At 44.3% G+C, this 144179-nt stretch overlaps 1 protein-coding gene across 1 annotated transcript; it reads right to left on the bottom strand.

Annotated features, from left to right (window-relative positions):
• Positions 1–22945: 22945 nt before the first annotated feature.
• Positions 22946–87410, bottom strand: LOC149366338 (phosphatidylinositol phosphatase PTPRQ-like). Its single transcript, XM_089570343.1, has 31 exons — positions 87212–87410; positions 85178–85474; positions 79073–79173; positions 78308–78413; positions 76370–76696; positions 73571–73867; positions 71418–71668; positions 69375–69447; positions 68925–69025; positions 68055–68259; positions 65876–66202; positions 65105–65401; positions 63908–64158; positions 61699–61771; positions 57621–57947; positions 56019–56315; positions 53123–53373; positions 48392–48596; positions 47223–47549; positions 43287–43583; positions 42344–42594; positions 39886–39958; positions 36954–37054; positions 35574–35778; positions 34813–34909; positions 34485–34734; positions 32757–32796; positions 29853–30000; positions 29164–29240; positions 27529–27713; positions 22946–23083 (listed from the first exon to the last, which is right to left on the bottom strand). Exons 1-31 carry the CDS (start codon positions 87408–87410, stop codon positions 23021–23023), a joined length of 6099 nt encoding a protein of 2032 aa, XP_089426469.1. The 3' UTR covers positions 22946–23020.
• Positions 87411–144179: the final 56769 nt, after the last annotated feature.

Raw genomic sequence — 144179 nt, 5'->3', positions numbered from 1 at the left:
AATAATATTGGCCCGTCGTTAGAATTCGTGAGATGTAGTTGTCTAGTATGGCTCGTTGGTCCGTTGCAGTCCCGATTAAAAAAACGGGAATAGGCTACCTGTATTCATGATAATGCTTTTGTCAACATCACAGATCTCAGTATCTCAGTCACAAGAAAAGTTTGTCGCTGGAACGGTGTACTTGTAATGCAACTCCGGTCCAGTTTGAATCATTGTGTAGATTCGAAATATTTGTGTGGGCAGAGCTATTATCCTGTAATGCATAACTTTCATAGTATTAAATTATGTTTTGGTCATGCTATGCCGAATACGCAGCATTGCTTGCTGATATCGGAAGTTACAGAAAATGTAGTGTGGGTAGTTACGTTAACTTACGCGGGGAGGTTTAAAAAAATGTATAAATATATTTAGTGCTACGAAGAAAGTAAACGAGATAATCTTATTTCTTTTGCGTTAGTTCTCTCAAGATAGGAGGGGAAAGGGATTAGGTCACCTAAATAGCAGTTGACATGAGCCTCGGGGTTTGTTGCGTATTTTCGCGGTAGCAAAGGACCGGAATTAGAGATTACGACGACACGTTAACAGTGCCGCTGTACTCGCGCTGTACTCCGTACTTTGTGTAGTTCGTCACCAATTCGAACGCGTGGAGTGCTTTTCATGGGATAGATGTAGAAGATAAAAGTAGTTAGCTGATATAAAGAACGAGGGCCAGGAGCAGAGTGGGCCCAAATAGCGCTTTTCATGGGATAGAAGTAGGAGATAAAAGTAGATAGCTGATATAAAGGACAAGGGCCAGGAGCAGAGTGGGCCCAAATAGCGCTTTTCATGGGATAGAAGTAGGATATAAAAGTAGATAGCTGATATAAAGGACTAGGGCCAGGGGCAGAGTGGGCCCAAATAGCGCTTTTCACGGGATAGAAGCAGGAGATAAAAGTAGATAGCTGATATAAAGGACGAAGGCCAGGAGCAGAGGGGGCCCAATACACAAAGTGGCTATTGGCGGCACTATTCACTGCAAGAAGTGGTTGCGTCCGCGACAACTTATTTTCAGGCATGCGCAACATAACACGAAACCTGCTAGCTCTTGCCAGCTTGTGGATTTGGTGGCCCGGTTTGCGTCGAGTAGAGCAGTGAAAATGAAGGGTGACATTGAACAAAGAGACCATTTATTTCCAGTCCCGACCATCATATCCGAACAGGTGTTGTGGCATGAAATCCTCGCTGCGGCGGATTCGTCGGGTGCTGTGCGGTATCAGCGCAAAGCTAAAGGAACCCCACTGGCAATAGTTAGCCCGGAGCCACCCACTGCAGCGTTTCCCCGTTTCTTTCGCTGTCTTCAACTCCACACAGCACAGCTGAGGTGTCCATCAAGAAAGAATTATTGCGCTTATTATTTCCTGGCAAATTAATATTATTATTTGTATGAGCGCAGTTCATTAAGTCACCTCTGTAGAGGCACGTTAGTAAAAATGCAAGTAGTTTGCCAAAATCGGGCACAGGGATCGTAAGCTGTCACTGAAGAAAATGGGGACAGAGTCAGCCTATCGGTATCAAAACGTCGAGTTGGTCCACTAGACGTTTTGCTACCCATGGGATGCTTCTCTAAGACAGCCTGCGATCTCTGTGCGAGCTTTCGACTAACTACTTGGAATAATCTCAGAGAGCAGCGCCAATGAATTACAAGTGTGTGTTTGAAAAAAAAAAAATTGCAGCCTCTTTGCAGCAGTGTTCTCCAGCTGTCGTTCTCTTTTTGCTTCAGTTGGACATCGAAAAGGTCAAGACGCTGCGCTATATGTGCCTCCTGTCCGACGCAGTAATGATCGATATGGCCGAGCCCATGGTCAGGTGGTTGGCGTGTAACATGCCGCGAGTCGAAGCCATTCACGCTCACTACCGGGACGGCGCAAATGCGGAGAGCCAAGTGACATGGCTATGCCCGATTGAGGATCCCGAGGAGCTACAGGGACACGTCGCCGCTCCCGCTGAAGAACCGCTATTTTATCCGGTTGACCGCGGGTATACCAAAACAGGGAGGCCCTGCGTCTTCTGTTCGACGCAGACGTTCATCGGACTCGCCAAGCCGCACAACCGCGGTAGGAAGACAAACCTGTAGATTCTGTGCTTCCCTCCCTCCCTTTGTAGGTGGTGGCCCCACGACTTAAACGACGAATAGTCCCTGCTGTTCACGTGGCGCTCTTAGTGTTTTCGTGAGCCACGAAGGGGGAGCTACAGAAACATGCGGCTTCCAGTGCGCTAACTAGGCGCTGGTACGTAAGGCCACCCTTGTAACTAATTTCTTGCGCTTTGTGGAAAACTTTTATTTCTCTTCCCATGCTACCTTCTTTACCCCATCGCACTGACAACTCTCGTGCACCTTGATCTGAGTCTCAATTTTATCATGCATACCTTTGACGAATATTCACACCGTGAATGAAGTTGCACTATTGCAGTCGAGTTTCTTTGTCTTACTGAGCTGTTGCGTCCTGCTATAAAAAAATTACCGACGATTACGTTACTTCCTAATGCGAAATTTGAGCGCAGCAAATAAGCTGTTTCACCTTTTCGATAGTGAGTCAACCCCAGCTGCGGAGTTGGTTTCAGGGACAACGCCGCCGATGCCGACACAAACAATATGATACCCTCGCTTCCGCAGCGCTAAGAACCAGGTCTAGCCGTGGGAAGGTTGTCACGTATTCGTCGACGTGCCGGGGCCTACGTGAAATAACCGGCGCGTCGGCAACTGAAGAGCACCCTATCCGCCACACAAGAACAGGGGGGGGGGGACCCTTTCCTCCTCTTTCTGCATGGCGGCGACGGTGTTCTATGCAGTCACGTTATCTTGACTCTCTAGCGGCGTCAGCGGCATCCAGCGGTATCAGTCGGTCGTTATCAGTCGGTGGCTGCTAGCGCTGGGGGGATGAAAGGGGGGGCGGAGCTGGTTACGAGGCCGACGCCGACGACGACGCGAAACCCAGGAACGGACGCCAAAGAGCTGCGCTCTAAAATTAGGAGTCACTTTGGCGACTAAAGTGGTGCAAGGCGAAAGCCTTAGTACAGCATTCTGTCACGAATGTGGTTGTGAATGATGAATCAAGTGCTGCCAGCGAATGACGCGTCCATTGGCTGTCTGCGTGTGTTACTGATGTGTGGTTAACATGTTAAGCTTCGCCTTTAAGAGTGGAACGCGACAGCGTCTTGCAACGCTGCCAGGGAGTCCACAGAACGCCATCGCCAATTCGGCTGTACGCCTTGCTGGACGGTAAATTTATTTTTTGAGGAAAGGAAATGTATCTCTCTCTCGCATATCTGGGTGGACATCTGCACCTCGCCGTAAGGGAAAGGGGGAAGATGGGAGTGAACGAAGACGCCGTATTAGCTAGACGCGCCTTTGTTCATTCCAAACCATTCAGCTGGCATTACGGAGTGGCTAGCGTGCTCGTATCGCACTCCGGAGACCCTGGTTCGATTCCCCAACTCGACCAATTTCGTTCTCGGTTTTATTGATTTATGCGGTCTAACTAGAAAGGTTAATTAGGCTATTTCATATTTATATTATTGAATTTCTATCTGAGAAACACCCAGAGAGTGTTGTACAGCCGCTTCCATTGTTGCTAGTCTGGGAAGGTAACCGGAACGATGTTCCGATCCTTCAGCTTGATAAGCGAAGCAACGCTCCGGCAAACAGCAGCCGCGAGCAGCTATAGTGAAATGCAAAAAAAAAAATGCGTCGTGCGACACGCCTTGTGAGAGTGACGACGTAGGCCGGGAAGAGCGCCAGTTTGCCGCACTAAACCCAAGAGAGACAGAGCAGAGCCGACGTTTCCATACGAGCACCCCTCGGATAGCGAAATAGACGCGCCAATCTCCGGCCGCAATGTGATGACGATGAATTTGAGCCATGGGCGGCGCGTCCTGAACGCTCTGTCCCCGACAGTACCATTTCTCTATGACTGTACGGCCAACCTATCGGTGCTGTGGGAGCTTTGGATACGCGATGGTGCGATGCTGTCAGTGCTGATCAGGAGGTCCGGTCAGCCTATGTTACATTTTAACATCTTTGGACGCAGCAGTCCCATCGGCGTAACCGACAAGAAGACGCAATCCAAGCCAAAAAGTGAGGATCCTAGACTATAGATAGGCAAGCAACGCAAGTGGCAAGTCGGTGCACCGAACGTGGTTGCCTAGCTCAGTGTTGGACATTCGACCCGTTCGACCCCTGGTCACCGGTAGTGCAGAATGTCCTTTTTTTTTTCATTATTGTTCTCAGTGCTCTTGCTGCAGTGTAGTGCAGTTACTCCTATGGTTTCAGTTATTGGTTGTACTACTGGCACTGTTCTGTTATACTGTCATTTTTTTGTATTTTATCTCTAATTTCTTATTAGAAAGCAGGCGGCATTTTTATGTGTTATAACTTTTTATTACCAAACAGGTAAAAATTGTTCTTAACTCACTTTAGGTGCTCTCTTAAAATTTTGAAGCATGGTTTTAAATAAAGCTTCAGTGCAGTATGTAATGGCATCGTGTGTTAGGAAAATAAATGGTTTTGGAAATGCCTACTGTCATTCAGCCTTTTTCTAGAGCCAGAAGTACTATTCGAACTATCCGCTTCGAAATTATTCGAAGAAAATTGTTATTCGCTTCAAATTCGTTTCGAATCAAAAAACCACTATTCGCACACCCCTAGTATTTACAAGAAATAAATGCCTTTCCTCCTGCCGCCGCGGTGGCTCAGTGGCTATGGTGCTCGGCTGCTGTCCCGAAAGACGCGGGTTCGATCCCGGCCGTGGCGGTTGAATTTCTTTGGAGGAGAAATTCGAGGCGCGTGTACTGTGCGATGTCAGTGCACGTTAAAGAACCCCAGGTGGTCGAAATTTCCGGAGCCCTCCACTACGGCGTCTCTCATAGCCTTAGTCACTTTGGGAGGTTAAACCCCATAAACTAAACTAAACTAAGCCTTTCCTCCAGGTGGGTCTTGAAGGTGTCTATATATTTAAAGCGACGAATGGACTAAAAACGACCGTCCCTCATTCGGCAGTGACTGTTTCATTCTCCTGTGCCGCATTTTACGGGAACAGTATTTTCCCTGATAAGCGAATTCGGCAAAGCCGATCTAAGCAAGATTCCGAAGCTCTTTTCAGTCTACAGTTAAAGAAATATGGGTATCTGCGACTTCAATATTTTTTGTAGCGAACTATGACGCGTAAGATGCAGAAGGCAGGCAGCATAACGAGATAAGAGTTATACTTGTGGGAAATAGCGGTACGGGTAAGTTGCTGTTATACGTTTTCATCAAAACAGAACTGCGCGAAGACGACGGGACAAAAGAAGGTACGAATACACACAAACACAAAGCGCAGACCTTTAGCCAGTTCGTGTAATGCCTGACTCTCCTCCAGGCTTCCGATTTCATAATATTGCAAACACGGCGAACATGTCCCCTGGAAGGGCCCGGGGCGCCGAAGAGCCTCTGGATTTCGGGCGGCACAATCTTACACTTCAGGCAGTAGCCCAAGACTCTTGACTGACACGTTGACAGTGCGATCAGGTTAACATAGGTGGTTGCCGCTTGTCCCTTGCTCACAGGAAGAGGGATAGAGCCCAGAGTAGAAGAAATGCATTGAAGTAAAACATGATGTTCGGCTAGTCGGTTCATGGTTAGAGCAAAACAGAACTGCGCAGTTCTGTTTTGCTCTAACCATGAACCGACTAGCTCAACATCATATATTACGTTTTCATCGGTAGCGTCATTTTCTTGAATGACGTAATCCATTTGTGCCGTTCTATTTTACCCAGGAGAGACGAATCCTAGCACTTCCTACGCTACTTCAAAGTTCTGTTTATTCATTTTTTTTTTTCAGTGACGGTTGCAAAGAGACCGGGTTGTTCTGTGTTCTGGCCTCCGTCTGCGACCAGCTGAAGAACGAGCATGAGCTCGACGTCTTCCGATGCGTGCAAAGAGTTCGCGCCAGCCGACCGGAATTCATCACCGATGCGGTGAGAAGGCTCTTATGCACATAATTCCTCTGTTTAATAAGAGAGTAATTACTCATTGACATCCACCCGAGCGCAGCCATACGGCTACAAAGGAAAGCTAAACAGCTTTCTTAGAAACATCGTAGTTAAAGAAAAATTCGTCCTGGGCCGTGGTTCGAACCCGGGACCACCGCTTCACCGGAGCAGTCGCTCTACCAATTGAGCTAACCGGGACGGCAAGCTTATGGCAGGGCGAGAGCGAATTGATCAATAACTAGTAGTGGGAACAGTGTTGGTCAACCTGGTGGTCCCGGATTCGAACCCCGGACCAGGACGAATTTTTCTTTAACTACGATGTTTCTGAGAAAGCCGTACAGCTTTCCTTTGTAGCCTTAAGGCCGCTCTCGGGTGGATGTCAATGAGTAAATACTCTCTTATTACAAATATACTCCACCTTGGGGGATTCCCCTAAACTTTTGACCAATTCCTCTTTTTGAAAATAGACTATTCAACTACTCTGACCATCCCGGCTACAACCTGCGTGCATGCGAAGCGGCAATGCTAAGAGGGGTTGCCGGTATATTTTAGGAAGGAAGTATTAAAAGAAAGGCTGAAACACAACCGTAATAAGAGAACAGCTCACTTCATTCAGGCTGAGAGGAGCCTTATTTCTCTTTGCATGGTCTTAAACATATTGTGTGTTGTGTACTTCATGCGCCCCAAATTTATTTATTGGAATAATTTAGGCGGCTGTACACACACTGACTTCCCGCCATTCCATCATTGTTTTAGGCGCAAGGACATGTCCATTGATGAAACAATATTCCGCTATTGTTTAAAGAGAACCGTCATGTTGTTCCTAAAATTTCCGCTACAACATTCACAGTTGATTTTGTGTGTAGACGCCTGTTGACATTTTTCAAGGCACACCTGAAAGTAACGCGTGTGTTGAATAAAGCCCCCCCCCCCCCCCCCCCCCCCCATGCACAGATCAGGGTAGTGCCAAGAAATCGGTTGAAAAGTTTAGATTGTACTGTATTGCTCAGCCTGCTTTCAATAAGAGCCAATTGGTTTTAACAAGTTATTTTGCCGATACTCTGAAAGACCACGTACAAAGGCACAATTTTTAAACAATGTTCACTAAAAAACGGTATGACTGATTTTCCGTCTGTCCACCGCGGTGGCTCAGTGGTTATGGCGCTCGGCTGCTGACCCGAAGACGCGGGTTCGATCCCGGCCGGGCGGTTGAATTTCGATGGGGGCGTAATTCTAGAGGCCCGCGTACTGTGCGGTGTCAGTGCGCGTTAAAGAACCTCAACTGGTAGATATTTTTGGAGCCCTTCACTTCGGCGTCTCTCATAGCCTAAGTGGCTTTGGGACGTTAAACCCCCATAAACCAAACAAATTTAATTGATTTTCTGCCTGTCTTCTATTCCAGGAACAGTACGCCTTTTGCTACGAAGTTGCGCATGCGTTTGTGGAATCTTTCGGCACCTACTCAAACTTCACCAGACCTGCTTTCCTCAGATAGAGGTTATATAATCTGCATGTCTTTACCGTCTGAAGGGCACGTTCTGCGGCGCCATTAGACGCTGGAGGGTACGGCGGTACCAGCCTCTGTCTCACCCCATTCTTCTTGAAGGATGTTGCATGTATGTTACTAATGAACGCTGGCCCATTGTCGGAAACCACAATGTCGGGTTAGCCGTAACTTGAGCTCTTTTACACGGAAAAAATATTTCTGCATATTTAGCATTGTCCCGAATGTTGCGGTGGTGCTTAGTGCAAAGCGAATATAATATGTTTTACATGAACGTGACAATAAAGTGCACTTTTTCTACCGCCTATTTTGTTTTTATTTTGCCGCCTTAAGGTTGTTTTTTTTGTACCGTAACGGAGAATGAAGTTATTGCTCAAGCGTTGTCACTGAGCATTGCCGTGCAAAACGCATGCAGTAATTTCATTACAAGGACACGATTTCAACTAAACACGGGTGTCCACTAATCCCTGATGACTAACGCATTATTCAGGGACATTCACTAAACAACGAAACAAGAGCTTGCATGTGCCTCCACGAGAAGGACAGCAGTGTGGGAGGGGGTATATATAAAAAACGCTGTCTTTGTCAAATACAGCCGAGTCCGCGTAAAAGAACACAAGTTTTAAAGAACTTCCGCTTATTACGTACAACACTGGCGCTTCCATCGATATATATATATATATATATATATGCAAAATGGCATCGCGTCCAACATGAAAAATAACCATGCACGTATCAGTCGGCTACAGCGAGCGAGGCACCGCTGTGTGCTTGCCCCAGTAGTCGAAAGTGCCATTTCGTGGACACCGAAAAGGGTCCCCGAACTTCCGTGACCGCGCCCCTCCCTCTCCCTCGAAAGAACATGGCGGGCACCAAAAAGCACTGAAAAGGCTGCACTGAAACTAAAGCTCTATGTCTGCCCGTCATGTGCCGATGACAGACATGGACGAATCCATACGTGCGCAACGAAGGGGAGACGGGATGCAGCTCGTGGGTTCTTCGCGGTGTTTGAGCACACCGGCCACTCGCGCCGGCAACGAATTTTATTCACCCATCACACTGTAAGCATTCTTCCAGCGCCGCTTGACTACAACTTTGAAAAACGTCTCGCGCCCCAATCTATAGCGTTACAAGAAACCTTTGCTGAAACATCGGCGTCCACGACGCGCACCGAGCGAGCGTCCACACGTAGCAAGCAATGCAGACCTCAAAAAGAACAGCACTCCACGGTCCAGACAGGTGATAACACAAAGATTAGAAAATAAATGTAATCCACCATAGAACGAGAGTGTATGTAAGTACGTTTTCGGAGGTGCAAAGTAAATTGAGCTCACACGGCGGTAACTAACGCACAGTTTCATTTCGGCCGTCATTCACACGCTAAACGATATTTCTGGCCGCGCATCTACCTTGAAACACAAAAAATCTAGTAGACAGCTCGCGTGGAGCGCCTTATCATCAAGGGTATCTCACAGACTGCCTTTCCGCGCGTTATTAAAGACAGCGGCACAGAGATAAGCGGCATTAGTCGAGAACCCGATGGCTTCCACCTTAGAAACGAAGATAGGACGTTTGTCGCTGCGCACGTAATCTGTTCTGCACGCACAGCTCTGCTTAGAATGGTTTAGGAGATCAAATGAATAAAATATAAACGTGTAGACTTACCGTAAGCTTACGATGAAGTTGGATTTTGAGGAAAACGTAATCCGCGAGAAAACACGCCAGCGCCAGCGATACATCTAGGCACAGGGTTGTTTGCAGCCCGAATGATTTTCCGCCGTCTCGCGGTAAAACGGGTCAAACAGAACATTTCACGATCGTATCTTTATCGCTCGCACTCTTTCCGTGTGCAGCTTGATCTGATATCTAAGGCCACAGAAGGCAATTGGTTTATAAGCTTAAATTCTTTGCTTACCCTCTAAAAACCTTATTGTTTTCGTGAAAACAGAACCGAAATCAAACTGCTTGTCCGCACACGCGCCGCATCTCCCACCGAATAGTATGTGGTGCAATTCTCAAATGATAATTATAATGCTGCATAGCATAACGTCTTTTTTTGCGTGTGTTCGTGTTTAGAAAACTGATATGCGCGACATCAGCGTGTCATCGGCATCGAAGCAACAGGTGCAAGGGTAGGAACGAAAAATTACTGGCTTTGTGATTGTTGCGTCGCAGCACTTATTCCCGTGGATACAAACTGCAAAGCTATAAATGGCAGATGTTAATCGCACAGAGGACCAGGCTCTTTGAGACTATTCTAAGCTGTTTGTAAGGGTGGGCGCTTCCTTGAATTCTCACATCCGTCTTTTCCCCTTTATCTTCAGGACGTTTAAAAGAGAAATGTAGAACCGTTGCTGAAATGTTTCTGATTTAAGCGCGTTGGACAGTAACGATCGAAAGATCGCATGGAATTGTGTTCAGCGATTCCTTTAAGGGACAGGGTATTCGTTCGATGTAGTACAGTTTGCGGGCGCCGTTACTTCAAGAACGGCTGCCTTTCCTCGGCTTACTTGTTAGCATTAAATATCTAATTGTATTGACAATATACGTCACGGTATAACGAAAACGAGCTTATCAAGGCTCCTGAAAACAATATACAGGAGGGTGCTGTAATGTCCTCACACAATACTTTTTTAATTTCTGTAATAGCGAAGGAAGTGGAGGACTCCCGACATAGTTGCGGTCACCAGATGCAGGTCCCCTCAGCATGCAGTGCAAAAAGAAATTGATATTGTTCTGGACTTAGTCGAACGTCAGTGTATAGAACATTGTTAGAAAAAATTAGGGTTGTTATAGACTGGTCTCTAGACAGTAGACTATCTATAGTGTACAGTCTATAGACGAAAGGAAATTGAGGTAGTTGTAGACTGTAGTCTATAGAGAGTCTATAGACCGTCTATAGACGAAAGGAAACTAAAGCAGTTATAGACTTTAGTCTATAGAGTCTATAGACAAAAAGAAATTGAGGCAGCTTTAGACCTTAGTCTATAGCGAGTCTATAGGACGTCTATAGACGAAAGGAAATTGAGTCAGCTATAGAATTTAGTCTATAGGTTTTCTATAGATTGTCTATAGACAAAAAGAAAAGTCTAAAAGTTGACTAGAGTCTATAAAAAGTCTATAGAAAGTCTATAGACCATTTTATAAGGGTATAAAAAGTGCACCCTAGTCCGCTCAAGGGCCTCATTAACGCTATCACCTCATGCTCTTTATAAGGAGCTTCAGTGTCCCCCTGATAGTAGTTCACAAAATATGCTAAATAGAAACGATAATTTAGCTATTCTATTTTTAGCTTTAGAGCTGCGGTCTCTCAACTATTGCTTTGCGCGACCCACCGGCCACAATGGCATCCGGAGCCCAGACCGCTGTGATTACTATGGCTGGTCTTGCAGGCACATAGCATCGGGACACTTATGAATAGTTCTTTTCAAATCGAACGTTGACATGCAAGACATGCTATTTGCTCATACGTAAGTATCACGTCGTTAATCATAACCCGAGCGCCATGAGTTGCCAGCTGTAGGTCCATGGTAAAGGTAGCGTGAAAGACGAGGATGAAAGGCAGAAGCTAGACTGGACACAAGCGCTTTTTCACCACTAAATCTTTATTGGAAAAACAGGAAATATAAACCCACCTCCTGAAAAATTTGCAGAAAGAAAAAGAGGAAAATGCGAGGAGGAAAAAGATCACATGGATAGCGCTGGGCGATATATTCAACACAGGAAAAAGCTGAGTAACAAGACACATATTATGCTATCAAAAAAAAAAAACATTGTTGCCACAAGCAACGAACAGTAAAAGTAAACTTGCTGCACGTGTTGTCGAAGCGTGTTAGATCTTCCGCAGTCACAGCAGTTGATGGTGCGCAAAGGTTTAGTTGCGAAATGGGTCTCGTGTCGTATCTTGCTTCTTTCTTTCGTCCTTTTTTTGGGCACTACCTTCACTATAGCAGCCTTGATTAAGACTTTGCGCAATTTTTTTGGATGGAAACCTCTTGCTCTGTTTCATTGGGCGTCTGCATGAGTGTTTACTTCGTATTTTTTAACCTTGCTAACCAGCAGAATGCAAACCACTTACAACCCAGGTAGATCAAAAAGGGCACTCAAACGCGACTGTGGTTCCTGCTGCTCATTATTACGTGCCTTCTGCGTCATAGCACAAGCACACGCAAATAATGTAGGCAAGAAGACCACCAAGCACACAAAATCATTTGCTCTGTAATCCGTGCTAGTACCGATGTGAACAAAAGGAACAACGCAAGGTATGTCACTGAAGCAATTTTGATGCATTTTTTTCGTCATTTGTAAGCACAAACAAGTCAGCAGTGATGATGTGTGCACAAATCGTCTACTTATAATTCACCCCTGTTATTGACGCCTCGACGCAAGAATTTCGTTGTAATTTAATTTATTCGTCCTAGTTTCACGAGCTTCAGGCGAGGTCGGTCTGGAGGAAGGAATTTTCTTTCAAATTTGTGTTTGAAAAAATGAAAGCCTCAGTAACTGTCTAACTCCTGGATGGATACCTCTACCACGTCGCGAGGAAAGCGATGAAGGTGAGAGTGAAAAAAAAGAGAGAAAGAAGTGCCGTTGTGAAATTCTCCAGAATAGTATTGGCCACCTGGGGGTCTTTGACGTGCACAACCATCGCACAGCACACGGGCGTTTTTTGGACTTCGTCTCCACCGAACGAAGCGCGGCCGTCGCTACAGGGTTTGAACCCGGGTACACCGGCACAAGCGCAGAAAGTACTGAGGACGCTCGCGTTGAAACGAGCTTAGTTAGAGACCCTCTATGCATGCGACGGGCGAACCAGGTAAACAGAAACCATAAGACACCGCGACAACGAACGTGTGTGTGTTATGGTTTTGTTTATGGACATACTCTTCTTTTTGTGGTATCTCTGTACACTAACACACACCCCCTGGTTTTCTCGTAATGTGGCTAGTGAGGCTTTCGCCCTAAAGCGGCCATGTTGCCGTGCGCCACGCCTCGCGTGATAGCGCTTTCAAACACGCTATGATTGAGGGAACTCGGTCTTGTGAAACCTCAACGTCTAAACAGGCGAAAAGACACTTCTATTGTTCCGGGATACGCATGAGGAGTTCATTTATTAGGCAAGTGAGGCTGCAACGGCTGCGCAACGATGCTGTAGAAGTCTTACGGCGTAGGATACATAAATTGTTGGAATCGAACGTGGTCGTACATAAGTTGAAGCATCATAAATGCTCTGAAGATGATAATTCCCGTGACCGTGAATGTATTCAAGATGGCGTTCCACGTCGCTATTCAACTCGTTTTTCTGTGCGGGAATCCGGAGAACAAGTGGCCGCCGCCGCTCCTGCCATCCTATCCGACAGTAGATACATGACACCAACGTCCCTGACTAGATAGTTAGACAGTAATAGCCTTGTCGCGAAGAACACGTTGCAGCACCGTCAAGGAATCATCGTCATATGCAGCAAAGTGATATAACTACTTCCCTGAAAGCTCTGGTAATGTTGTGTTTTAATCTTCTGGAGTTTTTTCACGTTTAGTGATGCGTTTGATTATCTTCTGAAGATTGGCTATCAATAGTACTCAGAAGTCGGTATCTCTAGCTGCTCTGCATACCACCTCACTGCCGGCGTGTAATCGTTGCTGCATTTTTGCCTGCAACAACAGCAGAAAGAGCTGTCGAGGCTCCAGCGCCACCTGTTGGATTTGCCGAGGTCCATATCAAGAACAGATACTCGTTGACAGATACAAAGTTGACAACGCTGCGAATTTGCTTCAACATATCAGAGCTATTTCATCGTCTGGCCAGAACCACACGAAGCTCGTCCCAAACAAAATTCTCGGATCTAGAACTTCAGCGCTGCTTGTACGAAGTTGTCAACTGTTTGAGCATGGGCTCTAATCATGCCTTCTGGCTTCAAGCAAACACACCAGCGTCGGTGCTTGAGAGGTACCTGGACACCGAGGGCACGGCTCTCACGGCGCTGTACTTCACGAACTGCCTCATCGAGGACCCGGTGAAACTGGCCCGCCTGGCAGCCCGCTGCGAGAAGCTGCGTATCCTGAAGTGCGTCGCCTCCCGTATGCAGGCCGCTGACCTCCTGAGCCTCATGCTGGGGCCGGCCCAGCATCTGACGCACCTGGAGTTCTCGATGGTGGATGAAAGCAAGGAATCGCACGTGCAGCTAGTGGAAGTAATAAGGTTGAGCGGGGGTGCCTTAACCGAAGCCGTGGCAAGGAACCTTCGTCTCTTGTACGTAGAGGTTGTCGGAGACGCCAATTTTGACCTTCTCGAAATGTTCCTTGAGCGCTGCCCGTGCGTGGCAAACTTGCACGTGCACTTGATGGGAGGTTGCTTTGTCAATGCCATCTTGCGGTGCTCTAAAATCTTGACCATTCGGCCCTTCATGGAGACATTTACGTTCACTTCCGAGGTGCCGCCACCAGACCTTCCAGACCCGCCCGAGGAGCTCCAGTTCAGACACTACGCTGCCGTGTGCGGGAATGTTCTCTACCGACGCCAGGAGCGACCCTGGAATATCGCCTTGCTCGGCGACCTGGCGACGTCCACCGAACCAGTGCATCTGTCCGAACCCCTGACTGTGGTTGCCGTCAACCAGCTCAATCTCGACGAACAGATCCGCCAGGCTTGCTCACTTAACAACTGGAGCGATGTGCGCACCTTCTGCCTGGTAATGCGGGGAGCGATGGACGTTGGAGAGATTCCACGTGCAGGCGTTACTTGCCGCACTGCCCTGTTGGAGCTGTTACAGGGATTCAGGAACCTCACCGAGCTGAACGTGAACTCATTCCACTTCGACCTAGGTCTCGATCTAACGCAACTGCTGGACCCACTTCGAGGTATCCAGGCGCTTTCCCTCCCTCCCTGCGGTCTCTGCCACAACGGGGCGCTGCAAAGGCTTGCCCAGAAGTGTCCCAGAATCGAGGACCTGGACATTCGCTCTGGGTGCGACGGGTGGGGCAGGGCTTGCGACTTTTGCCTGCTGAGGCTCGACTTAGACGCCGCTGGTATGGCCGCGTTGAGCGTCAGCACATCGGACGGCCGCCTAACGCTCAACATTCCAACGGTGAGCTCTCTTATGTTCTGCGCAACCTGTCAGCTGGCCGAGCTGCGGATCTTCGACCACAGCGAGCATCCTCTGCAAGACTACAAGCGAATTGGGAATTTCCTATCTCACAACAAGAGACTGCGCGTCCTTGTTCTCATGTACAAGGGGCTCAACTTCGGCACCCCCGACTTCAAGGTATTCACTATGCTGTACTAACTTGGAACGTCAATGTAAGGAAAAAGGCTAAATTAGGAGGGCTCTTAAGCTCCCCCTTAAGTGTCGCACACGGGGGCGCAAATGGGTACGTGCAACTTATTTTTTAATGTGTACTTCTTTTAATTTCACTTACATTAGCATGCATCAGTAGGCATATTAGACCACGTGATGCACCGCAAGAGAAGCAAGGTGTTCCTTTAACAAATCCACAAAAACGGTTCTCAACGGCATAGTGGTAGCGTGTCTGACTGAGAACCTAAAGGCCGTTGGTGCGATTCTAAACGAATTACCTCAACTTCCTTTGTCAGCGTCAGAGGTTGACTCGACATTCTTACGTGTCATTAAATGAATTTGATTCATGCTACAATTATGGCCGCAATTTAACTGGAGTTTTAATCATTTTCTTTCCGAAGTTGAACATGTGACGTCAGAACCTTCTCGACCAATCGTGAATTGGTGTGACCTCCGCTCTAGCGCTGTCTCGTTATTAACGGCCTGAGTGCTCGGCCTCTTCATTTCATGCCTTGCATATAGCGTGACAGGCTTCATATGGGGGACCACCTATAGCTTCCACAGCGCAAATTGGAGACCTGGGGGACAAGGGAGCCTTTAAGCGTGGTCATGGTGGACAAATATTGGAACCGCTATGATGTTACCGCCACCCGTTGATATGAGGAGAGCACCAGCGATTGTTGTCTTAATGCCATGCATGGTATGAACATGTGTAGCGGCCGATATTTTGGGCTTTTTCATTATTTCGGTCCACGTGAGCCAGCCAGCTGTAGTTAAAAAAACAATTATAAGATAAATACCTCGAAGGAAAGGTAAGTTACGAAATTTGTTCACCGACGGTGACGTTAAGGCCCTGGACTGTTCTGGTTGAGGAGACCCCTTTGACGCCCATTTACTCTTACACGTTAATCACAGGCATTTTGAGCCAGTTCGAGTTTAAAACGAATAATATTGGCCCGTCGTTAGAATTCGTGAGATGTAGTTGTCTAGTATGGCTCATTGGTCCGTTGCAGTCCCGATTAAAAAAACGGGAATATGCTACCGGTATTCATGATAACGCTTTTCTGAACATCAGAGATCTCAGTATCTTAGTCACAAGAGAAGTTGGTCGCTGGAACGGTGTACTTGTAATGAAACTCCGGTACAGTTTGAATCATTGTGTAGATTGGAAAGGGTTGTGTGAGCAGGGCTATTATCCTGTAATGGATAACTTTCACAGTATTAAATTATGTTTTGGTCATGCTATTCCCAATACGCAGCATTGCTTGCTGATATCGGAAGTTACAGAAAATGTAGTGTGGGTAGTTACGTTAACTTACGCGGGGAGGTTTAAAAAAATCTATAAATATATTTAGTGCTACGAAGAAAGTAAACGAAATAATTTTAGTTCTCTTGTGTTAGTCCTCTCAAGATAGGAGGGGAAAAGGTCCCCTAAATATCAGGTGATACGAGCCTCGGGGTTTGTTGCATATTTTCGCGGTAGCAAAGGACCGGAATTAGAGATTACGACGACACGTTAACAGTGCCGCTGTACTCGCGCTGTACTCCGTACTTTCTGTGTAGTTCGTCATCCATTCGAACGCGTGGAGTGCTTTTCATGGGATAGAAGTAGGAGATAAAAGTAGATAGCTGATATAAAGGACGGGGGCCAGGATCAGAGTGGACCCTAATACACAAAGTGGCTATTGGCGGCACTATTCATTGCAAGAAGTGGTTGCGTCCGCGACCACTTATTTTCAGGCATGCGCAACATAATACGAAACCTGCTGGCTCTTGCCAGCTTGTGGATTTGGTGGCCCGGTTTGCGTCGAGTAGAGCAGTGAAATGGGAGAGTGAGAATAAACAAAGAGACCATTGTTTTCCAGTCCCGACCATCATATCCGAACAGGTGTTGTGGCATGAAATCCTCGCTGCGGCGGATTCGTCGGGTTCTCTGCGGTATCAGCGCGAAGCTAAAGAAACCTTAATGGCAATAGTTAACCCGGAGCAATCCGCTGCAGCGCTTCCCGGTTTCTTTCGCTGCTTTCTTCATCTCCACACAGCACAGCTGAGGTGTCCATCAAGAAAGAATTATTGCGCTTATTATTTCTTGGCAAATGAATATTATTATTTTTATGAGCGCAGATCATTGAGTCGTCTCTGTAGAGACACGCTAGTAAAAATGCAAGTAGTTTGCCAAAATCTGGCACAGAGATCGTGGGCTGTCATTGGAGAAAATGGGGACAGAGGCAGCCTATCGGTATCAAAACGTCGAGTTGGTCCACTAGGCGTTTCGCTACCCAAGGGATGCCTAAGACAGCCCACGATCGCTGTGCAAGCTTTCGACTAACTACTTGGAATAGTCTCGGAGAGTAGCGCCAATAAATTACAAGTGAGTGTTCGAAAAAAAAATTTGCAGCCTCTTTGCAGCAGTGTTCTCCAGCTGTCGTTCTGTTTTTGCTTCAGTTGGACATCGAAAAGGTCAAGACGCTGCGCTACATGTGCCTCCTGTCCGACGCAGTAATGACCAATATCGCCGAGCCCTTGGTCAGGTGGTTGGCGAGTAGCATGCCGCGAGTCGAAGCCATTCACGCGCACTACCGGGACGGCGCAAATGCGGAGGGCCAAGTGACATGGCTATGCCCGATTGAGAATCCCGAGGAGCTACAGGGACACGTCGCCGCTCCCGCTGAAGAACCGCTATATTATCCGGTTGAGCGCGGGTATACCAAAACAGGGAGGCCCTGCGTCTTCTGTTCGACGCAGACGTTCATCGGACTTGCCAAGCCGCACAACCGCGGTAGGAAGACAAACCTGTAGATGCTGTGCTTCCCTCCATCCCTTTCTAGGTGGTGGCCCCACGACTTAAACGACGAATAGTTCCTGCTGCTCACGTGGCGCTCTTAGTATTTGCGCGAGCCACGAAGGGGGAGCTGCAGAAACATGCGGCTTCCAGTGCGCTAACTAGGCGCTGGTACCTAAGGCCACCCTTGTAACTAATCTCTTGCGCTTTGTGGCAAAGTTTTATTTCTCTTCCCATGCTACCTTCTTTATCCCATCGCATCGACAACTCTCGTGTATCCTTATCCGAGTCGCGATTTTATGATGCATACCTTTGACGACTATCCACAATGTGAATAAAGTTGCACTATTGCAGTCGAGTTTCTATGTCTTACTGAGTTGTTGCATCCTGCCAAAAAAGGGGGCTCAGGCAACGATTACTGCTTCACCCATGCAGTGGAGTGCAATGTTCAGAGTTGTACCCTCTTCTCAATTGCTTTGCTGTTGTCCACGGTTCGACAACAGCTACTCCTCTGTTCTCGAAGAATCCAGTGCTCTGAAAGGCGCTAGCCATTGTTATAGTTCGTGCATTTATAAATAGGGCTGTATCACAATGACTCACAGTGCGAAACACACAAGTCTGAGACAAAAAAACTACAGGAGCAGGTCTATCGTCCTTATGTGTGAAGGTATATCGCCTTTGCGTGTTTCGCATTATAATTCATTATAAACGGTCACCAACTTGCGCAAACGAGGATCCAGATATTGCATCATAAAGCAGCCAATGGGAGACCTCAATACACACTGCAATTACTGTAAGCAGAACTTGAGTTATGATACCGAAATATTTCGAACACGACGTGGCTGCTGTCGTTTCTAGTGGGGTAACATTTCTTATGGCCACAAGACGCACGTGGCGTGCTTGGGAAATGCAGTCCAAGCAAGTTAAAAAGAAATGCTCCTTTACGGCGACCGGCCACTAGCACACTTTATCGACAGGAATGCGGTGTGAGCATGTCGGCCAGACTACCAGGAGGCCAAGGTCTCACTGCAATGATTCGTAGTGCACGAGTTGATGCAGCGCTCTAGAAGGGAGCAAAAAAAAAAAAGCATAGCAGAACGCCCGATACTTGCGCGTTAGATTGCTGCTTCCCCAACGTTTGTTTGCTCATTCGAACACTCACCCGCTTTTTCAGGGACCCTTGGCAGTTGCGCTAGGATATTTCGTATACTGCTCAAAATGCGGTGGCGCAAATCGCAGCTAGAGTTATACGGCTCAAAATGCAATTGATCTTCCGTGGTAAGTAGGATAATTAGTGCTAATTAAATAGTAAGAAAGTAGTGGTAATTAGTTGGTGTACGAGATGTACCTGTCGAATATTTCTGTTAAAAATTTTCTTCGGGCGGAATTGAAGGGTCCGACTGTATTCAATACAATATTCATTACCAATTAAGTGCATCTTCAGGTCTCTAGGCTGGTGTGAACTGTCGCAGTTGCCCTGTTAATAATACCGGGTCGATGACATCATGATCGACAAAACTGCGCGAATGAACTGGGCCTTCAAGGGAAGATTGAGACCAGAGAAGCGCTGACCTAAATTCAACTTATTACAGCCAGGACGTCTCATATATGATGATGCAGCGCTAAAACAAGCGAAAATACAAGAACCTAAAAAGAAATAAAGGCGGACAGCAAAAGCACCCAGCCATAATGCCCTACACACATGCCCAAAGAGAAAAAAAAAAGGACGATAAGAACGGTACCAGCAACAAACACGAGCCCGAGAAAGCATGCACCCTAATCTCTCCCTAATCACTGCGAGCTGTGATAGGCAGTTGCTAAGAATTCTAGCTCATTTTGCGGTATTACAGTTTAAGGGCGATTTTAACAAACATCCCTCTTGCTGGGACTGTGAAATGCTTCTATTATTTTACGGGCCAGCACGACTTCATGCCAGAGAAGAATGATCATGTTTCACAATTAAGAGCCCAGCGACACGAAAGATTTTGGCAAGGTAAGTTCTTGAGTTGAATTTTACACCGTTAGTCTTTTGGGGATGAATTCATGTCAAGATATTTGGCGGTTGTCCTCGATCGGACGACATTCATTCGCGCCGCCTATAGGATTTCGGGTAATTCCTATGCTTAGCAATATTTTTGAGCTTCGTTGACATATGAATAAGAGTTCCCATTGCTTGTTCCTCAAGATATGCTGCTATATTGTCTATTGCTTGGCATTTCTTCAGCAGAATGATGTCGCCCGCCGCCTGAAAGACGCCCTGAAGTTGTTCATAGACTGTTGTCGGGAATGAAGGTTCATAATGGAAGCTTTAAAAGACGAGAAAGTGGTTTCTAGGCCGAACTATAGACCACGTCTCGATCACTTGTGTTTTGTGTACCGTGCAAGAGTATTTTAAAAGCTTGCTAGTTTATATCCTACGCTGCTTCAATGTTGTGAAGCATGGTATCGTGGTGGGATGTTTCACGGTGGCCATCTACAAGTGATGCGTTCACCTAATTATGGACATCATGCCGGATTAAGTAGTACAGTTAACAAAAAGAAAAGTGCCGAGGACGCCTTCAAATTAGGGCATAGGACATGACTACGAATTAGATGAAAGCTGGTGAGAGGTAAGAGCGCTTTTGCGGGCAGCTTAAGACGCTCGCTGTTGTGCTGCACGAACGGCCATGGACGAAGGTTTTCGGGAAGCAAATTTGTGTTAAAAAAATCACTGCGGGGTGGTCAGGCACAGAAAGTGAATGAAATGCATAGAAGCATGAAGAGATATGCGTGCTCCAGCTGGAAGAATGCCTAATCGGACTGGCTAGCGAGGAAACTCGGCAATAAAACTTTTTAACGATTTCTCATCGCGCAAATTTTTGTCCATGGCTGCACATGAGATATTCCACTCCCTCAAGAATCTAGAAGGAAAATACGCCATTACAGATAAGGTTTACTGCTCTAATAAGTTACGCATACTTAGTTCCCAAGCACTGAACACATCTGTCACTTGATCAGATGGCATGCATGGCGGTTGTCTGATGAAGCTCGAATCATGGTTAATTGAGTGCGTTCTGTGTGGGTGCGGTGTGTAGGCTGTCGCTTTCCTGAGGCCTCTGTATATGGGACAAACTGAACGCTACGTGAAGATAAGGCTAAAAAACGATTCATTTTCTGCAACAGCGGCCCTTCGAATTCATCTCATAACCTTGCTTCGTCCTTTTACTGCAATCCTGCGTTTTCAAACACGGCCTTTCTTATCGGACGTAAAATCTAATCTGGTTGGAGAAGTCGCGAACGCATTTCAGCTTAACATCAACAGGGATGCTTGCATAAGTCTTCCTTCACCTGCATTATCCAAAAATGAGCTAAAATACTTTGCCGGTGCCTATTACACATCTCAGCTCGAGAGCAGATATTAGGGATATGTTCCTCCTAAGTCTTGGCTTGTAGCTCGTATTTACTTGTACCTTACTCTCTTTCTTTTTGAACATATGCAAGGATTTCATTGTTGGCCTTTGCGAATGGCAGCTGTTAGTTCCTATGTTCTTGTATTTTCGGTTTTAGCGTAGCATCTCATGTATAAATTCTGCTTGTCATGATGATGAAAACGTCTATTAAAGCCACAATGCCTTAGTTGAAGGGAAGGCTGATCGGGTCCCTAGTCCGGGACGCCGTTGGTGAGAGCCGCTGCCCGTGCTCTGGCGACCAGGCCTCGTTGTTCCTCGAGGTTCGAGCTGGACAGGGCCGCCTCCCAGCCCTCCCGCGTTGGCTGATTTATGATTCAATGCTGTCATATTTCTGACAAGCCCATACCTTGTGGTACAAGTTTGTCTTCTGGCCCCAAAATTTGCACTGTGCCGAAAAGGACTCGGGCTCAATGGCGTGAAGCGTAGCTGGGTTATTGAAAGACATAGTTTGTAGCCTGCGAAGGTGACATTCCTCTGATTTACTGAGACCCTTAGCGGGCCTCTGGAGTGTCTGCCTTTCAAGGCGCAAATGTTGCAATGTTTCTGAACATGTCGTTGAAAAAAAGTTGAGGTGAAATCAGCGGTTCTGCATTCTTCTTACTCCTTCCAACTCTTCCTTTGTCCACCTAGTTATCGTCCATCACAAATCTGTATCAAATTTTCCGCTTTCTTCACTAATCAGATGGTGTCACACTGGTCATTGCAGAAATACGCCGACGCTGACAGTTATCTACCAAAATCCTGATCATGCTGCTGTACACTTGCATAAAAGACACTTATGTGGTCGCTTCTTCAGAGAAGGGCTGCAATTTTCTGGGTTGTCTAAACGTAAGAGCATTGCAAAATAATGAAAATGCCGCGTCGCTGAGGTCACAGACACCCACCATGGTAGCGTTAATTTCTGGGCGTTTGCCGACTGCCGCCGAATGAAAGACTATGACGAAGCACAGAAGAAGACGAATAGAAAAAAGAAATTGGAAAATAGTGTCGTGTAGTTGGTTGTCGGTTTGCTACCTTACTAGCTGTTGCTGCCTTCAGGACGGCTTTCAAAGTGATTGTTTTGTTTGTTTGTTGCGGTTTAACGTCCCAAAGCAACTCAGGCTATGAGGGACGCCGTAGTGAAGGGCTGCGGAAATTTCGGCCACCTGGGGTTCTTTAACGTGCACTGACATCGCACAGCACACGGGCCTCTAGAATTTCGCCTTCATCGAAATTCAGCCGCCGCGTCCGGGATCGAACTCGCGTCTTTCGGGTCAGCAGCCGAGCGCCGTAACCACTGAGCCACCGCGGCGGGGCTTTCAAAGAAAATAAAATTGTCTTGGTATGGTACGCGGTATTTAATCTCCCGAGCTGCACATATTCATTGATATAAACCATTGCGTAGTGTTTGCCCGGAGTTTCACATCAACCGCAGTAGAGGTCTGCGGATTTATTTTCTTCCGCAGAACTCTTGAATGCGTTTCATAATATATTCATGTATTGGTCTAGTCCAGCGGGCTGTTTTTCAGGCTTTAGGCGTGAATAGAGTATGAGAAAACTAGGCAGCAGAACAGGATATCATCTAAACCATACAAACCAGTTTAGAGGTTGCCTAATATGCACTGCTGATCATTTTCAAGATCTCACTAGCAAACTGCCACCAGTTCAAATTTCCTTTTAACGCACTAACACTTTTTTCTTTGTACCATGCAGTAGAAAGGGCTCGGAATTGGTTTTCAACCGCAACCGCATGGAATTTGTTAACTTCTAAACGGAACCTCAGTATAAGGACTTTATTGCAATCCGTTGCAATCTAAATGCGACGCTGAAGTCGGGATGAAACCGAAGTACTCTTCCTCAGCAGAAGAACGCCGCACCGTCCTACCAGGACGCCGTAAGATGACGGGTCGATGCTTGCATAGCAGTGGAAACTTTTCGCGAGGGCAGTTCAGATGTAACCGCTGTTAGGTGCAGCATGTGTGAAATGCTACTCCCCGCACATCTAACATTCGCTCTCGTCCTCGTTACCGACGGAATTGGCCGGATCCCTCCCATCGTCGAATTCCTGCGTGGAGGAAGGTGAACCAAGGAGGTAATTATCGGTGCAGCGCATACGACGAGGACGACAAGAGACACAGACACAACAAGGTAAGTTTTCTCAGCATACAAGGACCAGCCCTTTTAAAAATGGTCTATAGACAGTCTATAGACTTCTTATTGACTCTGTTGACTTCCTATAAATATTGCTTTTTGTCTATTCATAGTCTATAGGCTGTCTATAGACAAGTCTACTAAAGGTGAATGGCCATAAATCTATAGATTATCCATAGACTGTCATTGACATCTTTATTGCCTATAGACTTTTGTCTATAGACAGTCTATAGACTTTGTAGACAGAAGTCTATAGACACTCTGTAGACTGTCTAAAACTTTTTTTGTAAGAGAGCATTTTCAACATTTTTGTTGAGCTGCTTAAGGACGCGTTTGAAAAACGTATTTCAAAGTGCATGTGGTTTGTTCCACCTTAGGAGTTGTAAAGAGGAAGCCGAGAGAAAAGTACAGAAGTCAACCCAACACGTTCTGTTTACCGCTCTCCCATAGTTAGTGCAAAATTTGCGTCAACTTTTTTAAAACTGCTGCTGAGCTCATTAATAGAGATAATTTATTCCTTTGCACTGTGAACAATCCTCAAAAATCAATGCAGTACTTTCCCGGTATGAATCTTAATTACCCCATAGCATCTGTTTTGGTCATGATTGCGGGCAGCGTAGCGAGCGCCTTCCCGCTTGTTTAGGACAACTCCATTAAAAAACGTCACATTGCTGCAGAAGCGCTGTAGGCAAAGTCTGTAGATTAGATAAAAATAGCAGACGTTTTAGCATGACTGAGCGTGCAATACTATGCGACAGCACTAATTACAGTGGCCACTAAAGATACTTACGTGCTAAAGGCATTCGACTTACATTCTTTTACAATATAGGCCTTTGGTGTAAAAGCCTTTACTGTGAAGTTATTTGCCATGAAGGCGTACTACTTAAAGGCGTTTATCCGGAACCATGTTTGAAACAGAAAGGCGAAAATGGGACGAGGACAATAAAGAAACGTGAAGCAACAGGACAAGCGTCAACTATCAAATGAGGTTTATTGCACTGAGCTGATGCAACTGAGGTGGTGCAATAAACCTCAGTTGATAGTTCATATTTCTGCAGAAGGAATCGAGAAACTTATTGACAGCCTTAAGTTCTCTACCAGCCCCGGCCCTGACAACCTCCTCGCGAAGATTCTGAAGTCCACTAAAATAATTTCTAGCCTGATCTTGCAAATCATATTCACCCAGTCATTAACCGACAGCTCGCTTCCGGAAGACTGGAAACTAAGCAAGGTAGTGCCAGTATTCAAATCAGGAAACCGCTCAAATCCGTCCAACTATCGCCCAATTTCATTAACGTGCATTGCATGTAAGCTCATGGAACACATTATATACTCTCAAGTCACCAGCCACCTTCACAATAACTCATTTTTCTTTTCTAAGCAGCATGGCTTCCGCCCCGGTCTTTCATGCGAGACACAACTTTTTAAATTCACTACTGACCTTCATTTGCATTTGGAATCATTATTTCAAACCGATGTCATATTTCTAGACTTTTCAAAAGCGTTCGATCGCGTCCCGCACCGACGTCTTATGTCAAAACTTTCTTGCCTCAATATTGATCCCCTCACACTATCATGGATTAACTGTTTCCTCACTAACCGGTTTCAATATACCGTCATCGGCGGTTATCATTCAGCAACTCATGAAGTGATTTCAGGCGTGCCGCAGGGTTCTGTGCTTGGGCCCCTGCTCTTTCTCATATTTATCAATGATCTCCCATCCGGCATATCTTCGTCCATTCGTCTTTTCGCTGACGACTGTGTGTTATATCGTCGCATTTCCTCTCACGGCGACCAGCTTATCCTACAAAATGACCTACAAAAAATAGATAATTGGTGTTCCGAATGGTTGATGGAGCTGAACATCACTAAATGCAAATTTATGCAAGTTTCACGCAAGCATTCCAATATTACGTATCCTTATTCTCTTCAATCAACTATCCTTTCGCAGGTTGAATCATATAAGTACTTGGGTGTCACAATCAGCAGCAAACTGACGTGGGAAAAACACATCACTCAACTCGTTGCTGATACATCAAAAACACTGGGTTTTTTTAGAAGGTCACTTTCACTGCCTCCTCAATCAATCCGTAAACTAGCATACGAGACTTTCATTCGCACTAAACTTGAGTACGCATCAGCAATTTGGTCTCCTCACCAGGCTTACTTAATTAACACCATTGAATCCATTCAGAATCGTGCGGCACGCTTCATTACTTCAGATTACGATTTTCACCACAGCATTACCGCTATCAAGTCATCCATCGCTATCAGCCCACTAGCCCTTAGACGCAAAGTTTCTCGCTTATGTTTATTGCACAAATTATATCACAATTCTCCTAACCTACGCGAGTCCCTTCTAGTCCCTCCTGTGCGCACGTCATCCCGTTTATTCAACTCCATGAGCATCCAACGTTTACACGGATCAACTAATGCCTTTAACAAATCTTTTTTGCCAGCCGCTATTCAAGACTGGAATCGGCTTCCAGAATCGGTTGTCATTGAAAGCGCTCCAGAAAGGTTTAAAGAACGTCTGATGTGTTATCTTGCTGTATAAATGGTTTCATTTCCCTTTCGTGACTTTATTTCTCTTTATGCTTTTGTTGTGTGTGTGTTTTCTTGTTTGTTCTTCTTTTTTTTTAATTCTTTTTTTCCCCACCAATGTGAGTCATGATGAATGGACTACTCCCCCCCCCCTTATGTAATACCCCCTCCCAGGGGCCTTTAAGGGTCTAATAAATAAATGATGATGATAGTTGACGCTTGTCCTGTTGCTTCACGTTCCTTTTTGTCGTCGTCCCATTTGTGCCTTTCGGTTTCAAACATGGCTTAGAACCAGGTAGCCCAAACCAAAGTAGTTATTTATCGGGAAGGCATTTACCGCGAAGGACTTCAATGAGGCATTTATCCTAAACACATCTGACCTGTCTTTACCACAAAGGCGCTCGACCTAAACCCTTTGCCCTGGAGGCGTTCACTTGAAAGCCTTCCCCCAGGTTTGCCCTTCTCCCAGGTGAAAGTCTGCCAGCTGTGAACACACGTGGCAGGTTATCGACAGACCATTGGGCATGTGGGCTGCTTACCACGAAGCAGGCTTCACGGCAATACAGGGGCGATAGAAGAATCGCGAACCTAGCGGAGCCTAGGCGCTCTGCTGTTCGCTAGAGTCGTCGCTAGCTAGAGTCGTGGCTGATGCATTCTAGGGCGACTGCAACGTCTTTTTTTTTTACCTCCCAGGCAAAAGCGCGGTCAACACAAATTCGAACAGCGGAGCGCGTAGGCTGCACGTTGTTCGCGTTCCTTTCCGTCGCCATAGTAAGTGCGTACATGTCACGCATGAGCCCCCTTTGCCAAGAGTAACCGAGCAGCAGGTTTTTGCTTCTCAACCGTATAACGGAGACTTTACGGCACCTTTAAAGACTGAAAGGTGTCAGAACGTGAGGACAAGGGCTCACTTTACTTTACACAGAATCGGAGCTTAATAAGGCGGAAACTTGGGCTAGTTGGAAAGCGTTTGGAATCATGTTTGCAAGCGCCTAGTGAACACACGAGAGAACACAAATACACAGGACAGACGCTAGTCTTTAACTGCCATGTATTCGAAAAACGATCAATATAAAACATCTAAAAAATGCTGATACTCATACACGTGCAGTAGCAATACCACGCTTCAGGAACAAACATTCTTTTTTTTTCCTGATAGATTGACCGACGGGGTGCTGTCGCATTTCGAACCTTCATTATCAATGTACATAGCTTCGAAAATTTCAAGTTCCCGTTGCGTTTTCATTGTACCTAGAAGGACTGTTTCTTGAAAGATTGGTGTGCAAGCTACAGGGTCAGGGTCAACAGGGTGCCGTTCGATAAAACAGTGTTTGCAGTTCGCAGAGCGACCCCCCCCCCCCCCCCCCCCCCCCTCCGGTATGGATTCCGTTGCCAAGTGGCGCTGTCAGTCGTTCATTTATGCATCGTCCGAAATGCGCCAGGTTAGGTTCGAAATGCGTCAGCACCCCGTCTGTCAGTCTATCAAAAAAAAAAAAAAAAAGAAAGTTTGTTCCAGAAGCGTGGCGTTGCTACTGTGCATGTGTGCGTATCAGCATTTTTTAGATGTCTTATATTGATTGTTTTTTGAATAAAGGGCAGTTGAAGACTAGCGTCTGTCCTGTGTATTTGTGTTCTTGTCTCGTGTGTTCGCTAAGCGCTAGAAAATATGACTCATAGCTTAAGGGCTGCCATAAGTGCTTCGCTACGCGTCTAAGAAAAAAACCACCTGATCCCGGTTACTTTTGACAGAGACTGTACGTATTCCCGAAAAGGCAACTGCATCTAGTAGTACTATCACATTAAAAACAAGCCTACCGTGCACTCCTCTTGCAGAGAAACTTCCTCTTGGGTTTCTGCCGTGTGTTGAGGCAAGTGGCTGTCAGGAAAAATTTCTGTAATGGGAGTAAAGCCCACAAAAGACGTGGTTGCCGCTGAAATCCCCTTGTTATCCTCTTCACTGCTCTGTTTCCCAGGCTGGTGGGCCTCCGAAAGCTCGGCCACTGCAGTGGAAAAATGGGCTGTGGGTGTCAAAATTGTAAGAAAGATGTCAGAATTGCAAGGAAGAGAGTTGTGGGTATGCGCCATTATTTAGAGGACAACAACAACAACAACAGAACGCTATCGAGCAGCTGCGCTCAAAGGAAGATTGTGGCCGTCCACATTAATTGTGCGATTCGCTTCATTACAGAATGTTTATTATTTAAAATGCTCTTTTAGAGCCGCGATAAACTTGAAAGCCTGAAAGCGCAAAACTGACACAAGCGCACAAGAAGTGACTGCTATTCAATATAAAGGCGTGAGCATTGCCTATATAAGTTAGAAATTATTTAGGACCCCAAAAGACTGACAATAATTTCTACTATTAAGGCGGAAGCCTTTAATGCCTCATCGTTGTAAGCAGGAGTTGTCGACAGAAATGTCACGCTTTTCAATTGGTCGAAATGGTCGTGACGTCACAGTGCGCGAATTTCAAAAGGGGCCAATTGTACTTTGGCTAGTAACCATGGGACCAATTAAATGGATCGTATAGTGCTCCAAGTAAGTGGGACTGAGTTTAGTTAACTGCTTAATTGCCCAATTTTCCTAATTAACCCTTCTAGTCAGACCAGATAAATGAATAAAACCGAATAGGAAATTGGTGGAGTTTGGGAATTGAACCCCGGTCTCCGGAGTGCGAGACGAGCATGCTAACCACTCCGCTATGCCAGATCGATGGTTTGGAATGAACAAAAGCGCGTCTAGTGAATACGGTGTCTTCGTTCACTCCCATCTTCCTCCCTTCCTGTTATGGAGAGGTTTAGGTGTCCACGCAAATATGTGAGACAGGTACATTTCCTTTCATCAAAAACCAATTTACCAACGAGCAAGGCGTACAACCGAACGGGCGATGGCGTTCTATGGACTCCCTGGCAGCGTTGCAAGACGCTGTCGCGTTGCACTCTTGAGGCGAAGTTTAACATCTTCACAACGCATCAGTGACACAAGCAGCAACACCGCGCTTAAGGCTTTCGCCTCACAGCACTTTAGGTCAACAAAGTGCCCCCCTGAATTTTTTTGGGGAATCTTCAGCCTGTTTCAGAAGGGCGAAGTACAGCATATTCCCAGCACTGAGTACCCCGGGACGAAGAGTTGTTTGAATGTTTTTTTCGCGGAATGCCGAAACCTGAACGCAGCTGGTGCTCGAATCATAGGCGGTTTCATTTGCCCCCGTAGGGGTTTTCTTTTATGCCCCGGTACTGCAGTGAATGAATGGAATGATAATTATTTGCAGGATACAGTGCACATGGAGGACGTTAGATAAAGAAAAATTCAAAATTTACTACTCAACTTTCTCGAACAGGAAAAAGAAAAATTTCTGTTGGAAGTACACCCGGGTTAAGATGTACAATACTGAAGTTTGCACCAAAAGCTGACTGCTGCTCTGGCGGAAGTATCTGGTAATCAACGTACATTCTAGAAGTGTAGTGGAGTGTTCTTTGTTCATTCCTGCAGAAGGCAATTCTGTCCTCTCGCATCCTCTTTTCCTCCTAAAATATCAAGAGAAAAAGGAAAAAAGCAATCATTTTAGCATGTCCTTACAGCACTTAAGGAAAACTGAAGGTTTTGTTAGAAATCAATGCTAATGTTCCAAAGAATAAACATTCAACTTTATTATTGAGCAACCATTTACTTTGCGTACAGTGATTGTGTTCCTTAAAAATGGAACTGCTTTAGTAACATGAGCGTCTTTATTTGCTCGTTTGTTCGGTTAGATAGTAGTTTGAATAATGGTTTCAGGACTGCCTCTATCGCGCTGTTACCACTGGGCGCGGGAAGAACTAGGTAACGAATCGGCAGGGCTTGTAATTAAATGTTTTCTATTCAAAAAGAGCCGCAAAAAAAAAAACTTTCTTAACACAAGAACACATGTGTGTCTTATTGTTTGTGATAAGGCTGCCAAAGTGCGATGGCTCAGGAAATATGGATTTACTGAGGTATTGAGGAGCCTACACGCAGATTTCCTTTGATGTGTGGGTCGTCTTTGCAGTGCTCGAGCAATATAAATGACAACCATCTCGACGAGATTTCTGCCCTCCCATAAATGAAGCTCTCTTTTGTGCCAGTTAAGTAGAGCGAAATTTTAGATGCGCAGAACTTACCTTCGACAGTAGCACGCTAAGGGAATGGCGAACAGGGCTAGAAAGACGATTGCAAATGAGCTCGCGCCAATGAAGAACCAGTCGCTTGTGCCGGCTCCCATGAAGAACTCGCCGGTAACACCTCCTCTTTTGAGGATACTTTCACCAACTGAAAAGTTCGGAATAGGAAGAATAGTAAGATTGATCATTATTTCTGGCCGACCTCTTTGCCTTCGTTTCATTAAATATATCTATGGATCTATCTATTGAGCGCTTTCAAGCTTTATCAGCTATACAGACTGTTGCTTTGCCGCCTTGAAACATCCGTTAGATGTTAGGTAGGTTGCTCTTTGCTATCAATGATTTCTTTTTTTCCACAAAAGGCGAACGAGAGGAAGTGGAACAGTGAATGGTAACTGACCAGAACTGTTCCCGGGTATCGCAGAAGATGCATCTAACGAACGAGATTACACGCTTTTATGTTCCCGAATTATTAGTGGTTCTTTAATTATCAGCGTTAAGAAAACCAGACTGTGTTCCAAGCGTTAGGTTACTTCTATGTTAAATCAGCAGAAGCTCTACTTAATTTCACGCACATCAACAGCAAAATCCAGTATACCTTTTGGGTTTTGCGTGGGCCAATCAGGTTGATTGGTTTGGTTTTGATTTCATGGAGTTTCCTGTCTCAAAGCGAATCAGGCTATGAGGGTCGCTGAGGTGGAAGGCTCGGGATATTTTTGGCCACCTGTGGTTCTTTAACATGCACTGACATTGCACTGAACAGGGTGCTCTATCATTTGGGTTCGATGTAAATGTGATCGCCGCGACCGGCATCAAACCTGCCTCTTTTGGGCCACCAGCAGATCACTATAACCACTGAGCCACCACGGCGGCACCAATCAATTTGAATTACAATCTGGTACTTATAGAATGCTTGCGACGAAGAGTAGGTAGAGATTATTTTGAAACGAGGTAATAATTGATAAAAATTTATCAGGTTTATACAATGATCACCAGGTTCGTCCTAAAGGCTTGAGTAAATTTAATTCAGTTTAGCTTGCTTCAACATCAGTAGCATAGAAGACAGCCGACAAAAAGCCTCAAGATAGGCTTGAAAAAGTCCGGAGACCCGTGCACACGACAACAAAGAGCTAGCATACATAATTAGGATACATGATCACAATGATTCATATGAAAAATGCTACAGCATATAAAGCATTCAGTTCATGAAAAAAATTGGATAATGTACATGAGCACTTATATCCCATAGTTTGTTCGCAAGCGCGGGATCACCCTTTGTTCAAATTGGCGAATGTTATATGTGTGTAATTTTGGAGATAAATGAGGGATATTGGAAACACCACTGTTTCTTTAATTAACTCCTTATACCAGCTGTTGAGCATGTTTTTAACTGTCGAAATGCATTGTGTCTAACGTGACTAACAATTAAAAATTCTTGGGTTTATCATCCTTCTATTAATTTCGTGCAATTTCGGTCTGAGCAAATTTATTTAAAACGATCAATTGTGTTTAAAAGCAAACTCCAAGAGTTGATGTCTTCAAACTTCTTCAAAACCGGAAATACTAAAAGAACCACGCTAATGCTCGAACATTTTAAAGCCTTTTATGTTGAATCTGTAACTTATCCTAAGTTGGCATTGCAAAAACACATTGCCAATTTCGCAGAGCTTTCAAGCTATTTCAGTGCGTAGTTGCTTTTTTACGTACAGCATGTATTTAATTTGAAAGCCTCTGTAATATAGCCCATTAAATTACTATATCAAATGGCAGCGTGAAGCCTTGAACTCTTCTTTTCTGTTTTTAGCGTGCGCGTGTACAAGCACCTAATGAGTTTTACATGCACTATTTCCGGCCAATGCTGTCACAGTCACAATCACTTAATTGCGTGCTCTTCAGCGCAGAAAAATGAAATGATTTCCAAACCTCACGGACATTCTATGAAGAATTGGAGGTTTTTTAGAATGGTGAAACATTCCACCAAAACTACGAAAATGCTGCCAGTACGTTTCTAAAGCAGCAAGCAATGCGAACTGATACATGAAATTTTTTTGCAGTGCTATACATATAATTTAATTATGTTGCATGACATCCTTTCGCAAGGACTGCCATTTTGTACGGTGGATTCGCTAACAGTATGTCATCAAGCTACTCCGCTTATTCGGTCGACTTAAATTTTTATCCATAGCGTCTGCAGGTCGTTTAAGAGTTGCTCTTGATGGCATTGTCAGCAAGGATGTACACTTCTGCGCAAAAGTGGAGAGGTCGCGCCTCTTCACTTTTCAAGATATGTTTAGGGTGCCCGCCCCAATGTGTTATCCTGTCTGCCCACACACTTCTGCCAGACACATCCTTACACGCAGAAAAATCTCAATCAGTGCCACTGACATAGTCTCTCTACGTTTTCTCACGACTGTACATTGCCTTATTAAAATACAGAACGAACAACCACTAATCGCGGCATCAAATTTGTTTACTTCGAACCTCATACGACTTATGCGCTAAGCTTTGCGCATAGCAGCGAGTTTAAAAAAAATATTTGCAGAAAATATCTTTAAATTTTAGTGCTGCCTTTTGTTTTGTCATATTCCGCACGCAGGACAAGTTATTTTTTGTTACTGCACTTCTCTGCTATGATACGAAAGATATGACTGACGGTGATTCATAGTTGCACAACTAAGATACAGAGAAAAATTTTGTCAAAGTGTAAATACTTAATATTTTTGGCTGCAGTTAGCAAACTGATGCCGCGAAAAATTTACTTTGTGCACCCAAACAAAAACAGCGTTACTTGGTGACGCTAATGAAACAAATTAGTTTGGAGGTCTCATCATTCATGGTAACTTAAGACATCCCGGTGACTTCGAAAAAATATTTTGCTTAACACAATTCTTTCTGTGAACCTACCTATTATAGTCGAGGTCAATCCATAGCCATACCAGGTTTCCTGCAAGAAAAAGGTACATGCGCCTTGGTTGCACGGACAAAAATTTTTGTCACCGCAAGGACCTTTGATCATGTGACTCCCGGCTGTGTGAGCAAGCGCATGTATTAGGCGGAGCTACAAACACTTCCTTTCAGATAGCCGATTTATCCTAACGTCATGAATGAAGTCCCGCTTTAGCTGTGTGTTCCAGAGGTGAAATTATTGCGTAAGTGTGTAGTTCTGCAAAATTAGTCTCGCTTTCTTTTTGGAAAAAGGTAATTAAATATCTTAACGAAGTGGGAAGGCACAACCGTGGACATTTTTCATTTGTTATTTGAATATCGTGAAAATATTCTTGTTCGATTAGAATGGAAAGCAGGAGAGACAAGTTTGCCGACCGGCGCCTTGCAAAGTGCGATTTCTGAAGAAAAGAAAAAGTAAAACTACAGTCACATATTTTGTCCTATAGTACAGGCGCCGTCAGAAGTAACGAAAAATTAACGAAGTAACGAAATATTAACGAAAAATTTTAATCATTGCCCTCTTCCCGCAGATCAGACATCCTTGAATACATATGTGCAGACTAATTGTGATGGTGCGCGTTGCAGTGTGCACCAACAAACATGGACCACTATGCTTTAGATTTAAAGAAATTAAATTTTCTCGACAAAGTCGCCTTCAATTTACTTTTGACGGCGAGTATACATCAGCCAAATTGTACTTGTGTTAATTAGGCGTGCTATACGCGAGATTTTCTGGATGTAAAAAACTGAGCTGCTAATTGCTGATTCGCAGAAACAGCATTCACACACTTTCGCTTGCAAACACGCTCGGTGAGGAAACAGCAAGGATCGTGACTATTTGCGGCCCTACCAGAGCGCAGACTGCAGCTGAATGCATACAATACTCCTATCCTTCAAGTGCGCATCGTACATCAATTTTGAACAAAAAATTTCAATCAGTTCCAAGTATTTCAAGAAAGTAACACGTGGCAATATTGAGAGACGGAGGTTAATGTGAGATCCTTTTTATTTTTCCTAGAATGCACGCACAGTGTCCGCCGTTGTGGTGTGATACGTGCGTGATACGTGTGATACCGGCGTGGTAAGTGACGCACCAAGTGACGTCAGCTGGAGGCTTACATAGAGTGTCGGCACCAACGGAACCAGAAAGCTACCTAGCTTCCATCCCATAAAGTCTTAAGGAGCTTTTTTATCGCATCTTGCTTTATGCGTCCTGCGAACACAGCAAGGTGATGTCGATAAATATATTTTGTTAGAAAATGTCTGGTAGTCTCCATGTGGCACATCCCAAGTGTCATGTCTCCAGGAGTTCACTTCATTCTTGATGAAGGCGGCAGAACGAACCCTGACATTTTCGTCAAAATACGAGGAGGCATTTCAGCCATGGATTCTTTGACTTCAGAAATGTGGACGCGCAAGAAAGAATACTGAGGTTGAGGTGGCTGGGCTACAAGTATTTTTGGTAGGAACCCTTTTGGGGTATTCCAGTTCACAGTTAGCAGTGACATGCTAGGGAACAGAGGGCGCTGAAGCAATGTTGTGATTTCTTGTTCTCCATCGTTGCTAAAAGGGGCGGCGCTGGCAAGATCCTAAACCGCGGAAAAGTCCCACTCATGCAGGAAAAGCAAAAACAACAAAAAATAGCACGAATACAGAGAATAAAAAGGAAACCTCGCCACTACTTACGTCAGTGAAGTTTGACACTGCGACCAAGGCGAATTTATAGTGTTCGTTCCTTTCTAGCGGTTGGTTCTCAAAGCCCCCCACAATGTCTCCAGTGCCGATGACATACTGCAGCTGCTCATTCATTTCACTGGGAGCAAATGTCGCTGCGACGTAGTATCCCAGTCCAGCATGTTCTGCGGCGCTGTAGTTGAGGAGCCTTACGGGCAGCTCAAACTTGCGTTCTCCACGCACTACAACCATATAGTAAGCCCTTGAGAAAAAGAGAAATGTTGCAGTTTTTCATTAGCATTGAAATAACCGTCCACGGTAAAGTTTTCAAAATGCTTACGTCAGGGGAATCTTCCCTGTGTCGACTGGGCTTAGGGTAACACTAACTGTGCTACCGTAAACGCCGTTCACGATTGGTGCCTGATCCAGCAGAAGAACTGCAAAAGAGAAAGAATATAAAGCAAAGGCTTTGGTGGCGATCGAAATACTTGGCGATTTTATACAGTTTGAGAGAGACGGGATGTTTCTATATATAACTGGGATAAGAAATCAGCCTATAAGAGAGTTATGTTCCTTCATCGGTGGCTTTAAGAAAAAATTACCTGCCCGTTAATTTTTCGTGTTGTATAACTGAACACCCCTTGCATTTTACAGAGGGCTTGATCATGGTGGAGAGGCACAGCGGCAGAGGTATTTGGACAACCAGGGCTACATCTGCATTAGTATATCTCAATGGTATTATATCTCTTCGTTTCAAGATCTCTACCTTATAGATTTAAATCAAGTTTAGTTTATTTTGATGAAATCTTTTAGAGAATCCCTTAAGGTTGAGTTTAGGTGCTTTAAATATATTGCGACTGATGTTACAACAACTTTGCGGGGCCGCTACACGCGACATACAATAGAAGAAATAATGGCAACAGCAAACAGAATTCTAAGATAATTTTAAGATAATATCTCTTAAATGGTACGCTGCATTCGGAAACCACTTTCATTAACGCGTTACATGCACCTTGTCTTAAGGTTTTGGAGATTTTCTTATTTAAAAAGAGAGATAACCAAAATGCATATGGGACATCTAAACCAATTCTCGGTGCTCACCTGATAATTTCGTGCTGAAGTTAGCGCAACGCGGCTTGCTATAGCTATGTGCAACGCTGATTTGAACGCAAACCATGTAGGCACAACCAGGTGATAGTCCTGTTAGTTGAGCTTCTTTGACGCTGCTATCTTCTATCACGATAGAAGCTTCTGACCCGATTTTTGTGTGACTGTGGTCGGAGCAGTTGATCTCGGTGTACTTCACCTGGATGGAAACGGCAGGAGGCAGAGGTAGTGAGATAAATAGAAACCGACCAAGACCTTGAAGGTAATCGCTGCTTTAAGGATGGAGATTAGGGAACATTGCTCTCAGCGAAAGCGTGAAAGCGGCTATAGCCAACTAATACTACCTTCTGCGGTAACCTCGAAGCGAACGAACCTCCTATCAGATGCAGTTAGGTTTTTTTTTTCATAATGTTACTTATATGACAAACTTTCTGTTCTCATGTCTAAATATAGAACTACAGCGTTCACGTGCTGCCGCTCTGAAAGCGGCCCATGCGAATTCGTGCTGTAACAAACATTTAAGTCGCGAGTAGATGAAGATAAGAAGTAGGAGATGAGTAGATGAAGATGAGTAGATGAGTAGGCGCCACCCCTATACTGCTAGTCAACCTTCTGTGATACTGCAGCAGAGGCTAGGCAGGAAAGAGAGGGAGACGGGCATTTGTCCCCGTGCCGCGGGGCATGAACACCTGAGCTTCATTTGCCCCTGAGTCTCTTCATTTGCCCCTCTACATCCCTCAGCACCTTTAGCCCGAACAACGAACCCATTACCCAAGGAATGGGGACAAAGCCCGTGTTTTCCGCTCTTCTTCCTCTGATACGATGCCACATGAAATCACCGGGTTAAAAGGGACCTTAGAGAGATAGGCCGGTGTGCTAATGTATTCAAAGTGTAAACGGGGCCCGCTGTAGTGCGACAGTCAGTATCACTTTCACACAATTCGGCAAAAGGCGTAGATGTGTATATGAGATCAGTGATGAACTAACAACCATTTACTATAGAGTCCGCAGCTCTCTTCACTTATACTGAATACGATGGAACAGCCAGTCCACATATTTGCAATTTTTCCGCGCCTGAGCAGAACTAATTCCCAAGCTTTATGTTACGAAGCCGCGAGCAAAAGATTTGATCTACAGCGCCAAATTTAACTCATTTCTATTCTCAAAGCGTGGCTACTGTACTTCGAAACCGAATGGCCGTAAAACCACCGTCTGTTACATCAAGATTTCTCTTAAAGTACCGATCTTATGAAAGGTCCATGTTTCAGAGATTATCCTTTTACGACAAAGGCAATCCCAACGAGCGGAAGAGTTTCGTCAAGAAGCACTTCTCTGATGAAAGAAATAATCTGGAAATGACAGAGATCAACTGACCGCGTAGAGCACAGGTTTCCCGTCCGCCATGTTAGGCAACCTCCAGTCGATGGTCAAGCCATGTTCAGTGCGCTTTGTGCAGCGAATTTCTTGAGGTGGCTCTGCAAGAAAACGCAACCAATGCGGAGGCAGATGCGTGTAGTTGTTAAACCATGTTGTCAGGGCAGATAAAGTCGAAGACAGCAGTTGTCTGATGCAATTCAGAACTCAATATTTCGAATTCGGAAAGGACTCCAATTTTATTCGAAATAAGCGCGATTATAAATAAAGGAGAGGCACACTGGAGGATGGGGTTGATGAATTCGATTTCTCGGGAAAAAGCGCTTGGAGCACACTGTCACGCTGAGCACTTTCGCAGGTTTGCAACTGGCAAGCGAGGATGTGAAATTGGTTATGCGCAGTTGGTTCCGCTTCGCAGTAACGCAACGGCTGCAAGGCTCCGGTGGCATTCCAGCTATCTTTCCCTTGCCACGCCAGGTGCGCAGAAGAAAAGGAGGGGGAGACTGGAGTGCCATTGAAGAGGCCCCAGTTCATCGAAAATATCAGAAACAGAAACATGGCAGGGCAATGACTGTATCCGCCGCAGTGTTCCAGGGCTTAAGGCGCTCGTCTACCAATTCGGAGTACCCGGGTTCGAACCCGACCGCGGCGTCCGCGTTTCGATGGAGGCGGAACTCAAAAGGCCTCCATGTGCTGTGCGATGTCAGTGCACATTAAAGATCCCCGGTATTCCGGAGGCCTCCACTGCGGCACCTTTTTCTCTCTTTCTTCTTTCACTCCACCTTACTCCCTTCCCTTACGGCGTGGTTCAGGTGCCCGCCGAGATTTGTGAGACAGATACTGTGCCATTTCCTTTCTTCAAAAGCCAATTTTCAGTGATTGTAACAATGAAAATGAAAATTGGTTTTCAGAAAAGGAAATGACGCAGTAACTGTCTCACATATCTCGGTGGACACCCGAACCACTCCGTAAGGGAAGGGATAGAGGAAGGAGTCAAACATGGACGGGAAAACGAGGTGCATTAGTGGAATTCTCCGGAATAACTTCGACCACTTGATGATCTTTAACGTGCACTGACATCGCACAGCACACGGGCGCATTCAGCGTTTCGCCTCCATCGAAACGCAGCCGCCGCGGTCGGGTTCGAACCCGGGTACTCCGGTTCAGTAGACGAGTGCCTTAACCACTGAGCCACGGCGGCGGGTCAATGAATGTAGCGCACATTAAGAATTTAGAACATGGGACGGGAAGTTGTGACGAGCAATAATGGCAAATTGTGCGTGGCCATGGCGACGGCAGCAATGTGATGCCTGTGAACAAGAGGCAGCGGTAACTGATGCGTATTCATAACCGCTGATCCGATGGCGAGGTGCTTTGCTGTCGTGATTCGTAGCCTATAGGTTAGCTCGTTTGGGCCACTTATTTTAAAAATATACCGCATGCACTGAGCCTTGGATTTAGCCGTAGTTTTGTTGAATTAAAATACACCTGATTTTAATAGAACCGCAACGTCATTTTTAATAAACAGTGTGTTCGAATTAGAAAGGTTCCAGGATATGAATGACCATGACATGCAACCGGCGTAAAAGACTGGGCTGGTTGTTTAACACGCAGAGGGGGCATTGCGCCACAAAAAATACGGACGAAGATTAGACAAAACAGCCTCATTGTGTCTTGTCTTAGTCTTTGTTCATGTGCGTTGAGCTGTAGATAAATGCCTCACAGGGCAAAGAAAATCACACACATTTCACTTGTTCGTCTACGGCGACTGGTGTACAGTGGGCTCTCTGTGCGATACATGGCAAACGAGATCTTCAGCCTGATTGTGCATTCCAGGCAGGCCGGGAAGATTATGCTCTTGAGAATCAATGTCGTTTTTTGGATGTTGTTTGGTGTCGCTACGGTGGAGCAATTGCCGGCAGAAACCGCAGGACTAGCCCCACCTGTAGCTTACAGTATCTCAATTCTCAACTCTCTCTATCACGCACATAAATCTGAGCTATTTTTAATGGTTCACAAACGAGGAGGGGGGAGGGGGGCTACTGACAACGTTATCCCTGTGTCTACGGGTCCTAGAAAACGTAAAAAATTCGGTCTGTTTTATTTTTTCTGGCTAGTATTTGCATAAAAAAATTTTACAATGACAGGAAATGGAGTATTGGATAACCCTGATGTTTCAAGTGCCATGTTCGGCAATTAGAAAATAAAACGTTCTGAGTTAGAAGAGTGCTCTTTTGGGCATTGCCAACTGTGTATCGGATCAGAATACAACTAAGGAGTGAAATTAGTTCGATGTTTAAATAATATTTCGCAGTTATCATCTCAGATATTACTGTTAGTTTCCTTATTTATTCAGTGGCGTGTACCCCTCCGTAAGTACTATCTACATCAGGCATACAATTTCTAAAAAGCAACTGCCCTCGGCGCTGTGGCCCAACAAATTTTCGTTATGTGGCGCCAAAATGCGTGCTCTTCTGAGGAGCTTGCAGGCAAGGCAACCCTTCCAGGCCATGTGACTAGTAAAATATCAAAAATTTGTTGGGCCACAGCACAAAGGGTAAAAGCGTTTTCGAAATTATAAAATGTGGTGTGGATTTCTGAATTCTAAATTTAATTCTAAGTTTTAAAATTCTAGGAAAAAGCAACATTACTTACGGTGGGCTAGACGGCTCAGTAAACAAGTTGATTAACAGTAATAATTGAAAGTGATTTAGTTCATTACAGTTAACCAACCGACAAGTTACCGTGTCTTAGCTGCATTCCGATGGCGTAGACTACAGACAATGCTATTGCGAAAAAAGCGCTCCTCTAACTAAAGAAAAAAACCTTTTTTTAATGGAGAATATCTTGGCTGGCACATCTGGTTTATTGATTCAATGACAGGAAATGAGTAGGTTTATTACCCACAAAATTGTGCCATATTCAAACTTACCCAGCTCTTTCGTTGCAATTTCAATTTCTGCGGAGTAGCCCGAGTATGGTGTTCCTCTATTTTTTGCTTTTACCTGGAAGTGATGTCAATATTAGCACCATCCTAATTAGCGAGGCTAAAGGCGTAACATGAATAATGGCAGCTTAAAGCCTAACTCATCTTCGAGTCATGGATTTCAGGCGTAATGTTTTGTTTCAGAGTCAGGCGACTGAGAATTGCATAGTAAATAAAAGTAACTTTAGCGTTCGTGAAAACGATCTACGATTTACTAAAGAGAAATTCAAACAAAACTAAAGAAAGTGAGGTTTAGAACAGGCCCATAACCATTATAAAATCTAAGATATAGGGTAAAGGAGACGCTTGGGCTGGCTGATATTGATTCATCGGAACAAAAAACAGCACACTTTGACCATAGTAAATAAATGTAACTTTAGCGTTCGTGAAAACGATCTACGATTTACTAAAGAGAAATTCAAACAAAACTAAAGAAAGTGAGGTTTAGAACAGGCCCATAACCATTATAAAATCTAAGATATAGGGTAAAGGAGACGCTTGGGCTGGCTGATATTGATTCATCGGAACAAAAAACAGCACACTTTGACCATAGTAAATAAATGTAACTTTAGCGTTCGTGAAAACGATCTACGATTTACTAAAGAGAAATTCAAACAAAACTAAAGAAAGTGAGGTTTAGAACAGGCCCATAACCATTATAAAATCTAAGATATAGGGTAAAGGAGACGCTTGGGCTGGCTGATATTGATTCATCGGAACAAAAAACAGCACACTTTGACCATAGTAAATAAATGTAACTTTAGCGTTCGTGAAAACGATCTACGATTTACTAAAGAGAAATTCAAACAAAACTAAAGAAAGTGAGGTTTAGAACAGGCCCATAACAATTATAAAATCTAAGATATAGGGTAAAGGAGACGTTTGGGCTGGCTGATATTGATTCATCGGAACAAAAAACAGCACACTTTGACCAAACACAGAGAGGAAGAAGGAAGACATCACCAGCGCTGACTCAAAACTGAAGTTTAGTAAATAGAAAACAAACATGTATATAAACAAAAACAGATGGAACTGCGTGCGTCATAACCACATGGGAAGAAGTTAACGCATGTGGCAAGAAAAATTAATTAAGCACGAGCAAAGCGCAGCCGTTTGTCGAAAAGAATTCTCTATCTGAAAGGGCCACGGAAAGTTCAGCTGCGCAGGATGGCAACCATGTTCCAACAATTTCGGGCAAAAATTCAGGAAATGGGAAAATTGTTAGATACTTTCATGGATATATTGAAGTTAAAGGTCTATACTTCTGATACGCAGCAAAATCTTTCTTTTAAAGTGCTTCCATCGATGGCATCGAATAGTTACGACTTCCACGGAAAACCAATGAAGAACGCTTTTCACGATAGCAAAGTCGTTAAAAGAAAAAAAATTCAATACTGCCTTTGGGTGATGTAAAATCTTACATTATATGAAAAATTTGAGTTCATATAAGGTTTCCTAGCCAAAAGTACTTTTGACCTGAATTGTTGGGTATGGTACAAGGCATCGTTAGGTTTCATGAAAGGCTCTTTAGAAAAAAAATAGACTCTCTGCGTTGTTGGTGGAGAAAGGCTGGCATCTCACACAAAGTAGTTAAAGGGATAACAAAATCAAGAAGTGCCATATTTATTCCCGCAGCCAAAAAAAAGTCTTGATTTATTTCTACTTGTAGGCTTAGCACCGCAGTGCAGACGAGTTATACAAAGCTCACTTGCGTCACTAAGACGTCGCTGTTACTTCTGTGGCGGCAGGAGAACGTTTATTGAGAGTACCTAGCAGAAAATAAAAAAAGAAATCTAATAGAGCGGTTAGCCCTCTGATTCAGTGATAGATATCGAGGTATCTTTATTTCACGATATATTTATGTAAAGAATCTGAGAGTGACATGCCTGTAGGTATACACAATATTAGGCGCTACAGGCTAACTTTTTTTTTATCAGCGTCCCCAGTAATACACTGTAGTAAACTATGGCACGTACCTTGCTAAGACCAATTCGTAGCAATACTTGCTAATAAGTTTTCATGTGCGGAAAAATGCGGCCACTTTCGCTAGAGTTCTGTGGACGGTTATGTGGAGTGTTACGCAAACCGCGTAAACTATACCTGTCCCTGTCGCCTTGAACAAAAGAGTTGTGTAACGGCGGCAAAAAAACTTTTGCGGCCTATCTTAGTGTCGTGTCGCGACAGAAACCTCAGCATTCTCTGAGCGCAGGGAGGTCTAAGCTGAGTGAACTAAGAGAGTAATTCACAACCCTTTTTCACAGGACTTTGCGGGCCATGTACCAACTTATGGCTTGCAAACACCCTATGAGTATGAACTGGGTCTACAGAACTATTTTTGTTGTCAAACAAGGTTTAACTGAAGGCTGTTAGAACGAACGAGTCTGAACTGAAAGGGGTATCTCACCGCGAAGTGGTATGTTGTAGCAGGTCGTAGATTCCCAATAGTGTAACAAGGATTTGCAAGACTGCAGTTTGAGCGCTGGCAATCCTCTTCACTTATGTCCATCTCAGTGTGCCTATCAAGGTTCCTTTCACTCGAAAACTTGATGCGGTAGGCTTCGACGATGCCATTTGGCGGGTGAGGGGCTTTCCAAGAGAAAGTGATGCTACTTTCCGTTGCATTGAACCCATGGAATTCCGTTGGTTTCGGTGGAGCTGTAAAAGAAACAGACTACACATCACCTATTGTCGTTAACGTGAGATGAATATGATAAAAAGTGTTTCTTAGAGACTCCTAACAAGCCGCTGTCTCGACCTAGAAAAAATGACTGAAACTTCTGTGCACATAAAAAGGGGATTTCTCACTGGAAGAGAAAGCTTTATGCTTTCCGTGGTGTTTAAAGTTATTTTGTTTCGTTAGTTCTTAGGCGATTTTTTACATCCTTTCTCAAACTTGCGGAACTATTGCCTGTTCTAAATGCTCAGCTTAAATCGCTGCTACTTAAATAACTAAGGTCACTTGAAGTTTAACCTGCACTATTAGAACAAGCGTGTCTCAAATGTAAGGAGCACAGTGGAGACGGGACACTTAAAAGAGCAGACAACCGCTGACTCGCAATGCAAGTTCATTCTGTAACAGCACACGCGGTATATTGACGTTCGATAACATATAATGCTGAATCAGCGTCAGTCGCAGTCTTGAAGACCGATTAAAGCGATCAAATTCAGGCCAGTTCCGAGGGCCTAGAAGCTACAAGATTTGTAAAGGGTGAAAAAAATATCAGTGCACAAGGGAAAGAATACTCTGTAAAAACTTAAGTGTTCGGTTAACAATGAAATTCGAAGTTTGAAGTTCATATACCTTCTTTACAAGGAAGAAGTTAACAAGTAACTGAAGTGGGACTCACCAGAGGCCGACGTGGTGAAGTCGATAGACGCAAACCCCAGCGAGCGACCTCGAAGATTCTGAGTGAACAGCCTGGCCCGATACGTTGTGAAATGCCCCAGGTCGACGCACATGTGGAATTCGTATGTTGTGTTCCACTCCCTCCGCTCGATATTCGAGGCGTCGATGCTGTCGAGCTCGAGGTAGTAGCTGACGGCACCGGCGTTGACGTCATCGCAAGGAATCCCCGACCATGACAGCCCATCGACCCCAGGCACGGATAGCGAGTGTCTAAGGTTTGTTGGCCAGCTGCTGGGTGCTGCGCAATTTAAAAGGCAAGTAGAAAAAAATTATGACAATTTAGGGTTGCTTTTCGGTCGTTTTCTTAGTGAACTCAATACATTTCATAGTGAAATCAATACATTCATTCTTTTTCTCGCAAATGTAATTTTTTCTGGTTTCCTGCAGTGTGTTCCTCCTATGTATTTTTGTAGGTTTGTTGCTATGCACAATTGCTGTTATTTCGCTTATCATGTTTATCATTCACATTGCGCCTTTACCCCTAACACAGACACAAAAAAAGTGAAGTGAACAAAGTGTAGTAAGAGCTACAATGTGTGGCAAATGTACTGGTATAACTGTTATTACCGACACCTCGCTGTTTTGCCATGTAATGTGGCCCGAGCGCCGTCAATTGAATTGGCGTTCACTTTTTGTCTCGGGTCCGTCATTTCTTACTGAAATGGAAATAAACTTCAACTTCAACATATTAGGTTATAAGTACTTGCGGTACGCTCCTGGACGCCTCAGTTATTGTTTTTGTGAAAAAATATCAAAATGCTTTCTTTTGACTGATTTTTTATATTTCTCCTGGCGACGCAAGATGGGCGACAGTATGACGACTACTCTCTAAAATACGAGCGTTTATTTAAGAAAGCGTGGCTATATGTTTAGCACAGGAGGTCGCGGTTCATCGCAGTGAAAGGTTTCGTGCGGCACTAACCAATTCGCTCGGCGTTCGTTATGAATAGTGGAGTCCTGCACTGTGGTTCATCATGCTACAGAGAGCCACGCAGCGTGTCGACATGGGTAAAGCACAAAGTAGCTTGCTGCCCATACACTACAGCTAAACGTCTACTTGAAATGCACCTATCGCTGATTTAGAGTAGAATGATGGCGTTGGTAAGATTGAAACGATGTACCGAGAAAAGAATATTCTTCGTGATCGCTTGACATGTAAAGCTCCAGCCATTTCAGAGGCTGCAGGCAAGGACAACACCATGTAGAAGAGATTTTACGTTTTTCAACACGGCTTGTTACCCGCGCTGGTATGACTTTGTTCGGAGTTAACATGAAGAATGGCGATTACATAATGTTTTTCTAGTAATTGGTAGTTAAGTGGCAGTGAGATAGACATCTGGTATAAAAAAATTTTAATCCTAACTAAGCTTTGCGCCTTAAACCAAAGATGCAAGACAAAAGATAGTTTCTTCCATTGCTATTAATACATATAGGTAGTGCCAGCAGCCTTGGTAACAAAAATAAATAATGCTTTTCTTGAGTACAATATAGACTGATTTGATCCGATTATGCTTCATTGTATATTTTTTCTAACCACCGCAATCTTTGTCGCGGTTTTATAAACGCATTACGCGAAATCTTCTAGAAAGTTCTTTAGTTTTTGAGCTCATTTATTAGCTCTCTGCTGTATCCTTTCGAGGTCATTCCTGAACTTTTGCATCGATATACCAACAAATACACATATACATATATATATTCATATACACTTATATACCACCATATTTGGGCAGTAAATAGGTCAAAGGTACGAAGCATATGCTTACGTTCTCCATTTGCCGATGTAATAATTGAGGTATAAGTAGAATGAACTGCAATTTCCTATGAAATATGAATTAAGGCCGAGCTCCATGCAATCTAAATTTTGCACGAAGGCACAAGCGACGGCGGCAGGAGCCGACCGGTCCTCTAGCGGGAACTGCTTTGCGCTTGTCGCTTGCCTCGTCGCTTGAATCTGCCTTCCCACAAAATTTTAATTGACCCCCTGAAACTCTTCCGTGATTAGCCGCTCACAACCCTGCTGGCCGTCTCCGAGTAGTATCATTGTTCTTCCTCCGTGACCTGTACTCTTATAGTAAGCTCGCCGGCATTGCCATAGCAGCTGCTGCTGTAGCACTATAATGGAGAAAATATTGCTTTTCTAGAGGCTTTGACGCACACCCACCAAATTCAACGGAAGAGAACAGCTTGCTTGTCGGAAACGCAGGGCTATGAACATTTGGAACGGCCTACGCCCAGGCGCATGTCAAGAAGAGGTGCGTGCCGAGTCGGATACGGACGCTGGATTTCCAGTGCCCCGTGGCCTTCAGAGGTGAATGCAGAGTCACTCGCTTCGAATATGCACGCTTGCATATACCCAAGTTAGCTCATAATGTGCTCCCTTACAAGGAGATCGAGGGGATAGATTACGACAGTGTTTTTTAAGCCGGTGTCCACAGGCATCGCACAAGAGTACCTTGGATTGCCCATATCACGTTCGCTTCGAAGAGGTTTTTCTACTAAGCGACAGAGAAAACGACAGCGGTCCTCTCCGCACCCGCTCGTCGCATCGTTCTCTTGCACGCGCGCATGGAGCACGCTCTTAAATAGGGCCACTTTCCATAGTTATTCTAAAGTCTGTCCTCTGCCACCAGCATACCTTACTAATGAATTTATATGGTCGCACCCGGCCTATCTTTATTCGTTGAAGATAGTAGGCTTTCGCCCTTACAGTCCACCATTATTCTACAGCTAGGCGGTAGGAAAGCATAACCAGTGATAGATGTTCATTGGTGACTCTTGTTTACACTATGCCATTTGAAAGCTCTGGATCAACACTCCATAGCAGATGATCAGCTCATTGCGGCTTGTTGTTTCATACTTTTTTAAGCTCTAACTTTCTAGCACAACCAAGCCAGAATGCGGGCAGAGTGGAAGCTTGGGCCGATTGGTTCTACATTATCGCAACAGCGCCGATTTGGACGTGAAAAAGACACAAAGGCTGCTGTGTTTTCCACGCCGATATCATTGTTCGGTTGCGATAAAAGCCACAATGCTTGACCAACATGCTTAAAACCTCTATATCAACTGTCACATAGCATTCTGGGGGAATTCCAAAGCGTTCAACAGGGATCTACGACAACGCGTCCAAAGGGATCACAATAAGTGTTGCGAGGACCACCAAATCTAGCCGCTTTTTGTGTTCTGAAAAAGTACGAGGTCAACGCCAAGACAATACTCCTGCATAAATACTAAAACTTGGCCCCAAAATGAACGCGCTGAGATGCATTGCTTGCTAAAAACATATAGACCGCCTGTCGGAACAGTCTGTTAAGTCTGTAACCAGCCGTTGCCAGTGCTAACGGAAAAATAAAAATTGCAAATTGGAGCAAGAGTGTGTGTCTCTGCGACACTAATATGAACGTGAACTATTAGAATTTATTTGCATGTGTTTCGAAGTTGTTTGTTTACTGCTTAACTGAAAAAAATGTACACCCGCGCACTTGTTATAGCGTATATTTCAAGAACGAACAATTTAGTATTGATAATGTTCTTAGTCTCACCTCTGATAGTGAATGTGAAGGTAACGCGCAACTTAAGGGGTTAAGCAACACCCTAATGCGGGGCATTCCAAAATTTGAAAGATTGTACAACGCTTCAAAAGGCCCCTGAATATCCGTCTTGAAAGATCGTTAATAGGCGCCGCGTAAAATTATATTAAATTTATATCTCATAGGTACTTGAAGCAGAGCATTATTACGTAGAAAAAAAAACACTTGCAAATAAGAAAGTGATTTTTCATGCCTCCATTCAGATGTTATAACAATGTCTGTCGCAAAAAAATCCCTGTAAATTTAACAGTCCCGTTGCTTCGTTGCCTAATATCTTTCAAAACACTTACCTGCTGCTTTTGTTGAGAAAGAGGCGTTTAGATGAAGACGAGCTGGATCTAAAAGCCCACTTTCATTCCTAGGGATGGCGCTGATAGTGACGGCGTACAAGGTGTAAGGGTGCAGTGCCCCCAGTGTTGCGTTGACCAACTGCGACGGCACAGTGAATTCTTTTTGAGCGCCATCCACAAGACGACAATTAGAGCGCATATGCGCCACCGGCCAGTAAGTGACGACGTAGTGCCGTATCCATTGGTCCGCTCCTTCTGGTTGGGTCCAGCTGATGAAAGCTTGATAGGCTCTTGAATCGATTACAGGGTCTGTCAGTGCCGGCACCACTGCAAAAGGTGTGATTCAGAGGAATCATAGCTTTTTGATAAATTGCACAGGACGACAAAGTTGTGAATGCGAAATTGAAATCCCTTTCATAATGACGCCAATGTGAGATCTTCGTTGACTGCTCCTATTAAGCCAACGATTACTGAAACAACTTAAAATTTTAGGTCCTGTGGCTGTCATCTGCTCATGTGAGAAATTTTTCAGCACCTGCTGTAACAGAACTATTTAGAGTTAGGAAAATTTCGTGCTCTGTTAAGGCATTATATCGAAACCTTGTGCTCGAAGAAAAACAAAGGATTGGAATTTATTTAAACAGTGTTTGATGTCTGAAAGTACTTGTTTTTCTAAAAAGGGGAAAGTGCTACTGGTTTTTTTCATGCCTCTCGTTTGCCAACGTGCCGCATCGGTGAGCAGAAACTTTGCATGCTGAGGCCATTGCGGATGTTTGGAGAGAGCTCTAAGTACATGATCAACAACTTTAAAGACAGATAGACTACGGATGTAAAAGCTAAGGATCCCATGTAGTGTTCATAAGTGAGAAGGAGAAGAGAGGTTTTACCACGTGGATGTAATAAAAGAGCTCTCAGAACACGATCCTGTCAGAGTGTAAGTAAATAAATACGTATTCGTTTTTTCTAAGCAGTGTTTTGTCTGGTTGTTTTGAGCACAACTTCAAGGTGTATAAAGTTGAATACAGTGTTCTCCCAGTGGCCTATGAAAGAAATGTACGCATAATATGCAATTAAATATTATTACACCAGAAATTCGCCGGATTCAGAATATTTGCCGCTTTAGAAACAACGATACCACCAGCTGTTCGGGACGAGCCTTTGATGCTTACCTGTAAACTTTGTGGTGAAGATCTCACAGTTGGCTCCACTCAAACTCGTGCCTTTCTTTGCCTGAACGCAGACCGAATATGTCGTTCCCGGGAAAAGGTCAGTTATCGTGTGCTCCCGGATCGTGGTGCCGCTAGCTAGATATGATTTCTGCGGTGACATTGCCGCCAGACTCTGGTTGGTAGCATTAGCTGCGGACCACTTGACCTGGGTTCCCAAATAATCATCGTCAAGTGAAAAGAACTTAGTTCATCAATGAACAATAGAAGATAATAGACTATGCATGTTTGATTAGAAGCACAAAAGCAAGCTTCGTGAACACGTGTATTGAAATTGGTAAAAAAGCGACTTGAAGTCATTCTAACAACTCACAGGCCTGTTTGCATGCAGAAATCGTACAGTGCACCGTACTTTAAATAACTACAAAAGTTCGGTCGAACGTGTTCTCGACGTTGGTTTAGCATTAACCAATATCGCGGTTACTTTTCATTGTGCAACACGCCTATGATAAATCAAGAAAATGCACCGAAGCAGCTATGCGAAACTTTGACATCCAGTCATTCTGTCATGCTGTTCGTTCGATTTAGTTTATGGGGTTCAACGTTGCAAAGCGACTCAGGTTATGAGCGACGCCGTATTGAAGGGCACCGAAAAAGTTTGACCACCTGGGGTTCTTTAACGTGCACTGACACCGCACAGTACGCGGGCCTCTAGAATTGCGCCTCCATCGAAATTCGACCGCCACGGCCGGAATCGAACTCATTCTGCACAGCCTCGCTCCATTCCCTGGAACTTATCGCGTAAAAATTCCTTATCTCAACGTCCCTGACCGCGTTTTTCTTCTGGAATCAAAGACTACATGCTATGGTTCTTTCACTTAAGTGAACAGTTATCTTGCTTCGATTCAGGTAGTTCAAAGTAAAGGATAGTATTCATATTCTGCATTCATTCCCATACGCCAATGGCTGATAAAACATCATACATAAAAAGCGTTACACCGGATTGAGTTTAGTGCCGATAATTACCCATGTTCATCCTGCAATTACGCAGATTGTATTCGAATTACGGATTGGGTCTGCTCTGAACACGGATGTATAAGGTGAATTGTATAAAATAGAAGAGGCTGCGTTGACTGCCTAGGATTCTATTCGAAACGTGGTCCCTTGCATGCATTACGAAGTACAGTAGTTCATTTTTGCTAATATGGAGATTGACGACCAAAATTATCCGCCTGCCCCATGTTGAACTGGTTGAAAAACATAGAAAAAAAAGCAGGTAAGCCTAATTCTTAGCCCTTTAGATTGCAACTACACAATGTCGATACCTTCGCATGACGAGTGCTGTACGATATAAAATTTTGTCACGCAAATATGCTTTCGGAAGAGTGGCCCAAAAATACCAGATACGCAAGGTGCAGTGAATGCAGCTTGGCCTAGGACTGAACCAAGAAAGTGCGCCCTCTGACACCTGCCTTGGAAAATCAACAATAAGCTTTCGCTATTTGCAGTAGCTTTTCTCGCACATGCTGAGTTACCGTTTGCACGAAATGAAGACGGGTTCTGTGGTTAGGCCAAAAGTTTTCTGATTGCCCCAAAGGCACTTACCCAAAATTCCGTGGGTATGCCATTCCTCGCTGCGTGCAGTCGCCAGTGGACCGTAAGGCTGCTCTGGGTGCGCTCAGAACAATATACGCTTTCTACAGGCTCTGAAATATCAAAGTTTTAAAATATCACGTTTTTCTGGCAGTGACTATGAATGGATCAACGCGTTCATGCGAAGTATGCACCACATCAAAATTCCGATGACGTGGTGCCCAGCGAATACTCAGCTTGCTTATTCATGGCATGATCTTTCACTACTAGAGCACCACTTGCTATTATGCATTGAAAAATTTAATCGCGTTCACAAAAAAAAAAACTCGATATTTTTCCGTGCCTAAAGAAACAGCGATTCGTAAGGATCTTCGGCAGGAACATATTGTTTGGAGCGTTCCGCGCTTACCGATGTCAGAGTTCAGAGAATGTGTGGAGCCATGAACACTTCTTTCATTCTGAGGAGCTTGGGGAGGTTTACATCGAGCATTGAAAAGCTCTGCTGTGGACGAAGTTTATCTGATTGTGATCTAGTTTGTAGTATGTGTGAGCAATAACATGCAATACTGTTATTGTATGCTAATTGTAATCAGCGTTAAAAAGAATAAGTAATAAATGCAATGTGGTTAGCAACACAGCGACTCTATTCAACTCCTGGAGTTGCATTCAGCTTTGGTTCCTTTTCCTCGTTACCTCAACATAGTGAAAACAGCAGAAGCCAGTTACGTAAGTGATCAGTCACAAGCACAACTGGTCAGATGCGGCGCAACTCCTATCATCCTGCTGATGCTGCACAGAGCCTGGCTGTCTCCCAAAACCGTGCATCGACAATTCGGCCCATAACAACACAGTTTTTCCCCAGCTATTCACACATGCCAAGTGTGGCATCGTGTTCCGTCATTGCTTGCGTCGGAGTCGGTCTAGTAGTGTGGCGTGAACATGTGACGTGCTTACGCGGGTGTCATTATAAACGTATTCCCGCTACTTGCAGCTTGTACTTTTTCCAGAGAGCTCATGTCACCGGGAGAACGCGGTCAGTAGCAGAAGACCAAATGAAACAAAACCGAAAATAAATATTACGACACACGACTTCGCCTAGCTTCCAGAAATCTAGCTTCAACTCGATTAGATTGTAACATTTTTCGGCTAAAAACGCTAGGCCACCTCTTTTGCTGTACTCTATGTGCAGAATACGCACTTTCGAACTTACGCAGTTAGACCAAAACTCCATAAAATGCATAATAAATCACCGGTAAATAACACTGTGTACATCTCATACAATACATGATTACTGAGCACAGACACAGCATAACACAAGCAAATCGCGAAAAACACGAGCACTGGAGTTGTTCAGGTTTCGCTTTACTTATCCCATGTTTGCGCAGTACCGTTGCGGGTATGAATAAAATAGCCCAGTCACAACCACATCTGTGATTTCATAAGAGCTTTACGTTCCAATTCAGCGAAAACCATAGGTCGATATGTACAGGCGCCTTTACAGCTTTTGCAATCCTAGCAAAGTTCTGGCACAGTTCGAGGATGCATGATATGTGAAAGCTAGATTCTACAGGTTAGACTGCTTTGTATTTTGATTTTAACATTATAGTATAAAACTTCTGACGAAGTTTTGCAGCTTGTTTAGGGAAATGTTTAGTTTAATGGATGACATCGCTTCTCTGCAATAATGTGTATACGGCAGGAGTCTATACTGCCATCAGCTTGACATTGGCGTTCAATACGTACCTAAATCTCCCGTCCTTACTTCGAGTACAGAAGAGTACGGCGAGTACGACGTTCCACGGTTCATCGCCCTCACCTGAATAATAAAGCAGGGAATGAGGCAGTGTTTACCAATGGTAAGATCATATCAGTATTTTATCTTATCAGCTTTGTTAGCTCTATAGCAGCGCTCTATAAGCCTGGCGAGTAAAATGTGGCTTGTAGTACGACCATTGTAGGCTAATTAATCCAAACTTCTTTGTTTAGGGTGTATATACTTGAAGTAATAAAATAAATAATGTTATCATTGCAGGCTCTCGTTAAATTGTTTCTTGCCGCGCCTCAGTAGTTCAGAGCTTGTGGGGGCACGGCAGAAGTAGTGCAGAGCTCACATCAGATAATAACACTACGTTTACAATTAATTAATGCTCACACGGAGAACAACAGGGAGTAATGAAAATGAAAGACAAGATTGCAAGCATCATCAAAGCGACAGCAATGTTCATAGAGACAATTCCGCAAAGTAAATTAAAAAATAATAATGCAATTAAGTATTTTCTGACAGCCTTTCTTCTTTCTTTTAATGCCACTAGCAATATGTGATTCTTCATTTAAGTTGTTACAGACTACACAGATTTTGTAAACTAGCTTAATCAGAAGATTTTTTTTTCCATTTTAATGTTCTTTAGCTTGCCTGTAGCCGGGCCCTGTATCATTAGTAATAATCATGGCAATTTTGCAGCGAAGTTAATGCATCTTTTTTGCCGAATAATAGGGCAGCTGCCTTTGACTGTTGTCGCGTATCGTAGAAAGTTTGGAACTGAGGATAGGGAAGATTGTAAAGCTTTTTATATTTACCCTTGTGGTACTATGTATATTCATGCTGTAATTTGCCGCTTTCTCTCATAAACATATATCGCGTGTTGGTCTCACGCGCACAATCAACCTCTACTGACACCGAAATATTAAACGGTGGTATTACTAGGAAGTGCTACTCGATAGCAAACATCACTACAGAATCCTTAGAGTCTCATTACATCGTAGCTTTCAATGCGCTTGTGAGGGCTCCTGATTTCTGTTAGCATTTTACCTGATGACCTACAGCTGTAGCTTCTATATTTAAAGTATTCCGAATAATGCTATCGAAAGCTCAGTCATGTTCAAAGCAGCGCTAAAATTATTTATTAATATCTAGGGCTTCGGAAACTATATAATTCAATGCAATGAAGGCAGTTTGCGCAATTGATAATTCCCTAGTGGAAACCAGATACAGCACAATGGCCTTTGACTGAGCTGGTCGCCACATGCTTCCCATTATCGACCAGAGATATACTTCGAATCATTTAAAAGCGTGTTTTGCATCTTTTTCCACAATTGTAACTTGTGTGTATCCTGCACGCGCAGTTTACCAGTGCCGCTCACCTGAATATTGTAGGCGGTGCTGGGATCGAGATCCGTGACAGTGTAGCAGTGCCGATCGGTGGCGTTTCCAGAGCTGTCACAGGCTTCATACGCAATGACCTTCTCAGTAGATTGGGACAGATGGTCATCAGAAGATATCTTTAGCTGGTAGTGGTCAAGCACGCCGCTAGGAGGATACGGTGCATTCCATGAAAGGTGAACTGTTGTCTCGGTAACCTCTGACGCGTTAAGGTCTCTTGGCGCCGGCGGAGCTAGAAACGAAAGGAACATTTTCTTAGGAGGCAAGAGCGACGCCTAAGTATTTGCACAGCGCATTTGGAAGGAGCGGTTCAATTCGCATGCTTTGGCGAAAAACGTAAGTGCTAAACTCCTTTCGGAATATTTCCCCAAAAAGAACTTGAAGCCATTGCTTTGTTCTGAAGGCGTCGCACTCCCGAAAGAATTTTCTTTGGAAGTTTAAGAGCTTTCCTACCTTGCTATGAAGCTTTCGTTCTCTTTTGCATTACGAGAGTACACTCGTACTCGTTTTGGTACCAGCGTACCATCACTATAGCAAAACACTTTCCTCGCTTCGCGCTCAGCATTACTGAAGGCTTACAGCTATCTATAGGGCATGGTGTGTGGGGTTTAAGGTCCAAAGCTACCCATCGGCATATATTGATGCCGCAGTGAAGGGCACCAGATTAGTTTCGGTCATGTTAGAGTCTTCTATGTGCACGTAAATTGCACAGCATTTGAATTATTTTGTGTTGCTCATCCAGCAGAATGCTCCTTCCCTCGCCTTAACTCAATCCTGCGTCCTTGAGCTTGGTAAGCAAACCCCATAGGAATTCAGCGGGCACGGCGTGTGGTTCAAGCAAGTAACACCACAAGAAAACATGTTTACGAGTCTACGCTTGCTTTAGTTGGCCAATGCGGATGTGTAGTACGGAAAGAGTGCACAATATTTATTCTAATTTTTACGCTACTTGTTCTCTAAAACTATCAAATGCACCTGTTCGCGAAACCGGCCCACCCACTCATGAGCACTGTTTGCTTAGGTGTGGTAGAAAATGTGTAGATGGAAATACAAAGAGTGAAAGAGATTATGATTATTATTATTACTATCAACATTCTGAACAGGGAGCTTAAGCGAGTGCATTCGGTGAGTCGGTAGCGTATAAAAGCGCATGCATCTCCGTAGCCACCTATCAAGGTGGCTGCGGAGGAACCATCAAGGCATAGTGAGTTTTACGATGGTTAACGGGTATCAGCCTTGGTAAAAATAGATTATCAGGTGCTGGCATCGCGCGCGCACTGCCCGAGGTGAGCCACTGTGCTTTCGCAGCCGGCGGCCAGTAATCTTGCATGCGCTAGTACGTCTTCGCTGTGTTCAAACTCTACGTTAACTCTGGTAGCAGCCAAAGCGGCAAAACTAAAGCTCGCTGTGCCATTGGGCCCCCGCTTCCCTAAACGAGTCGCATGTCGTTTATGGTCTCCTGGTTGCGCAGGCAGCTTGATGTCGTCTGAGAACTATTGGTTGCGTGGGAGAACATGTCTGTCGTTCAGAATCTTTTGCAGATGAGATTTTGTCGCCAATGGGAAGCCGCAACCGTTTTCACACCCAAGTGTGACCACACATTTATATGTTACGCTTACCGCGAGAAACGCTAAAAGACTGGAGATACGATAAGGTAGGTTGAATTCCTTTGCGTGGTCTGCAAGTCGCTATCTCTCCCGAAAGGCTGGAATGTACTTACCATAAACGTGCATCATTGCGTGGTGCTGGTCTAGCACTGCGAAAAATATTGGTTTAAAAATTCTCTACTCTACTCCCTCCCTCAACAACGCCCCCCCCCCCCCCCCCCCCCCCTAATCGACAGCAGTGGAGAATTTCACTCATTCATTTGAAAAGATATGGGCCTGGCATCCCGTCAAGAAACCTTAAAGATATGTTTATCTCAATTATTCTGCTGCAAAGTTATTACGGTATGAGGCACTGGGAATAAAAGAAATACGGTGAGTACAGATGCATGGTTTCTGAGGTTGTTCGGCGCTAGCTAGGTTTCTTTTTGACTAAGGATTTGAGAGGGAGAGAGAAAAAAGTTTTATTTGGAAGATGAGAGAAATTTCATCCTCCTGGCACTTTTCAGAAGCGGCTTCTACTTGGCGAGGCCCTTCTCGAGGATCATGCCGTTTTTAACGAGTGTCGTAAAGCTCTTGCGCCAGCACCTCGGTGTTCGCACACATTGTTTCTTCCGCGAACGCTTAGTGGATGTGAGGGCCCTTACTCAGTTTGAGAAAGTACCCGCTTGCGGGCTCTGGACACCAGTTCACGCACCACGTTTCTTGCCCGAGATTCTACACGACGTTGTCTCTGCTTGCGACGAATGAGTTGAACGCTGACATGACATATCGGCACTGGATAAATACGTAAGCGCTGCCCGCTTGGAACCCTATCTGCAGCGGCTGACTTGTTGCTCCTCGGCGCTTGCGGGCACCTCATTTTCCACCGCATACGTGGCACACACTCCCCTCTGCTTTTCTCAGTTTTTCCCTCTCGCTGCCCTGTGGATGTAGATAGCACCGACTACTATGCAAAGGCCGGGAACCTTCGCTTCACAGCTAACAATCTAAGAGCCTTTTGTTTATGATCGCTTGCCATATGAAGCCGGCACAGCCGGTAGTGACAGCGCTACCCAGTGGCATCGGCGCATCGGAGCGGTAGAGCGGCGGATTAGCGTTTGTTAGATGACACATGCGGAAGACATGCTCGCGCTATTTGTGTAAATGTAATTTCATTTGAGGCTTCTCATATATAAGGAGATTTTTCATATTTCTGGCCACTATTGCGCGTTGTGCTCTGCTAAAGCGCCCTTCTTGTGATAATAAAAATCAAAATGCACAGACAACTTACCTGAAGGGGCCGTCGTGAACTTCATGGTTGCGAACTGCCGCGAGCGTCCTGCGTCATTTTGAGCGTACACTTTAACCTCGTACGTTGTGAAAGGTGCGAGGTTTTCGTACAGGTAGAACGGCTGTGACGTGTCTCGCTCGGCTCTGCTACTCTCCCATGGGTCTCTGCTCTCAAGCAGCAGATGATAAGAGAGCGTAGCGGCGTTGACCTGGCTACACGGAAACTCCGACCACGTGACTACGTCCATGCCGGACAGGGATGCCGCGTGGGTCAGGTTTGTGGGTCGGCCTTCAGGAGCTGGATAGGAAGAAATACAAAGGCAGACATGTAGCCCCAATAATGAAAAGCTCTGTGCTAACAAGTCTTCCGCTAGCAATGAACAGCTTCTAAGCTTCTAACAAGTGTTCGTCATTTCGAATAGACAAGCGCAGTGCGAAGATGGTTTGTTGTGTGGCGATATTTAGGTACACGTTAATTGCAATTGTTTACTTTTGTAAGATAACCTGATTGTTATTTTTCCCTCGTGAACTGGTAGAACGCATTGGGCTGGTTGGAGAAAAGTAGGCAGGAAGCAGAACCCACGGAAAAGTCACACGCGATACGGTTGCCTATGCGCTTTGCCTATTTCTGTGCAACCAAAACCTGCTTTAATTTCTATTACTAGCAAACTCCACTTTGGACGTTGAGGAGACACCTAAGTCGATTTTCTTCCAGTGTTACAAGAAAGCCGATCACTGTTATCTACACTTTGGGAACTACCATTTGATGCATGACGGTGTTTCTTCGAGTGCGCATGCATTGAAACAACAGCTTTTCAATTGTGTGACGAAAATCTGATGCAGGGTTCTATTGTTAAATATATCTTGCAAAGAGTAACAGTTGTAATTACATAGGTTCTTTATTAACACTAAGCAAAATTGGCGTTTTTTGTCAAGCTTTATTGTTCAAACATTTTCTTTAGCAATTAGAACAGGCCAAATATAACAGGATTGAGAACCTTCAACTCACGGCTGGAGAATAATTAATCGGTCTGAGATCATTGCCTCATTTCTGGTCACCATGTAAAGTGTGTCATTTGAAAAGAGCGAAAAAATTTCATTGAACAAAAGCCGTTATCTGATCTCGTATCCTTTGGCACCTGACAAGAAACTTGACGACACGAGAGCTTAGCTTTTGTCTGGTTTACAGGGTTTAACGTCTCAAAGCGACTGAGGCTATGAGGGATGCCGCAGTGGAGGGCTCCGGGAAATTTCGATCGCCTGGGGTTCTGACATGCACTGAAATCCCACAGTACTCAGGCCTCTCCCATTTCGCCTCCGTTGAAATGCGAGCTCCGAAGCCGGTATCGAACCCGCGTCTTTCGGGTAAGCAGCCGTAACAACTTGGCTTTCGCGGCGGCTAATACGTGCACTTAGGTGGCTATTGTGCAGCAGTTTCATGTTCTTTAAGTGTGCAGTTTAAAAGTACCTGAAGATGACCCTTGCAAAAACAGCCCCCCAGCACGAGACACTCCTGTTGGAGGCGAGGCAGTGGTTGACAATACGTATTTTGAGCACGTACGGCCTTTATCACGTTTTCGCACAGGCTTTAGTCACTACTTACGTGCAGTCGTTGTTGCGAAAGATGCGTTTATCTGTAGACGCTCTGGATCTAGAAATCCTATGTCTGGACTGGGGATGGCAGTTATAGTGAGAGCGTAAAGGGTGTAAGGACGCAGTTCTTGGAGCGTTGCTTTGCCAGAATTGGGCGGCAAATTGAGTTCTCGCTGGTAGGTCTCTGTGACACGGCAGCGAGGGCGCATATGCACCACCGGCCGGTAGACGAGGCGATACTGGCGTATCCACTGGTCGGCTTCTGTTGGCTGGCTCCAGGAAATGTCGGCCGCATTAGGTCTTGTATCTATCACGACGTCGCTCAACGCTGGAACCACTGAATGTAAGGAAAAAAAAAATGTGCATAGTGTGGAGAAACAGAGCAAGTACTACAGGAGGCTGTACGTAATAGTGCAAGTTAATTCCCGTATATACTTGTATTGCGGCATCATATGCATCGCAACCATCGCGAAATTGGACGCGGGCATAACTTTTTGCTTCAAAGTTAAGAATCGCAGCTTCTGAAAAAAAAAGATCACCTATGTGTCCTTCGCCTTTAGTGGGGCTGCAATTATTAGCCATATACTTGCATAAGCTACCATTTTTATGAACAGTACTTTGATGAAAGTGGCAAAACTCATATCGAGCGTACGCTTGAACACGACACGAAAGGCGAAAACAGCACGGAGGATGAGAACGACCAGCAACAAATTTATACTCGGACAGGCAGCACATTCAGCGGCGAGTGAAGTAAGCAATACACGATAAGATTGGGTTGTTGCTGCGTGGATGCTCAGCGCATGGAATACTTTGTCAGTCGAAGCATTCGAACGAAAAAGGCCTATCCGTGAAGCCCGACTGCCATTGCTTCAAACATCTCGAGCAGGGTTTCGTACTTCTTTTATGCGTAGCATATTGCAATCACTCAGTTCAGTCCTTGGGCGCGGCCGGGCAGCCACCAAACCACGTGACGTGACGTCACGTGGTTTGATGACGTCACCAAACCACTTAAAAATAAAAAAAAGAAAAAAAAGAAAAAAAAGAACGGCTGAGCATGGTGACGGTTGCCACTGCCCCGTTTCAAAGGGGGCGCTCCTATCCATCCATCCATACGTCACGGAGGAAAAGCTGCTGAGAAAATCGAGTGCCGCCAAGCAATACCTCGCGCATGAAGACCGCGCAATATGCAACGCATTCTTGGCTTAACGAAGCTAAGCCTGGGCATCTTTTTTTTTTATCGTTGCTTCAAACCTTTTAATTTCTTCTTCACATTATTAGTGCAAAATTATTAGTGCAAAAATATCTGAACAATGGAGAACTCAATGCCCAAGTCTTAGCGCAAGTCAGACCGCGCTCGTTTTTAAGGCCTTGTTCTTGTGTGTTAGTAACTATGCCGGGCATCGAAGTTTGCTTCGCACTGGCGGCCGAGGTGTTTACAATTGTTGGCAGAATGTGCTGTTAGTAATAATCAAACAGTTTTTCAAATATGCGGAATGTCGTTCGATACATCGGTGTTGCACCTTTCCAGTGGCTGTTCCGCGTCCGAAATGTGGACGCCCCAAGCAAGAGCATACTGCAGGATTTCTTAACGGAACACACATCTGCTCGTAGAAATATTTACTTTACATTTCTAAGGTCATATTCAGAGGATACGCAGATATGATAAAAAATTTTAAATTTTATTAGGTTAGATGAACGAGAGCATTTTTGTGCACGAACATGAAAATAAGAATGTGAGCGCTCACGCAGTAGCATTTAAACGCGAAACTTTTGACAGAAATCTGTCCATTAGGGAGGAGAACTAGAGAGGAAAATTTTGATACTCCGAACCGAGGTTTCGCACCAAAACGTCGGTTCTGCCATGAGAATTGGTCGGAGTGCCCAAGTTTTTTCGCTCTAATGAGGAATCCATCGACCGCTAGATTTCTTTTGACCTAAATGAGTTTTTTTTTTGGCACGCCAATTGGTAAAGTTTGGCTTTTGAGGACGCCGGTTCCCATTTTGAAAAACATTTTGCCGAAAGAGTTTACGAAGTATTAGGTAAGTATAATAACTACTTTTCCAATGTAAAGCGCCGACTGTAATTTTCCGCACGTATGGATAAATCTTGGTTAAAGCGGCCAAAATGATTATAAATTCTAACATGGAATTCTAAGAAAAGAAACATAGAACTAAGCATATTTTTCTATGAATCGCAGGGTGAAGGAAGAAATTATTATAACGGTCGGCAGTCTAGCTATTACGAAGTATGCCAATCGCAGCATGACTAAAGCTATATTGTTCTGAAAAATTTACTGTTAGCTGTAGCAGGCTCCTAGGAAAACTGGAGGCTTGTAATACATAAAACTTATTTGAAAAACATATCGAAATGCAAACAACTTACTTTACAATGAGTCAAATAAAGAACTAAGCTCGATTAAGAAGTGTTAATTGATTTGAACGTAAAAGAAATTGCGAGGTGATACAAGCCGTAATGTTGAATGGTATTACAGGTTTTTCTTAGCTTTGCGAAGCTCACCTGAAGGCTTCGTGCTGAAGTTTGCGCAGGTAGCCTCGCTGAAATAAAGGCCTGTTACCGCTTGGACACAAACGAAGTAACTCGATCGTGGGGAAAGCCCTGCTAGGGTACAACTTTGAAGTGCACAATTCTCGACGGCGAAAGTTTTTGGCGGTGTCGAGGCGGACGCCAGGCTACCGTTATCGGCATCGGAGGTTGAGCAGTTCACCTGGTGAAATTAGTCGAGAGGAAAAAACAGTTTTAGTTTTATGTATAGTTTTATAAATACATATACTTATATACAGAGTCACTTGAATACGATTGCACTCTAAATTATCTTGTTCTTGCAGTGTTCCCGCTAGAAATTCTTCGACAATGGCGAATTCATTCCTAAACGAAGGTTTACATCTTTGGTAGTTGGAAAAACATGTTACAAAAAACAGCCTACTGATTAACATGAGGAAAAAATAGATTGCCTTTCTTAACAATAAACACATTAGTGAAGTATTAAGAACCGAGTTCTCGGAAGCAATTAGGAAGCAGTCATGAAAACTAGCCGAAATCTGCTATTGCGGGTCAGTACCTAAGTACAACGTCGAGTCCTTTAACACTCTATGGCAGATATGGAGCCCAGAAGAAACACTCATATACAATGAGCTTACAATTTTATTTTTCTCCATGTAATAAAAACACAAATCCTTTACCATGTAGGTCACAGGCCTGTTATACTTCTCGAATGGGTGAACCCAGTGGATCTGGATGCTGCTCTCCTTGCGGTTCGAAAAAGAAAGGTTCTGAGGAGCCTCTGCAAACAACGGATAATAACTTGTATAAAATACTTGCATTCAAGAAATCCCACAGCTCATGAATTGTTATCATTCTTATTGATGGAAAGCTATTATTCAAGAGAGATTAGTGAGGCTCCTCGTATAGGAACATTAGATGTCTTAGAATACTTATGTGGCGAACAACGTATTCCGTGTTCTGCGCTTGAATTACAATGCTTCAGAATTTACGTAGTGAATAATAAGAATATATGGTAAATAAAGCACAAATGACAATAGAATAAAACTATTAAAAATGTAAGTTACGAGAAAGTTATTCCCATATTGGAGCAAAAAGAGCTGTCAAAGAAAAACCGGCCAACTGACAAATGGAGTGCATATGTCAACAAAGTGAACGGTAACAGTATTTGTAATATTTTAAGTGCGTATTTTTCTAGAAATAACTACATGACTTGAAAAGTTTTCTTTTGCTGCTTATTCTTTCTTTATCGTTCGCATGTTATCTCATTCTGTAGTTCAAATCAAACTAACGAGAGATTTCATTTGAAGCATTTCAAGCACGGGCAGGAGGAAAGGTTATGAAAGCAAGCACATCTTGCATATCGTCTCTGTTGTGCGTCTTCTTTTGCGGTAGCCAATATGGGGACGAAATAAGACCAATAAGCCTATTTAAGAACACTGAAAGACTTAGGCTTCTCTGTGCATTCAATTTTAGTATCGAAGAGCACCATTGCCTAATACATTTGCCAAACTGCTCAGTGCATTCGCAGAAAGAAAGAAGTACGATTTATGCTTTTTTAACTTACCTATTTCCGCAGTTTCGAAGCGAACCTCTCCGCTGTACGAAGAGAAAGGGTTTCCCTGGTTCATCGCTCTAGCCTGAAGTTGGCAAGTTAGAGCATTAGTAAAAACATTCTGAAGGAATATTAGATATCCATGGTTCGAGAAGTTGAAGCAAAACATTAAAAGTATAAATAACTTTCACCAAAACTTTGTTTCATTATTCTGCCCGCTTATTGTTTACCTGTACCGCAAATGACCTCCAAAGAAATGCGTCGCTTACTTAACGTCGATGATGTCGAGAGACGAAATTAAAAAATAATGCGGCGATAAAGATACATTAAATTATTTTATATTAAAGATTGGTTCAGAGCATGGATATGAATCGAATGAGGTATTAATCATGGTGAGATTGTTTGCTCAGTCGTGAGCGCAAGTGCTTAAATCACCCAGCGTGGTGGGATTACACGGCTTCAGCCCCTAGAATGGGATTAATTAGAACGTAGGCGTGCTGAGCGATGCCAGTGCAAGTGAAAGAATCACAGATGATAATATTTATTTCGCGGCTCTGAACTACTGCTTGCCTCAAAGCACGCATTTAGTTCCGGGACGTCTACCCACATACCACCCAAACTGTTCATAACGATTACATTATGATTGCCCCTTTTTTCGTGATCAATGTTTCATTTCTGATGTTTAAGACGTGCCTTATGCACTGACTTTCGTCTTGGGTTGCACTGTCGGCGTCGAACTTATAGAGGTTGAAGGCTAACAGGTTAAGGAACAGCTGTCTGTCACTCGCGCCCCTAGGAAACCTTCGTTTGCACGGATAGTGATTCAGAGAGAGAGAACAATGAAAGCTCCTGCCAGCATCTGAAGATGGTGCGCGTTAGGAAAGTCTTGTTTTCGACTGGTTTGCTTTTACTCTTCATGTGACACTGTCAAAGCAATTTCCCTTTTTCTGGAGCAGTCGGCCTTGCACCATTTATGCGTTTGTTAGCATGGAATGGTGATGCAGGTATCGAAGCCGCCAAGCTTCACCTTCTGTACCAGCTACTTGGCGATCTAGTCACGCTTTCTGTTGCATAATCAAGGAGGTTTTGTGGCGCACACTAAGCGTACGGACGTTCGCTAAGGGCCGCGTTTAAAAGATATCATTTTTGAGAACTGCCGCAGGAAACCTTGGGCTTCGCCCGCCTCATTGCTGCTGTATAATTGCGCTCTATGCAGAGCTTACGTTTAGTCTAAAGGAAGCCGTAAGGAATGAAAGTGGAGAACGTTGCTTACGGCTTTATTTGGTGATGGTTTGGGTGATTCACAGTCCGAATTCTATGTTGAAGCGTTTTATGAACACTGGCTCCACGTTTGCTTTCTACAGCCGCGCCAAATGATGCGACTTCGCAGTGAAGAGATTTGTGTTCATCTTTAGAAATAATACTGCAAATGCTTGTGCAGAACTGCGCGAATATGTCATGGTTTTATGCGGTGTTTTTATTTCTTGAAACCCTCTTTATGAAAGTGAAAAAAATAATTAAAAGTCGCATAATAGCGAAACACCCCATCCGCTCATCAGGCATAAATCTATAAAGATCGGAGATTTTCCCAGAAATTTGTCATTACAGCATGCTTGAAGAGTTTGTTGTTCTTGTATGTTGAACAAGACATGAATATGCAGAGTTTCGCAAGACAATTAGAGACGTGAGATAGAGCTAAATATAAAATGTTTCTCGTCGAAATTGATGTCGCAAAGGAGCGCTTACGTAATCTAACCTGTTAACGTCGAATTAATTATTTTAGGAGAGCAAAAAGGCTCAGAATAAATGGGTGCGTAACGCGTATCGCTATGACTTTTCATTGTGTGAAGCAAGTATAGCTTTCTTAGGTTCGCATAAATTTTGCTTCTTTCGTTTTCTTTACGTAATGAGCCCGCACCATTTCATATAGCACAATGAAATTCTGCAAGCAAAAGAAATAACGAAGTAAACGAGGAAACTTTTTAAAGCGCAAAAAAAAACTAAGACTTTGCCCTACTTTAGCGCCTGTAAAAGGAAGAGATAGGTGACTACACGATGCTTATTGAGATATTAGACATATTACGATGCTCTCAACATCGCAAAACAAGCGAAGTGAGGATACGAGTTCACCCGGCTGAAAACCGGCAGCAAGGCTAACATTCGGTAATGGCAAAATAATACTATATGCGCGCAGATGGAACATTGCTAGTTTAATACTTACCGAAACATGGTAGGTTGTGCTCGGGTCAAGGCCATAAAGCAAGCAGCAGTGTCTAGGAGATTCCTCCCGATGACTCTGGCAATCTTCGTGAGCAACAGTCATCTCAGTCACTTTAAACGGATCGTCTTCCCTCCAAAACTTCACCTGGTAATGATCGAGGACGCCGTTTGGAGGGTACGGTCTGTTCCATGAAAGATACGCACTGGTCTGGTTGAAATAGGAAACGAGCAGACCAGTTGGTTCCGATGGCGCTGGAAAAAATTGGAAGGTATACGTGCGTATCTTAAGTGAATTACAAAACTGAATCCTTCTGAAATCTCTGTGATTGCGAAAAAGAGACAACTACGAACAAAATTGAGACAGGTAACGAAATAAGCAAAACAGTGGAACCAATATTGTGAAATTTTGTATGCCGCTAATAGCCTGATAACCCCATATGGAACGTTGTGCAGAGCCGCCACTGGGCCACGAATAACTCCACCATAGTGTTTGTACAGTAGCTTTTGTTTTAATGCAGCAACATGCAAATATGTTTGGCGCAACGATAGGCAGGAATCCAGGAACCAAGTGCGTTTGTTATGAATAAACAATGTCTTCGAAATACCTTTCTCTACAGCCATATGTATTTACTGCGACAGGAGGAATAAACTCTTTCATTTGTCAGTGCAGAAGTCAGTGATAATACATTCTCCCCATTTTAGTGCTGTTCTGATTCGTAAGCAGTCTGTACCTGAAAGCAAATACCCTCGGTGTAATTAGGCTTTACTGGAAATAAATTATTTTTTTTTATTGAGGGTAGTCTGCACTACATGAAATTCACTCCACGCAGTCATTCACAGTCACAGTGTAATGGTGATGTAGCCCCTGCACTACATTCGTAGCTTTGCGTTGTCACTGACTACAAGCCTTCTTGTGCCAGTGTTATGATAAATCTCCTAATACTGAAAAAAATATCATGCTTCCATCTGTTACGCATATGTCATTACGGCTCACAGGACATAGGATAGAGTAATGTAGTCCTGTATCTTCAAAATTTTTCATTAAGCTGACGGTACGAAGCGTAACTCACAGAAATCACGGCGAGCTGATATCTTCAGTCGAATTTGGACGTTGAAAACTTGTTACGGGCATTGCTTCACAATACAAATTTGCTCCCTTAGCCCAACATTTAAATATGCGTCGAAAAGAAGAATCTACCTGACGCTGACGTCGTGAAGTTCATTGTGGCGAACTGTGGCGAGCGGCCTTCGTAGTTCTGGATGTAAAGGGTTGCTCGGTACGTCGTAAAGGGTGCAAGGTCAGAGCATGCCACGAAATTGTTAGAAGTATTCCACTCTCTCGGCTCTGTCTCCCAGGAGTCCAGACTCTCGAGCTCAAGGCAGAAGCTGTGGTTTGCCGCGTTCACATCTTCGCAGGGGATGTCAGACCACTCAAGGATGTCCAATCCAGGAAGCGATGTTGAATGTCGGAATTTGCTTGGCTGGCCGTGAGGTGCTGAACACGAGAGGAGACAAATACGTGTCTTCATGCCGCCATTCTATTCCTCGTTATCTGGAATTTGGGGCTACCCTTAGCTAGCGCCGCTGTGCCTTACAACCTATTGTGTTGTAAATAGGGAAATCAAGTGTATTTTTAAACAACTATAGATAACGGGCTGTGATTTTGTGCGATAGACGACAGGACCATGCTGAGTACACCATGGCAGGAAAGCTAAGAGCCAAGCGAGCAATTTGAAGTGCGCAGTAGCGTCTCCTTTGTCTCAGCGCATACGTCTGTTCGCGGCCGTATCAGGAGAAGCAGCCGAACGAATGCAGCTAGTAATGTGCATTAAAGGCGACCTTATAAAAATTGCGGAGTTAAATGTACCCATTAATTTATCCGTTTAGTGTCCGAAAGACATGGCTCTGCAATAACTAGGTGCTTCAGATACGTGTCAACGGCTCACACAGAGATATCGAAATTCCCCACCTGCTGCATCCGTTGAGAAAGATGCGTTTTGCTGAAGTCGTTCAAGATCCAGAAGTCCCACATCTTCGGTTATGGCAGCACTGACGGTGACAGCGTACAAGGTGTACGGCTGCAGTTCTTCCAGAGTGGCGTTGCAGGAGTCTGCCGTCAGGATAAGTTCTTTCTGGAGACCTTCGTGCAGGAGGCACAGAGGCTGCTTATGCGCAACGGGCCAGTAGAGAACGTGGTAGTGGCGTATCCACTGGCCGGCGCCTTCCGGTTGACTCCAGCTGATGAAAGCTTCATAAGCTCTGGCCGCTACCGTGAGGTCACTTAGTGCCGGTATTGCTGCAAATTTTTAAAACAGTTGTACATGTGATCCTCTCGGAAACGCGTCTGAAAATGGACACGTGTGTTCTCCAGAGAAATTCAAGATGTTTCAAATCGTGACTCAATACTCGACTGCAAAGAAGATTTTGTGCAATTTCGTGGCAGGGAAAACCCTATTTCCGAAATTTTAGAAATTTGAGCATCTCTTTCACGTATCTGCGTCACATCTAGGCCCTCTGTGGAGAACTAATTCGAAAACCTCGGAGAACTTGACTGGAAGTTTTAAATGAAAGTTTTAAATACTTGGCTGGAGATAGTCGAGGGTTCGGCGAAAGTTCTGGTCAGGTACTAGTTGAAGAAAAAGTTGAAGAAAAAGTCACTGGCCAAGTAAAAGTAAAACACTGACGTTTCGTAACGCGTACGGGTTACGAGGACCCCCTGAAAGACAATTTTCTCTACGCTGTATATCGCATCCACTGCGGTGATTGCGACCAAGTCTACATACGCGAAAGAGGAAAATTCCCCATAAGAATTAAAAAGCATCACCGCGATGTTGAAAACCGCAAAGTAGCTTCTAATTAGATTGCCGAGCGCGCGCACGAAAACAAAACACACATGGTATCAACTCCGAAAACGTTGCAATCGTATCCAAAGAGCGGTACTTAACGGCACGGCTTTTGCTTGGGTTATCATTCGTTCAAACGATGCCTGATACTATGCACGGGAAGGAAGGAACGATGCCACCCGTGTATATGCAATCATTACGTCATATTTTGTGGATGTAAGTATCGCCTGCTTGCTTTTTTGGCGTTATTGCGGACAAGGAAGGCGTATGGGCTACTAAACGTGATACTGTTGCTTTGACTTGGTCAGTGACTGGTACACTTTTGAACTTGGCTGGAGTCTTAATTTCGCAACAGTGTTCTTCACGTATATAGAACGTAGTGGGATGAAATTTTTTTTTTCGGTTCAAATGCAGAATACTACGTCTTTGCAACAAAAGCATGCTCCACAACTTTGCAAATAACGGCAACAAACCTAAACCAGTTTTTTCCAAGAATTTATTTTTCCCTGATAATATGTGCAGTAATACTGTACTTATGGTTGAGAAAGTGGCGTAGTACATCGGACGCGATTATAAAAGCCACAAATGTTACTTTTGTCACATTTCACCGATGTGACAGATTTAGAATAAATTCCCCCTCAGAGTAGAGCAATATCTGCAGCGGCGCCTACGAGAACAATGTATAGTGTGAAACATTGGAAAGTTAGTACTATTTGTTCGCTACCTCAGATGTGTATGTGTCTGATTTTGTTGCGAATAGTGTTTGTGATTATGAGCGTTATTAGATGCGCTGGATCTCTAAGGCCTGGTCTGACAGCGCATTCGCGGGCGCAGGTGCTTGGGGCAAGCTGAATGGATAGGAATACTGAGCATAATTCATTTTGAAAACGCTCAATACCGTATCTTCTAAACACTTATGTCTAGCAAGCCGCTTTTCCCTCCAAATTGCCATGGGCAAAATTTTGAAGTTGTATGGCCACTACATCATGCTCTTGGTCACGAACCTGCTTGAGTGAATAGCGGAATAAGTTTAAAATCCTGCATGGGGTGTCCCGAAAAGTAAGGCAAAGCTCCTAGACCTGCGCTGTATACGGAGAATGGCCTGCCATATTTGAGTAATAAATAGATCTTACCCGATTGTAAGCGGCAAGTGCCGACTTGGAGTTTTGTATTCTATTATTAATATTTGTCGAAAAAACAGTAAGCGAGTACTTCTCAAAGAAATAGGATATGATTGCAAGCTTGTCTCTGGGTGGAAAAGCCTAGTTCATAAACAATTGCCTAGGATTATTTTCTGCTTGTTACCTGATGGCTTCGTGGTGAAGTTTCTGCAGTTCCCCTCACTGAAATGGCGCCCTCTCACCGCCTGAACGCAGACAGTGTAAGTTCTCCCAGGAGAAAGCCCAGTTATGGTGTGTTCGAGAAGTGTGCAGTCGTTGATCACGAATGATTGCGGTGCCGTCACTAGCTCATGGTTGCTGCTGGATGCGTAAACTTCCGAGTAGTTCACCTAAATTAAGAAAAAGATCATTAATCACATAAACCAATTAAACAGCGAAATTCACAAAGTGGTACTCAAGACATGGTTTGCATCTATATATGCCTGTTCAAAGTGTAAGACCGCGGCAAATAAATTTATCGGACGCAGGCAATGAAGCCCTAGTATCAGGTGTTTATTCGGCCTCCTGTCCTTGTATGAAGCCGAATGATCCCAAATACAGTTATCAATTACCTCGACGTTCAGTTAGCTAATATTTTGGTTAGCAATACACTTCATTGCTTTTCGGACGTCCCTAGTGTAAGTTGCTGACTTCCAGTCAACCACAACAAGACAGATGTTGATGACAATCATCAAACAAAAAGAGCGAGATCTTGATAACAGCATTAATCATCATTCTGATTGCCATCAGCAGCACAGTCCAGGACAGTGCTGTATTTCACTGGCATTCAGCTAACCACGTTCCGTGACAGCTGCGACTACCTTATCTCCGGAAACATACTATTCTCTTCCCTGAACTGAAGAAAGGCGTCCTTTTTGAAAGCACTTGGACATTACTATCGATAATAACTTGAGAAATGAAAACATGCAATCGTTATGCGTCCGAGAGAGAGTTTTTTGGCGAGTCACATGCGCGGTTTTTTTTCTTTCGTCGTTTAGCAAAGCCGCATCGTTACCACATAGCTCGTAGGTCCTGTGGTATTCATGGGTCTCTCGTGCCAGTGGATTTGAAGTGTCGTCTCGGTGCACATTGAAAGAGAAACGTTCTCAGGGGATTCTGTAAGAAGGAGAGGATTGCTTTTAAGGCTGATAGCGAGTTTAATTACTGGAGTTGAAAATTTCTGATCACTTTCTGATCACGTAGATGGTCGCAGCAATACCTTTCTTCAGCCCGAGTATATGGTCATCGAAAGAATGTACGAGGCAACTATCTGCCCCAAAGAAGCGTAATAATTTTGCATAGATATCAGTTATTTTATTGAAAGATAGGACCGATATAAATATTTTATTGCAGTGATTTGTTAGCTGAACACTTTGAAAGAATCAGAAGGAATACGGACATTTATCCGAGTGAAGATATACTCAGGCAAATCAAATCAATTTAAGAAATTTTCTTTTTTGCGTACCAAGTTGCGCAGTTGTGAACTGAACTTCGGCAGTGTATGGTGAATAAGGAGTTTTCTTGTTCATAGCTCGGACCTGAAAATAAAAAGTGGGATAAATCGTTAGAAGAACAGAGAGTACAAGTACTCGCGCACGAAACTGAAACGCGGATGCCGTAAATTATTCAGAGTGAACACAGTTTGCTCTTTGTGAATTGGCACGGCAGATGCTAGAATGGCCCGTGAACAGGCAGGGACCATGAAAAGAACACGGCAACACCAGTGTCCGTATCCTTTTCTGCGCTCTTTCGTCAAGAATGAATCGCCGCCAAGACCGCTCTTCCGTCTTAGTTCCGTTCCACGTGGTGCCGGTTGGGCTGAATGGACGAGTAGATGGCGAGGAGCGTACGCTCGAAACCTATTCTTACGCGTTTCCGAGAGAAGAAGCCCAGTGGGTGCCACTCTAAGACAATTTGTTCTTTGCAATAACGCGCCGATGGTCCCGCTAGAAGCGTTCACTAAGATGCGAATGGGCAAATCAGCCTTCAGGTGGGCCAAGATTACCGCATCTGCGACGACTTGTTTAGCACCTGTGATAGCAGCTTGAGCTTTGAAAGGGCAGGAAATTTCTCGTTGTTAGCTCTTTGTAGTGAGCAGGTCTTTCAATCGGTGATATAGCTCTGCAGAGTGAGGAATAAAGTGCCGTGATAAATTCTTCAAACCCAGGAATTCATGCAACTTGCAAAGAGCAGTGGGTGTTGGGAAGTCTTCTACGACCTGGAAGGGGAAAGCCAAAGGACAAAAGACCAACGCCAAGATGAGGTGACCCAGGAACTCAAGCTCGGAAGACCCAAAGACACATCTGTTGGCGTTCACAACCAGGCCACATTTTTGAAGGAGTTGGAAGAGTTCCCAGAATTGGCGCTCGTGAGTTTGCGGAATGTGAATCGCGACGAGGATGTCGTCGATACAGGCAACTACAACTAGTTGTCCGCGCGTTACGTTTGCATTAAATTATCGGAAAGTCTGAGATGCGTTACGGACTCCAAAAAGGCACCCGCACGTACTCAAATAGTGCGAACAATGTGGTGATGTCTGTCTTCAGTATATAGGCAGGCGAGACTGGACTTTTATAGCGTGCCAAGAGAAGGTTAAGCTGGCAACTTTCCATGTTGGCGGCGAAATCTTGTATGCATGGAAGGGGATAAGTATCGTGAACCATGTGAGTGTTTAGGGCTCAATTGTCTCCACATGGTCGCCAGACGTCCGATTATTTCTTGGGCACCGGATGAAAGGGTAACATCCAATTTCTCTATGAATGTCGTACGATACCTTTCTGGCGCATATATCCAATTCCTGCTTAACCATCGCCATACGCTCACCGAAGAGGCGGCACGGACAAGATGGTTGCGGGTATACCACGCGGGATAATGTAGTGGGTTAGGCTGTGCTTTGGTGGCTGGTTAAGGTTACTGGTCTTGGTGAACTCAGGAAAAGCTTCTGGGACTCTGGAGTGCGGGAATGCCGGGATCAGCGTGTGGATACCAGGGGGAGCGACAGGCGACATTGCGCCAATAATGGAAAGGCGCGATGTCGCCTTGCCAATTTTGGCGCGGTAAATATGAATACATAAAATTTGCGGAAGCAACGATTGGAATATTAACTAGGCACTTCAGAATAACGTCCTGAGGGGCGAGTTGGTGCATGATGAAATGAACGGTGGCGCAACAAGTTGGTTGTGCGCATGTGGTGTCGCTTTCTAATTAGTGTCCTTGTTGCGCAGCCGTTCCTTTCATCTTTTAATTAGGCATTTATCATGTTGTTGGTTTTACCCGCGTCCAGTGTATATAAATTTTTAAACAGTTTTAAATCCTTTGCTCAATTTAGGCAAAACAAAACAGTCGGTATGTTCTCCAAGGAACTGTAAAGTGGGTGCAGGTTGTGCAAATTTGCTCAATCCACGTCTACTATACAGTAGAAAAAATGGCGAAAAAATTTTGAATACCGGAGGGCATGAGAAAACACTTGCAATAAGAAGAGTCTGATACTGATTACGACTAAACTTACCGAGAAATAGTAAGTTGTGTTGGGTTCAACATTGTCCAGAGAACCGCAGTGTCTGAGAACTTGATCTCTTTCACCTCCGCAGACGTAGTAGGGAATCGACATTTCAGTGACCTTAGAAGGATTGTCCTGACTCCAAAACCTTAGCTGATATTGATCGAGGACACCGTTCGGGGGATACGGGTCTTTCCAGGACAGATGCAAAGTTCTGTGGTCGTCCTGGGAGACCAGCAGTTCAGTTGGTTCCGTTGGAGCTGTGAAGAAAATTATTCGATGAGAACATACTCATCTTGGAGAGAACATACTTGCACTCATTTAATCATCATGAACTCAGTTAGACGCACACACGCACTAACATCCCGCATAGCCATAATAAGGCTACAAACAGCCCAGTAGAAAAAGAAGTTCTTGGTGTGCTGTTTTCCCTCATTATGCTATACCAATTCGCCCATCAATTCCGTTGTAACATATAGGCATACTGTGCAGTGAAGGCAATGGAATATCGACAAAGGTGCGTGAATGCTTTTTACAATACTTCTAGTTTTTAAGGCTTATAAATGACCAGGACGACGCTGCTTGCATGTCTCCGAATTCTTTTTTCATGATAGCAATTTCGATCCAGTTATTTGCGCTGTTTTGACATGAATTTCAGCGAATTGAAAGATAAGTGGTTTCTTTCTTGTATTACTTGTGGTATTAGCGGACCGTCTTGCTTATTACAATGCACAAGCGTAACCGCGTAGTGCACTATCCTGCGATAAAACTGGACTAATTTTTTCAGCCGGTGTCAGCGAGTGCTAACCTGGTTGACGCTCACCTGGATGCCGTGGCAAAATTTTTACACTACACAAATTCGATTTAATAATCCATTTTTACATTTCAGTCTCTTTCTGGTTCGTAGAAAAAGAATACTTCACAGTGCACTCCGAGCAAAGAAAAAATTCACGCACAAAAATTGCGATTGACGCCCAGGGAATGCCTTCGCATGTTGCCTCAGATTTCCTGAGCGATTTGTGTGGAGCTGAAATCTTTATCACCAACGAAATTTCAAAAATTGTTTGTTGTCCTTATGCGGTGGTTGAAACCTCCCGCCGTGCCGTGAGTATTATGACGTTTGATTGCTCCTTTCTTCATGGGTTGAAGAGAACACGCCCTTTCGCGTTGGATAACCAGTGAATGCTGACGAAGATGGTTATATCCAAACCACAGCCTAATAGGCTTGCCGTATAACACGCGAGGAGAAAGCTGTACTGATTGCCGAGTTGTCAAAGGAACATTCAGCGAAGCTTATCAGTTATCGTCACCATAGGTAGGGTAAGTTCTCTGAGGCTGGTTACCAACAGACTGCAATAGTCGGGTTTTCGTTCACTCAAGTTTCCTAATGCTGAAGCACGAATAAAGCATAAATGCGAGAACACTAAGAAATATATTTTCCAGTGGTCTGTATCGGAAGTCAGTAATTAGTTCCTTTCACGCAATTACTGACAGCATGGAACAAGCACATGTAATCATTAAGTTGATGTGTATTCTACCTGACACATTAAAAAAAATGCCTAGTGTTTAGCGTCTCCTGCGTAATGCACTAAACTCCTCGGAAGCTATCCCCGTGCTGCTGGATGGCTTTCGTTAGAGCCCAAACAGTACAGTAAAGTCCAATATCTGCATACTACAAAATTGGCTACCACAACGATCGCAAGGAGCCCATGGTACTGTGCCTGGCGCTCGTAACGTTCCCACTAGCGTCGTTATTCATTAAAGTCTTGCGATAGTCACGTGATGTTGACAGTCTGTGCCGCATAGTCAAAACATCTATAGTGAAATTAAAGTGGCTTTGAATATGATGTTTCTGCGAAAGCTCGTGTTTCTTTGTGTGAACAGATCTGCGCCATGATTGAGGTTATTTTCAGGTACTCGCTTACAAGCTATTTAGCTGCTTTTTAATTTCTTTGCAAAAAACAACAGGACGCTTTCCGCTGCTATCCCGCGGTATCCTTTGGCGCACCGCCAGACATAGTTGGTACCGAACTCTAGCTCATATTTTTACCTTTGGGGTCGACAGCTTAGTTGCCGCGGCCACTGCAATTCAATTCAGGAATGCTTTCCCTACAACGGGCTTCCGCTCGAGAAAGACAAAAGAGCGCAAAGAATAAGCCTACCTGATGCTGCTGTCTTGAAGTCGATGGTTGCGTACAGTGGCGAGCGACCTTTGTCGTTGTGGACGTATAGAGTAGCTCGGTAAGTGGTAAAATGCGCAAGGTCAGAGCACGTCAGGAAACTCTCAGAAGTGTTCCACGCTCTCGGTTCTTTCTCCCACGGATCCAGACTCTCCAGCTCTAGATAGAAGCTATGTGTGGGCCCGTTAACATCTGCACAGGGTATGTCAGACCATTTCAAGACGTCCATTCCTGGCAGGGACATCGAATGTCGCAGATTGCTTGGACTGCCATGAGGTGCTAAAAGGACACCGGAAAAAAAGGCATCAGCTTTTGAAACAATATCTTTCCTATCTCTTCGTATTTTAAAGCTCTTATGCTATGACCTGCGGTTAAATCCTTAGTGCCCACAGTCGCTCCAGTCATTTGGTTGTGACGTAAATAATAGCGGCGTAATAAGTGTTACAAGGTTACTTGCGATGAGCACTCTTTGGTGTATGCCATCACAAAGCTGTTGCGCACTGAGGTGGCGCGAGTACGCAAAAACGCGCAAACACACACACACCGAACCCTCGCGCGCGTACCCATATACAGACCCGCACAATCAAATTATAAAGATTATCCGATGCGACTTGAGCCAAAGCTCTGAATTGGTTGGCGGCAGGTGGAGGGACAACTTTTTCTGCACTCATGTGATGCTCCTCAGAGTGTTTTTACATAGTATTTAACTAGCTCAGATGAAGTACGCGAAATGTAATACTTAATAGCACTAAGTTCATTTCGTTAGGTTGCTGAGGTAGTGGAGAAACAACAGATACGCTTTCACTGCGAAAGCACTACTTTTCGAGGTATAAACCAGCTCCACGAAGTGGCGAACGGCGGCGGCTATGTGCTTCGGCTTGGGCGTGCGGGACAAATGTCGCCAGGAGCGCGCGCAGCTAGTGCAGCGCGCTGCCCCGGCTGCGGAGCTGGTTGCGAGGCACAACGCCGACGCCGCAAAACGCAGGAACGGGCGCAAAAAAGAGCTGCGCTCTAGAACACTGACTACGCTTATGCGCTCCCATTCTGCAGCACCCCCCGCCTTCTTTTGAATCAACAAAGCTTGCGCACAGACAGGGGCCAACTGAGCGGCCCCAGCTCACTACGACGGGCTGCAAACCAATACAAGAAAACGAAGGCTACCTTGAACATAGCCTTAAGGACTCCCAATATTACCTAGAGTGAAAGAGCGAAGAACTGAAGCGCTCTAAGTGCGCGTCAGCTAGAACAGGTGTCTCGGTAAGGCGGGGTTTTTCATTAGGCTTCACCAGTGTTAGGCTGGAAACGTAGAACCTTCCTCCAGATCGGAAACTTCTTTACTGTGCATCACTATTCTCTCTTCTGTGCGCAGGTGAAAATTTTTTTATAGTGCGCATTCGCTCTGCTCGGGCTCACTGAAACTCTCTGCAGGGCTTGCGCACAATGCGAGCTCCATGTTGTTTTCGATGACTGAAAAAGAATATAACGTAATATAAGCAGTTTTTAGTAATAACTAAACCTGCAGAAGCTGCCCAAGTTGATAACTTTTTTTTGTGATCGGGAACTGGAATAGAATGTTCACCTAATGTGAGCTGTTGCAAATAACACCGTTTGCAAGCCGAAGAACGTAAGCACATGAACCTGCTTTTATTTTCTTAAACAACCATCGAAGTTGAATAGCCAGAGGATGAGAAAGGTAGTTACAAAAAACATTTTATGAACTCAGAACTAAGCTCAAAAAGAAGGCAGAGAAATTTAATGGAAGGTTTCGGAATTCATTGGTCCATAACTGACAGTGCAAGCCAATTGCCGCTCTGACCGTTTCACTGAAATGACAACGGCGGTTAAACAAAGTAGAGATCCGAAATGTATCTTGTATCGGCGTAACTACACCCCGCGGTTATTGCGGTCATATTTATCAACAAAATAGAAATAGCACACTTCTTCTGTTCATGGTGCCAAAGCATTGTCCTTCATTATTCACACAGCTTCATCATCACCATCATCATCATCAGCCTGACTAAGCTCACTGCAGGGCAGAGGCCTCTCTCAAGTCTCACCAATTAGCCCTGTCCTTTGCCAGCTGCAGCCACCGTATCGCCGCAAACTTCTTAATCTCATCCGCCTTCCTAACTTTCTGCCGTCCCCTGCTACGCTTGCCTTCTCTTCGAGTCCACTCCCTTACCCTTAAGGACCAGTGGTTATCTTGCCTTCGCATTACATGCTCTGCCCAAGCCCATATCTTTCTCTTGTTTTCGACCGGGATGTCATTAATACGCGTTTGTTCCCTCATCAACTCTGCCCGCTTGCTTAGGTGCCTTTAAACTGAGCTTCCCAAATGCGTAACTTTAATAGCTAGAGAATGTTTTTACTGCTTCGCGATAACTCGGAGGCTATCATGGGCTGCTTAATCGCAGCCTGGTGGAAGTGTTCAGTGTGAATGGATTACCCGATACAAACAGAATAAATGTGCCAGTGTAAGTAGAAGCAAGTCAGATGCCATACTTCTCGCAATTTATTCGCAGTCGAGTGGGCGCTACATTCCACGAGTTTGAAGTTTCTAGACATGTGCGCAAAGTTCGCGTAGGGTCGAAGACAGCTTCAGATTTGAAATCATTCACCTGCCACTTAAAAATGCCACTCCACTCATGAGACGCCGAAAATGAGAATACGGAAAGAAGGTAACACATGTGCACGTGTTAAGAAAATAATGGAAGTATGCTTGTCTCTTTATCGCGTAGGATACCTCTGGCCTTCCTAATTCGCGATTTTTAAAATGCCTACCTGTTGCTTCTGTTGAAAACGATGCGTTTTGCTGTAGTCGTTCTGGATCCAAAAGCCCAATGTACTCCGTGGTGGCCGCGCGGACGCTGACAGCGTAGAGTGTGTACGGACTCAGTTCTTCCAGAGTCGCATTGCAGGAGTTGGACGGCACACTGAGTTCTCTCTGTTGACTAACGGCCAGAGCACAATGAGGCTTCATAAGGGCTACCGGCCAGTAGGCAACGTAGTAGTGGCTTATCCACTGGTCGGCCTCTTCCGGCCGACTCCAGGTAACGATAGCTTCGTTGGCTGTAGCAGCAATTCTGAGATCACTTAGAGCTGGAACCGCTGTTTTGTAGAAAAAGAAACATGATATTTTAAATTGAAACGAAAGAAAAATGCGGCAACAAAAAGTTTAAAGTAGTTTCACCACTCTGATGAAGTAAAAAAAGAATTGTGAGGCTGATTAATTATGTTGATTTGAAAAAGAACTGTACATGCGCTTCCGCTACTGTCGCCTCTGATGCATTAATACAAAACATGACCCCAGTGCATAGTGTGTTGACGTTGCGACGACATATTTAAATGCTGTGCAATGTACCGGTTGTATAATCAGCATTCGGTAAAACTTGGGGCAGGCCAGTAGATGTTCTGCCTGAGGTATGCAGATGTGCTCATTTTCTTTAAACAATTGCATTTTACGTCACGCGTTGATTGGAAAGAGCCCATGCACATATATAAAGAGCTTGTTCCTACTTCCACAGCAGAATTTGTGATACGGTGCGCATCGGTAGATGCAAAGAAATCTAGAGGGACTGCTTTTTTCGCTCGCGCTGACCTAATTTACAAATTCTATTGCCTTAATGTTTGGACCACTCAAAAGTTCACAGATTGAAAACGTTCATCAAGAAATAATGTTTGCAGTTTAAACGCGTCGTAAATAGATTTAGAATACGCACCTTCGAACGCACATGGGATAAATTTTTTGCTGAAGGTAAACTTATTTCTGGTCTCCTTGTGCTGTACAAAATCAAGAAATGTCTCACCAAGAAGGATGTATTAGCGCTGTAAAATCTAGATGCTCGCAGTTTTATTTCCTTTTAAGCTTACGCGACAAGTCTACAGGGTATATATGCTAAATAGCAAGATGCCCTATTTCCATGGACGATCGTTCACAGCAAAGTAATTTTCAAAAAATTGTCTCTGTACCATCAATTTCAATTTGTTGTTATACGCTCTCTCAATGGCTGGCCTCACTACAAGTGGTGAGTGGTGAGTGGTCGCGGATCTCCGCTGCATCAGCGACGAGGTGGCTAGCTTATTTTCAGACAAATTCATTGCTTAACGAGATTTCCTGAAGATGTTATGTTGCATATATTTGTGGTCTAGCAACGCTTTGGGCATTTTTCACTTCAATATACTCAAGATGATTATATAACCAAAACCGTATTGGTTTCTGATGAAGTTATGGGTGGCAGTTCTCAGAAGAGTGAACAAAAGTCTAAAACAGAACGTTTGCACTTATAGAGCCGTATAATCAACCTGTGCTTGCGAGTCCGTTCGAAGGATTTGAAAATGGACTAGCTGAGTGGTCACAAAGTGTCACACGCTAGAGATGCTAAGCGTTGTATGGTCTAAGGGTTCTATGAACTCCATACCGCTAGATCTGCGCATGCATGACCAATTATGTTGGGTTCTGTGAAATCATCTAACAGCAATGAAGCCGGCAGGTGGCAAAAGGCTTCGTGCAAATGATAGACGATTGCTGGTTTGTTAAGCCTGCTGATGACTGATTCCCTATGTGGAGCTGTTTAAGTTACATTGGTAAAGATGAGCTTAGCAAAACTGTTTGATGATTACCTGAAGGCTTTGTGGTGAAGTTGGCGCAGTTGGCTTCACTGAAATGACGATCTTTCATCGTTTGAATACAGACGGAATAAGTTCTGCCGGGAGAAAGACCTGTTATCGTGTGCTCAAAACGCGTGAAGCTCTTGATAGTGGCATATATCTCTGGTGATTCTGGCTCCAAGCTGTCGTCCTCTTCTTTAATTTCAGAGCAGTTCACCTACGTTTAGTGAAGCGGAGAAAGTGGTGAACAGATAATTGTTTGATGAACTGAGCAGCATAATATAGTCAAGACACAATGCTTGGAGTGCTTTTAAAATTTCTCTGAACGTCCACCTTTATATTCACAGCCCTTCCATTTTTTCTTCAGAGCGTAAATTGTCGCTTGTGTTCTAGCGGTGATGCAAGCCGACTATCACACGGAAAGGGATTCATTTCCATCAAGATTGCATTATAGTATCTTAAAGATCAATTTTCCTTATGCAGTTTTTATTGCTGATATAACAAGATAAAAAACACAGCTTCTGCAGCCGCAGTGCCTTCAGCATCAGAACTGTGACTGTAAATAAAGTACATGAAACAAAAAAGTGTCCGGTAAGGCTTGCAAGCAAAGAAAATATCTTCGACAAAAACTAGGGATTCATTCTACGATGCAGCCTGCCATTGGAAGGCATGGGACATGGCTTCAGCTTTAATTGAAGTACAAACCTTTTAACCTCAAACCAGCACTGCAGAAACAGCAGCCTGAACAATGAGATTACAAGCATCGGCCTGTAAAGGAACAATACTAAAGTTACTGCGGGTTGTGCCTAATCGATGCATTTTTACGACTGTCAGATGGATGGCTCTTTGTGGAAAAAGAATAAGTCCGTCATTTACCACATAGCTTGCAGGTCCTTGGTTCTTCATGGAAGAATCTTGCCAGTGGATCGTCAGGCTGGTCTCGGTACGCTCAGGAACAGAAAGATTTTTGGGAGCCTCTGCAAAGAAAGATTAGTTGGTTGGTTTAGTGGGGTTTAACGTCCCAAAGCGACTGAGGCTATGAGAGACGCCGTAGTGAAGGGGTCCGGAAATTTAGACCACCTGGGGTTCTTTAACGTGCACTGACATCGCACAGAACACGGGCCTCTAGAATTTCGCCTTCAAGAAATTCAGCCGCCGCGGCCGGGATGCAGAAAGGAATTATGTTTAAGCGCCGTTCTTTAGATGACCAATTACTGCAGGCGTGCTTTTATGAAGCTAAACGTTATCATTATTAGGAAGTTTATGCCCACATCCAGATAAACGCCACACCGTAAATGCTCTCCATGTCTCTCATTCCAATGCCAATCTTAGCATGAATGTTCATCTATATTTGCGACTAGACTTTGGGTCCTCCCTTGCGTAGTTTTCATTTATCCAGAATCCATTCTGTTACCCTAGCGGAGCACATGTTGTTTGCTGGCCTTCTTACATTTATTTACGTAATTATTTTATTTATCATTTGGCCACAGCGCCAATTTGGGGAACCGTGGGTGTGGGCGATGGTGATACCTGTAAGGGAACACATAAATGAAGGTGAATTAATAAAAATAACAAAAGCAGCGTCGTCATATAAAAACAATATAAAAGAATAACGATAATCTTGGCACTAGACATGTACATGAAGAACAAATGGAAAAAGAAGCTGCAACGGGGTAGTACACACCCAAGATATACACAACAAAAGAAAAATAAAATTTTAACCAGTGCAAACGTGAATGCACATGTAATGCAACATAACAATTTTAATGTTTGTGCGCTGACGATATGTGCGGTGGCGATGTTGATAATTTTATGTTAATGTCTGCCACGATATTATTGCCATTGATTCGGTCCATAAATTATGTTTCTCTTTTTTTTGTCGCTGTAGCTTAACTTCATGATTTTCTGTTCTCCTGCAGGCTTGGATGGTGACAGTTCGTTTTGAGGAGTTTTTTCTAACCTTAGAGTACCAGTTTTATTCTCCTCCACCTTCATGTTCCGCCTCCCTAAATGAGTGGAAGCAGGATGCAAATGAGATGTTTGCTTTTCGACTAAACTGTTATGTCCGCCTAAATAATGAAGGAGTGAAATTTTTTCCTGGAGAACGCCAGGAGAGAATACGTTTTATTTCTGCCTGTCACGTTAAAAGCAACGATGGTCGCAAGTTTCCAGAAAAATTAGAGATCACTGCTGTGACCCACAGTGACATAATGCGAAAGCATGACGCCTCCTCGGCATTCGTCACCTCTATTTGCCTCTCTTTATCATTTTCTTTTTGTTTGTTAATTAGTTTAACTACTGGACTGGCGTAATTATCTTATGCTTTAATGAAAGATTTATTTATTTACTCTGATTTTACCCTCTTTTATTTCAATCAACCATTTCGTTTTTCAAATTTGGCGCCGTGGTTGCTTGCCCGTCTACTTACTATATCTCCGTCGGGCCATTTCAACCATGTAATGGTTTTTGATGATAATTAATTAACTAATTAATCTATGCCAATGAAACTTTTTTGCCCAATTAATTATCACTCATCAAATACATTTCAATTCATTTCAAACTTTATATAAACTTTTTTGCCTTCCACTGTCGTTTTCCAGTCCACTCATTTTATCGACGTCCGTGCTATTTCGACTGTTTTTCGACATTTCTGGCTCTAAATTAACTAATCATCCTATCGACATAATTGTTTTCGCCCTGCATCCTCACATCCTCCTCTTTCGACTACAACCACTCATTTGATGCTATCTCTTCTGAGAACGTCACAACTGCCGTGGACACATTTTGCGGACACGTTTTGGTGACACGACCCCGCCGGCATAGCGTAGAAATGCTTTAGCATATTAAGGAATGCGTGTGACCATGAAATAAGAAGGCATTGTTTGCAGCGAACTTAAGGGTACTGGGTACACATTTGCAATAGTGCATGCATTTTAACATAAAATAACAGTCCGGAATAAATTTTACGCACCTAGTTCAGCAGTTCTGAACTGAAGCTCTGTAGTGTAGGGAGAATAAGGTGTTCCTTTGTTCATTGCTCTAACCTGGAAACAAAACAGGAACTGAAAACAAAACTTCAAAGAGGATCGAGGAACCATTCATTAGTGCACCGACAATAAGCGGGAGCGATGTGTGTCCATCAGCATTCACATTCATTCCGACTGAAGCGTGCACGTGCTGATAACATAAGTGCGCTAACTGAGCATGAAAACCTCTTTATAATTGAAAAGCAAGGTTAGCCTTAGAGCGTATGAGTTTCACACTGCGCGTTGCCACGACCAAAGTCGATATAAGAGCATAAAACGAAAATTGCTGTTAAGTTTGCAGAATAAACGCAAGTAATGCATATCTAACACAATTCTCACTATTTCTTGTTTGTATTTTGATGTGCTCAAAACATAAGTACGTTAAAAGTAAGTGCTTAAATCTGCCGGTCTATCGCATGTGAATGGAGAGGTGTGTCGCACCTGGAGCGAAGTCGCATTCTTGAGCATTGATGGGTTCATATGGCGGAATTGAAAGTGCTGTAATGCTGTCCTAATAATTTAGCGATCAATGTGCCTGGATTGAAAGCCGGTAGTGTACAGGTGCCGTAAGAAGTAAATGGAAGGCAATATTAACTTAAAAATTTAATCATAGCCCCTGAATTCATGCATCCTTTATTATATATGTGCAGCCTAATTGTGATTGTGCGAATTGCACTGTACACCAACAAACATGAGCTATTATGCTTTAGATTTAAAGAAAATAAATTTTTTTGAAAAAGTCGCCTTCCATTTAATTTTGACGGCGACTGTACATCAAACGTCGTCTTCTACGTCACCTACTTTCTCAGAATGCAAAAATGCACATACATAGCGTATTCCCGCAAACGTCTAAGGCTATTATTTCGAGGAGTTACGTGCGCTGGAGAGGTTTATTTGCCTGCAAATTTCGCGGAAACGCATGTATTTTGGCTCTATATAGCCCAAATTTGTTGAGCTGCTGCGCTGAGGGTAACCGTGTTTTCGTAATTCTAAAAATTGATATGGATATTACTTACGGTGGGCTATATGCCATTTAATAATCAAGAAACCTAACGGTAACAGTTAAAACAAATTAGCTATTGATTATTAGTAAACCAGCTTGTAATTTAGCCCGTCTTAGCTATATTCTGGTGTACTACACCGCTGACATTGCTATTCCAAAATAAGAGTTCTACTAACACAATAGACCGCTTTTAAACATTGTGTAAAACAGTCTTCGGGGAAACACCCTGTATATGTGGAATATAGTAGCGTGGCTGACAATTGCGTACGCGTTTTGTGCATGTGTTCCTGTCTGCCAGCGCAGATGTTTGGTTTTCGTGTTCATAATCCTAAAACATTAAAAGAACATGAGCAGACTTACCGAAAAATGGTAAATTGTGCTATGCTCCACGTTACCCACAAAGCAGCAGTGCTCCGGGATTTGCACCTGTTGATTTCCACATTCTTCGTGCACAACAGTACTCTGGGTGACCTTCGAAGGATCGATTTCGCTCCAGAACCTGAGCTGATATTGGTCAAGAATACCGTTTGAAGGGTATGGCTTTTTCCAGGAGATAAGCACAGTAGTCTGGTTAAACTGGGACACGAGTAGATCTGTCGGTTGCGGTGGAGCTGTAAATAAATCCGCAGCATACGGGGTCACTTCAGAAGTATCGCAAAAAATATGGTTCTTTTTTGGTGTCGAACATAAAAAATAGGAGAAACAATAAACAATCCTTGCGAATTTGGTAGGCAAGAATTACCAAGGCAGCTCAGCGCAGCTGTAGAGGTGGCTGTGCTAGTTTCCAGAGTCGACGTTGCACGAAGATCTGCTGCTCCTCCGAATATTGTAGCAATCAAGGTTACTGGCTATAATGCCAATTTTTTTTTGAAGAAATTTCACTCATTATGGAGCTCAAAATCGGATTTTCTACCTTTGATACGTGAGTAATTTTCTGAACGAGATTATGTTATGCAATTGAGGAGATAATTCACAGTGTAAATGAGTGTCCCTACCATTGAAGAAAAACGCTATAAAATTACATCGCATTGTTCCATACATTACTTTCCAAGCGGTGTCTTAAATTCCTATACAAAGGTATAGGTAAGAAGCAGAGTAAGTGCACCAAATTTCGCGCAGCGTTTTTATATTCTAGTGTGCTTTTTTTCTGAAAGCTTAAAGAATTATCCACTGCCTAAAAAGCGATGCAATCAAGGAATATTTACAAGCTAGGCATTGCTACTACTGAGAAGTGAGCAGTACGCTGTGCGAAATATTTTTTGCGATGTTCTCCAGCATGAGGGTTGAGTTTCTGAACACTATGATACAGATTGATGCGTCATGTCAAAAAACAAAATTCTTGTGTAAACTAGAATTTTACATAGACCAACAATGTTTCAATATCCAAAGCTATCTTTATCTGCATGTATTGTTTATCTCGTCAGTGTGTAAGTTATTTTCTATTTATTTCTGCATTGCGGCTTAATTATTTACTTCAATATATATACTAGAAAATAACTGAATAAAGCACAAGAACGAATGAAGGAGGTTTCGTCCGCGTGATATCGGCAAAGATTTTACCCGACTTCCCATTAGATTTTATCATGTCAGTTTGATCTCACTAAGTGTGACTGTTTGTTTGCATCTTCGATTATTAACCAACTTATTGGGAAATAAAATATAAACTGCCGGTCTCAAAATGCGTCTGCGATAGTTTGATAAGGTCCTCTCAGTAAAGCCGCTCTGCTAGGATACGAGCTTCGAATCTTAATTGTAGTAGATTGACAGTGGACGCCTTTGCATCCAGTGTCATTCAAATTTTGGAAAGACTTCAACAATTTGTTGTGAATCGATGCCAGTTAAAAAACGAAACTATGTGTCACTTTCTTTACGAGAGGCATGGCAGCGGGACTGTTCTAAGCATTGCGTCCTTACACTGTTCGAACACCTCAGCGCTTTACGAGCTATGAAATGAGATCCAAAAAGATATTTCCTTTGGCCGAAATCAGAGTTTTCTTCATCCCGCCTAGTCTTTTTACGCGTGAGAATTTTAGAATGAAAGTTCTTCACGGGGGCCCTGACTTTTCACTATCTACGGTAGCGCATTAAAACAACTCGGATCTGGTATGCAGCCGCGCTGCCTATCGTTGTCACGGGCACTGCACCTTCGTAACGCCTCGTTCAGGAGTCGGTACGGCTTTTGAGCTCTGTGCTGAGGATTTAAAATAGCAACCCTGCAGCTGCTTTATTCACGTGAGGCGATCACGGCTGCAGTCGCACACATGTCGGTCTCTGAAAACTGCGTATACGCGTCCTTAATAATGCTGGTTGCTGAAAGGCGCTCTTGGATTTGACGCCTGTACATATTATAGCGCGGGAAATGCTTAAACAAAAGCCACAGCTTTACATATTCACGAAACGCAGCCACATAGCAGCCACGGGGACAGGGCTGCCATGATATCTCCAACCCTTTTCAAATGTACCCACAGGTGTTCAGGTGGAAGTTTGTAGCCTTGCGGCATGGTTTGAGATTTCCGCTGTCGGCAGAACTGTAATGGGACATGGGCTGGGCAATCCGTAATCGATTTATGTGAGCAGAGTAGCATTGTGGTCGCTTTTTAAAGCAACAAAAAGAGCAGGCGTTGCATATAGGAGCCCTGACCTGAGAAGTACTATGTCGAGTCGAATGCAATCTGAGCGAGCAGCTTTTGTCAGAAATGTAATAACCAGAAAGAGCGACATTTGCAAGCAGGGGGGTGAATTTCAATCCTCATGGTTCTCTAGGTTTATCTGCATGCATAACGTAGTTGCTCATGCTTCTGAGAGGCACCCTTGCTTGCATTACCATTTTCACCGTAAAGCGACCGCCGGCGGCCGTTTGTGAAATCAGAGAGCTCCAGAAACCCACATGATCCAGAAACCCACAGAAACCCACACCAGAAACCCACATGATAGGTGTACAAGGCAACCTACCAGATGCCGCAGTCGTGAAGTTGATAGTAGCGAACAGTGGCGACCGGCCTACGCCATTCTGGACGTACAACCTTAACAAATAGGTCGTGAAAGGCACAAGGCCGTCGCACATTTGATAAGTGTAAGATGTGATCCACTGTCTGCGTTTCGTCTCCCAAATGTCCAGGCTCTCCAGTTCCAGGTAATAACTGATGCTGTTTCCGTTTGCTTCTTCGCAGCGAATTTCTGACCACTCGAGGACATCCAGCCCAGGCACGGATTTGGAATGTCGCAGGTTCCTTGGCCTTCCATGAGGCGCTGGAATGGAAAGATCAGACGCTAAGGACATGGAGGCGGCCTTGTGATCCGGCCAAGTTTTCGCAGCACGAAGGCGTCTTCTACTACGACTACAAGGAGCTGAGTTAGAATCCACTTGCGCGGGAAAGCCGCAGATTATGAATTACACAATGACAACTGGAGGCAAAGCAGCTTTGTTCTGCGGCCAGAACATCTACTCATATCGGACCTCAGAGGAAAGGGTAAGGACAAGCTGTGAGTGATGGTAATGCATTTTAATGACGCAAGGGCAGATACGGCAAAAAAACTATGACACTGTGGGGTGAAAAACCAATTTCCCAAGTGCTGCACTGTAGATAAGCCCTGATCACTGATGTATCACTGATGGGTACCTGCGGCACTGGGTGCGAACGTCGCACCTCCCGCAAGCAAGGCGGATGCTTAAGCCAACAGGCTACCGCTGCGGAAGCGCCAACCAGTTGCTTCGAAACGGCGCGGCAACAGTTTTAACACACAGTGCAGTTTTCTGCTGCGCTCATGTCCATAAAGTACAAGCAGGAAGGAGATAAAAGAAATTCAGCACATAGTGCAGCATTTGTACAGCAGCTCGTGTAGTGAAAGGTAGCACCTCCAAAAACGGATGAGTAACTTAAAATGAAATGTAGGTTTTGACCTTCTATCGCTCTTTCCTCGCGTTGAAAGCATAGCCACCACTGCTGCTTCTCGTCCACACCATAACGTTGTCTGCGCCGGAACTCCCGAAAGATTGCTTCTTATGTACATAAACAATTATTTCATAATTTTGTTTAGCCTTAGCTGAAATATGTTTCGTGTTCATGCTTGATTCATCAAACATTGGTATCAGATAAGAGGTATAGTCGTGTTGTTTTTAAGGCTAAATGCAAACCAGACAATGCCGTTTTATGGCTTTGTTGATCACATATTTCCATATCACATGGCTGTCCAAACACCCATAGCAACGCTCTATTCAACAGCGCACACAGGACGAGGATACAGAGAAGAAGCGACTGTGTCATCGTCTTGTGTGCGGTGTTCAATCCTGCCATGCACCAACTAGCTCAACTGTCCGTACCTCAGACTGCGCAATCACAGTAGCTACATCCGCATTCAAGGTAGCATTTGTGTCTTCAAATTTTCTTCCAAGGCTTGCGCTATGCATGTGAGGAGTAACCTTTCGGCCTTCACCATATCATAGTTGTTGCACAAGAATGAAGTCTGAAGTTGTAATCCGGCCAAGCATTTAGTCACTGATAAGGTATAACATCAGCTTTTTTAAAGATTAATCTCATAAATATTGTCATTTACTCAGTCTATTTTGCTTTGCATCTGTTATGTTAACCTATCGGTTTACTTGCCGTTCAATATTGATTATGAATAAATTATTGCAACCTTCATATATTTCGCACTATGATGCTTACATAAATTTCATTTTTCTCTTGCATTTCTTATGCCTGTGAACTGAGCTTTGGCATTTCCTTTTGTAGATTGTGATCCACAATTTGAATTTGCTAACTATAGTGGAAGGTATGTTATATGCCGTAATTCTGAATTCTTCTACATACATATACATTGCTGCGATACCCCGTCTGAAAATTCCTCTGTCTAGGCATGTAAGCTATGCGTAAATAGAACTTTATTGTAGGACTACAGTGCCAATATAGTGTTGATAGTTCAATCGAAACAAGCAGGGCGCCCCATATATTTTTATAAAGTGAACTTTCAAACTCCTCATGTTACCTTCTTCATTCGTTGAGAACGTCAGGTTGTGCTGGAGACGTTCTGGATCGAGAAGTCCCATGTCTCCAGCAGTAATGGCAGTGATAGTCATAGCGTACATAGTGTACGGAAGCAGATCTTCCAGAGACGCGTTAAAGGACTCCGGAGGCACGATGAGTTCTTTCTCAAGGCTGTCAGTAAGGAAACAGGAAGGCAGCATATGCGCTACCGGCCAGTAGAGTACACTGTAGTGGTGTATCCACCGGTCTGCTCCTTTAGGATGGCTCCATCTGGCGACAGCTCTACGAGCACTTGAAGTTATCAGAAGGTCACTTAGCGCCGGAATCCCTGGAAGCGATGAGCACAAAATAAATGGATTCATTTAGATGAATCTAGGGGGAATTTTAAACAATAGCAGCTGCAGTTATTTTGTTAAACACCGAAGCACTGAACGAAACAACTTCGTACAAGATACAAAACACTCCAAGATGCGACGCCATTTAGGCAGAATGGTAGCTCATGGAAATTAAGCAGCGGATTTGAAACAAAAAGGTCATGCGTATTTCTTATTGCTCCAGCCTTCGTAAAGAATATTACAAAGCGCATGCAACGTTAGGCACATATGATATACATGCTTTATAAATTACGGCTTCACATACACAGTTGACAGACACGATTGATAAGCATAACTAAAATAAATAGTTTATTCCCAGCCGTTCGCTTTTCAAAGCTTAAGATTGAAGATTGATGAAAACTGTTCCCAGCTTTCTTTAGTGCTTACTTGAAGGGAGGGTTGTGAAGTTCGCACACGTGGGTATACTCAAATGGTGTCCTGTCTTCGTCTGAACGCAGACTGAGTACGTCATTCCTGCTGAAAGCTCAGTTAAGGTGTACTCCCGAAGTGCAGTGTCATTAATCAAGAAAGACCTTGGGTGTGTAAATTGTACCAGGTTATTACTCGTGGCGTTAACCAGCGAAACATTCACCTGCAAAACAACGATAATTTCCTATGTTTAGGAACACTGCACTCGATACTTATATTCTACAGATTGTAACAAGATTTTTAGGATATCATAGCGATGTTAATCCCCTCTCACGCTCGTAAGAGGTTTCTTTATATAATCACCCTTAGTATCAGACGCTCCCGTTTTATGTTTTTGAGTGTAGCGGTTTTCAAGAACAGTATTTGTTTTTGAATTACGCTCCTGAAAAAAATCATACATCACTTGCCAAAACAGTAACCAACATCTCCTGTTTTTTCTTCGTCTTGACATTATATTCAGTATAATAAACGTATACTATGACCAGTAGTTTGTATCATATTTAGTCTCACCATTAGCGTTATTTTATAATGTCCACCTTTTAAAGCCATACCTGGGGAGATTCTTCATGCAGGAATTCGTACTCGTCTATTTTTGTACGTATCAGTGCTGCGCTCTTTAAAACTTCAGAGCGCCCTGAGAATTAAATTTTCTTGGCATATTCTCCTGGTGGTCAGGATCTCCTGTATTTTTTCTAACCTCAATAAACACCTCGAATTCCAAGGAGGGCAGTACCTATGGAAACCACCTGAATTTAGAGAATTCGGAACATTAGGATAAAACAACTATGTCGAAACAAGAATTTCACAGCTACAGCGCATATAACTTTTGACTTCTAGGAAGCGATATACTTCGTGTGCGTAAGACAAAATTTATTTAGCATTGCTTGCTCAGCTTCCTCAATAGCATGCTTCGATGTTATCGGAACTGCTGTGTTGGTTGAGGGAATGCTTTTTGGTCTCCTGTAAACTGCAATCAAAAACACTGCTGTATTTTCTAAAGTTTTCTCCTGCTGTTGTGAAAGACAAACATTCTTAACGGGGTAAGTTCGCTTTATGGTTTCAGCATTGCAGAGAACACCACAACGGGGCTAAATACGATTGCAGACAAACAATGCTTTTCGGTGAGTTTTTTACACGGGTAAAAACACTTCTTTTGTACACGGGTAAAGCATGCTTCATATCGCCTCACGGAAAGGGTGTTTCAAAAACGTTACTAGATTTTACAGACAGGAGGACCACTGGGCGATTTGGACAAATAATTTGTTGTTGTTTTTTAAGCACTGTGTTGCCTAGTATATGTATAGTCTATATACAGTAACTTTACACTGCACAAGAGATGTTTTGTATTGCCTTGTAGTTACAGCTTTTTCGTTTTTTGACCCCAATAGACCGTCTGCATAAGTGCGCTCTACGATTCTGTTGCATTCCCGGGTAGTTCTCAGCCTAGCGCAGACTCGTTCTGCTCAGTTCACGGGCTAGCAGTAGATGCGTTCGATAAAAATAAAAACGGTTCAATACACCTCTCTCGTAAACCAGTGATCCAATTCCAATCACTTTCTTTATGTTCCTATCACGCAGTAAAAGAGCCGCAATTATTGATAATTTAATCTGCCTTATCGGATTATCTATACAAAGAAAAGCTCGTGGAGCTTAACGTTACCATAATAGGAACTGTTAGTGCCCATTAGCCTACCTGAATCTGTAAGGCATCTGGACACAAGTAATGTTCCACCATTTATTGTAATCACGTTGAAACATTACCAGGAACAACCTCCAGTGCAATCGTCGGAACTTTAGTTTTAAACACATTAGCATCTGCTTGCACTACATCGTTCACGAGCTTTTGTTCAAAAATTTTTCGCTGTCTGTGAATTAACCTCCCTTACCACAAATGTCGTGAGCATTCCCTTGGCTTTATCGGCCATGTACCAGCGGATCCTTAGACTGTGTTGTTGACGCGAAGAGCAGTCAATTTTTGCCGGACCTTCTGCAAAACAAAACAAATATGCGCTTGCAGGGTTTACAGTGAATGAACGGCCTGGATGTTGATTTGAAGTTTCTCACAAAAGGAGGGGGAGATATTGGCTGATGCGATAACGTGATGATCTTACACTAGGAGCTTATCGTTAAGACAGGCATTGTTTGGGCGGAAGAAGAGAATAATTGAGCAGCAGGTAGGATAATTGAGCAATGGCCGGTTTGCTACCGTACATGTAGGAAGCAGGATGAAGAGCAAGGAACCAAACATAAAAAAGATGGATTTGAAGGTCGCAGCACAGTATGTAACCTGGCTGCGGGAGGTATTAGTTAGTGCGAAGAAAGAATGTACCCAGAAAGTCTAGCCTGGCGTTCAAGCCACTGCCCTTTCAGTATTTGAAGGAAGCCTTGGTGGCTTTCTTCAAACTAAAGATTGCAGCCGCCGCGGTGGCCCAGTGGTTATGGCGTTCGACTGCTGACCCGAAAGATACGGGTTCGATCCCGGCCGCAGCGGTCGAATTCGGTGGAGGCGAAATTTTAGAGGCCCGTGCACTGTGCATTTCAAGCGCACGGTAAAGAACCCAAGGTGGACGAAATTTCCGGAACCCTTCGCTACGGCGTCCCTCCTATCCTTAGTCGCTTTGGGACGTTAAACCCAAGTAAACCTAAACCATCAAAAGGCTTCGGGGCAAAGCCCAAAATAGGGATCGTAAGTTTCAAGTACTTACCTAGTTGCTCCGTAGTGACTTCCAGCTCGGAACAATAAAGCGAGTAGGCTGTTCCTCTGTTCATAGCTCGCACCTGAAAATTTCAGCAATTATGGCTGTTTTAGACTGAACCAACCTGATGGAGTGGCTCAGATTTGAATGAACTTGCTAAATCAACGACCAGGACCCCGACTCAGAGCAGAGGGGAGAGCTGTCAACAAATGTCCAACAACAGAGCATTTAGCATGCATCAGAACCAAGACGTACAGCGTCTTTGAAGTTCGCTTCTGTAGAACGGAAACTGCGGGCGCAAGAGATTTCATTCTGCCAACTTGTTTTTTAGCAGGCAAACGCCATAGCTAGTGACTCGCCGGCGGATAAGGTCATTAGTACCTTAAGTGCAGTTAAAGATCTTTATTTAACAGGGTTCCTGAAGAGTTCAGTTTGAGTTTCAAGCGCAGACATTTCACCAGATTCATCTTGGCCTAATTTGAAATATTTAGTACTGATTTGTTCAGCGGGGTTCATTCTGATTTCGGACTATAAAAGAAGGTTTAGCAAATTTTGTTCAGGACCTCCCATGTTGAGTGCAAGCGGCAGAATTTTCTCCTAGAGCATTATGTCTTCTTAGCCGGTTCTTCTTAGCCGGTTCCTCACTTTCGCGATGTGCTGCAGTACATGCATTCGAGTACCCGAGGAGAGTTGGTAGTGTAGGCTACATCAGTATGCAAATTCTTCGCTCTCACACCTCACCTATCACTAACACATTCTCCTTACACGCTCATAAACGGCCCTGTGATATTTGTTTACGTCTCTCTCCGCACAGATTACGCACTACTCTGCAACTTATTCACGAGTTGTGCTGTTTCTGGGAAATGCTGCGAATAAAGGATCCCCAACTTACCGAAAAACTATAGGATGTAGCTGGGTGTAGGCCCTTGATGGTGTAGCAGTGTCGCCCGACAACATTTCCTGCGGCATTGCAGTCCTCATGGGCTATATTCAGCTCAATAGGCTCTGACAGAGAGTCACTACTCGATATTTTCAGCTGGTAATGATCGAGTATGCCGCTCGGAGGATACGGTGCCTCCCAAGAGAGGCGAACTGTGGTCTGTGTAACGTTTGACGCAAGGAGACCCTCTGGTTCCGCAGGAGCTGCAAGCAATACCGAAATTACTTCGTGGGAATCAATCGATCGATCGATCAATCAATCAATCAATCAATCAATCAATCAATCAATCAATCAATCAATCAATCAATCAATCAATCAATCAATCAATCAATCAATCAATCAATCAATCAATAAACAAATCACCAAACCTAACCGAAACTGTAGCACAATTTCAACCAATTAAAGAAGGTACAGCCTTTTTTTCGGCATGTGAAGTGAGGAATTATCAAACATCACAATAGGGGCTGCTGGCAACGACGTTTCTGTTGGTACACACCCCGCAATTCTGCACAAAAGGATCTTTCAACACGAAAGAGTTTCTGAACACAATTTTTTCATATATTGTAACATTAAACGATAACTAAACATATTCGCAGGTCTCCCCCCGGCAGGCTTTCTTTTTTTTTTTTGCTATTAACGTTCCGGCTATTGCCGAAAACATCCCGCATTCGCTTTCTATGATACACTAGAATGCTCGATGCGAGCGATAGAAAAAGTTTGAAAGAAAACTTTTGCTACCCCGCGGAAGATTGGACGATTAGCTTCAATATTTTCACAGCGGCACTTAATGATATACAAAATTCAAAATTTTTCTCCAAGAATGCTTCACTTTTACCGTAAGCCTACAATTAGAGAAACTGAATGTTTGGCAAGTTTTTGTTACTGAAACTCCGAGAACATGTTCGAAGCTGAACACGGGTATATAGGATATATATGAATTATTTTAGCTTGCGGAATCCTGTCGTGACACATAGAGTACGAGCGAAGCGAAACGGGTCAGTGCAATATAGTTACTATACTTCGGGCTTTAAACTGCACAGCACTCATGAGGAGATTCGAGTATTCCAATAGAAGCGTGGCCTCGCTACAATTCACTTAGTAACTATTTGCCTGGACGACTTCTGTGAGGCTATTGACACGATAAAAATGTTTATGACTATCTTTGCGGCCGCTATTTGCTGCGCGACAACCATTGTCTTATCTGCAGCGCTTTTATTGCATCAGGCAAGAACTTACCCGAAGCAGCGGTGGTGAAGTTAACAGTGGCGAATAGCGGGGAAAGTCCTGCTTCATTCGCGGCGAACACTCTTGCCTCGTACTTTGTGAAAGGCAGTAAGTTCCCGCAGACATGAAAGGGATAAGATGTGTTCCACTCGTAACTGTTGGTCTCCCATGGGTCCCTGCTTGAGAACTCCAAGTGATAATAGTATGTGTTCGCGTTGATTTGGTCGCAAGGCATTTCAGACCACGTCAATAGGTCCGTTCCCTTCCGGGGCGCCGAATGCCGAAGATTGATCGGCCGACCTTGAGGAGCTGCGAAGCCAAAAGCAGCGATGCAGGTTTTAAAACCTTTTTTAGTGGTAATTTTCTCACCATCTTCAGTCTTTCCTTCCGCGCATCCAGCAAGAAGAGCGCAAGAAACTAAACGGCGGGAATTCGCGCACAATGCTCCCTTAACCACAGTTACGACCATTACGAAAAACTCATTTTGGCCAACAGGCGTTTAACAACAATATTTGTGCAAACCGAATTGTAACGAATCAGAAAAGCGTTTTAACGAGTGTGATGCCGCATCAGGCCTTAACTTCAATGTGAGGTTACACGTTCGCGTAAGTTGTCAGTGACCAAAAAAGTGGTCTGACGTCTTTCCTCTTGCTATTTTTGGCAAAAACTGCCAACTTCGAAAATCACCTAAAAGATCAACAATAATCAAAGGCTTGAAATTATCCCTGCATCCGCTCTTCGTTGTCCCGGCTATCATTGAGGCGAGGTTTTCAGATCCGAAGGATTCAGTGGTTGTAGGTGTTCACTGCTCGACCAGGCTCATTTGAATAGTCATACGAATGCAGTAGCCAATACCGTTTGTCTCCTCTTACCTTTTAAATCCTGTCCATAGCTAGAAAGCCTATGCATTTAATGTTGCGAAAAAAACGAGTTGAATTTAGGCGTTTATAGATTTCAGGAGCACAGCAGACTCATCTTCGAGCAATAAAACTTCGGCAGCAGCTGTGTTTCTTGCTGTTTTCATTAGGACACTGAAGGCTGCTCTAAATTAAAGCGCCTGCATTTGATAATGCTACACCATAAGTCTTCTGCATTTGTAAAGGTTTTATGCAGATGTCTAAAGTATTCCTTGCATATGCGTGCTAACTTTTGGCGGGCAGGGCATTTGCTTTATTGCAGTGTTATCACATTTTATCATTATTTCAAGAAGAATGAAGCACTAACCATCCGGACGTGTTCGGGCCTTCATATTGTAAGCGGGTCCAGCTGCGATGGTTACAGCGGCTACGGAAAGAAGATACGTGGTCGAAGGATGCAGACCCGTTAGAGTAGTGCTCCTGGTAGACGACGGCACAATTATTGAAACCTCTCTTTGTTTCAAACGAGGACAGGATGGTGCTATAGGCGTGTAGATCACCCGGTAGTGGCGGATGACACCGTTGGAATGTTGAGGCGGGCTCCATGAGAACTCAATATCATGAGCCATTGTTTTCTTAAGACGAACATTTGGGATTGCTGTTGGAGCTGCAACAGAAATTCAAAATTATGTATGTCTTTACATTTCGCTCTTTTTTGTGCAACAAATTGTCCCTAAGAATCTGAAATAAATATAATAAGTGACTACCAAATGTTCTCCGCTTTAAAGCGGAGATAAAAGGAATGTACAGCTTTTCGTTCTGCTGAGGACTACTCTTAACAAGTCGTAATAAGACGACGTCTTGCCCAATATTGTGCCAAGTTGGTTGCATCCGTGTCGAGGTAGAAACGACTTTTTCAGCTGCCTGCCTATTCTGCTTTTCAGGCGCCGCTCAAATTCTTTTGTCGCCTTAGTTGCCTCTGCCATTTCGATTCTCCGCTGCTCCAACACAACTATCATATGGGTGTCTATGCTGCTAGAGCTCGGCGCTTTCGGCCAGCTTTGCTGCGTTTTACTACTGCAATAAGCGAATGTGAATCTGGCAACAAACCATCACGAAATTAAACTGCGGCTTCAGTGACCGAACAGAACTTTTAAATAACAGAAATATCGACAATTCTGATGGAGTATGTCGAGTGCGGCTTGGTACCGCTGAGCAGCTAGCCTAGGATTCATGTAATGATAGCCCAATGAAAAAGCAGAACATTGGGAGCTCTTTGAAATACTGTATATATGTGCGGAGTGTGCGCCAATAATTGATTTCCTCCATGTAAGCTTACATATTGCTTCTAGCTTTTCGCATGAAAAAGGACTGACAAGGGATGGCATTGAAAGCGTTATTGTACAGTCTCTAAACTCATCTATCAAATCTCGACACCGTAAGCGATAATTTAAAAGAAACTATTGTTGCTTTTGACCGAGCAACTTTGACGGAGTTACTTTGTCAGCCTACATGACTTCTACAAAGTACTGTACACAGTACAATAATGCAATAATCTTGCGTTTAAGCACGCACTTTCTCTAGGAAGCTCTCCCTGGAAGCTATATATATATTGCTCAGTAAAGACCAAGGGCATCTAGAAAGAAAGTTTTGAAAAAAGCGGTGATACTTAGGGTCATTCTTTTTACGCCTCTGGTCGAAGTGAATAATTTGAAATAAGTACGCATTCTTAAACATCTTGTTTTCTACACTGCGAATGGCGATCAAAAGGGAAAACTCTTACCATCCTCTGCAGATATTACCCTCCATTTCTTGGTCCAGACACTCTGCTTGCCGCACGGTGTCTTCACGCACATCCTGATGTCTGCCAGCGTGTGCGGGCCAACTAGAACCCGATACATCTCAACAGGCTTCGTTCCCAGTGCCGTCAGATTGAATTCCACCGATGTTCCGTTCACTTCAAGGACCACGCTTGCGCTCCAGCAAGACCAGTACTGACGAGCCGGATTCTGTAGGGGTGTAAACATACAGGGGTGTAAATCTGGTGGGCTAGTAATAGCTACTATCTATGACAGTAACATGCGTTTCCTTCATCTCTTGACGTTTGTTTCGAACGCAACATTTATCGTCATGAGCAGTTAAATAAAGAGCTGGCTAAAAATTTTTGCACCAAATCACCATTTATAATTCATTACTAACTACTGATTAAGTTCCATGCAAAAACAGTCACACGGCCACAAATGAAAGTTGTGAAGCGTTCACTGGTACCTCGACCGTTCCGGAAAGGTCGTTCCGGTCGGTTGCTCGAATGAGTTAGCATGCATCAACAAGCTGTTGTCAGTTTTGGTTCCCGCGAGAAACAGCACACTCCCCGCAATCAGCAAATGTGACCAGCGTGTCTCGACTACCGTAAACGCTCTACGTCAGCATACAACCGCTACTAGTAAGCAATGGGCCCACAGAAAAGTTCCAAGAATCTGGTGAAACTTTGGCGTTGCGTGCAGCTGCCGCTGGTGGGTTCATTTACTAGGCCCAGCGCAACACAAGAAAAGCGGATTTTAGAGCGCAGCTCTTAAGCGCCGGTCCTAGGGTTTAGCTGCACCCGAAGAGATGCTCAGCGGAGGCACAGCGCTGTGCGGTGTTCAAGTCGAAGTACACAGCCGCATCTATTAGGCACTGCAAGTTACGTTTGCGGTGACCTACAGTACGAGTACTGCAGCAGCTACGCTTTAAAATTGCATTACTCAGAAATCTAATCATTAATCCTTTTTTTTTGCACAAATGAAGAGGCAGTTAGAAAATTGGCCATTTTTGCGATCGCGTAAAGCACGACTGCCAAAAGCGAATGAAGTTGCAGCCCAAGATTTGACTTTGGGCGTATTGGGCTAATATCGTACCTTAAAGTCCAATTATTCTTTGAAATTTTTACTCGCATGCTGTTAATCAAAACAGTTGTTATTTCTGCTTGGTCTAAACCACTGAGACTTTCTCTAGACAGTAAAAAAAATTGCACCCTTAAAGGTGTAGCGCTTGTGGCTTCACCCTTCCCACACCATCATTTTTTTTTTACTTTTTTGGAAAAGGGTGCGCTGAGACCGTTAGTGCCTTTAATGCACCCATGGACCCTTCAAAGCTGCATGGGTGCAAGAGTGGTGTAGCCCCTTCGGGTGCAAGTGTGCGTAAGGGTGTACGGTATTCTTTGACTTGTCGAACAACATTCCAGCAGTTCAATCAAGCGTGCTTTTAAAATGATGCGAGCTATTCGAGCTTTCCGTTAAAAGATAGCTGTGACCTTGATTCGAGCAGCTATGACTGGAGATCTGTGTCCCCGGAATGTGATAATTGACTGAATTATTTTAGCTGAAGTGCTAAGCGTCACTGACTCCAAATAGGGGGTCGCTGAAATGACACATATAAACTTAGAGAAATTTTGAGCGGAAGGGTATCTGTTGTTACAGCCGGCGTCTTCGCTTCGGCGGACGCGGTTGTTGCCACGCGCGTCATTGCACAGTAAGGAGGTTCAGAAACACCGTGGGACACACATCTGTGTATTATAGTTGGAGATACCGTAACGTTAGTGGAAAGTTAGAAAGGTCGTCGGCAGCTTTTCGTACGAAATGTTTAGCTTCTATTCAAGAGTGCACACCAAAAAATAAATTGATCACCGCCTTTTAAAGGAATAAAAACCTATGAAACTTTAAAGCAGTCGGGAAAAGGGTGCGACAAGCATACTTTGCACCCTTTTACGTGGCCAAAAAAATAAGGGTGCAACTGTAACGATCCCACCATTGCTATGGTTGCGACGAGCATACTTTGCACCCTTTTGGGAGGGTGCAAGGGTGTGAGTTATAGACACGTAAATGCACCCTTAAGGGTGCAAATTTTTTTAGTGTAGACACTTACGACAAGATTAGATTTTCGTTGCGATGAGGCAGAGTACGCGTTATTGCCGTAATTTTGGATTACCGGAAGAGCACCTGGGGCCAACTGTTTTTGTGTGCACACGTATGCACACTGCCTTACACAGTGCCACGCAGCCTTCCAGACCCCCGCCTATCCTTACCTCCCCCCCCCCCCCCACCCCCCGCGGCCAATCTGGCTCTCCTCCCTAGATCTAAAATTGCAATGTGCTCTCGTCGCCTTGGTCCAGGACCTATTGAATGCCTAACAGAGAGGCTGTTTTAATAAAAGTGTCGCACCACCACCAACATTACTTAGAAGGGTAAAAATTCAAGTTGCCGAGTATGGCACCCCAAGACATTCGAGAAAACAGTCTGCGAAAACTTACACCGAACACCAAATTATGGGTGCTCATTTGCAAAGGGAATGGAATTCCGCGTGTCTAGGATTAGGTTTTTGGTTCAGGCGTGCAGCGAGCAGCAAAGCGGGTGATGACAATACCACTACACACTCACAAAGTTCGCTTTAGACTAGCCGCGCTGTTAAGACGATCCGTCTGGTCACTTTAGGACAGATTAAACACTCTTGATTAACCCTCTTGATTGATTAAGTGCCTGCATCTTTTTTTAGAACATAAACTTTGAACATCACACTCTTGCCAGAAAAAAATATACTTCGAAGGCAGGAAGTAGTAATAAAGCGGCTTTGTGACGGAGGTATAAGGGGCCATTATGTGCCAAGTACGTAAACAGGAAGAGAAGAAAGCTAGCCTCTAGGACATACTTACTTGCCATTTCACCACAATTTCACTGGTGCTGTGGTTATCGAAAGTGACGTTTTCCGGGGGTACTTTGGGCACTGGGTGAGGAAGAAAAGAATTAGCTCAAACGGCACTATGCTGACTCAGTATATCTGTTACCTCCGCACTGGGTTTGGAAACGTGTAGGTTTGACACCCTGCTCCGTGTACTGTCTGTCTTCCGAGATCACCAGTACTCGAACTTCGTATTCTGCGCCGACCATCAGGCCATTTACCAGGACGGCATACATCTCTGAAGACGTCGCACTGACGATTTTGCTTTGCCATGCAGTGCCCGGAACCACCTGTGTGATCAAAAATTTTGTGTTTACATGCTTTTGTATGGTCAAAGCTCAAGAAGTACTCCTTCACGTCAGGAATAAGTACTCCCACAATGGCTGGAGCTCGCGGTGAACAATATGCAGTACTTTCAGGCACTACAGAGGTTGTCGACAACATTGACGTTGCAGTGAAGGACAAAAGAAATGTCTTTCATCGCCAGCAGTAACACGCACTTCCCGAAAACGTCCTTATAGAGATGAGCCTTCTTGTCTGATCTGTTAAGGAAGCGATACACACTTTGACATTACATCCTTAAGGAGCGCTGGGCACATGCTACTTAGGGTCGGGCCGAGAAAGTAGTGCAACATACTAATTCTTTCGAGCCAGCGAGGCCTTCACTACGGCATACAGTTGCTCCATGAGGTCCCCTTTAAACGTTCGTTCAACAGGTGTGGTAGAACAGCCACGCCTGGCAACCGCTAAGAGAGGTGTTACCAGAAAACTATCCCTTGAATCCTACAAATGCTCTGTGGCAAGTCGAGGCTCCATCAGACTAACATTCACGCAACCTGCAAGCATCATTTGCTGCAAAATGTCTCCACGCTAAGGCAGACGCCATTTCATTGAGCAGTGTTGCGCACGGTGTTGGTTGCCAGATGATAGTGGTGAAAATATTGATGCTGAGAAAAGTGTCCGGATCAAATGATTTCCCGGGATTTACTTCGCCGGAGTACGCACTTTTAGAGCCTGAGCTCCATCTCTGGAAATGGCCCCCTCACGCTTAGTTGAAAGAATCAGATAACCCATTCTGGCTGGACCAGTCCTCCTGTCCCAGGCATTGTCATAATTGCACTCACGATCAATTAACACTATGCCAGAAGCGAACGTTGGTACGAGATTTCTGCCTGTATGACACGTACCCCGGTGTCCACTTTTAGGCGTTGGTCTCCTGCCGGTATGATGAATAAGTTTTAGGCTGGAAATCACTGTTTTTCGCTCCGCATGACAACGTACCCAGTACGACAAGATTGCGAATGGTGAATTTTAAGCAGCCGCTATAACCAATGAGCACCTAAAACTTCTAAGCGCCTTAACTATATAACGGATCGTTTGGAAAACGAGGCGGGAAAAGCTTTTTCTCTTTTCGGTAGCAGTCTGGATCAGATACCATTGATTCACACACCACTACATTCCGACTACAAAATAAGCAGTAAGATTTTACAGTACTGTGAAGCCATTATTTTTTGGCATTTTAAAGGTCGTTGATGAATCAATAAATGGTTATAGCACTTCTCAGCCAGTAAGAACCTAATCTTGCATTAGATCGTTAGAAGAACGAGGTCGAGCTGATTGGGAACGTGCAAATTAGGGCTCACTAAAACAAGTGTTGCTGCTATCTTACATTTTGTTAAAGGTTAGTCTGCAATCCAACAAAAAAGTCTTACCCTATATTCGATGCGATACTCGCGCGGTGTTCCAAAGCCTCTGTCCTCATATGGTTCCCATCTCTTGAAGATGATGGTGGCTGCATCTTCTGTGACTCTGCTCACAAACGGTTCAGATCGCAGCACGAGAGAGCCTGAAAATTTGTTATAGTAAGGGGGCAGACAGAACAAAACAGTGGTTCTAAAAAGAAGGATAATGTTCAAGAGTCTCAGAAGGAACAGCAGTTGATGACTGGTAACGAGGTGCTGGAAGTGGTAAGAGAGTACATGCATTTAGGGCAGGCAGTCACTGCAGATGCACTTCACGAGAGCGAGATAAACTAGAAGAATGGGTTGGTGCGTATTTTACAGGTTCTCTCAGATCACGAGTGGCAGTTAACCAGTTTCTTTCAAGAGAAAAGTATATAACAGCTGTATCTTAACGGCATTCATGTATGGGGCACAAACGTGAACGCTAACGAAATGTGTTCGACTTAAGGAAAACGCAGCGAGCTATGGGAACAAAAATGATAGGTTCAACGCTAAAAGCCAGGAAGCGGCGAGAGTGGGCCAGGGTACAAACGCGGGTTTATAACATCCAACCAGAAATGAAGATCAAGTAATGGGCTTAGGCAGGGCGTGTAGAGCGGAGTCAAGGTAACCGATAGTCGTAAAGGGTAACGGAATGTACACCAAGAAACGGAAAGCGTAGCAGGGGCACAGGAAATTAGATGAGTGGATGAGATTCAAAATTTTCCGGGGATACGGTGACCGCACCTGGCAAAGGACAGGGTTAATTAGAAAGACATGGGAGAGGCCATGATCCTGCGGTAGGCGTAGCCAAACTGATGGTGATGATGAGCATTAGAAGCCTCATCTTGAGAAAAAACGGGGCCTATTAATTTGTAAGTGCAGTTGGCGTGCAGGAAGAGCTCGGGGGGGGGGGGCGGGGGGAGGGGGGGAGGCGTATTGCGCAGGAAGAGCTACCTGTGTCTCACAAGCACAACAGCTCACGTCCGGCAAAGGCAAAAAAAAAAAAAAACTTTCCGACGCCATTGTACTGCCAAAACTCAGAGTAATTAAGCGTTCATGCTTATTTTTAACGCATGGTTACATCTGAGGAAAAACAAGAAATTATTATTTTGCTCCATTTACTCGTATCAATTCCCCACACACCAAGCTTCACTGCTTAAGCAGCGCCGTAGTCGAAGACTGAGGAAGCACGAAGTCGCTTTTGACGATGCCTGACTGCGGACCTGCTAGGGCGTTAATTTCTTCTCTAGAAAGAAACTGTGTGTTGTCTATGCAACGAGTTATCGGGGTTTCGCTCGTGTTTAACGGACGGAGGGGAAGCGGTGGACGAAGCGCGGCTAGCAGTTGCGGGGTGCCCGCAACTGTCGTACTTGCGATCACGTGTTTCTCTCCCCTGTACACGTTTTTGACGCGATAGCATTAGAGGCCCCTTTGACCGGAAAATCTGGTGTCGGCGTTGTCGCCGTCAGCGTTGTGAGCAAAAAATCATGCGCATAGCTCTGGCAGGTGGTGCCCAGAGAGCAACCTAAGTGGCAGGTGAGCCGCCGAAGTCACGTGACTTTGTGGCGTCATCACAACCTGCCCACCGGATAGTGAGAAAACTGCCTGCCGCGACCGGTGGCAGTTAAATTAACGATTGGTCGCTCAGGAAGAGCCACGTGGGTCGCGCAATGTCCATAGCTGGCAGCATCTGCCATCGCAGAGCAGTGGCGCAGAGCATCACCGCAACACCACTGCACCAGTAATGGCATAAGGACTCCCAGGTATCTATAAATGTAAAGTAGAGATTGACCTTCTGCAAATATAGGAATTAACCCATTACGCCATCGCCTCATACCCTTAAAGCGGAGCTGAAGTGCGTCCCTTCCAATTTTTGCAATAAGCCTCTATCACGACTTCACCACATCCGGATTTTTACGGTTTATTTAGTATACAGATGCTCAACCTGGCGCATACCATGAATTTATATGCAGTGGAATGTGTGCAGGTGAAGCTGTGGCAAGAAATTTCAGAAACTTTGCAAATTCACATATTTTATAATAACCTAAATAGACACTACCTGGGGCAAAATTGAGACTGTTTATTAAGCATATCAGCATAGAATTCTACCCAAAACAAGAGAATGTCATTCTACTGAAGCGTTTTGCCACTGGATTAAAGAGCGTTACTTCTAAGTCTCCGTGAATTATTACAGCAGTTTGTAGTCTGTGGGCAATGTTTTCTAGATTTATTTCAGCAATGGTATAATATTTTTTTCACAATATTCGTATTTGGCCGTCGGAATATTGTATTTGGTTTCACTTTAGTAGCGTTGCCATTCAGTTTTAACCTCGAGGGTTTTCCGGCATTTCTCTGACGTTGGGTTTTTGCATAGGTTTTAAGTAACACTGCTTTACTTTGTGTAATTGATATATGACCGTTTTATTGAGACACCATTGTTCATAACACCGACAATTTTCTTTTCTCAGCTTTTAAATCACGGCAGCTTTTGCTGAAAAAATGTTACTCAACGCTCGCATTGGGTTTGCAACTGAAAGATGCTGGTATTTCTCATGAGTTTCACAGCTTAAGGAATCTTCATCGTGCTCCGGGATTCAAGTCCGGGGCCGCATGTTGTCTGCAGCCGCAATTAGACTAGCTATGCTTCTTAGTACAGCCAAAAAATAGTAGCACCAGGAAGGATTGATCGAAAATACCCACACTTGTTCATCGGGTTCTTAGTGAAGAAGGTTTAGAGATTCATTCATTTTTCGGCAACCCATAATGCTTTTGAGCTTTCATGGCTTGTTGTTTACAGTAACAATCAGTGCAGCTTACAACTATGGGGCCTCTTTTTGTGCTTTGGTACTTTATAAACTGTTACGTGTAAACTTTTTACACTTTCACGTGAAGCATTCGACTGACGATGACTTAATTTTGATGAATGGTTGCACAAAATACGGACCGTTCTTCCTGGATTGAAGCAGTAGGAAGCGAAAACGACAATTCTTGTCTACTCCTCCACGTTATTGGTTTTTTTTTTTTGCTTGAGATTTAGCGTGCCATTCATTTCATTGATAGCTGGGAGGCACTTTGTTTTCGTAAGCAGTTTTCTGACCGAAAAAATGTCAAGCATTCAAGCCACCATCTTTTCGTTTGTAATGGGGAGAGTGAGCGATGAGAAAAGAGCATAGGAAAGCATACCACAGAAGAGCAAAAAGCTTCGAATTCATTGGTTTCGGCTCACTTTTATCGACTCTTATGTCGCAGTAAGGAGCGTTGCCCCAGCCCTGGCGACAGGCTCCGTTGTCTTGTGTGCACGTTCCCGTGTGAATGTCACAGAAGCTTGCTGTCTTGCAGAAGCACATGCGGCTCTGCGTGCAGTCAGCTCCGTAGCGGTGAGGCGGGCAGGCTGCAAAAGAAGGCAGAAAATGGTTACAAGAAAATGGGTACTTGCGCTTCAAACCGTCTCGTTCATTTTGCTGGCATGCTTCACACTGTTAGTTCCCTGTAGTTGATATGTCCAGAATACTCCTCGATTCATTCCACCGCATGTACTCCAAAGAACAACCACAACCATACATCACGCACCTTGCTATCCTAGAAGCCCTTTTCGGAGCTGCGAATTTGAACGGTACGCGCTATTAACACCTTTGAGCAATCCTTGACATTTCAGCATTTCGGATACAAAATGGAACGGTAGCCCGACATCCAAGAAAACACAAGACTTTCGTTGCGAGTGTTGAAATGCACTTCTGTTGCCGTCAGCAAACTTCACGAAAATTCCAGCGTGCTTCTGTCCAACCGACAGTTGATCAGTTGTTGCAATGCAGGAAATCCATTGCCCAAATTGTTTTTCCCAACCACAGAACACAGGGATCTCAAAACGCTATATGAATGTTATCCCACAGCGAAAGTGGCGATCTTTCAAGTCGCTTGATGGTACCCTTCCTTTCGTCGGAGAGAAAAGAAAAGAGCTATTAACGGTATTAACGATTAACTATTTATTAACTAAACCATATTAACCACTCCCCAGCTACGATGTACGCGTAGGCACGATACCAAAAAAAAAACAAAAAAAAATGCTGAGTGTAATTTCCTATAATGAAGCGAAAATGGCGCAAGAAAAAAACGTCGGACAACAAGAAAATCAGACACAGGACGAGCGCTGACTCTAAACTAAGGCTTTAATAATAAAGCCTAGGGTTTATACAGGAACAGTAGAAGGCATGGCACGTGAAAGTAGTAAAGAAACATTCAACGAAAAAACAGAACAAAGATGCGCGTGATGTTCTAGAACCACCAGGAAATGCGAGCTTCCTCTCAGACAGACTACTGGACAATTTACTGATGCAGTCCTGTTCCTCCATCGCTATATAAAAGGTTTCTGCAATTTCCCTTCTCGGCTTTCCTTTATAGGTGTTCGGTTTTTTCTGCATGTGTTCTTTACTACTTTCATGCGTCATACCTTCGATTCTTCCTAAAGGAAGAATCGAAGAATCACAAAGCGTAGCGTTTATAAATAAACGCTACGCTTTGTGAATAAAACCTTAGTTATGTGTGAGCGCTCGTCTTGCGTCAGCCTTTATTCTTGTTCGTAGCTTTTTGCGCTGTTTTAGAATTATGAACCTACACCAAACTGCCCAACTCCACGTTTTACTAAGTTTTGCTATAATCTGTCTTGCTTGGATCAGTACAACGATAAGCAAAATCGCGAAAGTCTATCGATAATTCAGTACAGAGAGAAGTGCGATTTTGCCGATGTCATACCCTTCTTTAAGAAACATCTCGCTGCACATTTAGCAAAGCAAGGCCGCCGCGGTGGCTCAGTGGTTACGGCGCGCGGCGGTCGAATTTCGATGGGGGCAAAATTCTAGAGGCCCGTGTACTGTGCAATGTCAGTGAACGTTAAAGAACCCCAGGTGGACGAAATTTCCGGAGCCCTTCACTACGGCGGCCCTCATAGGCTGAGTCACTTTGGGACGTTAAAGCCTAATAAACCAAACCTATCGGACACGCAATCACTTGCCTTCAAAAACTTAGAATAACATTCAAAGAAATGCGGTTGCAACACTTAGTTTGAGCTCACTTGCATTCTTGCTCATGTACCCATCTGAAGAGCCATGTGCGTTTAGAAGTCAGTGGGCTTTCAGTACGGAAAAAATGAACACTGAAGATTTTGAGAGCAGAAGGGTTCATCGTCACCTTTACCAGCCTGCCCACTGCAGGAGAAAGGTATCTCCCATATCTTTCCAGTTAACGCCGTTCTGTGCCAACTGCGGCAACCGTATCCTCGTAAGCTTCTTAATCTCATCCTCCCACACAACAATGCGCGACCTACTGCCACGCTTCTTTTTCCTTCGAATACAGTCTTTTACCCTTAACGAACATCAATTATCTTGCCTTCGTATTTCTTGCCCTGCCCAAGTACATTTCTCTCACCTTATTTCGACTAGGGTGTCATTAACCCGTCTTTGATCCTTGACCCACTCTGCCTTCTTCCAGTCTCTTAACTTTACATCTACCATTCTCCTTTCCACACCTCGCTGCTCAGTCCTTGAGTATAACCCTTTTCGTTAGTCTCCACGTTTCTTCCTTGTAGGTGAGTACCGCTAATATAAAGCTAAGATAAAACAGCAATTCGCGATCTCATAGAACCTGCCAAATGCAATCCACTCCAATCTCATTCTAGTTATTTCACTTTCGTGATCGGGATCTGCGGTCACTACCTGCCCTGAGCAGACATATCCCCTTACCACTTCAAACACCTCGGAAACAAGTAGTAAATTGCTGCTCTCTTGCGATGATTTTGGAGATTACATTGGTCTTCTGCATATTATTTTTTGATCCACAGTACTACTCTGCCTGTTTAACTCATTCATTATGTTTTCCAGTTCATGTGAGCGAATTACCAAGGCAATGCCATCAGCAAAGCGCCGATTACTAACGCATTTTCCTTAAACTCTTATCCCGAACTGTTCCCAATGTAGACCTTTGAATGCCTGGCGGGAACAGGCGGTGAATAAAATTGGCGAGTTCTTGTCTCCATGCCTGACACGTTTTCTGGTTGGAATTTTATTGCTGATTTTATGAGGAGCATGGTAGCTTTGCGCCCGCAATAGATATCTTCCAGTAATTAAACAAAAGGTTCTTCTATACCGCTATACCGCAATACCTGCAAGGCTGCTGAAGTTTCAACTCAGTCAAATGCTTTCTCCTAATATATTAAGCCTATATATGGGGTTGGATTATACTCAGCGCATTTCTCTATCACGTGAATGATAGTGTGGGTATGATGTATTGTCGAGTACCTTTTACGAAAGACTGCCTGATCATTTGGTTAAGTGAAGCCTAAGGTTGTTCTGACTCTATTAATATTACTTTTATAAATACGGTATACAAAACCCGGCCATTGCGGTAGAATTTCGATGAAGGATAAATTCTAGAGTGCAGTGTACTGTGCGATTTTAGTGCAAGTTGACGGTCGATATTAAATCTCTTAAATCTCTTCATACGCTTCCATTTGGTCTTGGAGAAATAAAAAGTGTTATGTCACCATAATGTCGCAGAGAAATGGAATATGACGTCTGAACGAAATTTTTATCGCTTCCTACCTGGTGGACGTGGTTGAGGCTTCCAGGTTATTGTTTTGTTAGGTTATTCAGAGAGATGAAGAAGATTAAAATAAAAGAAAGAAAGTCTTACTTTCCGTGCAGAAGGGACCGTGAAAACCAGTGCCACAGGAGCAGCCGTATGGATCTGTCAGACACATCAGAATTCCTTTGCAGGATTTCACGCCTTTGTCGGGATTGGTGTCCGAGCATTTTCTTGAGCACTCTCGCCCGAAAAAATCATCGCCGCACGCTGAAGTGAAAAACGTAGTGAAAAAAAACAGAAATAAGCATGGGATAGAATATCTTTAGAGCATGCTGGACACCATTGAAAGTCAGCAACAGCCAGTAAACGAGTTTAGGAGGCCGACGGCTTCAGGTCTTCCGAGTTCAAAATCGGCGTTAAGACGCCTGTGTTATACTAATACAATTTTGAGAGCTGCAAAGTGGGGTAAAATTTTTTTCTCCAACCAACGCTTCTGTTCTTTGTCTGGTGTTATAAGCATTTCTCATATATCCCATATAAAGAATTCTAAAGACCTTCCGCTAAGACAAGACAGAGACCATAAAACGATAGGAGCATACTTTACACTGCAACTTCGCACGTTTTCTAAACTGACAACTTAACTTTATCCTATGTACATGGTATGGAAAGATTCAGTTTTAGGGCCGCGATTCGGCCACGGCTTTTACTGCACAAAGCAAAAAAATCTCGAAATAGGACTTGAATTGTTCGTGATTATTTTCAGCATTCCTCCGTGTTCTAGCGTAAGAAAATATCTATATTGTGGACTAAAAAATTATTCTCAACACCGCACTGTAAGGGTTCAAACATTGGGCGCGCATTGCATGAAAGCACAACCGCAAGCGAGGACGCTATGACGCTATACGCTAGGACGGGTGTTTTGAGAAGCTGGCTGCTCGGTGAAAATGCGAAATGTCGTTCTTGCTTTCCCCATTTCTAAATAAAAAATTTCCATAAAAATCTATCCCACTATAACCGCAAAATGAAACACCACGGGCACTGACCCTGCTGATTTCAGTGCAGCAGTGATCAGTGAGAGGTGCTGTGAGATTAGAGCAGTCCTTCACAACATATTCCCAAATTTAGAGCCGCAGAGCCGCCATAAATGTCGCACTATATGGCCTTAGGAGACCTTTGAGGACTGGAAATATTTGGCTGAAAGTGCACATGTATTGGCGGAGATAACCTCGAACACTCCGAGGACACTTTAATCTCAACTGTCCTTTTTTATTAGCATCAACTAAGTTACAAGCTTTAAATACTCCCTTACGCCTCAACTAGGTTAGAACGCTACTGCTTGGAGCCACAAACTTGGCTCTAGTTTTCTTCCTTTCTCAAGTATGCCACTGGAGTCGTGCTTAGTGAATGCCCTTAAAGGGTTCGGATCATCGGGCGCTTTCAATAGGCAATGTAGCCTTTGGAGAGGGCAGAAAATGCACTGTGGAACAAACTTACCTCTCGTGCCAGGAACACATTTTGTAAGAACCATTAACAACCAACACTAAGGCGCCGCTGGAAACCTCCGAAGCAATTCTTGTTCGCATAAATTGAAAGAGTGATGGCTATAGGTCATACTAGCTAATACCGAAAACGGTGAACATGAATATTGTTCTCGAAGTTGGATACAATGTTGGCAGTTTAAAAAGTGCCGATAGCGGTGTTCTAATGATGTCCTCTCATGGAGGTGGTTCGACGACTTTCCATTGTGCGTAGTGACGGAATGAGTGATCTCACTCTTACGATTTGAAGAAGGGCGAGCGTTAGCAATAGTTGTCGGCAGTTAGAGGGAGCCTAGTATCTTCCCTCATTTATTATAGGTGATGAGCTTTTGTACTGTGTCACGCAATTCTTTGACTGTACGGCATGTGTGTGCGAAACGACTAAGCTGCTCTCTTTCTTCTATCCGAAATCTGATCCACCTTTTTTTCCTTTTCTTCTATCCGCAATTCCGGGTGCTCATCAAATCATTTAATGTGTTATCATACTGTGAAAGCAATTGCAACTTGCGTAAATCTATTGTTCTTTAAGCCGGCGAACCACGCAATTATCTTTAGGGTACGTCGCCAGATACCTTAATTTATTTCTTAACAAACACCATGCTTTTCACTAGTGTTTCTCAAGATAATGCAGCAGACACATCCTTCAGGGGTGGATTGAGTTTGGCGCATGATGGCCTGAGTTGCCTATGGGCCATAAGACCCAACCCAACACAAACCAACGCACCCATTCTTAAGGGCGAGACTGTGTGCTGAATCGGAAATAAAGTACACATGGTACAGACGCTAGCCGCCTGTTAAGCCTAAAGACCTGTGACTTACGTGTCTCACAAAGGTCTCCTTTAAACCCGGGAGGACATATGCACTGTCCTGTGGTGTCGTGACAAATACCACCATTTTTGCAATCCGGACATTGATTGCTGCAGTCGATGCCATACATGCCGTGACGGCAGGCTGGAAAACAAGCAGAAAACCACATTTAAAATGTGCTGTTTACATCTGAATTCTTTATTTCTATAATTTCTGCCTGAACCTTTCAGCTGACAGCTCGCATGCTCTTGTTGCGAGCATGCTCGCTATGGCTGTAGCTTAATATCAAGGAAACAAACTAAACAACTGCAGAGAATATTTAGTCAATTCGAATCAGTGTAAAAGCAGGGATTTTTGCTACGTAGAAGACGACGATAGGTGGGCAATGACACGGGACGAAGCACTCGCGCTAAGCCAGCTGCGGACACGCAAGGGACTGTTTTGATAGGGCCAGAACCATCGAATAAGTACCACGTAAAAGGCGACGAAAAGAGGGCAGTGGCACTGGACGGAGCATTTTGTGCTAGGCGAACCGACAACGCGAACAGAAAACGAAAGTTTTTGCTCGGGTTTGGTACCAATCGTATTAATGCTTACGTACTAATAAATTTGCAGGCAAAGTCGATTTAAACAGATCGCATCGCCCGCACTTTCTGAGAGGCCCGGAGATACAAAACTTTGATACCCGGGGCATATGTTGTGGCTAACGTGCGGGAAGAAGCGTGACGTTAACGACTAATAATCCCCATTTCATGACTACTCTGTAGCTATGATGCTCGCAGCCTCATCTTTTTGCTGATTTTTTTGTACGGGATCAATGGGCGCTTATTTTATGCATTAAAGGTTGTGCAGGGCCAACTGGTGTAACATTAACCAATCTCTGGAATGTGTGTACTCACATTAACTCAACCTAAACGGAGAATGCAGTATACACAAAGGAGCGCCACTAGGAACTCTCTGACCGATTCCGACGACCTGATCTCATTCTGATCCACGATGAAATAATAATTGTGCCCCTTTTTAGGTATATTTAGGATCTCACATAAATACTTTATTTTTCAAATAAAAAGAAACGCACAGGCTACGTAGAAGACGACGATAGGTGGGCAATGGCACGGGACGAAGCACCATGACGAAGCACAGGCTGGTCGACAGTTTCTAATGGGAGATTCAGCGTCAGCTTTTGGTGGGTGTATAATGATGTTTATTGAGTAATACTTCTCTCTCACAGTGGCGGGGCATCACTATGCTATCACTGGCGAATGACCCCTGTTTGGACAACTAAGTGAGGTTATGAGAGCAGTCATTGCGTAGAGGCCATTCGACGTGGACACCATAGAACCGCGCAACGTTACCGCAACAGGTGCCACTCTGATAAAAAACTACAGAGAATGTTTACTACATTCGATTCGGAGCGAAAGCATGGATTTCTGCTACGGAGAAGACGGCGGTGAGCAGGCAGTGCCGCGGGACGGAGCAGATGGAAGTTGATGAAGATGACGCTGTGCAATGCACAGCGCGAGAGTGTGGTGCAGATTTAACCCTATGCACCCTGGCCAATCCCCCGCCGTGGATATGTGCCATTCAGCCTGAGGACATTATCATCATCATCAACCCGAGGCGTGTTGGCTGCGGCAATAGCCTAGTGGCACAATACTAAGTTTCTCCATATGATCTGTTTATGTTACTGGGACTATTTAGTTTCTGGAAGAGCCGCATGATGGACCGCCACGCCGAATCACCGCGGTCGTCGAAGTTTGTGTTTCGTGAACAGTGCGCTTCGGTACGGGGAGTACATGCTGCCCTGCAAGAGCCGCCTAGCTGGCTCCCCTATCTGGATGCATGTGTGTGCCTCCCAGACTTTTGATGCTCTGGAAGGTGGGGTAATGCGGGGGTATGGTGGCCTGGTGTTTTTTTTCGGCACTACGTATGTATGTATGTATGTATGTATGTATGTATGTATGCATGCATGCATGCATGCATGCATGCATGCATGTATGTATGTATGTATGTATGTATGTATGTATGTATGTATGTATGTATGTATGTATGTATGTATGTATGCACGTATGTATGTATGCATGTATGTATGTATGCATGTATGTATGCACGTATGTATGTATGTATGCATGCATGCATGTATGTATGTATGTATGTATGCATGTATGTATGTATGTATGTATGTATGTATGTATGTATGTATGTATGTATGTATGTATGTATGTATGCATGTATGTATGTATGTATGTATGTATGTATGTATGTATTCCAATATGTATTGTTTAACACTGTTTTCATAATGGCTTGTATATAGTTCATGTACATAGAACATTACGTCACTAATAAATACCATGTTGAAGAAAAAAATTATGGCTGAGGCTTAGCTAAGGTGAAGCCTAGTCAGATGCGAAGCATATTGGTGGCTAGGCTTGGTAATACATGGCTTTCCTTGGTTGCATACTTGGTCATTTTAATACAACCACTAGAAGCCTTCGTCGTGGGGGAAGAAAACGGCATGGCTACAGCGGAACGCCGACTAACCCCGAGACGCGCGTTGGGTGAGCGCCTGGATTGCCACGGAAGCCGCGTCTGCCTGCCCGGTGGAGCGAGCATTTCACCTACACCGAGTGTGAACGCGCGTTCGAAATGCGCGGGAATGCCGCTCGAGGACATTCCGGCGTCTATGCGATGGCATCGTCACGACGACGTCACGGTGTCACGTGGCGTGACGGCTAGGGGTCCCACGGCGACGGCACGAGGTGGAGGCCGCGTCTCTCATCCGATGTCACGTGGTGTGACGTCACGGTGTCACGTGGTGTGACGTCACGGTGTCACGTGGTGTGACGTCTAGGGGTCCCACGCCGACGGCGTGAGTGGGAGCTCTAGCAATGTGCTTCGCATAAAAAAACGCGGCCATAGCCTAGTGGTCTCGCTAAGCGGCCCTTAAAAGAGATCTGTTGGCACAGGCGCGGGTTCGACTCCCAGTCATGGATATTGATTCAATATCTTTTTCCCTTTTCATGGTTTGACCTCTAACTAAGCTGAAGGTCGAATTTACGCTGTCGGCGATGGGAGCCCGAGGTCCCGTAGTGAGGCTTTCGCTTCATTATACTTATGGTATAGAAAGAATGACCCTTTTTATTGTATGATGACAGGGTATGTTATTAAGCTAGCGATATATGAGTTTCCACACACTTAGCTGCGGTTAGAATACTTACAGCGCACAATAACCCTGAAGACAGCTCTGTTTTTCCCGGGTGATATAACTCTTGGTCCATTCGCAATGTAGACACCGTTGTGTTTCGTATCCGCTCTCGCAATTGTCCATGTCATACCAGAGCTGCCTTCTGAAAGGACCTCCTCTGCTCTTCCGCTTGCAGTCACCCTCACCCAAGACGTCACTGTTGGTCTTTCTGCGCTGCCTGGCACCGCCTGGACTTGTAGAGTCACCGGCTCACCCAAGCTGGCGGTGACTGTGAACTTGACAGGAAGGAAGGAGGGTCCGTCTGGAGAGGCAAGTGCAAGACAAATGAAACTCACAAATAGCCGCAATGCATTTTGTTTTCTTCTGCTGTCTGTTTAATTGTATGTTCTAAAGTACAGATGACCACTGGTTTCGAAAGGGCTGAGAAAAAAATGAACTGTGATCGCGTTAGCAAACTTATAGCTTTTATATTTACAAAGTCAATATTTTATGCTTGGCGTTCTCTAAATCACGGATGAAATATAACTATTATTGCATTTGCTTTTAAAGCGCTTTTTCAAAGAAGTAAAGTTGCAAGTGATTTTTCTAACTAATGAACCAAAAATCACGTAAAAGTTGCATGAGAGCTGATCGTCAACAAGAAAGTAACGTTGCGGAAAATTTAGCAAGCTCTCTTTTTAATGGACAAATAATCACAGAGTGCAGAATGGCGTAATCATTAACACATAGTAAAAACGCAATGCATTACAGCTGTTAGCAGCTGTAATGCCTCCAGTGGTGTTGTAAGCGCTAAAAGCAGTTCTGCGCACTTATTTCGAACCAATATTTTATTTCTTACCATCGTGATCGTAGTAAAGTGCTGGAGAAGCGACGTCAGAAAGTGTTGAGTTGTGCACCATGCACCAAAACATGTTTGTCCTCGAATGGGGATAGGAGTTCCGTGGAATATTCACCGGGAAGACACCTGGAAAGCAGGATCCTGTGTAATGACCGCCAGTAGTTCTTTGGAATGAAATGATAGAAGCAAACGAATGGTGTGAAGCATATTTTCTTCCTTTTTTGGGGGCATTCTTATTCACATTAAACTTTTCTGGCTAAAAAAAAAACATTATTTCCTTACAGTAAGCGCACATATAAGTTTACAGTTAGGAAAAACCGTACTTCGCGGTGCCTGGCCAAGTCCCATTACGCATCTAAAGCAGGAAAACTCAAGAGCCCGCATGTTGTTGTTCTTGTTCCAAAATCTGATGGCAGCTTCGGAGCGCGTCTCTCACTTCATTGCAAATTGGTAGAGGAGTCCCCATTGTGGTGTGTGCAGAACAACGATCAGCCTGTAAAAATTATACTCTTTTGCCCTCATGGGCACACTTCGGGCACATCATCCTTCATGCAAAATGAAGTAGCTATTTTGCTGTGCTGGCTTTATGTAAGCTAGCTGCGCTTTGTTTATTTAGTGTAACTTCGCAAGCTGCCTTTCAGGTTTTATATAGGAGTGGTAAGGGGACAATGATTATAAATTCTTAAGAGAACGTACATGTTAAAAAATTTTCACGCAGAAAGTTTTTCTATAGCAGTCCTTACTGCTCGATGCGAGCGCAGGAAATACTTTGAAAGAAAGGTTTTGCTACACATCAAAAGATAGGACCATTACCTTAAATATCTCCATAGCAGTGCCTTACAATATTTCATTATTCAAAATGTTTGTCCACAAATGCTCCACATGCTTTGCTTCCGTCGCCACCAATCTTCCAATCCAGTTTTGTTCGTGTCTAGCGCCGATCCATTCAGATTATCTTTGTCATCTCTAAACCCTACGGCGCCCCGCTGCGGTGGTTCAGTGGTTATGGTAATCGGCTGCTGGCCCGAAAGACGCGGGTTCGATCCAGTCCGCGGCGGCCGAATTTCAATGGACGCAAAATTCTAGAGGCCCCTGTACGGTGCGATGTCAGTGCACGTTAAACAACCCGAGGTGGTCCAAATTCCCGGAGCCCTTCACTACGGCGTCTCTCACAGCCTGACTCGCTTTACGACGTTAAACCCCAATAAACCAATAAACCAACCTACTGCCCCAGTGAGAATTACTGTCCCAGTATCGGTATCTGTATAGATACTCTGAGATTCTAGCAAAATATTTCCAGTAAAATATATATTTCTACGGATTTACCACACATTGCACAAGTGTCTTCAAGATGGCTACTTCATTTTATGGTGAATTACATTCGCAGGCCCGGAGCAGTCTGCAAGCTCTGTGACAGAGCGCCTAAATCCGGTGGAGAGCGCGAAACCTGGAATTGCGATTGGAGTACACTTGCTCTGGCCAGAGCATGTAGGTGGCGCTCGCGAACTGCTTGAGGAAGCACGCGTCATTCCTTGCGCTTGCCCGCGCTTTTCGCGTACCCGTCGCCTGCTTTCCGAGCGTAGCTGCAAGAGGTGAAGATTACTCCCGCTGCTACCGCTCTCCGACTCGCTGACCTGCCGTGGTGGCTCAGAGGTAAGGCGCTCATCTACCGAGCCGGAGCACCCGGGTTCCAACCCGACCGCGGCGGCGCTCTCGCCGATCCAACTCGCACAAAAGTGATCTGGGCTCCTGGCCACCAGGGTCTACGAGGCAATGAGGCCGCTGATGCGGCCGCCCGAGCGCTCACACACCGGGCTCCTCATCCTAGCTCTCATGGCTCAGAAGCTCATAAACCGCTTCTGCGGTTCCGCGAAATCCTAATTTATTATTGCGACAGCCACCGTCTCTACCCGGCACCTGCCAAGGGGCTGAGTAAGGCGGAGGAGCGAACTCTGCGGCGCCTGCAGACAGGAACCCTTCTCTGTCCTGCAATAGCAAAACACTTCGATCCGAACACAGATGGGCGCTGCCCGCACTGTGGAGAGATCTGCGATATCTTTCACATGGTGTGGGCATGTACTCAGAATCCTCACCTTCCCCCCTCCCCCACCCCCACCCGAGAGGCATGGGAGACTGCCCTCCTCAACTGCTCCACACTGGAGTCCCAAAGGGCTCTGGTCAAGCGGGCGCGAGACGGGGCCTCGTCATGCGGTGTCCCGGACTAAAGATACCGACCATGCAGCAGGGTTATTTATTTTTTTTTATTATTTTTTAAACCCTCAAGCTCTCTTTGATTAAAGTTTTTCACCACCACCACCACCGCGTTTCGATGGAGGCCAAACGCGAGAGGCGCCCGTGTGCTGTGCGATGTCAGTGCACGTTAAAGATCCCCAGGTGGTCGAAATTATTCCGCAGACATCCACTACGGCACCTCTTTCTCTCTCTCTTCTTTCACTCCCATCTTACTCCCTTCCCTTACGGCGCGGCGCAGGTGTCCGCCGAGATATGTGAGACAGATAGTGCGCCATTTCCTTTCCTCAAAAGCCAATTTACCAATTTACCGACTCGGTGTCGTAAAGCACAGCGAGCGCAAGTGCACGATTCACTATTGAGTCCATACCGGCGGCAGATGCTGATTGTCTTCGACGGAGTGCGGAGCCGTCACAAAGAACGTCACGCAAACTTCCGGTCGACTCCGCCGATTTGGGCGGAGCAGTCCTGACTGCTCCACGGAGCAGTCTCGGCTCGGCAACCGCTCCCTGCCTACGATTGGAAGACGCGATCCGTGGCTCAGATCTGCGTTTGGAATAGAGTTGCTCCGAAAAGAGCAGAAAACGTTGGTCCCGAAGTGCTCCAACTCTGCGTTTGGAAGTCACCATTAGTCTCCCCTTTCGCGCTTCTTCCTCGTCCACTTTCGGTTCCCTATTTTGCGTAAGTAGGTATTCATTACTCATAAACTGGGGCATAATAAAAAGCAGAGTAGCGTTCTTGTCTGACGGCTCCAAGTGAAAAAAATGTGCCTTAATACGTCCTCATAACTTACGCACCTTGGGTGTGACTGGTTAATATTGATGGTGTGCTCCGAAACAGGACTTCCTTGATGGTGTAGTCGACTCGGTCAACAGGGCTTTGAGGGCTGTGGCACTCGAGCGATGAGGCAGTTTTCATACCGTAGATAAAGTTTCTGTGCAGAGCGGTGATTTCCAGAAGTTCCTCTGCAATAAGAGGTTGTTTTAGTCACATAACTCCCAGTCGTTACCACCGTAGAAAATATCCCATACTGCTACGCTTTCTTGATAGGTTTATTAGACGATTCAGTCAAGCGGAATGCGAGCTAATTACGTATCACCAGGCATCAACACCTGACGGTAGCGGACCTTTTGCCTGACAATAGTGATTCATATACCGCTAAGGACATCATCATCGTTCACTGCTCGATTTTATTAGATCAGCGAACCTTTTCTCATTTATTTAGGCATGCTCATCGATCATTACATACCGTTTTATGCTCTGAGGCAATCAACACTGCATTAAAAAAAACAGCTTTGTTTTTGTCGGCAACAAAAGTGAGCAGTAATTTTTCGATAAGCTGAAATAACAAGTGTTTCTGAAAGATCACCGCTTCGGCACTGAGGTGATTAGGCAAACTAAGAACAATATTCCTTATAATCTCAGAGTTGGAGGGCAAAACAAACTGGCAAAAATAGCTGGCTGCTGAGCACAAGCCCACCATTTCATCAGCGCATCTTTTAATTTCGTTCCTAATACGTTCTTCACAACTTCGTGCAATATAACCCCTAACAAATTAACACTTCCACGAAGCGCAGACTGACCTAACCTTTTAATTCTCAACCTGCCATTTATAACTACCAGACTAGCAAGAGCCAAGGGCGGAAGGGAATCCTCAGTCCCCCCGCGGAGCAGAGGCCTTCCTCTAGGTCTTAGTTTTTTTAGTGCTGTCAAGATTAAAATTTATCTCCAGTGTTCCTACCGTACAATACAACACACCAATGAAAAATAGCTACAATCTGTTTTACAACGAGTACTCTAAGACATATCTGGTGACTATAATCCGTTCGCAGTCACGATATTTTCTCAACAACCAATAAAAAACCACCAATAAAAAAAGAAGAAAGCTAGCAAGCATACCAAGCGCCAAACTCAACATACTATTAATTATATTACTGCCTCCCAGAAGCGTTTGAACATTTTTTTTTCCAGCTGGTCCTAAGTTCGATACTCATGCACGCGCTTTCGAAAAATACGCTTGAGATATGTTGGCGGTAAGGAAAACAAGTCCAGCTTCTCAAATGTAAAGAAGGATAAGTAAAAAATTAGAACAAAAACTTCAGTCGGTAAGCTATCTACTTATAATGTAACAAATGGAAACGGTAACATTTCCCACCGCACACATCTTTCCAATTTTACTTGCACCCACTCCCCCCCCCCCCGTCTTTAAAATGGCAATACTGATCAGCACCACTGCTTTTCTTCTTTGTGAAGCGAATTTTCCGGTATTAGATCTGTATATATTTGTTGCCATTTTTCGCTACTTGAGAGATCAGCAACGCATCTCGGCCCATGTATCAGCAGTCGCAAACTTCTCTATAAACCGAAACCTTGCTTTTGAAGAAAAATTTGCAGCATGACGCTTCTGTCGTCTTCACCCATTTACCGCACTGACACCCCTATTATCTGGTTTGTTGTGCAGTGCCTAATGGCCTTCGTTAGCAGTAATAGTTTATTTATTTATTTGAAATACTGCCAGTCTCTGGTTGAGACCCTAGCAGGTGGGCATTACATGTATAATACAGGGTAAAGGATAAACATTTCAAAAACCGGCTGTGCAAAGGACAACAATAATCTAGACAATACATAGCTCAGAAAAACTGAAAAGAAGTTTGATAGATTTCCACAAGCAATCCAAAGAAAACAGCGTGCTAGTTCAGAAACATAAACATAATATAAACATGGGCATAACACATCGTATACTCCTTGAAGTTGAAAAAAGCTTTCGGACCGCAACTGTAGTTTTAAAACGCGCCTTGTAGTTCAGAACAAAAATTTGAAAATGAATCAGCGTTAGTTATAGATGCGTCTAGACGGTTCCATTCTCTTGTTGCTAGTGGGAAGAAAGAATCTTTGAAATCGTTACTGTGATAAGGATACTCGGTTAGCGTATACGCGTGCTGGTTTCTTAATGCACGTTTTTGTGACAGTGAAATGTACTTTGATGAATCGATCTTAAAAGTGTTGTTAAGAAGCTGATAAAGGAATTTTAGTCGCGCGCGCTTTGCCCTAGTTGATAGTGTTTCGAGCCCGGAGATTACAGCTAGTTGTGTTGGTGAGTAAGTTTTTTTGTACTTGTTGTGAATAGATCTGACTGCTTTACGTTGAATTTTTTCAAGTCGTGAAATATTGGTTACAGACTGAGGAAACCAAACAGTGTTAGCATATTCTAGAACAGGTCTGACAAACGTTTTATAAGCTAAAAGTTTAGTCTCTGTTGGCGCAACACGAAGTTAACTACTGAGCATTAGATGACCAGCCTACTAGTTAGCACAGGCCAGCTGTATTTTGATGCGGTACAGCACTGACACCGGTAAGCCGGAAAAAGCGCTCTTTGAACTAAAAAAACTTACGTGCTGTATACTCCCACGAAGGATTCTGCGCACCCGAAAATAGAATGACTCTCACTCTCTTCTTCGCACTATAAGTGCCCTTTTAAGAAGGACTACTTTAAACTTATCGCTTTGACATGTGTGAATATAGTTACTGCTGCTTACGCCTGAAGAAACTGTACATGCCTGCGGATGCAAGGGCATGGCAGCTCTGAAGAAAAAAAAAACATCGAAACAAATTTATAGAAAGCATACCTGTTCTTCGAGGAAATGCGAACACAAAATAATCGGTGGGGTCCGACCACCTGCAAAATGTAGAAAGAATTAACTGTTTCAAAAGGAACGGAAATTGTGTTTCAGGTTAACAGTTCCAGTTGGGCATCCTTGTACCCGTCGAACTTTTGGAGGGGAACATTTTACATTACACTCCGGCTGCGTTTGTCCGAATGGGTGAAATTCGTTTCTGAGCTCTTCCAGTGTGGTTAAATAAGCTTCAGTTGCCGCAAGAAAAAAGCAGTCATTTAGAACCAATGATATTCCACAAGCTTACAAAAGCTTCTCTCCAAAATTGACACCTCCAAAATGCCAATTACAAAAACCCAACCTTCTCCAACTCACCGCGGCGACTGGGTCTCTATGCACACATGATATGAAAGTCCATAATTACTTCGTTGTCCCTGATCCAAACCAGAAAAAATTCAAGCGACTGCAGAAAACAATGTTTTGAAAAAATCATGGAACCATGAAATAGGGGCCAGCTTCAACCAACAAGTCCAGCCCTCATATTTGGTTAGTTATCCTCCCTTTGTGATCACCGCAGCCTGTGAAAATTTGAAGCAGAACCTCGAAGGCTGCAAAAAAAGATTATGAAAGTTCTCAGCTGCAGGCGATGCCGTACATGCGCCGTCTTTCACAAAACAACTTAAAAGGGGCGAACCGACATGATGTCAGGATATTTTTCTCAGCATCGTGTACATTATTTAGCAGGGACTTTCCTTTGGTGTCCAAAGAGTGAAAAAGCAGGCCGCAGTGCACCAGGAATCAGGACAAAAAGTCCGGAAAGTGCGATTCACGGATTGCGACAGGTGTTGCATTGGTCAGACTAGTAGGTTTAACATCCCAAAGCGATTCAGGCGATGAGGGAAGCCGTAGTGAAGGGCTCCGGAAATTTCGACCTCATGTGGTTCTTTGACGTGCACTGACATCGCGCAGCTCGCAGGCCTCTGGAATTTCACCTCCATCGAAATTCGACCGCTGGTCAGACTGGTAGACAGGTAGATTGATGGGTTCCGCATATGAGACATTCACAAGAAAGACGGGCCAAGCTTCTCTCCTGCCTTCGTTCATGTGAATATATATGCGCAAACCATTCAACTACGGACATGAACCAACTTGTCAAACTACGCATCCTGCTCAGGACTGGTCGATGTTTTAATGAACGGGCATGTGACCCTAATTTCTGAATAAAGAGCAACCCAGGAGGTCACGTAGCCCAACATTGTAAGAAATGTGAAGTCAAGGGTAAGGGCGAGAAAAAATTCGCTGTGGTTTAACTTGATTAAGTCCGGTAATTGCGAAAGCAATATCCGTACCTATGCCATGGTACAGCTGGTAGTGTAGCTGGTGGTGGTGCTTGTGGTTAGACTTGTGGTGATGCATCGGTTATACAATCCAATCCAATCCAATCCAATCCATTCCAATGCAATCCAATCCAATCCATTCCATTCCATTCCATTCCAATCCAATCCACTCCAATCGCACTCCAATCCATTCTAATCCAATCCAATCTAATGCAATCCAATCCAATCCAATGTAATCTACTCTAATCTAATGTAATCTAATCTAATCTAATCCAATCCATCCAATCCAGTCCAGTCTAATCCAATCTAATGTAATCCAATGTAATCCAATCTAAGCCAACTAATGCAATCAAGGTCAAATGAAGGTCAATGGTGGTCACCGCCGCGGCACGATGGTGGTCACCCTGGAAAGTGCAACTAGTATTGCTTTCGCAATAAAAGTGTCCTCACCCACTCCCCGTCTTTCGCAACACCAATTCTTGGTGCAAAAAGAAGACGAGACCGAAAGGGAGGTTGTCGAAGCTTCTCATATTATGAAAACTGGTTAAAAATTTGTCAGCACTCCATATAATTTGTTTTTTTGCTGAATGAAATCTCTATTTTAGAAGGTCGCTTATAATTTTCCGATGTCTTTCATGTCCCATACTTGGATGTAAACGGCTTTTAAGGTCATGAAATGTATTCTTTCTTTTTGTTTTATTGTACATCTATAATTTTGTTCCTTGTTTGCATCCTGCTATGCTTGTTTTTGCAGACTTGATGCCACGCTTTTTTATGCATAACCATCGCAACCAATGAGATTGATATTTGTTTTTTATTCTGCATTATAAACTGTCGCCTCGTTTGATTTTGACTTTCGCATTACTGAGCGTGATTGTTAACTTCTATTCCTCTTTTCTAAAAACAATTTTGCTTTGACATGAAGGTTTTAGCAACATGGCCTCTCTTTGTCTGTTTTTTAAACTGGCCTCCCGCAATTGTGTGATTTTGCTTTTCGCGTGTTTTTGTATACACAAGATAAACACGTTGCAATCACCACGTACTACCTTTTATGAGTTCTTGTGCGGATGAAAATGTTTGGCGCGCTTCTGTTCCCCTAATATATGGCAGGCGCTTTCTCTCTTGAATAAAGAGTTGAATTTTTGCGCCTGTGGTTTCGTTATCATTTCTGTGTTTCCTGCCCTGTCTGATTCGCGTAGTTTTACGTTTTGTTTAAGTGAACCAACCATCCCGAAAAGGGTTCTACTTCTGAGAATACTTTTTGGTTAACAATTCTAGACAAAATATCGGCTTGTTTCTTGGCGCTTTGAAATGAATTCCGCGCCGATAAAGAATTGATAGTAACAGCCAGCTGCTCTAAAATTATTGAGTGTCTTATCTGCTACCAAATCACGCCACTCGTCCTAGAAATACTAGTTTCTCATTACGACCGCAATGTCCAGTTTAGTGGGCTGCTTACAAATAGTACTAGCCTAACCTGAATATTTTTGCGCCGTTAACGAACGCACTCTCGGGGCAAAACGACCTAGCACAATGTCTATGTTTACAGTTGGACATTTTTTTATTGTTAGATAAGTGTTCTCGCCCGCGCCGGGATATGTACTTCTCTAGCGCGCTAGCGGCTAAGGGTAGCGTACAATGCTCACCTTTCTGATGTAACTCTAAAGCGCGTTGAGCCAGTGAAGTCCATGCAGCCATTTTCCTTACTGATGACGAAAGAGACAAGCTCGCGAAAGGGGCGTGCCCCAGACACGCGTTGGTCATGAATGGCGCTCTTGCATACCGATGACTCCTGTAGTCGCAACGAGAAATAAACAAAAGAAGTTTTGCGTCTCTTTCTATGCGATGGCTAAATGCTTACACGCGGCTCTGCCTTCTAAACAGACGTATACTTGACGCACTCATTTCACCCAAAATATTGGTGGAGGATCTTCGCAAGCAAATGATTTGCGCTCTGAGCGGCGAGCCACCTTTGCACTTTCTCTTTACCGGGCTAAGACCCTCGATCAAGTATTGCCGCCAGCTAAAGCAATGGAAGGGGAGGAGGCCACGAATACAAACTGAAATGATATGGACAGTAACATGAGTTGTGTAAGCCGTACACAGCAATCTGTTTGTTTCAAGTAAGGTTTTGGCCTCGCAGCAACAACGTGGGCAGACTATAATCACCATGATCATCATCATTGAGGTGGCATGTACGTTAGGCCAAAATCCTCTAGAATGTGTGTATTAGCCTTTTTTGACACTATGTATTAGAAATAATGTTTGCTGACAACAAAGAAACGCGCTCTAGCATCTCCCTCTGTAAAAGAATGGTGCCCACAATCTTGCGTCTGAGCTTTTTAAAACGCCAATAAATATGTGCTGCCACGAGATTCCGTGGCTCGAAAGCTTGGTAATGTAGCTCTGCATGACTGGATTAAAACACCACTGAGCTCTGATCAGTTCTGCGTCACTACCTGCTGCCAGCGCTCTAAATGGAATACAACAACGACGCCTATTAAACTGCCACTTCACAATTGAGTCTCAGAAAGTGTTACTATTGTTTCCTGCGGGTGTTTTAATGACTTTAAAACATTGGTAGCGCTATTCGTCCGCAGGGTGCTAGAGTGTATGCGAAAATGAGCACACATGGGATAATTATTTAGCACGACAGTGTAAGTTAATCGCTCTAGCTACATTAATTGAATAGCATAGTAGGTGTAATATGCCTCCCAAAATAGCAGTCAGTGTTATCAGGCGTAATAAAATGGAAGCCGACAGAAAACTTTCTCTACCTGGAAACTTCCAGCGGAAAAAGAGCCCCTCGGTGTACAGTGGGCCAATATATTTCAAGTTGTTCCATCTGTCTCAGTCATGAGGAGTCTTTGGGGACATCAGCAAGCGTATGGTGACTATTTTGCTTCAGATATGATAAACAAGAAAGACCTATGGGACAACGTGTGAATCTGTTAAGAAATATTTAACAATGATGGAGTATTTCTGATAAAAATCGAAGAAATTGGTTTCTTTTCCATAAAAGAGAGAAGAACCCCTGAACTACGAAGCTTTGCCTGGTGTAAGAGAAAACTGAAGATTTGTTCTCAAATGTGGCGCTATTCTTTCAGATTTCAACGGCAAATCAAGCCGGTTTGTAAAGCAGTAGCGCATTTAACCTTTCCACCTTAGCTTTACATGTCCGGAATTTTTCCACGTGCGCGAAGCTGTTCTATGTGGATAACCAAGAAGATGGTTGGCGCCATTTTCGCGAGGCATCCAAACCTTAGTTGTCCTAAGAAGTGCACCGTTCTTAATTCGTCTTGCATGGGCTCGTGCCCTGGTATTGATTTGGCTTCCGGTCAGCCCAACTCAGTGAAGTGGTGTTTTTACACAACGTCTTGGCCTTATGCGATCAGTGCACTCATTCTCACTGCTGCTACCAAACACCATAGCCAGAATTTCTGCATTTGTGCGCACTGGCTTCGCTTAGGCGCTGTATTTTTCCGGCAACACGGCACGACATTTAGCAGTTCCCGCAACACAGATTGTTCAACTTTCAGTCCCTAATAGTTTGCTCCCTTTGTAATCCCTGTGTCTTACCAACTCACCACAGCGCCACGACTACTGCCCTTAGGGTTACACGCGATTATTAACTGTCGAGAGAAAATCTTCTATCTGACTCACCAAACTTCTTTTGAATATACGTCCTGTGTTTCGTGCTGCTTTAGGATGAATCCGTGCCAACTTGCCCAGTTTTCTGTTCTCATTTAAATATATCACGCAGGAATAGTGATTCTCTGAAGTGTTTTGTGCATTTCAATGTCACTTCCTTCCAGACTAGGGAAGGCAAGAATTATGGTATGCTTCTAAAAAGCAGAGCGGAAGCCGAACTGAAATCATGAGTTACACGCTACCGGGTACTCTCCTAAAAGAGAACATTTCCCTCCGGCCGAAAATTTTAGGTGAATACTTTATCCGTACGACCACCATCAAATTTGTTGATGATTGCAACATTTCTTACTTTGCCGATTTAAGCGCAAAGCCTCCACTATCAAGCAAGCTTAGTAACGGCGCCCCTTATGCTATACATATCTAGCTAAAATATTGAAAAGAAACTACGGATTCACTATTTTATGCTTTAGTTACTCCTTGCTGTCAGCCGTACAAATTTTGGTGTAATAGTTTTCAATATTTCGCATGCGTTTCCACTGCTTTTGAAAATTGATAACAAATTTCCTGTCTTCGCTGCGGCTGTTCGATGTCTGTGCTTTTTCTGGGGGTCCATTGCCGCTCATAGACTGTCGAAGCAAGGCGAGTAAACCATGCGCAAAATGCATATTCACGCGTAGATTATTGTTATACAGACTAGGGCAGCAAAAATAAGTCGACCGTTTCAAGGCCGAAAAAAGACTAGTCATTGAGTTCGGTATCTTTGCTGTTCCCCACTTCATTCGGCGCAGAAATCTGCAAATACGTCTTCAGCGAAGGTGTCAACAATAGCGTGAGAAAGGACGTGTTTACAGCTTCAATCACCCACCTGCACGCTTCTGCGTAATGTTAAGGCCTTCGAAATCTAGATAAAACTCCGTGCCAGTAAGCACGCGTGCAATTTGTCAGCCACGTGATCGCAAAGAAAGTACAGATTTATTTCTAGTTTCGACTGTACTTAGGCTCTTGGAGACAAAACCGCATTCCCAAATGTGAGCCCTGGCACCATTATTCCTTTACAAATACCTCTCACTACTTCTTACTTTATTCCTACTAGCTATGGCCACTTCGAAGCAACTGAAGTGAGACGTCGGAGAGCCCCCCATTGTGAAGAGACGATGTGGCTGGCGGTGAAAAAATAGAGGAGGCACTCACACAGCAGTTTCTTTCGATCGCATTTTAACGCGGAAGTTTTCAGCAACTTAATGGTCGTAAACCCAGCACAAAGAACCAAACGTAAGGTTTGGTGTAGTGGATGATTATACAATAAACGAATTGATTATTTCCGGTGCATGCGAATTTATCTAATGGGTAAATTTAAAAACTTGATACTAGCATCCTTGATCCGCTCTCTGAAGTCAAGATGTAGCTCTGGCGCATGAATATCTTGCAATACGCATAATGTTAATAGCTCAAATGCAATTTAGTCTTAAAAAAAACGATGAAAACGGTGTAGTTACCACTGCGTATTGCGCTGTTCCATAGACGCGACCTTCTTCAACATCAATGCATGCTGGGCACGTCACACTGAAAAGAAGAGTCGAAAGAAAATTAATCTTTTAGTACTTGTGTGCTGTAGACGTTAGTTCTGGTTGCTGTTTTTTTACAAGGTTATATAGCTTCCCTAGAAGGCTAGGACAACTTTTTATAGGCGCCTGAAGAGCCACACAGTGGCTAACACTCTAACTGCTCTAGAAGGGTAGTGGTAACAGCTTCGTGGTAGTAGTCACAAAGTGGTAAAAAGGTACAAGGGGTAGTAGTAACAATATCGCGACGCAGGAGCTCATCGGGTTACATGTGTATCTAGAACAATTTCTGAACGAGTAACGATTCCTGCTTTGAAAGGAAGGCAAGACAAAATTCCTCAGAACTAACCTACAAGTAATACGCCTCATTCACACTTCGCCGTCATTATTCACAACTAAGCGTATAGGCACCCCTCCCTCTGCTTTTCTGATTATTACAATGGTGGTCCTCGGAGGACAGTCTCGTAACCGAAATCCACAATATGTGACAGGCGTGTATTTCTGATGGTCGAATGACAGCCTTACTTTTAAGGATTTCGTGTCTATTAGTCACTAGTGCGTTCTGATTGGATAAAATCGTAATATGCGACCTCCCCATGTAGTCTACCTTAAGCTTGTTGCTTATAACCACAATGTGGCTGCCAGAATTGATACGGCTGTTGCCTATTTTTTCGTCGTTGTTGGGAATAGTCTACGCTCATTATTTTTGTATTTATAGGTTTGTTTCTTACAAGTTATATGTTTATAATGCTTCTCGAGCAGCAGAAGTCGCGTATGTGAAACTCTCCAGAGATTTATTACAAGTACACTGATAGTTTATAATACTGCCCAAGGATTGTTCATAAGTGTCTCTTACAAATTTAATAATTACACCTCAGCAAATCAAGTTAGCGGAAAGAGACAAAAAAACAAACTTCACAGCTTTGTTTTTCTCTTAAAGGCCATAGTTGGCCGATTGTTTGTTGAGCGTTGCACGACAGCTTTGTGAACATGGCTTCTGACCTCCGTATAAGAAATTCTCTTCCAACCAGCGACTACCGGAAGTAATTTGGCATTAAGAAAAACTTCCAATGTATTAAAATCATGACGGGCACTAAAGAGATTCTGCTGCCGGGAGTTTTTCAGGAACCGCCCGTTGCGTTTTTTACCAGGCAAAGATAACTTTTAATGCTTAAATGTGTATTATGCTTGAAAACGGTGCATACTAAGCCTAACTACTCGCAACAACTTACTTTCAAGCCTTTCCTCACAGGTTCGAACGCCTTTCCTTGGAAGAATCGAAACAACGTTTCTTAGCAGTCCGCTCGGTGTTGCGGTACAAAATGAAAACATTCAACTGCATGGAGTTGTTTAACCATCCTCAACACACGCGTTGCTTGGACATAAGATATGTGGTTTCTTATGGCCCCTTGTACAGACAGTGATCAAACCGAACGAAGACAAGGTAATAGAAAGGTCGAAACTAATTCACAGAAGAGTTGAAATATAGGTGCAGTAACTGCTGAAGCAAACTAACACTTTCCTAGTTTGAATGCACTTGGTTTGATACTCACGTGCAGGTTTGTCCATAATAGCATATTGTGTTAAGTAGTGTGGCGGCTGTGTCCCTGCAGTCGATGTCTTGAGGATTTCCTTCTGCAAATGTTAGGCGTTCAGCGCAAGCTTCGATCTGAACGCCATTTCATTGCTAACAGCTTGAATCAGTGTTCGGACTCAAAATAACGTATCATTTCATGACTAACGAAAGAAAATCGAAGACGGACAGAAACGATCAACGTGGCACATATACGACTGCTGATGCTGAGGAATTACTGCGTACCTTGTTGTACTGATCGTACCAAAACTGATCGTACCAAAAGAGCTTACAACCAGGCATTGTGTTGCGAAAATTAGGGACCTAACTTACAGCTTCTTGGCATTCCCAAAAGGATAACCCTACACCAGATCCCGGTAATCTCATTAAAAGATGTACAACTATGATTGCATCGGAATAATGTAACCTCTTCTTTTATGACGCGGCTTGAATTGAAGACAAAAATAAAATACTTTTTACACCACCGGAGCCTCTGGCAAAAGCTAAGACAGACAGGAACTTGGAAGAAGTGGAACTTATTCGACTTTTTTCAAACGTACTAAAAGAAAATAATTACCGATTTAGAGGTAAACTTCCCATGAGGAGCTCTATGATGTTGTCTGTGATATTAAATAGCGAAGGGACGAGAAATTTCATTTCAAAGTTTTGTTTTAAGGTGCAGTATGCCTCACTGACACAAAGCTATTATGGTGAATTTCTTTTTTCCCGATGATCTCGGGTGTCGAATTCAGTTCCTGGTTGACGCCTTTCGGTAGACAATCGATGTTAAAGATTTCTGGGTTGTTTTTAAAGCATTCATTATTACACGAAAAATTCTAGTATGCTTTTGAGGCACTGCTGGAAGCCTTGGTAAAACATTTTGCTGAGAAAATCTGCTACAATCGCGAGCATTCCATCCATATTTGGCTAGCTGAAAATGAGTTGTAAAGCAAAGGAAAGGACTTTTAAAATGGCAAGAGGACAGTGAAAAATCAATCCCTTGTAAGCAAATTACGGCAAGAAAGACAAAGATGCAAGAAGTTCAGTTTCTGAGGACTTACCCACAGAGTAGGATGTAAGGTACACAAGGAAGAGAACGGCAGTGTTCATCCTGAACGTTTCATGGGACACGCATTGACTTGCTCATGAATGCTTGGGCTTTCTGTAGTTCGCCGCGCAAAAAAAAAAATGATTGCAAAGACAACCAACTCTACTTTAACAAGAACTTCGCAAGAAGCGTCGACGCTGCATTTGCTATACACGCTTGAATGATCTTAAATTTTCAGACGTCAAACCGCTTTGCAGAGATGTAGGAATGGTTGCATGCTTCTAAACACATTCGTAGCCTTTTTGCATGTATAGCAGAACATTCTTACCTGTGAGAACTGACACGTCTTGTGTGAAGTACAATGGCCAGATGTGGTGCTTGAAATAATGCGGCCTAGAGCGTACCTAATGCGGCCTAGCCTGTTAAACTGGAAAGTATGGAAGTCGAGATCTCCGCTCATAGACTGAGCGATTCTGTGAGTGCTTTGAGGGTTCCTTCAGTTCCTGAAAGCACGACGCTGTTTATCTTTAGGGCTTTCAATTGGACAGACCCGCCTGTCCGTGACAAGAGGCAAAAAAAAAAAAAACGTCGCAAGCCCCCCAGGACCAGGAACTCCATAGCTCTGCACGTTATAACAGAGGGCACTGGAGGAGAGATGAAACCCTCGTGAACATGAGATCACCGCGCCGCTGGCAGGCGTAGATAATCCATGTTCTCGCAAGGGGAAGAGCTTCGATGAGTTCATCGGAAGCGGAGAATATAACGCCTCCTTCTTCATTCTCCGAGTTTTTGCTTTTTAGAAGTTGGTAATGCATTAAATTAGTTCCTTTTTCTCTGTGCTTCCATGAACGAAACGCTAACATGTACTATGGGGCTTTAGGATGCTTTTTTGACTGCATTCGCGGCTGAGGATATTGTATTGAGAAGGTGACAGCTCGTGAGAAAACATTGTCGACAAAATAAGGAAGACAAAGAAATACTGGAGCAGGAGCGCTGACTTTCACTAAGGTTTATTAGAAAGCGCCAAAAATATGTATATTGAGGCTTTAAAAAAAACAACCAACAAATGACGCCTTGCCAGTTTGACCTTACATTGGTCAAACTGGCGGGTGTGCCAGTGAGAGGTTAAAAGAGCACCATCACGATGTGAACAACGCTATCAGGGGGAATTTGATCATTCACTGTCGCGATTGCGGTCGTTTGCGCAATCTGCGACGCTGTGAGCCGGAATTCACGCGCTGCGCTGTGCTAGGAAGGCGGAGAGAAAAGTTGGTGCGCGAGATAATCCAGGCAGCGGAAATTTCAAAAAACCGCAGCCATTGTGTTAGCACGTCTTCTGAATCGCTCACTAAGAAAGAATTCGGGCTGTAAGGTTGTACCATAATCAACTTTTGCTTTGTTTTAAACGCAGCCAATTCCAATGTGACAAGGCGTCCTTTTTCTTTGTTTTTGCTTTGTTTTAAACGCAGCCAATTCCAATGTGACAAGGCGTCCTTTTTCTTTGTTTTTTTTAAGGCCACAATGTATATATTTTGATGTGCTTTCCATTAAGCTTTGTTGGAAGTCAGCGCTCGTGCCGTCGTATTAATTACTCGTCGTTATCTTCGCCGTTTTGTCACGATGAATTAGCAACAGGTCCTTTCATCCGTCTTAGCGAAGATAAGGCAGAGTTCAACCTCACATTTTCGGCTGCACTTGCAAAAAAAAAAAACAGGTAATTCGAGCGAAGGATAAAGAAGAACGGGTCACGAGAACGAAAGTAGCAAAGCGGTAGAATTTCTACTTGAGCTCTAGGTACACGGTGATTCTTTTCGCGTATCCTGGTACAATATCGCGCATCGCGGTACAAAAGTAAATAAAACTTAAAGCAGCAAATTTTGTTTAGTCGATATTTCTGAGAATTTCGAACGCAATCCATTTGAAAGAAAAGAACCAGTGCCGCAAAAGGCCAAGAAAACAGTCTTTTTCTTTTTCCTCCAGAAAAGAAAGTTTTGTGACAGCACTGAGCCGAAGACCTCCACTACAGCACCTCTTCCTGTCTTTGTTCTTTCACTCCCACCTTCCTCTTTTCCATTACGGCGCGGTTCAGGTGCCCATCGAGATATGTGAGACAGATACTGTGCCATTTCCTTTCCTCGAAACCAATTTACTTTTAATTTACCGCCCTGAAACACGCTGGGAGGCATGAAATGTCCCATGTTGGCCTCTGTTCGTATAATTTGCATGGAACGTCTATTTAAAGACGCGCACCGCGATGGTGGATTGAAAATTGAAAATTGGTTTTGAGGAAAGGGAATGGCAGGAATTGCCTCACATATCTCGGTGGACACCTGAACCGCGCCGCAAGGAAGGGATAACAAAGGGAGTGAACAGGAAAAGAATAAAGGAATGCTGTATAGTGGAGGGCTGCGGACATATTTCGGCCACCTGGGGATCTTTAACGCGAACTGACATCGCACAGTACACGGGCGCCTTTTGCGTTCCGCCTCCTTCGAAACGCGGCCGCCGCGGTCGGGTTCGAACCCAGATACTCCGGCTCAGTAGACGAGCGCTTTGACCACTCAGCCACCGCTGCGAATAGAAAAGACATCAGACTGCCGTAAGATTTTCGACCAGCTGTAGTTCATTAACGCGCACTGATAACACAATGAAGACGAGCGTTATTTGATAAGTTTTATCGAAACGTGGTTGGCACGCTGAGACATAAAACGCCCTATAAGACGCTCAGCCAGTGTGATGGCCAGTTCGATTCACACATACTGCACTGACATAAAATGAACCACCAAAAAACCCTGTGTTGAATTTGCTGTTCCAAGAAGACCCTTGTAATGTCGGCTACACAAATATAGCGATATACCTCGCTTATCAAAGGTTTTTTGTGCGCGTTTTCCTGTCATAAATTTTGAATTGTGTACGGAAGACGTGTTGCTGCAGTGTAACTCTATAATAGAATCTGCGTTCAGCCTATAGCTTCATATGCTGCCCCTGACAGCTGTATACTCCCTCTATAGCAGGCTCTATTATGCATACGGACGAGATTTGCTGAGTCTCTTATTTCGCCGTTGTTCTTCAGAAGATGCAGCAGGGAGCCATGACTGTCATATGCTCCGGAACATTTTTTTCTTGCAGTTCTTTTCAGGCTCCAAGAGATCTTCTTTCAGAAGAGACTTGGATTACTTTACGTACTGAATTCTGCGAAGACGTCCTCTTTGTCGGCAAGGGCGGATGAAACATCTGAGCTGCGCGTGATATCTCTGGCGGAAATTTTGAGCAGCTTGCAACGCTATCGTATACAGGAAGTACCGCGGACGCTACAAAAAGCCCTCTCAACTACAATCGCTTGTTTCGTACAAGGGGATGCAAGAAAGCGCCAATGTCGTTTCCTGTTCACTCAGTTCCTCCTGCGTCATTGAACAGAAAGTTTCGGATTTGCCTTTGCGCTCTTCGTCCGACGGGATGCCAAAAATTAAGGACTGAATAAAAAGAAATCCGAATTGTGTTCCATTTTATTAGAGTTTCCACGAAACTGTGTTCTTCTTTAGATTATACTGATTTTTGCCACTGCATATCTACGAACCGCGAAAATTAGGACTTCAAGATATATAGAGCGGGTAAAATCAATTCAAAGCAAAGTTGTACACTTTATGATTTCGCGTGCGCATTAGATCTCAAGAAGATCTTAGGACAACTGTAGCTTTTTTGAGGCATAACTCACGTTTATGATCTCCTTCGGATCAGCTCCGGATCCGTAGGTACACGTATATCTCACAGCGTTAGCAGCATGGTTATGACAATGACGTGGTTTGAAAGGGGTACGTACTTGCGCGAAAGACGGGACGAAAACAAGGAAACACAAACGACATGCACAAAGCGCATGTTTGTGTTTCCTTGTTTTCGTCCCGTCTTTCGCGCAAGTACGTACTCCTTTCAAGCTATGAACCAGCTCGCCCAGATTAGAGTTTTAAATGACGTGGTGCACGAGGTATAATACAACGCAAGGACCAAGGATAATCCCAGGCGAAAAATTCATGGTTTACGATGTTCAACCTTATTTTTAGCCGATAAAGCCGTGGGCTTGCTTCGTTAAGAAGCTTTCAGGTGTTGATGAAGAAGCATGGTCGATAAAATTATGCCGACTGACACTCAACGCTGCGCTGAAATTAACCGGAAGATTTCGCAAAAGCTGCACGTGTTCAGTTTTTTGTGTTCATAACTAAAAAAAACCTTGGAAGTTATTCGGCTGGTCTAAAAAGTATTGCGCTAGTCAGCAAGACCACTTTGAGAACGCAGTACGTATTTCTTATTGCGTTGTAGGAATCTTGTGTTCGTAACTTCGCGACAGCTGCACAGCACCATTTCATGTTCTCGCCGACAAGCTTATTGTCGAATTGGATCGGGTAAGTGCCGTTAGTTATGCCAAATACTCGGTCCTATATTTGTTAACGGCAATAGTTGTGACTTCATATGTGACTTACACCTTATCTAACGCCTAGTGGTAACTCAGGTTTTCGTTGTCAGATTTGGTTTTTAAGATTGCTTGGGGCTGCTGCCTGGTACACTTTAGGACTCTTAGTGAAACATTCACCAACCATAAAGCCAAAAGGGCAAGACGGGACGAGACACAGCGGTGATACATTGTAGTGAAGATTGTGTGCTGCATTTCCCGCAGGTGACTTAACTGGAATGAAATACTGTTAATGCTTTAACTCAGGATACGTATGTTGTGGCGGTGAAAGCCTTTTGAACAAAAATTTGAACGAAAAAGAAAGGCCGGCTGATTCCGTTAACAAGAAAAAAGAAAAGACCACTGTGGTCCTCTACGTTCATCGTTTCGCGCACAGGCTGAAAAAGATTGCTAAACGCGCAGAAGTTAGGGTTATCCTCTCGGCTCCGAATAAGCTAGGCAAGATTTGTAAAAAAATTGACTCACAATACGGTGCACAAGAATGTACTACTAATCACGAGAACCGTTTCGTGGCTTGCCAAGAGGGTGTCGTCTACGTGATTCCACTTTCTTGCGGCAAGCAATATGTTGGCCAGACGGGCAGACGCCTAAACGAACGGCTAAAAGAACACAACAACAACGTGCATTACACACTGAAAGCGCATCTAGGCATGCACTGCAGAGATTTTGAGAGCGGAAATTGCCAGCCGGACTTCGAGAAAACCAAGGTGATAAGTAAACACAAAAATCAGCTAACGCGTGAGATCACTGAAGCGGAACAAATCCCCCGGTCAGTAGAATCTTGTGTCAGCAGCCCCCTTTGCACTTTCATCTAAAGAATTGTATTTTTTATCGACATACAAGTGATATAGCGTATGGCTCCTTCATGATGAGTATGTTGGATTGAGTGTGTTGTTTTCCTTTATTGTTTGGTGACCACCCATTTATTTTCACTGTCCAAGCAATAAAATTTTCAGTTGCAAGTCAGCGCCCATCCATGCGTCTTTCTCTGTCCTCGTCCAAGCTCGCGCTGTTGTTCAAGAAAATGAAAGCCTGATCACGGCATATTATTGAATTGCGAGGGCACTGTCCACGAAATAGTGCTGTGCAGACACACCCGTACGATTGCCGTTGGCAGTGTCAAACAGTGCGCAGTTCACTTACATTTGAAATTGTGAATGGTACAGAAATAACTCATATTTTGCTGCATTTATTAACAAACCTACTTTAACACGTCACATAACATTTCTTAAACCAAAGAAACTGTTGTTGCATTATAAACACCTTCGTAGGCGACGACTACATGCTGGTGAAATGGTTGGTCCATATTCTAGTCTATATTCTATTCTAGTATGCAGCTAAGGTTCAAACACATACAATTAGGGTTATTCGTTTTCGGGCTTAATATTTTTTTTTCAAATTCGGGGGGGGGGGGGGGGGGGGTAAAAATTCGGCGTTATTTTTCGGCTTGATAATAACAGAGAAATGGGGTTTTTCCTGGAAAAACTCCGAAATTCGGGTTTATCGGGCTAAATTTGCAAACTAATAATTTATTCGATTTGTTCTAACTGGTGGGTAACAATTAGTGCTATATTTTGGGCTGCTTTCAAGAAAGTATTGCAAAATTTGGATTTTTTTTGGTAATTAATTATTACTCGCAGTGAGAGGCAACGGTCAGTTTAGAGAAAAGAAACATTTTATTCACGAGGGCTGGTCATCGACGTTCTACACGTCCTTATTAACATACATAATCATCTGCATGCGCAACATCTCGGTTTCCATCTGAGACCTGTCTGGTCTCTGCAGGTACCTTAGCTGAGAGAATGTTCGCTCAACGTCACAGCTGCCATTAGCTACGCACAACAATGACAACGCTGCATTTGCTAGCCTTGGGTAACGCACAGTTGCGTCGTTCCAATAGTCCATCACTTCAACACCTTCATTTGTGGGGCTTGATTCCAGCAAGTAGTGGTTAAACTCCTCGCGACGCGAGCCTACATCGTCCATCACGGAAATAAAAAGAGGTCGGTAGTCATCAAACGACAGACTCAGCAGCCGCTTCTGGAACGGATCGAGTACGGCTCCAAGTTTCCACATTGTCAACTGGTTTTCATCTTTGTCTGAGACGTTCCGTTTCAAAGTGCAGTCCCACTTTGTGGAGATATGGGCGCAAAACTCTTCGCAAGTTTTTACTAATATGGCACTGTCTTAGGTAACATAGACAAAACACCTTTCGCCCGATCACTTTTAACGGTCATCGTGGAAAGCTCGTTGACAGTCTGCTGTAGCTTGACGTTTACGAGGTGATCGAAGCTTGGCATGAAGAGTTTCCCGCTTTCAAGCCTTTTCTGAACATCTAAAAGAGGCTGGAGTGCATCTCTCATTAAGACTGCCTTGATATACAGAACCTCTTTTTCAGAAAGTGTCGCTCGAAGATCTTCCACTTTGGTGCTATCATTCGAGCTTTCAACAAGTTCTGTTAATGAGCTCCACATTTCTATGACAACAAGCGCTTTGTAGAAGCTTTGCCATCTGTTCGGAACTACAGAAGGAGGCTTCTTTGCATCAGCGCCAGCAGGCTATTAGAGGCACATGTTTCGATATACTTTTGGTGTAGCTTGTTAGCGTGCTTAAATAATGCTCCAAACTTGATCACTGCGTGTCGAGCATCAGACAAGCAAGGTGACGAAATCGCATGGTCAACGCTGACATGAATCAAATGGGCTAAGTCCTTTACATGCAAGATGTGGATCGCTTCAGCTTCACAGATTTCACGTACCATTTTTCTCATGTACTCCGCGAAATCTGTGGCTACGGCTGCAACATCCTTCCACGTCTTGCCCACAGTAAGGACAGCCTTGCCGACTACCCGGGCCACTGTGTAGCTGTTCGAAGCATTAACTCTTTCGATGTCGACTAAAGAAACCTGCTTCTTTTTTGCTTTTTCACTATAATAGCACAGCACAGTGTTAATGGTAGGCACTCCGGTTATGTCAGGGGATTCGTCGACGATAGCACTCACTTCAACGGCTGGCATATCATCACGGATTTTCGCCATGTCCGCGTCAAAAACTTCCGGAGTCGCTGTCCAGTCGGCATAGTTTTAGCGGCCTTGCAGTATTTGCGTACCAAATCCCCCAGAGGTCCGTCCGCCTGATACATGCTGATTCCACTCTACGCCACGGCACGAACTAAGTCGTGAATCACGCCATCCGCTTCATTTTCTATCGCACGCTGCCTGCAGGAAACATCGAAGAGCGTTGGCTGAGATGTTCCCGCCTTTTCAGCTTCTTGGACCACCATCTTCAACTTTTTATGACGGGATGACGTGAGATGCTCGCGAATTCGGTCGTAAGAATCGGTGACCATCTCGGTGTTGCAGCACTTGGACACCAGCGCGCGGCTGCCTTCAGAGTCTTTTGTTGTAGTCTGTAAATCCTTGTGTTCTTTGCACCAGTCATCCAATGCCTTTCGTTTTCTTCTCCCCCCCCCCCCCCCCACCTCTTGAACGCTAATTAGCAGTGCTGCGAATGCACTACTTGCAAAATATCGCCGCTGCGCGTGCCCAAGCTGCAGGCGGCTGTGTTCGGGACTCCGACGTTAGATGGCGCCACGGGGCCTGCAGTAAACGATTGTCTGTCTGCCGGCCGACTTGGCCGCTACTCGCCTGCGCGCCAAGTGGAGGCACAGCATTTCCGTGGGCCCAATTGTTTCAGAAATCGGATGATAATGATGATGAAATAACTTTATTGGCACCCGTCAAGGAATCAGAGGGCGAAAAAGACGAGTCTTGACCGCCGTCATCTTCCTCCCCTTTCAGCAGGCTGGGATCCCTTGGGATTCAGCGGTGTCCGAAAAAATCGAGTTTTCCCCGATATTTTAGGAACACGTTCGGGGTGGAGAAATCGGGTACAATCGGGTGTTACCCGAAAACGAACCACCCTAGATGATATAATGAACCCTCTAAATTCTCAGTCGCTTAAATCAAGCTGCTTTAATGGGCCGTCAACATGTGAACCAGTTTACACGTCTGGACTGCATTGAGAGGTGGAAAAAAGATGAGAAGTGAGGCATCAGAATCACAAAAGCCCAGAAAAAAATTCTGTGTTGGTTTTAAAGGAAAGGATAGTGCTTCCTTCCGCATTTTCACCTGATTTCTGTGATTTCTGTGCACATGCTTGGTGCGATTGCTGGCCATTTTATTTATATCGAGACCGCGTTCCCAATGTTAAGGAAAATGGTATATTCTCAGAACTGAATGCTATCGACTTTGGGTCAATCATAAGTAAAGTGCTATTCCCTAGATAAAAGGTTGGTTTGGTTGGTTGGCTTATTTAGGTTTCACGTCCTAAAGCGACTAAGTCTATAAGAGTCGCCGTAGTGAAGGGCTCCGGAAATTTCGACCACCTGGGATTCTATATCGTGCACTGACATCGCACAGTACACGGGCCTCTAGGAAATTCAGCCGCTGCGGCCGGGATCGAACCCGCGTCTTTCGGGTCAGCAGCTGATCGCCGTAACCATTGAGCCACCGCGACGGGTCCTACATAAAAGGGTAAAAGTTCCCATATTATTATCCAACCTCGTCATTGCACGTGTCAGGTGACAGACCAAAAATAAATTAAATTTTGTTACAGCTATCGCGTATCCACTGCGCGCATTATGCATGTTTAACTATTTGATATTTATTCTGCACGGAATACGTAGAAGTGCTGGCTATACGCTAGTCTGATTTTTAAAATTGTATTGCAGCATGCCATACACAAGAAAATAATCACTATAAATAGCTATTCTACTCCTACACATTCGCTGTGTTCATGTTTCTTGCCATAAGGGAGTGGATGGCTTTTACTGTTGATTACTAACACAAGCAGCTAATTCCATTCGAAAAATACTGTGCGTCTTTTACCTAGAGTTCAAAGTGACAATAAAAGGCATGGCTGATTATCGGCGGCAGGTATTATAAAACATGGTCGCAGTCGTGCAGGTGCCATAATCGCCCAACGCAAAGAGCTGTCGTGGCGTACACCTCTAAGGAAGGAAGACTGAATTACGTGCGCCAGAATTCAGACCACGCAAAATAAAACGGGCGAAGAACGCAAAAAGGCAAGGCTTTTGTTCTTATAAAAAATAAAATGCATTGTTTTCTTGAACTGTCCATATATCATGATCTTGATGAGTTCTGAGATTCTTCTGTTGCTTCTGAAAAAGTAAAAACACACTCGCTAAAAGAAACAAAAAAAAAACTTTCATCTTGTGGTAGCCTTACACATTCGCGGATTGTACAGTCGGTTCTTACCCGCCGCGGTGCCTCAGTTGTTAAGGCGCTCGTCTATCGAGCCGGAGTACCCGGGTTCAAACCCGTCGGGCTGGTGAGCCCGGCCATACTCCCCATCCCTAACCCAACCCCGGAGGACTGGGAGGCGACCCTGCTCGGTTGCCACGACTGACAGGCCCAACAAGCCTTAGACGGGCGCGCCCACGGTGTAAGATATATAGGTGAGGACACTGCGCGGGTGGCCAGATAAAGTACCAGCCGCGTCATCCGATCCGGGCCGCTGATCGCAGCGCCAGTGTCGATGAAGCGGACAAACTTCGCCCGAAGAAAGAAAACATAAATGAAACATCTTGTTGCGATAGCAACCATGCAGATATCGCACGGCTCGTTTACGTCACAAAAGCCGTTCGCATGGCATGAACTGTTCCTTGCGCTGTCATCAGCAGCATCATCGCGGCACTTTAAGCAACCTGAGCGCTTTCCATGGCGGTGCGGTTTTACGCCAGTGCTTCCCCAGCGGCACGGTGGTGGTCGGTAAACTGCAGCAATCGGCCGCAAGTGCTTTGTTGAAAACCGCAATCGGCTTTCAGTGCAATCACGGTGTTTTATTTTCATTGTTTTGCTTAAACTCACTGAAACCGTTACCTACCGAGTGACAATGAGCAAACGCTTTGGTAAACTGTACGATGTAACTGTTCTGATCGCATACATTGTTAGCAACAGCTGCTGATTACGAAAAAAGTATTTTGGGGTTGCGTTCCCAAGTATCGGCCAGTAATATGTGAGCGATAATAATGCCTTTGTAAGTATAAGAAAAAATACTTATATAGAGTGCGACGAGTCAGTGGCATGGGTCGGAAAGGCAAGACCAGCAAAATTCAGTAACGAAACAGTGGCGCGCAATAAAGTGTGGTACGAATGAAATTTGTAGCAAAAAGTAAATAAAATTCATTACATTAGTCTTGCTACTGCAAACTGTGGCACAGTCAAAGCTTGAGAGCACCCTTGCATTAGTGGCAGAAGCGAAGACCAGAATAATATGTTATTGGCGTGTTAATACTGTTAAGGTTAATCATTCCCTATGCCTTACAGAGCAGCGAGTATAAGTTTAACAGTGCGCTTGATGTTGCAATGTGGTGTAGTGGGCAGCATATCACCCGACAAGTGAGTCATAGTTATTTTACAGTAGGCGCTCTGGAAACATAGTTGTTGCACTTGTAGTTAGCGCAAATTAAAGCAAGGGGACAGTTAAAAACATACTTAAAACATGTGCGTGCTTGAATGCGCTATCGGGAGAAAGTCGAAAAAGAAAACACATCCAGACGAGCGGAAAAATCAAGAGCAAGCAAACGACTGAGTAAACGAATGGTATAATAAGCAAGTGCATGGAAGTACGAACGAGCGGCGCACACGAAAGCAAATGCTACAATTATTTAAAGAATAAACTAACGAGCTAACTAGCGAAACAACGAGCGGGGCGCGCAGCAGGCGAACGAATGAACGGGCCAACCAACGCATGAACCAACGAGCCAAATTCAAAAGAAGAAAAAAGACGAGCGATGAATACATGCTCGGTTATCAGGGCGCCGGCACTTATTCATGTAGCAGGTTCAAAATTCCGCCAGAACTCATCGCCTTCTTCGCCTTCAACTAAACCAGCGCGTAGCCGCTGCTTCATGAAAATGCAGTTCCCAACGAAGTGGTACAGAAACAAAGCGGCAAAAGTGTTTCCTTCTTTTTATGGGCAACAGGTTTCGGGAAAATGGCATTCACAAAATGCGCATTCACCATAGAAAAGCATTGCCTCCCACAACGGCCCGGGCCGCTGAGCGCACAGCCATCTCGTGGCACTTCCGGAAACTAGGGGACTTTACCTGGAGCGGCGCGGGCCGCTGTGTCCTCACCTATATATCTTCCACCGTGGGCGCACCCGAGCGGCGACCACCGCCACTGGGATCCCAAACTAGGGACCTCTACGTAGTGCTTGTAAGGATCGGTCCCTTACGGGCTGATCCAAACATACCTAAATGTTTTCACCATCACCAACCCGACTTCGGCGGCCGCGTTTTGACGGAGGCGGAACGCAAAAGGCGCCCGTGTGCTGTGCGATATCAAAGCACGTTAAAGATTCCCAGGTAGTCGTAATTATTCCGGAGACCTCCACTACGACACCTCTCTCCTTTTTCAATCCCAACTTACTCCCTTCCCTCACGGAATGGTTCAGGTGTCCACCGAGATACGTGAGATACTGCGCCATTTCCTTTCCTCAATAACAAACTATTATTATTATTATTATTATTGTTATTATTACAGTCGGTTCGTCCACCGCACATTATCTGTGGCTCTGGCATTTGGCTGCTGATCCCGCGTATACCCTCCGCCGGCTAAGACACTAGATACCGGGGAGGAACAATACCTCCGAAAGCTACAGACCAACATGTACAACAACCCACGAAGAGTACACGCCATAGACCCGGAGTCATTTGTCTCACAATGCAAATTCTGCGGGGAGAAGGCGGACCTGTACCATATAGTATGGGCCTGCCAACGAAATCAGGCGGTCACTGTTAATAACCAGCCAACGCAGGAGGGGTTAGAGGCAGCTCTGACCAGCTCGCATGAAAAGAGTCAAAAGAAACTCGTCGAAAGAGCCCGGACAGCAGCCTACACCAATGGGGTTCCGGACTGAGAGCTCCAACCACCGCTACAACCTCCTAAACGATTGCATTAAAATATTTTCACCACCACCACTCGAGTTCGCGGGAGGAAATTCCGACTGCTGCAGCCGCATTTCGATGTAAGCGAAATCCAAAAACGCCTGTTTTCTGCGCGATGGTGGTGGAAAACGTTTATTTGCTCTATTTTGCAATGTTATTTTTTGCGGCTTCTGATGGAGTCTTCTATCTTATCATCAGGGTCGGTTCCCCTAGTCCAGGGCTCCGCTGAGGGTAGCTGCCCTGCGCTGGATAGCATCTTCTCGCTGGATAGCATCTTCTCCGACTGTTTCGCACTCGGGTTTTCAATTATGGGTAGCTTTTCTATTTTCTGGCATGCCCATGTGGTATGGTATAATGTTGGTTTGTTTTCACACCACGGGCACTCGCTCTTGTACTGTGTGGGGTAGATTTTACTTAGGATATTTAGGCACGGGAATGTTCTCGTTTGTAACTGTCGCCATGCTACGGCGTCTTCTCTATTGAGTTGTTTGAGTGGGGGCGGGTATTTTCGTCTGATCGCTCTGAGGAAACGCACGGGAATCCCAGGTGATCTAATTTATTGCGAAGCCCTCGGCTACGGCGTTCCTCATTGCCCATTCATTCCTTCAAGTCGTTCAACTCTGCGCATTTAATCTAGAATCGGTCGCTCGGAACTATTTACAGGTAGACTGTAGTCTAGTAAAGATCTGCTTTTCAACAAAAATTGTGCCGCTCAGGCTATACGCCGGGTGCACACTACAGTCGAAAAATGATGGTAATATATCTGTGAGATGTCTCTCACAGGCTTCTAAGAAAATGTCACTATATATGGGCGCAATAGATGAACCTATGGAAGTTTTGGTGTTTTCTATAACGTGTTTATTGATATTATTAGAAAACGGGTGTTTGCAAAAATGGAAAGATAAATTTTGTGAAGAGAGGAAATACGAAAAATGAATGCATAGTCGTTATACCTTCATTTATCATGAAAACGAGGTCTTAATAAACAAGACCTTGATTACCATTTAAGAGAAAAATTGATTTTTTAGCACAGTTCTTATGAAGGCTGTGGTTAAGAGTATAACATATTCTTTAAGCAAAGGGAGTTCGGACTTGACATGAGGAGGGAAAGAAGGCGAGGGGGAGACGGCATGAGCGCTCGTCCCGCCTGCCGACTTACTACTTGTATCGTGCGCAAAGTCGCGTTAGCCGCCCTTAATGAACTTCGAGTCATGGCACGTATTTGCCATGCATCTTCCCAAAATATGCCTTTCTTGGTTTTTGCTACAAGATTTTGAAGCCCTATTCGATGGCAAAATGCAGTTTTCGGAGATTATTTATCAGGCAGGCGGCCTTTAGGGCTGCGAGCGTATGATGAAATACTGTAGTAACTGTAGTTAGCGTTAACTAACGGGCGCTCTACTGTATGTAGCGCTTAGTTATCGTTGTTTCACTGAGAACAATACTACAAAAAAGCATCAAATTTCACATTTCACTCTGAAGCACCGATTAATTTATTGACGAGGATGTGTCTCTGAATCCACAACGACGATCGTATAAGAACCCATCGATTCAAGGCAATATAGCCGCCGCGGTGGCTCAGTGGCTATGGTGCTCGGCTGCTGACCCGAAAGACGCGGGTTCGATCCCGGCCGCGGCGGCTGGAATTTCTTTGGAGGAGAAATTCTAGAGGCCCGTGTACTGTGCGATGTCAGTGCACGTTAAAGAACCCCAGGTGGTCGAAATTTCCGGAGCCCTTCACTACGGCGTCTCTCATAGCCTCAGTCGCTTTGGGACGTTAAACCCCATAAAACCAAAACCAATCAAGGCAATATACACATTGTTTCTGTACCAAAGTTATATATTCATAGTACAACTGAAAATGCTTGTCGTTCTCATGTTTGTAAGATAATTTTGTTAGAAAGTGCGGCGTCGACGAACCGGTTAGCTTTTCTGCCTGCTTTTGTAGCTACCTGCTTCGTGATATTCATCGTGATTTCCGAAATATTTCTTGGGCTGTGGACATATATGGTCGCAAGAAAATGGACGAGACCAAATGGGTTTCCTTTACCCTCTAAAATGAAATGAATAAACTATGTTCATCATGCAGAGGGCACGGCAGCATTCTTCAGAGCAGCATGGCTAAATTCGCCTGGCTGGTTGTGCAGGTTCTTTGCCTCGCCGGGCCGACGCCTGGACCGACCAAGCCTGGTCTGGCTGGGCATGCGCCGTGCGACAACGGATGCTTGGGCCTCAACTCAGCGATTTTTCAAGATGACCGGCACGCAATTCAAGCTGCTATCATCAGATGGCATCACCGGGCTTCTGAGACAGCGACGTCACCAGACAACGCTTTAAAACCACCCGACCGTCCTGTGAACTTTAGAGGGCACGGCAGCATTCTCCAGAGCAGCATGGCTAAATTCGCCTGGCTGGTTGTGCAGGTTCTTTGCCTCGCCGGGCCGCCGCCTGGACCGACCAAGCCTGGTCTGGCTGGGCATGCGCCGTGCGACAACGGATGCTTGGGCCTCAACTCAGCGATTTTTCAAGATGACCGACACGCAATTCAAGCTGCTATCATCAGATGGCATCACCGGGCTTCTGAGACAGCGACGTCACCAGACAACGCTTTAAAACCACCCGACCGTCCTGTGAACTTCAGAGGGCACGGCAGCATTCTTCAGAGCAGCATGGCTAAATTCGCCTGGCTGGTTGTGCAGGTTAGTTTCTACAATCCATATTGTAGCTTTCATACCAGGCATTACGCACTTGTGGTCCTGCCGTGCCCTCAGAAGTGTCTTTGCATGATTGTTGATTGCTGGTCAGCTCTCTTGATTCTTGTGTGCGGGGATGTTGAGCCTAATCCAGGTCCCGGACAGAAGGAAACATTAAGCTTAATTCTGGAAGAATTGCAGGAAATGAAGGCAAGCAACGAGAGTCGCGATGCAACCCTTTCTGAGATAAACTCAAAGCTAACAAAGCTAGACGAGGTTCTGGAATTATGCAAAGCTAACGAAGGAAGGATACGGCAACTTGAGGAATCGGTAAAGCATTTGCAAAAAGCCTTGGCAGCGCAAAGCAAGAAGATGGTGGATTACGATCGACCGCGCTCGCCGGAACAACGTTGTAGTGTTTGGTGTAAAAGAAAGCCCAAAAGAAACGAGAGCTGATTTAGAAGAAAAAGTCCTCCAGAAAGTACGTCAAGATAAACTAGGCGTCTCGGTGAGCACAGTTGAACGGATCCACCGAATTGGCAAACCCCATATGGATAGGTCTCGTCCAGTAATTTTTCGCGTGTTTAACTACAACGAAAAGCATGCAATATTTCAAAACTGCTCCAAGCTCAAGGATTCTGGGGTGTCGGTGTCGCACGATTACTCATACGTCTCACAACAGAAAAGAAAGAAATTGTGGCAGTCCTTTGAAGACGATCGTCGCCCTAACGATAAAGCAAAGCTGGTTCATGACAAACTGCTGATAAACGATGATCTTTACGCGTGGGACGATGAAAAGAACTGCAGGGTGCTGTTGCGTAGCACGAAGCAGCCGGAAGAGCCATGATGCCTTGATAACGAGTTGACTGAGCAGAAAGATT

This window comes from Amblyomma mixtum, chromosome 1 (genome assembly GCF_055824585.1).
Source record: "Amblyomma mixtum isolate Tamu chromosome 1, ASM5582458v1, whole genome shotgun sequence".
Taxonomy (NCBI): domain Eukaryota; kingdom Metazoa; phylum Arthropoda; class Arachnida; order Ixodida; family Ixodidae; genus Amblyomma; species Amblyomma mixtum.
This window is presented reverse-complemented; position numbering and strand designations above follow the sequence as displayed.

What these genes read in the sequence shown, in the direction of transcription:
- LOC149366338 (XM_089570343.1), bottom strand. Translation starts at nt 87,410, where the DNA reads ATGCTGCCTTCCTGTTTCCTTACTGACAGCCTTGAGAAAGAACTCATC. An exon ending in AAGGACCTGCAAGCTATGTG is followed by an intron (nt 78,414 to 79,072) that starts GTAAATGACGGA and finishes CACTAAACGTAG; the next exon opens with GTGAACTGCTCTGAAATTAA. An exon ending in GGAAACCTGTGCTCTACGCG is followed by an intron (nt 35,779 to 36,953) that starts GTCAGTTGATCT and finishes GTTTCCATCCAG; the next exon opens with GTGAAGTACACCGAGATCAA.